This window comes from Pongo abelii, chromosome 9 (genome assembly GCF_028885655.2).
Source record: "Pongo abelii isolate AG06213 chromosome 9, NHGRI_mPonAbe1-v2.0_pri, whole genome shotgun sequence".
Taxonomy (NCBI): Eukaryota; Metazoa; Chordata; class Mammalia; order Primates; family Hominidae; genus Pongo; species Pongo abelii.
Window position 1 is genome coordinate 6,650,518 of NC_071994.2, and position 125,048 is coordinate 6,775,565.

At 45.9% G+C, this 125,048-nt stretch overlaps 2 protein-coding genes across 16 annotated transcripts; both read left to right on the plus strand.

Moving 5' to 3' along the window:
* Window positions 1-3,321: 3,321 nt before the first annotated feature.
* C9H11orf24 (chromosome 9 C11orf24 homolog) lies at window positions 3,322-15,049 on the plus strand. Of its 6 annotated transcripts, none has more exons than XM_024255824.3 (5): window positions 3,392-3,732; window positions 7,127-7,324; window positions 12,426-12,600; window positions 13,375-13,562; window positions 14,664-15,049. In XM_024255824.3, exons 3-5 carry the CDS (start codon window positions 12,525-12,527, stop codon window positions 14,742-14,744), a joined length of 345 nt encoding a protein of 114 aa, XP_024111592.1. In that variant the 5' UTR covers window positions 3,392-3,732; window positions 7,127-7,324; window positions 12,426-12,524; the 3' UTR covers window positions 14,745-15,049. The 6 variants fall into 6 exon arrangements, with proteins under 6 accessions (XP_054381489.1, XP_054381490.1, XP_054381491.1 ...); XM_024255825.3 differs by having other exon boundaries at window positions 3,392-3,526; XM_054525514.2 differs by having other exon boundaries at window positions 3,322-3,732; window positions 13,375-15,049.
* Window positions 15,050-60,005: 44,956 nt separating this feature from the next.
* Window positions 60,006-118,890, plus strand: KMT5B (lysine methyltransferase 5B). Of its 10 annotated transcripts, none has more exons than XM_024255384.3 (11): window positions 60,011-60,276; window positions 83,575-83,810; window positions 87,803-87,950; window positions 93,518-93,586; window positions 98,516-98,681; window positions 99,781-99,890; window positions 101,979-102,145; window positions 102,437-102,456; window positions 102,537-102,673; window positions 106,536-106,732; window positions 114,594-118,890. In XM_024255384.3, the coding sequence occupies exons 2-11, from the start codon at window positions 83,651-83,653 to the stop codon at window positions 116,075-116,077; spliced, it is 2,658 nt and encodes an 885-aa protein (XP_024111152.1). In that variant the 5' UTR covers window positions 60,011-60,276; window positions 83,575-83,650; the 3' UTR covers window positions 116,078-118,890. The 10 variants fall into 10 exon arrangements, with proteins under 10 accessions (XP_024111154.1, XP_009244343.1, XP_024111152.1 ...); XM_054525523.2 differs by lacking the exon at window positions 114,594-118,890 and adding an exon at window positions 107,725-107,996 and having other exon boundaries at window positions 60,039-60,276; XM_054525524.2 differs by lacking the exon at window positions 114,594-118,890 and adding an exon at window positions 107,765-107,996 and having other exon boundaries at window positions 60,041-60,276.
* The last annotated feature ends 6,158 nt before the right edge of the window (window positions 118,891-125,048 follow it).

A 125,048-nucleotide genomic window follows, 5' to 3' on the forward strand; every position in this document is an offset into this window, starting at 1 on the left:
TTTGTTTGAGATGGAGTGTCGCTCTGTTGCCCAGGCTGGAGTACAATGGTACGATCTTGGCTCACTGTAGCCTCCACCTCCTGGGTTCAAGTGATTCTCCTGCCTCAGCCTGCCCAGTAGCTGGGACTATAGGCATGTGCCACCACACCCGGCTAATTTTTGTTATTTTTAGTGGAGATGAGGTTCCACCATGTTGGCCAGGCTGGTCTCCAACTCCTGACCTCAGGTGATCCACCCGCCTTGGCCTCCCAAAGTGCTGGGATTATAGGCATGAGCCACTGTGCCTAAATAAAGCATCTTTAAATAGAAACTCACACAAAAAAACAAAGTTATGTATATTGATCTGTTGATAAAAATGTGATCAGAGGCTCAAAGGAACCTAACCCTTTACCTTCCCTAGGAGCTGTGGTTTCCAAGGAGCAGTATTTGCTAAGTCCGTGTACTGGGTGACTTTATTCAACATAACTACAGCAAATACCAGAATTGACTATGATAAAACTGAGGCACAGAGCCTAAGCCTCTTGTTTCTTGTCATTCAGCAAAAAAAATGAAGGATCTGAAGCCAGGCAGTGTCATTCCAGAGCCCTAACTTTCAAATGTCGTATCTAGCAAGGTCTTACATTCAAATAGCATTGTAAATTCACAACAAGGAGGACCAAGCTCCAAGTTTATTCAGCTATTTCTGCACAGAAGGCACCTGAATGATCTGTGCCTGGAGACAAAAGGTAGAGGATGTAAGTGTATCGTTCTCTATTTTATCCACAGCCCTCAGAAGCAGCTGGTCTGCCTGGCTTTACTCTCCATAACATTCCACAGAACAGTTTTGCAGTTCCCAGAGCTGTGCCTTCAATGGACGCTAGGTTTCAGGTGACCAAAGATGCTATCAGAGAATATGACTTTCCCATAGGAGAGAATGAGTTTCCCGGTATGTTGGCCCATCTCAGCCAGATATTTCTGTGTCAGAAACCCATCAGTAACACTCTAGACTGGAGATCAGCAAATATATTCTGTAAAGGGCCAGAGAGTAAATATTTTAGGACTTGTAAGCCATATAATCTCTACAACTAGTCGACTGTGCCCTTTTATCAAAAAAGCAGCCACAGACAATACCTAATGAAGAGGCATGACTCTGTTCCAGTAGAAATTTAAGAAAGCAGATGGGCCTGGCGCCGTGGCTCACACCTGTAATCCCAACACTTTGCGAGTCCTAGGCGGGCGGATCACTAGGTCAGGAGATGGAGACCATCCTGGCTAACATGGTGAAACCCCGTCTCTACTAAAAATACAAAAAATTAGCCGGGCGTGGTGGCGGGCGCCTGTAGTCCCAGCCACTCAGGAGGCTGACGCAGGAGAACGGCGTGAACCTAGGAGGCGGAGCTTGCAGTGAGCCGAGATGGCGCCAATGCACTCCAGCCTGGGCGACAGAACAAGACTCCGTCTCAAAAACAAAAAAAAGAAAGCAGATGGAGGTCCAGCTGCTCTAGAGGAGAGGCTGTGTCTTATGTTTGTAATTTCAGCCCCAACAGTAAAAAATTGTCCCTATGTTGCCAAAGAGGAAATGAAAACACAGAGTCACATTCATTGATTTTTTTTTTTTTTTTTTTTTTTTAGAAGGAGCCTCGCTCTGTCGCCCAGGCTGGAGTGCAGTGGTGCGATCTCGGCTCACTGAAGCCTCCCCCTCCCAGGTTCAAGCAATTCTCCTGTCTCAGACTCTCTCAGACTCCCGAGTAGCTGGGACTACAGGCGCCCGCCACCACGCCTGGCTAATTTTTATATTTTTAGTAGAGACGGGTTTCACCATATTGGTCAGGCTGGTCTCAAACTCCTGACCTCAGGTGATCCGCCCGCCTTGGCCTCCCAAAATGCTGGGATTACAGGCGTGAGCCACCGCGCCCAGCCCAGTCATTGATTTTTGAAAAGGGCAGGTATAGAACTAAAATCTGCCTGCCGATTGTATATTTTCACTTCTGGAGTGAGCCTCAATACTGTACTTCATGTTAGATCTGAACCAGTTGGAAAAATTAAAGCAAATACATAGTGAAAGGATCTGATGTTCACATGATCCAACCGGCCTTGGGTCTCAGCAAACCCAACTTTGCAGGTTAAATTCCACACATGAACTGTGGTTGAACTGGGGACGGTGGTGGTGACATCAAATCGCATTTCAGGTGCTCCCAGAGCTCGGAGTGGATGGTAGATCCTGTCTTTGCCCAATCTCAGCTTTCTGTGTCTCTTAGCTTCCTAGCCGAAGACCCCAAGGCAGGTTATAAAACTGGAAATAAAGTCTTAGTTTCCTCCTGTGAAATCATCCTTCGCAGACAGGTTTTGGTTTGGACCGGGAGATGCCTGAGGGTCTTATACAGACTGGGATTCAGTCACAGAACTACTAACTTGCAAAGCCTATTTCTTTTTTCTTTCTTTTTTTTTTTTTCTGGAGACAGAGTCTCGCTCTGTCGCCCAGGCTGGAGTGCAGTGGCACGATCTCTGCTCACTGCAACCTCCACCTCCCAGGTTCAAGCAATTCTCCTGCCTCAGCCTCCCGAGTAGCTGGGACTACAGGCGCACACCACCACGCCCGGCTAATTTTTTGTATTTTAGTAGACACGGGGTTTCACCATGTTGCCCAGGCTGGTCTCGAAACTCCTGAGCTCAGGTAATCCGCCCGTCTCGGCCTCCCAAAGTGCTAGGATTACAGGCAAGAGCCACCGCGCCCGACCTGCAAAGCCTATTTCTAACCAAAGTCAAGTCCCACACACTTGCCTCTACATTCCGTTTTGCTCCTTTGTTATCTCAGGTTTTACAATTACAGAGCACTTGATGAGCCTGTTTCCACGTCTGTAAAATGGCGCTAAGTTCTTCACCGTGCTATTGCAGAATTAAGCTACTGGCTCTGTAGGCAAAGTGCTTAGCACGGGCGTGGCACGCTGCGGGTGCACAGAAACGCTCGTTGCCACCCCACTCTTAGCTACCGGGCACCCCAGCGCCCCGCCAGGGGCTTAAGAAACGTGGGAGGAAGCGGAGGAACGCGAAGGGCGTGTGCCCGCGAAAGGTCTCACGAGGCGTTTCGAGGTCGCCTCTTCAGGCTTGGCCGCCGCCAAGGTGCCTCTGAGCTCACCCAGCCCAACCCGGGCACCCCGGGACCCCAAGACGGCAGCGGGCACAGCTGGGCAGCCGAGACCCGGGAACACCCACTTCCGCCACAGACCTGCTCAAAATAGCTCCTTCTGGCAGCACGCGAGACGTGGCCCGAGCCGGCCCCGGGGAGGCGGGGCCTGAGAGCAGACAACCCCCCCTACTTCCGGCTCGCCTCCGTTCGCCACAGGCCCCGCCGCAGCCGCTCCTCGCCCCGACCAACAGGCCCGCCCCGCCCTCCGTGACGTCATTTCCGGCGTTTGGGCGGGGCCCAGACAGGGCGCGCTGCCCGGAGCTCCCTGGGTTGCGGTGCCGGCCACGTCCCCGCGCCGGGCCTCAGGCTCCTTCCTACTGTCCGAGGGCCACCAGGCCGCCGCGGGCCTGCTGCGCCCGGGTAAGGGCTCGCACTGCCGTCCGGAGAGCTGCTGTCAGGGCTCCCTGACCGGTTTGGGACTGAGAGACAGAGATGGGGGGGCAGGAGGAGGGTTGGATGGGGGCACGAGGGGCAGTGGGAGAGTGAGTGGAGCTGAGGCAGGAGGAACCGGACAGGAGGAGCGGCGGATGGGGCACGCACAGAGTGCAAGACGCTGAGCAATGCAGGTACTGAAGGAGTCAACTGGGGGCCGAGCATGGCTGGGGGCCCAAGAGGCAGGAGGGAGGAGGGCTGAAGGGGGTCCCAGACTGGAGAAGAGGCCCGCTTGTCCCATTTTGGGAGCAGAATGGGGACACTCTGGAAGGGGGGCGAATTTGTCCTGGGGTCTTTCCCGGGCAAGCCCAGGACGGGACTGGACCCCAAGAAGTGTCGCTCTTAGTTTAGTGACCCAGACCTATCCCCCAGACCGTCTCTCTACCTGGGTGGAGGTTGTGCATTGCCCCAGATTCCCTCCCCTGCCCATCTGTCTCCCCGCCTGCTTCCCCCGTGCGAGTCACTTAGTAGCCCCCGTGTGGCTGCTTAGCATGTTGACTTAATCGTTAGGCTGATAGGAGAAATCGGCCTCCACACGCATGGTTTGCCACCAGAAATAATCATCGTGCTTAGAAATCTGACTTTAACAACTTGCAGCTGTCCCTCGCCCCAGGAAAATCTCTAACATTTCAGTAAAATCAGCACGGAAAATATTTAAAATACAAATTTTTCCATTTATACAGTGGATCTGCCTAATGGACAAAGGAATGTCAGAGCTACCCACGTTCTTAGCAAAAACTAGGCCCTAGCATTTAGCTGTGATACCAAAACTTCCAGAAACCTGGAAGCAAGCAAGGTAGTTAATGTAATATAATAAATGTCCAATGTTCCAGGTTCCCGTCTGCCACAGAGTCACATCCTTTGGACTACAGGACAATGTCTATATACACAAAGCCATAAGTCTGTGTTCCTTGGGCTTCTGCTACCAAAGTTCAGCCAGGTGACGTGTCAGGATTAGGTACCTGCAGTTTGCCCTATATTTGTTTTTGCAGTTCCTACTCCTTGGTATCTGTAGCTTGTCTAACTTGGTGTGGGGGCCTGGCCATGTTGCTGCTGAGTGAGTCTTCATAGCCTGATAGAATGTGGGGGTAACAGCTGTAGTCCTTTACCAAGCTTCAGGATTGGTCTTTGGAACCTCTCTATGCCAGAAAAAAAGAATTAAGTTATTTCTTTCCCTTTTTTTTTTTTAAGAATTGGGGTCTCACTGTGTTGCCCAGCCTGAACTCAAACTTCTGGGCTTGTAATCCTCCCACCTCAGCCTCTTGAGTGTCTGGGATTACAGGCATGCAGCACCACGCCTGGAGTCCAGTTTTGTGTAACTTGCATAAAGTGCTCCACATATAACAAGCCAAGGTTCAGAACACAAGAATTCAGACAAGATGCCTTGGGAGGCGTCTCGAGGTCATGAACCAGAAAAGGATAGGGAGGTTGACACCCAGGGGCACAGTCTGGGGGTGCCTTTCTCATGGAGTGTCACCTGGCTCAAGGGAGTATCCTGTTGCACCTTCCTTGCAGATCCTATGGGGAGCTGACCCCTGAAGAAGGGAGCTCCCAATGCCAGCCTAACCTTCCGTCTTTCCATCTGCCCTGGTCTCCAACTTAATACAAATTTAATTCTCTCTCGCTCATTCCTCTCCTGCCCCTGGGGTCTCTTTTTTCCCATCTGTTATGGTCTAAGACCCTGATCTACCCAGTCTCCCTTTACCACATAATAATGAGAATAACTGGGTGGGGTCCCGAGACCCACATCCTAATTTTGGCTTGAAGCCTTTGCAGGGGAAACAGTTATTTTAAATGTTGTTAATGGTTTGTCCATCATGAGTCAACTTACATAGATGACCACAGGTTCCCTCATGGGATCTTGACATTTAGAATATTCTGTTGGAAAGTGGAGGCAAGACCATAGCAGAGGGATGAAGTCATAGGACAACGAAGGCCTGTTCTCGACTACACAGTGGCCAATTCCTGTTTCTGTGGGAGTGACCACCAGCCCCACCGGCTGGGAGGGAATAAGTGGTGATGGTATCCAGCAGAAGTTTCCTGAGAAACCCGTGGAGTGTCCTGAGATAGCCTTGTGGACATGCTCCGTGTGTGTGCCCTCACCTTTGTGTGTGTGATTTTGCATGTGTATGTGTGTGCATGTGTGAGTGCACATGTGTGGTGGCATGTGTGCATGTGCAGATGGACATGCGTGCAGCTGTGTGCACACAAGCGTGTGTGACTAAGTGCATGTATGTGTGGCTGTGTGTGCACACATGGGCATCTGTGTTGGGAGCAGGCCCATGGTGGTCCTTGATATCACCACCTACTGATAACCTTCCCATGATAAGAGGTGACGAGCTGTTTCTGTAATCTCCTGAGTTCACATTAAATATTCATCAATGAGAGAATCATTTGTGCCGATTAACATCTTTGCATTATGGCTTTGCTCCTGGATTCCTCTAAAGTTTTGGTTGGCTCCTAGGAAAATGTCTCTCCTGGTATATAGATCGTGTAGTCTCTCTAAATTATGGAAATCAGCATGTGAAACTGTATCAGGTGGGATAACTCTGTGCCTTTCTGCTTAGTGGCTTGAAGTACTTGAAGAAAATACGCTGTTTTCTTTCCTTGGAGCCTTTCAGAAATGTTTTCCGAAAGTGATAAGTGCTTGTTAAAAAAAAAAAAAAAAGAAAGAAAGATATGAAGTAGAGAATGAAAATCACAGGTGAATCCATTCCCCAGGGATATTCATTAACATTCTAGTGCAAGTCTTTCCAGACCCTTGAATAAATGTCTCTTTTAACAAAAATAGGATCATGGTCCACACGTTGCTGTGTAACATGCCTTGTTCATTTACTGATGCATGCTATATATCTTCCCATGTCAATAAGTAGAGAGTTGTGTATTTTTAACAGTTGCCATAGTATTTTATATATGAATGGGGCCATACTTGACAGAACTATTCCAGTTTTTTACTCTTTCTAAATAATGCTCTGAGAAATATCTTTGTAGATCATCTTTGGACATCTGTCTGAGTGCTTCCTTAGAAGAAACTGCAGTAGAAGTTGCTGCATTGGAAGTCGTTGTTGTTTTTTGTTTTGTTTTTTTGAGACACAGTTTTGCTCTTATTGCCCAGGCTGGAGTGCAGTGGTGCAATCTCGGCTCACTGCAACCTCCACCTTCTGGTTTCAAGCAATTCTCCTGCCTCAGCCTCCCAAGTCACTGGGATTACAGGCGCCTGCCACCACGCCCAGCTAATTTTTTTGTATTTTTAGTGGAGATGGGGTTTCACCATGTTGGTCAGGCTGGTCTCGAACTGCTGACCTTGTGATCCACTAGCCTCGGCCTCCCAAAGTGCTGGGATTACAGGTGTGAGCCACCGTGCCCAGCCTGCACTGGAAGTTTTGACATTGAAAGCTTCGATCCATGTTGTCGTTTTCCCAGTGGAATGAATGATCTATTGAATGCTGCTCTTTCTGTGCCTCCCTCCTCACTGGAATTTTCCTTCATGCCTTTCCTAAGGAATGTGGACTTTTTTTCAAACTCTAGATGCGTCTGTTACTAGAGTGGAGAGTCTACCTTCGTCTCACATGTGCCACAAAGGATGGCATGGCCCGGGAGTGCCCCACCACGTGGCTTTCACCCCCTGCAAAGCCAGACTTTACCCAGCGACGCAGTGCCAAGCCCACAGCTCTCCAAGGAGGAAGATGGCCCAGGCTGGGAGCATGCCCTTAGCAGCGGCCTCTGGTGAGTGTCCTGGCCCTGCAGGCTGGGCCTGCTTGTTGGGTGATGGGACAGTGAGCCCAGAGGGAGCTTTGCAAGATCATCAGAGGATCAGAGCGTCAAGGGAAAAGGAAAGACAGCCAGGCCTTATAGTAACCAAGGAAGGCCCAGTCTGTGGCCCTTAACTGTCAGAGGCCCTGCCTCCTTTTTTTTTTTTTTTTTTTGAGACAATGTCTGGTTCTGTGGTCCAGGCTGGAGCGCAGAGGTGCAATCTTGGCTTATTACAACCTCTGCCTCCCAGGTTCAAGCCATCCTCCCACCTCAGCTTCTGAAGTAGCTGGGACTACAGATGCATACCACCACGCCTGGCCAATTTCTGTATTTTTTGTAGAGTTGGGGTTTCGCCATGGTGCCCAGGCTGGTCTCTTAATTCGTGAGCTCAATCCATCCGCCTGCCTCGGCCTCTCAAAGTGCAGGGATTACATGCATGAGTCACTGGGTCTGATCAGGAGGCCTTATCTTCTGAGTGGACTGGGGTGGTGGCCCATGAACAGGATGGGGATCACGCAATCACCTGCAACCCTCTTCGGCTTCGTGACACAAATGCAAGTTACCTCAAGAGGTTCTCACTGACCTTGGTGATGCCGTGGGCACTCACAGAAGCCTCCTCTGTGCTGCAGGGAGGCTGTGTCTCACTCATGCAGGGTGGTGGAGGGGCGTCTCTTAGCAGAAGATGATGAGAGGCTGTCCCCTCTCAGGAAGGAGAAGGTCCTTGTCTGTTCCAAGGCAAGGAACTGGACAAGAAGGAGGAGGTTCATTCAGTACATTGAGTCTGATCCTCCCTGCTGTAGCTGGAGCACGGTCCCTGAAGCTGGCTGAAGTGCTAAAGCAGGGGCTAGCAAATTGTGGCCGAATCCCTCCTGCTGCCTGTTTGTATAAATAAAGTTTTATTGGGACACAACCGTGCCCACCATTTACTTCTATTCCAGGGCTGCCTCTGTACCGTAACAGCAGAATGGAGTAGCTAAGACACAGACCGAATGGCCCACAGAATCCCAAATATTTGCCGTCCTGTCCTCTATAGAGAAAGTGTGCTGGCCCCTGCCCTAGAGATTTGTAGTGAGGGGGCAGCAGAAGGCCTGGGGCTGGGGTACTTTCAGGAGCTGAGACCCTCTTCACCCATAAGAAGCCCCTGCCACGTCATCTCACCTTTAACTTACCCAGAGGACCTCAAATCCCAGGCTCAGGCCTGGGGAACATACCAGGGGTGGTAGCATTTTAAAAACATTCGGTAGATGTTACTGGCCCAAGAGAGAGCCGTTTAAATACTCATATTTATCAAAAGCACAGCTGCACGGCCTTGGCCTGTGGAGGATTGTGAGTTCTTTGTGCCCGAAACCTTCCAGTTTCAGTTCTGCCTTGCGTGATATTGGTTAGTTTCTTCTCTCCCCATCCCCCCTGCCACACTTTTTTTCTGTCAGAACAAAGAATGCTTTTTGCACTCTAGATCTGTGGTTTGTAAGGCCAAGTAATTTTTCTAAACCCCTAACACATCAGGAGCCCTTACAGACCATTTTGAAGAGAAAGCACCATTTGAAGCTAGAGAAAAGTTAGTGACTCTGGGAAAGAGACCAGAAGTCTCATGGAACACACCAGCCTTCCAGAGGAGTGTGCGCTCTAAGGGCTTTCTCCAGCCCCGGGGCAGCTTGACAATAGTCCACATGGATTACAGGAGGCAGGAAGCCACCCAGGGGCTTCTCGTTGCGCAGTGGCTGCTTTTGCGTAGCGGGAAGTGCTTCTCGGGTGGGCTGCTGGCTAAGCCAGGAGCCATGCTGGGTCCTTGCCCGCGGGATCCCATGCCACTGCCATGCAGCTCAGCGGGGCTCAGAGGTCCTGTGGCCGCACCTGTCACTTGGTTAGTGAGCTTGGGAGCTGGGGTTGGAACGCAGGCAGTGCTGTTGGCCTCTGCATGTCCTGCTGGTCTCCCACTCCCCTTGTATGGTCTCTTGACCCTATTACGGTAGCTTCCTCAAAGGAATGACAGTGAATGCTGAAAGAGCTAAAAGGCTGCTCCTGCCACTCATGCATTCAATGGCCCCTTCGTCCCTGAGTGACCAATGGGCAGCTCACCCAGCACCCCCAAGCCCCAGTCCACCTACAGCTATGCAGCTGGGGCCCCACTTTGCTATGGGCTGCTAAGTGCTGATTTCCTTGTGTCTGTTTTCATTATTTTATCTAACAAAACAAATCAACCAAACCAAATAATTTTTTTTATAATACGTTAAGGGCCAGGCACAGTAGTTCATGCCTGTAATCCCAGTACATTGGAGGCCAAGGCGGGAAGATTGCTTCAGCTGAGGAGCTGGAGACCACCCTGGGCAACATAGCAAGAACCCTCTCTCCAGAAAAAAAAAAAAAAAAGAATAGCTAGGTGTGGTGGCATGCGCCTGTGATCCCAGCTGAGGTGGGAGGATCATTTGAGCCTGGGAGGTCAAAACTGTAGTGAGGTACGATCATGCCACTGCACTCCAGCCTGGGCAGCAGAGCGAGACCCATCTCAAAAAAATAAAAATGTGTTAAGGCGTCCACATCACTTCTGTGGAGCATTAGAATGAAGGAGAGGGCTTTGCTTTACAGCGACTTGGGCCGGCTGTGGGGACCACTGCAGTCTCTGAAGTGGGGCAGTCACTCATTCACTCACGCCTTCATTCATTGAGAGAGCCTCTGTATCAGGTGCCGGGATCGCTGCCCCTCACTGGCTGCCCCTGCCTCCCCTCTTGCTAAAAGCACCTTCCTGTTCTTGTCTAAGGCCCTGCAGGCACTCCCATCCGCCTACTGTGAAATCTAAACTGCCATGTGGCTCATGGGGCCTCCTCGCGCTCTCCAGACTAATTCCCGCCTCACCACGCTCTTCCTTGCCTCTGACCCTGCTGTTGTCATCTGCTGCTCCCTCTCCACCTGCCTGCCCACCCCTACCCAGCTTTCAGAATGCGGTCCAGGCGTCGCTTTCCCAGGAAGCCTTCCTTGGCATGCCGACCACACCACCACTGGCTGAACTGTGTCCTCTGGGCCCCTGTGGCACCCCGTCCTCTGGGGCCCAGCCATCCTTGGGGCTTCTGCCCAGAGGATCAGCCTACCTCACTCTTCAAGGCCTGCCCGCATACTGTCTCCTCCTTCTTCCCAGCACTGAGTCACACCCTGCACAATGCTTGTGCCGGCCTGCAATGACCTCTTTTCTGTGTCTCCTATGGACTGCAGGTCCCTGAAGAGGTTGTGTGTTTTTCACCTTTTTGTCCTAAGTGTACTGCCTGGCACATGAGTAAGCACTCAGTAAATACTGGATGAAAGGATGGGTGGGTGGGTGGGTGGGTGAATGGATGGATGGATGGATGGATGGGTGGGTGGATGGATGGATGGATGGATGAGTGTGTGGGTGGGTGGGTGGGTGGGTGGATGGATGGATGGATGGATGGATGGACTTATGGATGGACAGATGAGTATATGGATAGAGTAGTGGGTGGATGGATGGATGGATGGATGGATGAGTGGGTGGATGGATGGGTGGGTGGATGGATGGACAGATGGATAGGATATAGTGGGTGGATGGATGGATGAGTAGGTGGATGGGTGGGTGGGTGGGTGGATGTATGGATGGACTTATGGATGGACAGGTGAGTAGATGGATAGAATAGTGGGTGGATGGATGAGTAGGTGGATGGGTGGGTGGATGGATGGATGGGTGGGTGGGTGGATGGATGGATGGACTTATGGATGGACAGATGAGTAGATGGATAGAATAGTGGGTGGATGGATGGATGGATGGATGGATGAGTGGGTGGATGGATGGGTGGGTGGATGGATGGACAGATGGATAGGATATAGTGGGTGGATGGATGGATGAGTAGGTGGATGGGTGGGTGGGTGGGTGGATGTATGGATGGACTTATGGATGGACAGGTGAGTAGATGGATAGAATAGTGGGTGGATGGATGAGTAGGTGGATGGGTGGGTGGATGGATGGATGGGTGGGTGGGTGGATGGATGGATGGACTTATGGATGGACAGATGAGTAGATGGATAGAATAGTGGGTGGATGGATGGATGGATGGGTGGGTGGGTGGATGGACAGATGAGTAGATGGATGGAAAAGTGGATGAATAGATGAATGGATGGATGGACGGACAGACGGACAGATGAGTAGATGAATAGAATAGTGGATAGATGGATGGGTGGGTGGGTAGATGGATGGATCGATGGATGAATGAACTTATGGATGGACAGATGAGTAGATGTATAGAATAGTGGGTAGGATAGATGGATGGATGGGTGGGTGGGTGGATGGATGGATGGATGGACTTATGGATGGACAGATGAGTAGATGGATAGAATAGTGGGTGGATGGATGGATGAGTAGGTGGATGGATGGGTGGGTGGATGGATGGGTGGGTGGATGGATGGATGGGTGGGTGGATGGATGGATGGATGGATGGGTGAGTGGGTGGATGGATGGGTGGGTGGGTGGATGGATGGGTGGGTAGATGGATGGACTTATGGATGGAGAGATGAGTAGATTGGTAGAATAGTGGGTGGATGGATGGGTGGGCGGGCGGGTGGATGGATGGGTGGGCGGGCGGGTGGATGGATGAATGGTTGGATTGATGGATGAATGGTTAAGTAGTATCTCCCATGTGAAGGGCACAGTCACCTGTCACGGGGTGCACATGGGGTGCATTAGGCTTGATTTGTACTCTGCAGACCACGGGGGAAGCTGAGGAGGAAGACTTGACCAGTCTTGGTGATGAGAAGGCCTTCACCCTATAAACACAGCCAAGTTTTAGCCCTCTCTCCTGCTCCTTTAAACTCTGAACTCTAGGATGGGAGAATGGGAACTTTTGCAGGTTGAGATTCACAGTGAAATCGGGTCAAGAAGTGATCAGATGCAAAGCACAGGGCAGATCATTACTACACCATGGCTGAGGTCTTCCTGGGCACCAGGCCCTGGTCTCAGCACTTGGCTCAGTCTGCACCTTGGACCCTGCCAGAGCCCTCCACAGCAGGTGCTCTCAGGCAAGGCTGTGTGTTGCTGGCCAGACGCCTTCTGACCAGCGTGCTTTCTTAACCACAGATCCCTTGGCCAAGCAGGAGGGAACCATTAGCAGCCTGAGGAGCTGGCTGGCTGGGAGCCTCGGGGACCGCCCAGCCTTGCTCCCAGCCCATCTGCAAGATGTGGACAGTTCTTGTGCTCATTTGGATTTTCTCCTTGTCCTTATCTGAAAGCCATGTGGCATCCAACGATCCACGTAAGTGAGAAAGCTGTGTGACTGCTAGATGGGCCCACGGTGGCCACAAAGCGTGCTGAGCCCATGAAAGCAGCATCTGCAAACCCAGGCCAACGCGTCAGGAACCCCAGCCCTCCCAGGTGCCGGGCAGGGAAGGGTTGTCAGGCCAACCTTCCTTCTCCAGGGCCATGGTAGGCCAAGAGCCCCCAGCAGGACCAGGCAGCTGAGCCCTGAAAGGTTTGCTCGCTTGGCCTGCAAGATTTGATGTCATCTCTAAGTTGAATCTTCACTGGGGAATTGGTTCCTTCATACATCAGATCTTTAACTGCGTTCCCCCTCTGTGCCATTCATTTCCAAGAATTCCTGCAGTGAATCCTTTCACAAAGCCAAGCGTTCTTTTATGATGTGAATACCTGTGCAGTTTATCTGCTTTGTAAACCTGGGTGTGCGTTCAGTGGGCTTTTAATGGTGAATCACACCTGTTGTGTGAGACTTTTACTCTGATGTTTTGGGAATTGGATCAAACAGTGAAGGTCTGAAGCCTTCAATGGGCAGAGAGGTTCATAGAGGGCAAAGGAGTTTTAAAATCAAATTGACAAAGGCTTTTTCAATGAGCTGCATGCCAACAGTGGGAAGAGAGATGGGGAGGAAGCATGTTCGCACATCACCTCCCCCGACTCTGGCTGGGCTGAGGAGGGGGCCCCACAGGCCTGGGTGGAAGCCGATCCCTGAGCAATCCCCCTGCGCGGGATTGAGCATGATTGTCTCTTTTTTTCTCCTTTTTCTGACTTTAAGGCAACTTTGTCCCTAACAAAATGTGGAAGGGATTAGTCAAGAGGAATGCATCTGTGGAAACAGTTGATAATAAAGCATCTGAGGATGTAACCATGGCAGCAGCTTCTCCTGTCACATTGACCAAAGGGACTTCGGCAGCCCACCTCAACTCTACGGAACTCACAACAGAGGACACAAGCAGGACAGATGTGAGTGAACCAGCAAATTCAGGAGGTGCAGCTGATGGTGTGACCTCCATTGCTCCCACGACTGCAGCCTCCAGTACGACTGCAGCCTCCAGTACGACTGCAGCCTCCGTTACGACTGCAGCCTCCGTTACGACTGCGGCCTCCAGTACGATTGTGGCCTCCAGTACGACTGCGGCCTCCAGTACGACTGCGGCCTCCAGTATGATTGTGGCCTCCATTATGACTGCGGCCTCCAGTACGACTGCGGCCTCCGTTACGACTGCAGCCTCCGTTACGACTGTGGCCTCCAGTACGACTGCGGCCTCCAGCACTCCCACGACACTCGCACCCCCTGCGCCCACATCCACTTCTGCAGGGCGGAGCCCATCCACTACCGCCACTGGGCATCCATCTCTCAGCACAGCCCTCGCACAAGTGCCAAAGAGCAGCACATTGCCAAGAACAGCAACCCTGGCCACGTTGGCCACACGTGCTCAGACTGTAGCGACCACAGCAAACACAAGCAGCCCCATGAGCACTCGTCCAAGTCCTTCCAAGCACATGCCCAGTGACACCGCGGCAAGCCCTGCACCCCCTACGCATCCCCAAGCACAAGGTCCCATTAGCCAGGTGTCAGTGGACCAGCCTGTGGTTAACACAACAAATAAATCCACACCCACGCCCTCAAACACAACCCCACAGCCCGCCCCCATCCCCACAGTGGTGACCACCACGAAGGCACAAGCCAGGGAGCCAACTGCCAGCCCAATGCCAGTGCCTCACACCAGCCCAATCCCTGAGATGGAGGCCATGTCCCCCACGACACAGCCAAGTCCCACGCCATATACCCAGAGGGCCGCTGGGCCAGGCACACCCCAGGCACCGGAGCAGGTAGAGACTGAAGCCATACCAGGTACTGATTCCACTGGGCCAACACCCAGGAGCTCAGGGGGCACTAAGATGCCAGCCACGGACTCGTGCCAGCCCAGCACCCAAGGCCAGTACATGGTGGTCACCACCGAGCCCCTCACCCGGGCCGTGGTGGACAAAACTCTTCTCCTGGTGGTGCTGTTACTCGGGGTGACCCTTTTCATCACAGTCTTGGTTTTGTTTGCCCTGCAGGCCTACGAGAGCTACAAGAAGAAGGACTACACGCAGGTGGACTACTTAATCAACGGGATGTATGCCGACTCGGAAATGTGAGGGGGGCGGGGGCCTGGCGAGGTCTGGCCCCTTCCTTGTCCTTTCCTTTTGCCTTTGAGACCAAACCAAGTGCTTCCAAATTCTTTTGGTGCAATTTAGGAGATATGCCAGATGCTTAAACACATTTAATTGCCGTCAGATTAATTCCATGATTACTAAAGAGTTGCTGCTTTTTTCATATTTATTTTTGTAAATGATCCTGTTCCCAGGAGCAGCTGGGGGTTCCACCTTAGGGTGGGGCAGGCAGGGCCCCGTCCCCCCAGGTGTCGGAGCCTGACCTGAATTAAAATACTGACTGCTCGCCACAATCGTGTGGGTGCATCCTGCTCCTCGGGGATCCTTTCTGCCATGCATGTGGCAGAGTTTGGTTTTGTGAATGTGCACCATCGCGCCGCACCCTGGAGGTTGACTGTGTCGTTGCCACTGACTTGGGTTTCTCCCTGGTACCCACGCCCACCCTGGTGCTTGCTGGGAGGCTCCTGGGCCCCAGAAGAGGCCACAGCCAGCATATTTAATCCTTTTTCTGACCTGTTCCGTGAGCCTCCTGGAGCCAGCTTTAGGGGTGAAGGAGCTAAATTCAACACATCACCTCCATGGTGTGGCCAGCTCGGCCTGAACCTGCTCAGAACAGAATCTGATCCTGCCCTGCTCACGAGGTGGGGTCATTATCGCTAGTCCTGAATAGTGCAAGTCCCTTTCCCCAGGTAACCCAGGACCCCAGGGCCAGTCCTGGGATTCGACCCCAGAACCTGCTCCTTAGGCCAATTCCCCTGGATTCCAGGCTCCCATCCTGAACATCCAGCCAGCAGTTGCTCTGTGCTTGTCACATGCCTGCCCTGTCCCTGTGCTGTGTGAGTGTGACCTGCTGTGTGAGTGTAACCCGCTATGTGTGACTTGCTGTGTGAGTGTGACCTACTGTGTGTCACCTGTATGTGACCTGCTGTGCGTGTGTAATGTGCTGTGCGTGCGTAACCTGCTGCGTGAGTGCAACCTGCTGTGTGTGTGTAACCTGCTGCACATCTGTGACCCGGTGCGTGTGTGTGACCTGCTGTGCGTGTGTAACCTGCTACGTGAGTGTAACCCGCTGTGTGTGTGTAACCTGCTGCACATGTGTGACCCGCTGCATTGCCTCAGCCCCAGGAGATCAGCATCACAATCTCCGTTTTGAAGATGGGACCACTGAAGCACAGAGCAAAGTCACCCCCGGAGGCCCAGAGTCATTATTGAGCCCTGGTCCTAGAGTCCCAGCTCTTTGTCTAACTAGGTTCCTTTGCCACCTGCCCAGCCTGAGCTTGGCCTTTGGTCCTTCATCTGCCCACCTGTCCAAGGCAGCAACAGCTGATGGGCCACACGTGGCCAGGGCATCTCGTAAGGCCATGTTCTCAGGCCAGGTCTGCAGCTGCTGAGACCTGGAGTAAGTTACAGAGTGTTCTGGAGCTCGGTTTCTTCCTCTGGGAAATGGGGAGAGACAGAGCAGCATCTGCTCTAAACATGGCGGCATGGGCCCCACCCAAAAACGCTTGTGGAGTTGGCTGTGGCTTCTCAACCACCTAGCGCTGAGGCAGAGCTGATCTTTGTCTGGAATCTCCAGTCTCCCCTCACCAAGATCTCCCTGGGCTAGGTTTGGCTGTCCAGCTTCTTATTTAAGTTCACCTCCAAAAAGGTTGTCAAAGGGCCTGTGATAAAAGGCTAAGACAATAACTCCCAAACCATTTGAAATAACTTCAAAGCTGAGGCTGGGAAAATACGGAGTGGGGAGAATGGGTCAGAAACTACCCCCAGTCCTCCCCTCCTGTCTTCTCCCTCGCTGCACCCCAGCTTCCCCAGCCTTTTCTTTTCCATTGTCGCGTCCTGCTGGCCCCTTCCCCTCTCCCAGCCTCCACTGCCTGAGTCAGGCCTTCTGGTCTGACAGCCACACTCCACAGAGCCTGTGCCTGACTGTCTCCTTTCCTGGCCATCACACATCGGAGTCACATCTGCATGCTTAATTACAGGCACTGGCGCTGGCTGGGAAGGGGGTTGGTTTCAGCCCCTGGCTTGTCTCCCTTGCCGTCTTGAGCTCTAGGCCAGCTCTCAGCATTGTCCTTGAATCTGACAAGACACCATCTGCCCGGAATGGGCAGCTCTGCCCACCATGGGTAGACAATCAGAGCTGTGGAGGACGCCATTTCCTCTGCCTGACTTCACCGCAGTGGCCCAGGCCAGGACCAGCCTGCTAAGGGTCAGCTCTCCACCCTGGCTCGTTGAGCCTCCCCTGGGAGAGCCAGAACCCTGGGCCTGTGTGAGCTGTGGCATGGGGGGGTGTTCTCATAGACTGTGGGCACCTCGTTCCTTTCTGGGGAGGTAGGATGAGGAGTAACCTGCAGTGCTAGCCTTCAGCTTGTGACTAAGGGCCTCTGCCTGGCACCCCTACATCCAGGGAATGGGCCACAGGGATCTGCAGAGTCAGCCAGTCCCTCTGCCCCAGCCAGGGCCCCCAATTTTTTTTTTGACAGAATCTCGCTCTGTCACCCAGGCTAGAGGGCAGTGACATGATCTCGGCTCAGTGCAGCCTCTACCTCCCGGGTTCAAACGATTCTCCTGCTTCAGCCTCCCGAGTAGCTGGGATTACAGGCGCATGCCACCACATCTGGCTAATTTTTGTATTTTTAGTAGTGACGGGATTTTGCCATGTTGGCCAGGCTGCTCTCAAACTCCTGATCTCAAGTGATCCACCCTCCTTGGCCTCCCTTGGGATTCCAGGCATGAGCCATCGCACCCAGCCTCCAAATTCTTTTATCCTCTGAAAGCAATGGTCGCACTCTCCCCCTCCATCCCTGGGGGTCCTATTCCAAACCCCCTGCCATTGTTCTCTCTTGGATGGTGTTCCCCCTGGACCACAGGTGCCTCAAACTCAGCATCCAAGGCCAAGCTCAACATCGGCCCCCAGGAGTGTGTTTGGCCCCAGGGGTCCTCCCTGTACCTAATGGCATCCCCAAGTGGGCTAACAGATTGAGAAACCTGTGCTTCCCCCTGAGTCCAACTGGCCATCCTAAAGGTTTCAGTACTCCGGCCGCTTCCCCTGTCCTGACCCCAGCTGCTGCCCGGCCTTGGGCCCCGCCGCCAACTGCCTGCCCACTCTGCTCCCAGACAGCCTGGCTCATCCGTCCTCCACCCTGCAGCAAGGGACCCATCAAAACACAAATCTAACCACACCCGTCCCTGCCCAAAGCCCCAGGCTCCTCTGCCCAGCACTGCAAGCCCAGTGCAGCCCCCTGTGGTGGGTCCCAGCCAAACAGAGCTCGAGGAGCCCCCGTCGCAGACCTGTCCAAATCCAGGGGCCCCAGGCTGTCTCCTCCCTGCCTTGGAGGACACCAGACTGCGAGGTAAGCCAGGTGCCATCCTGGCCTACACAAAGTCCCATTCAGCTCAGTTTATCAGGTGCCTAGTGAGCACCTACTGTTTGCCAGCCCAATGGGGATTCAGAGATGACGTGGCCCAGGAGCCCCCGGTGCGGTGGGTGAGACCCGCCTTATGAGGAACACAATGAAGGTGAGGGGTGGGCTCAGAGAAGGTGCCTCCTCCACCCTGGGGAGCTCAGAGAGCTCAGAGCCCCCCTCAGGCTTTCTGTTCCTGCGGCAGGGGCAGTGGCTTATCCGGGGCCTAGCGCAGCACTGACACACAGGAGGTACAAAGTCTCTAAATGATGGGTGCGAGTCCACACAGAAGGTGCCAGAAGGCCAAACAGAAGTGAGAGTCCAGTTCGGGGCTTGGCCCCAAAAGGAGCTCTCTTCCCTTCACAGTGAGGAAACCGAAGCACAGAAAGGCCAAGTTGCTTGGCCAAGGTCATCTACCAAGCAAGTGGCAGCACAGCATTCACACCGGATCTGTCTGCTCTGTCTGCAAATGTTGGGCGTGGCTCAGGAGCACACGACGGCCACAGGGAGCAGAGGCTCCTCCAAAGCCTTGAGAGCCCGGGCAGGGCATGGCCTTGAGCTCGGCAGGGCAGGGCCTTGAGCCAACCAGTTTCTCTAGGGGCAGGCCTGCATCTCTTGGTAGAGGAAGTCCAAGGGCTCCCCCTGGCGGGCAAGGCTCCCTCCTAGACTTCTTGTTTTTTGTTTTTTGAGACAGAGTTTCATTCTTGTTGCCCAGGCTGGAGTGCAATGGTGCTCACTGCAGCCTCTACCTCCCGGGTTTAAGCGATTCTCAGCCTCCTGAGTAGCTGGGATTACAGGCGTCCGCCACCACGCCCAGCTAAGTTTTTGTATTTTACTAGAGACGGGGTTTCACCATGTTGGCCAGACTGGTCTGGAACTCCTGACCTCAAGGTGATCCGCCCGCCTCGGCCTCCCAAAGTGCTGGGATTACAGGTGTGAGCCACCATGTCCCGCCCCTCCCAGCCTTTTTTACCAGCCCTGGTGCTGGCCTTGTCTAGAGAAACCATCCCACCCTCCGGCCCCCTGCGCCTACCATTCCATGTTTGCGGGTGGAAACCCCTTAGCCCGCTCACCTGACTGACAGCAGGGAGTCTTGCTGTTACCCCACACCACAGAACTCTGGCCCTCCTCGATTGTTCCAGGCCAGGGGGGCTCGGCTCCCACTATGGGATGGATTGTTCTAGGTGGTATTAGGTCATTTGCGCCTGTAACTGTCTCCCACCAGAAGGAATCCACGAGTTCAGGGAGAATGCAATGAACTCACAGGCAGCCCTGGGGCCTCGGTCCCAAAACCCACCAGCTGGGTCAGTTGGGACAAACCACGACCACACTCAGCCACAATTTCCGTATCTACAGCTTTGCTTCAAGATCCAGCGCAGTGGCTGCCACAAGCCGATACTTTTTAGAACATGGACTACGTTCGGCTGCCGTTGAATTCTCTGTGATGGTCTTCCGGGTCCCCGCCCCAGCCCTACTCATCCTCCACACAGCAGCCAGAGGATATTTTAAAAACACAACTCAGCTCCTAATACTCCCCTGCACAGCAGTCCCCGATGGCCTCCCACTGTGAGCAGGAAACAAAATCCAAACATTTGAAGTAAAAACACAGATGAAAAATCAGGGAAATGCGGGATCCAGGCAGAGAGGCCAGCAATGCGGAGCCCCCAGGTCAGATCCAAGGCCACAAGTGTGAGGAGAGAAGGGCCCCGGGGAGAGTGGAAGAGACAGGCCGGTCCCAGGGGACAGCGGCTGGGGAGGAGCGGGAGAGCCCAAGAATGCAGAGGGAGTCACGTTATCCGGTTCAGAGTTTAAAAGATTACTCTGTTGCTTGAGGATGAAGTCATAGGCTGTCTGAGATGTGCTTTAAAATGCTTCCACATCAGGAGAAGGCGGCGAGAGAATCGTGCCACAAGACACATGTGGCTGCCGTCCATCCAGCATGGCTGATGGGTTCGTGGAAGTGGGGGGGTCTGTTTCCCACTCTCTCCATGTTTGTGTGTGTTTAGAAATTTCCATCATCAAAAGTTAAAAGAGGCCAGGCATGGTGGCTCATGCCTGTCATCCCAGCACTTTGGGAAGCCGAGTTGAGTGGATCATTTGAGGTCAGGAGTTTGAGACCAGCCTGGCCAACATGGCAAAACCCCGTCTCCACTAAAAATACAAAAATTAGCTGGGCGTGGTGGCAGGTAGGTGCCTGTAATCCCAGCTACTCGGGAGGCTGAGGCAGGAGAATTTCTTGAACCCAGGAGGTGGAGGTTGCAGTGAGCTGAGATTGCACCACCGCACTCCAGCCTGGGTGATAGAGCGAGCCTCCATCTCAAAAAAAAAACCCAAAAGTTAAAAGAAAAAGTGAATGGAAGGGAGGGAGCAGGGGAGGAAGAGTTTCACCTTAGATCTCATAAGTACGTGATCACTTTGGCTGCAGATAGAGAGGCCTGGCTGGCTCAGTCATCCGTGGAGCAAGGAGGCTGGCTTGGACCAGGGTGTGTTCACACAGATGGACAGAAACTGAGGACCCTGGGGGCCACTTTGGAGGATGAGTCAGCAGGACGTGCACTGCTTCCTTATGCACGATCCGCATGCCCACGGCAGGAGCCAGGGTGACCCCTGCATTTTTGGTTTGAGAAAGTGGAATGGTAGGGGATCGTTTCTCAGGGGGAGGGAATGAACCCTTATTCGCAGTGCTTCACACGTGAATTCATTTCATCCTCGCCACAACCCTGCGAGATAGTATGTCATCATCAGCCCCCGTTTAGAGGGGAAACTAAGGCCTGGAGAATTCATGAACCTGCCCACCATTACACTTGTCACATAGCTAGTAGGTGACCCCAGCTTCTATGCTTTTGCCACTAGACGATACTGCCTCTTTTTTTTTTTTTTTTTTTTTGAGACAGAGTCTTACTTTGTCACCTAGGCTGGAATGCAGTGTCAAATCTCAGCTCACTGCAACCTCTGCCTCCTGGGATCAAGCAGTTCTCCTGCCTCAGCCTCCAGAGTAGGTGAGACCACAGGCGCCTGCCACCATGCCCTCTTAATTTTTGTATTTTTAGTAGAGACAGGGTTTCACCATGTTGGCCAGGCTGGCCTTGAACTCCCGACCTCAAGTGATCCACCCGCCTCGGCCTCCCAAAGTGCTGGGATTACAGGTGTGACCCACTGTGCCCGGCCTATAATGTCTCTTGATAAGGGAGTACAGAAGGATTTGGGGAGAAGGTGGGCCAGAAATCCAGAGTTCTGCTGTGGGTTGTGAAGGTAGAGATGCCTATTGGATGCCAGGCAGACACTAGGCGTGAGTCTGAAGCTCAGGGAAGGTCCCCACAGGACAGGTAAAGGGCTTCACCATCTCCCCACGTGGGGGGAACCATTTCTAAGCCCACTTTCAGATGAGGAAATAGAGAACAGGGAAGGTAGGTGACTTGCCCAAGGTCACACACAAGGTAAGGGGTGGGCCCAGTCCACCTGACTCCTGAACCCCAACTTCACCAGTGCTGCGTGCTCCGGGCACACGCTGAATGGACTTGAAGCACAAGATGAGCCCCGCTGGGCAATCTGGCCTTCAGAGTGAAAAACTCACTGTCTTTTATGAGCCAGGGCCCACGGCAGGGGCCTGGTCCCGCTTTGCTGACTGTAGAGATGCCCACTTGGACAGGACACAGCAGGAGGGCAGCAGGCACGAAGACATCGGGTGAGCAGAGAGAACCACGGAGTGGCACCAGGCGGGTAGGCCCAGGACATGAGATTCCGGGGGCCCTATACGTGGAAATGCGTGAAGAAGGAAGACTCCACCCTAGCCTCTGGCCTTTCTCCTGAATCTCTGGGAGACCCCCCAACTCAGCATCTGAGAGGTCCAGTGAACAAGTCCACAAACACGGAGCAGCTCTTTGTCTCAGGGAGGCTTTGGCTACAAGGAACAGAAACCTCAGGCCATCCCAAGACGGGGATATGCTGCAAAGACAGAATGAGAGCCGGGCCTCCTGGGGGCCGTGCTTCTGCTCCTCTCCTTCCCTCTGCTCTCTGCGCATCTCTGTTCTCCTCTCTGCAGAGGACCTACCTCCCGAAGCTGTTAGGCTCTGCTTTCCCCAAGGGGCTCTGACTGTAACCTTGGCTCCAATGGCGGCCCATTTAAGCTGCCTGTCCAACGTCCAGGGTCCTCTGTGATCCAGTCCACTGTAGCCACAAGCATGTACCTAGTGGGCTGTCACAGCCCAGCTGTTCAGAAAGGGTTGTGGGCCAGGCACAGTGGCTCAGCCTGTAATCCTAGCACTTTGGAGGCGAGGCAGAGGATAGCTCGAGCCCAGGAATTCAAGACCAGCCTGGGCAACATAGCAAGACCCTATCCTTACAAAAAATAAAAACTAGCCAGGCATGGTGGCACACGCCTGTAGTCCCAGTTCCTCGGGAGGATAAGGCAGGAGGATGGCTTGAGCCCAGCAGGTTGAGGCTGCAGTGAGCTATGATCCCACCACTGCACTGTAGCCTGGGTGATAGAGAAGACCCTGTCTCAAAAAAAAGGGGAGGATGTGGACAGAGAAGGAAGGATGTGCATAGCTTGGGATCTGTGCCAGGCCCTGGGCTGAGCTCTGGGACACAAAGATGCAAAGGAAATACTTCCTGCCTTCCAGGAGTTACAGTGGGGAAATCAGATGGTGACAGTGACAGGCAGTCAACAGGGACAGGAAAAATGGCGCTCTAAGGCCCCACTCGGGGGCTTCACTCTGCAGGGCAATTGGCAGTGGCATTAAAGCTAAAGATGCGGCCGGGCGCAGTGGCTCACGCCTGTAATCCCAGCACTTCGGGAGGCCGAGGCGGGCGGATCACCTGAGGTCAGGAGTTTGAGACCAGCCTGGCCAACATGGTGAAACCCCATCTCTACTAAAAACACACAAAAAATTAGCCATGCACGGTAGCAGGCATCTGTAGTCCCAGCTACTCTGGAGGCTGAGGCACAAGAATAACTTGAATCCGGGAGGTGGAGCCTGTAGTGAGCCGAGATCACGCCACTGCACTCCAGCCTGGGTGACACAAGACTCCATCTCAATTAAAAACAAAACAAAACAAAAAGACCAAAGATGCAATCAGACATCTTGGTTTCTTCCTTATGAAAGCACACATGGAGGCACTAAGGAGAACATCATGGGCAACATTATTTTTGGTGGCAAAACATTTTAAAGCTCTAAATCATCTTCAAGGGTGCTTATACAAAGTACCGAACAACAGTTCAGAGGAATGAGCTAGAGCTCCATGTAACAGAATTAGTAGTTTTCAGCCAGGCACGGTGGCTCACGCCTATAATCCCAGCACTTTGGGAGGCCGAGGTGGGCGGATCACCTGAGGTCGGGAGTTCAAGACCAGCCTAGCTAACATGGCAAAACTTCGTCTCTACTAAAAATACAAAAATTAGCCGGGCGTGGTGACGGGTGCCTGTAGTCCCAGCTACTTGGGAGGCTGAGGCAGGAGAATGGCGTGAACCCAGGAGGCAGAGCTTGCAGTGAGCTGAGATTGCGCCACTGCACTCCAGCCTGGGAGACAGAGTGAGACTCCATCTCCAAAAAAAAAAAAATTAGTAGTTTCCCAGGACATACTATTGAGCAAAGAAAAAGAAAAGTTGCTGATAGTACAGTAAAATACTGCTTGCATTAGTTACCCATTGTAGTACAATGTTACCACAAATTTAGCCATTCAAAAAACAGCCCACAGCTGGGCGTGGTGGCTCACACCTGTAGTCCCAGAACTTTGGGAGGCCGAGGCAGGCGGATCACAAGGTCAGGAGACTGAGACCGTCCTGGCTAACACGGTGAAACCCCATCTCTACTAAAAATACAAAAAAATTAGCCAGGCATGGTGGTGGGCGCCTGTAGCCCCAGCTGCTAGGGAAGCTGAGGCAGGAGAATCACTTGATCCCAGGAGGTGGAGGTTGCAGCGAACCAAGATTGCGCCCCTGCACTCCAGCCTGGGCGACAGAGCGAGACTCCATATCAAAAACAAAACAAAAAAAACCAGCCCACATTTATCACCTCAGTTTCTGTGAGCCAGGAATCTGAGCGAGGCTTAGCTGGGTCTTCCAATTCAGGGTCTCACAGAGCTTTAATCAAGGTGTCAGCAAGGGCTGCAGTCTCATCTGAGGCTCACCTGGGGAAGGATCTGCTTCTACGCTCACATGGTTGTTGGTAGCATTCAGTTCCTTGCAGGACTGCAGACTGAGGGCTTTGGCTTCTCACTGGCTTTTGGAGGCTGGAGGCTGCACCCACTTCCTTGCCATGTGGCTCACTCCATAGGCCGCTCATGACAGGGCAGCTTGCTTCTTCAAAGCCAGCAAGGCAGAGAGTCACTAAGCAAGACAGACTTTATAGTCTTTTAAAATTATTAGTGTGGTAAAATATACATCAGATAAAATTTACCATTTTTACCATTTTAAGTGTACAATTCAGTGGCATTAAATACAGTCACAGTATTTAATTGTATAACCAGTACTTTTTCCACCATCCCAAACAGAAGCTCTCTACCCATTAAGCAATAACGCTCTGCTTCCTCCACCCCCAGTTCCTGGTAATCTTTATTTTACTTTCTGTCTTCATAAATTTGCCTATTCTAGATAGAGTGGAGTGATAGAAGTGGAATCATCCAATGTTTGTCCTTTCACTTCTGATTTTAGTAATCTGAACTTTTTTTTTTTTAGTTAGTTTAGCTAAAGATTTGTCCATTCTGTTGGTTTTTTTTTCAACTTTTGGTTTCATTATTTAATGGTTAATTTTAGCTGTCAACTTGACTGGGTTAAGGGATATCCAGATAGCTGGGAAAGTGTTATTTCTGGGTGTGTCTGTGAGGGTGTTTCTGGAGGTTGGCATCTGAATCACTGGACTGAATGAGGAAGATCTGTTCGCATCCAATGTGGGCAGGCACTGTATTAGTCCATTCTCACACTGCTAATAAAGACATACCTGAGACTGGGTAATTTATAAAGGAAAGAGGTTTAATTGACTCACAGTTCAGCATTGCTAGGGAGGTCTCAGGAAACTTAAACTTACCATGATGGGGAGGGGGAAGCAAATACATCCTTCTTCACGTGGCAGCAGCAGGAGAAGAATGAGAGTCCAGCAAAGGGAGAAGCCCCTTATAAAACTATCAGATCTCATGAGAACTAACTCACTATGATGAGAACAGGATGGGGGAACCACCCCCATGATCCAATTATCACCATATGGTCCCTCCCACGACATGTGGGAATTATGGGAACTACAATTCAAGATGAGATTTGGGTGGGGACACAGCCAAACCATATCAGACACCATGCAACTTGTTTAGGCCCATATAGAAGAAAAAGGCAGAGGAATGGTGAATTCACTCTTCTGGAGCTGGGACATCTGTCTTCTCTTGCCCTTGGACATCAGAATTCCAGGTTCTCAGGCCTTCATACTCTGGGACTTATACCAGTTTCCCAATTTCTCAGGCCTTTGGCCTTAGTGAGTTACACTATTGGCTTCCGTGATTCAGGCCTTTGAACTCAGAATGAATTAGATCACCACTTTCCTCATTCCCCAGTTTGCAGACAGCACATTGTGGAACTTCTCAGCTTCCATAATCATGTGAGTGAATTCCCATAGTCAATCTATTATCTATCTATCTATCTATCTATCTATCTATCTATCTACCTACCTATCATGTGTCTACCTATGTATCTATCTGTATATATGTATGTATTTATCCATCTATCTTTGTATCTATCTGTACGTATGTATGTTTCTATCTTTGCTTCTGTTTTTTGAAGAACCCTAATACACATTGATTTTTTTCTTTTTCTTCTTTTTCTAGTCCAAGTGAAGCAGTGGGAGTAAAGAAGGAACAAAGAGGCCGGGTGTGGTGGCTCACACCTGTAATCCCAGCACTTTGGGAGGCCAAGGCAGGTGGATCACCTGAGGTCGGGAGTTCAAGACCGGCCTGACCAACAAGGAGAAACTCCGTCTCTACTAAAAATACAAAATTAGCCGGGCATGGTGGTACATGCCTGTAATCCCAGCTACTTGGGAGGCTGAGGCAGGAGAATCGCTTGAACCTGGGAGGCGGAGGTTGCAATGAACTGAGATCACGCCACTGCACTCCAGCCTGGGCAACAAGAGCGAAACTCCATCTCAAAAAAAAAAAAGAGAAGGAACAAAGAAATCCATAACTGCATGTGATCAGTTAGTTGTAAACACCCCTACACTCAAACCAACCTAATACACACTGATTTTATCTATTGTTTTTCTATTCTCTATTTTGTGTATCTCAGCTCTAATTTTTATTATTCTTCCTTCTGCTAGCTTTGGGTTTTGTTTGCTCTTCTTTTTCTAATTCTTTAAGATGTACAGTTAGGTTATTGATTTGAGATCTTTCTTCTTTTTTAATATAGACATTTACAACTATAAATTTCTTTTCTAGCAGTGCCTTTTTTGCATTTTTTAAGTTTTGATATGCTGTGGTTTTTTTTTTTTTGAGGTGTTTTTTTTTCATCTCAGGGTATTTTTTAACTTCCCTTGTGTATTAGTCTGTTCTCACACTTCTACAAAGAAATGCCTGAGACTGGATAATTTATAAAGGAACGAGACTTAATTGACTCACAGTTCTGCGTGGCTGGGGAGATCTCAGGTAACTTATGATCATGAGATAAGGGGAAGCAAACACATGCTTCTTCACATGGCAGCAGGAGAGAGAAGTGCAAGGAGGGAAAATGCTAGATGCTTATAAAACTATCAGATCTCATAAGACTCACTAGCATAAGAACAGCATGGGGGAAACTGCCCCCATGATCTCGTTACCTCCACCTGATCCCACCCTTGACACATGGGGATTCTTATAATTCAAGGTGAGATTTGGGTGGGGACATGGAGCCAATTACAACATTTGAGTTGTGATTTATTCTTCAGTCCATTGGCTAAGAGTGTATTGTTTTGGTAGGGTGTGTTGGCTCACACCTGTAATCCCAGCACTTTGGGAGGCCGAGGCAGGCAGATCACCTGAGGTCAGGAGTTCGAGACCAGCCTGGCCAACATGGTGAAACTCCGTCTCTACTAAAAAAATACAAAAATTAGCTAGATGTGGTGGCAGGCACCTGTAATTTCAGCTACTTGGGATGCTGAGGCAGGAAAATCGATCTGGGAGGTGAAGGTTGTAGTGATCCGAGATCCCACCACCACACTCCAGCCTGGGCAACACAATGAAACTCTGTCTCAAAAATAAAATAAAATAAAATAAAAGAGTATATTGTTTAATTTCCATATATTTGCAAATTTTCTAGTTTTCCTTCTGTTATTGCATTCTAGTTTCATTCCACTGTGGTTATAAAAGATACTTTATATTATTTCAGTCTTTTAAAATTTAGTAAGACCTATTTTTTGGCCTAATGTATGATTTGTCTTGTAGAATGTTGCATGTCTACTTGAGAAGACTGTATATTCCACTTTTGTTGATTGAGTACTGTATATATCTGTTAGGCCTAATTGCTTGAGAGTATAATTTAAGTCCTCTATTTCTTTCTTCTTTCTTTTCTTTTTTTTTTTTTTTTTTTTTTGAGACAGAGTCTCACTCTGTCACCCAGGCTGGAGTGCAGTGGCGCCATCTCGGCTCACTGCAACCTCCGCCTCCCGGGTTCAAACGATTATCCTGCCTCAGCCTCCTAAGTAGCTGGAATTACAGGCATGCACCACCACACCCAGCTAATTTTTGTATTTTTAGTAGAGACAGGCTTTCAACATGTTGGTCAGGCTGGTCTCAAACTCCTGAACTCGTGATCCACCTGCCTCAGCCTCCCAAAGTGCTGGGATTACAGGCGTGACCCACCCCACCCGGCTTTTTTTTTTTTTTTTTAAGATAGAGTTTTGCTCTATTTCCTAGGCTGGAGTGCAGTGGCACAATCTCAGCTCACTGCAACCTCTGCCTCCTGGGTTCAAGCGATTCTCCTACCTTACCCTCCTGAGTAGCTGGGATCACAGGTGCGTGCCACCACACCCAGATAATTTTTGTATTTTTAGTAGAGACGTGATTTCGCCATGTTGGCCAGGCTGGTCTTGAACTCCTAACTTCAGGTGATCCACCTGCCTCGGCCTCCCAAATTGCTGGGATTACAGGCATGAGCCACCACACCCAGCCAGTCCTCTATTTCTTTATTGATCTTCTGTGTGGCCATTCTATCCATTATTAAAAGTGAGATACTAAATTTTCTATTATTGTAGACATATCTATTTTTCCCTTCAATTCTGTCCATTTTTGCTTCATATTTTGGGACTTTTTTTGTTAGGTTCATATATGTTTATAATTGTTATATCTTCTTGCTGGGTTGAAATTTTTATGACTATATAATGTTATTCTTTTCTCTGATAGCCTTTTTCTTTTTTTACTTATAATTTATTTTATCAATAATAACCACCCTTGCTCTCCTTCGCTTACTATCTCATGGAATATCTTTTTTCATCCTTTTACTTTCAATCTCTTTGTGTCTTTGTTTCTAAAGTGAATCTCCTTAGAAACTGAGAAGGCAGTAGTAAAAAAGAAAAAAAAAAGATAAAGTGAATCTTTTAAAGATGGCATTAGGCCAAGCACAGTGGCTTACACCTGTAATCCCAGCACTTTGGGAGGCCGAGGCAGGTGGATCACTTGAGGTCAGGAGTTTGAGACCAGCCTGGCTATCATGGTGAAACCCCATCTCTACTAAAAATATAGTAGTGGTGGTGGGAGCCTGTAATCCCAGCTACTTGGGAGGCTAAGGCAGAATTGCTTGAACCTGGGAGGGGGAGATAGCAGTGAGCTGAGATGACACCACTGCACTCCAGCCTGGACACAGAGCGGGACTCTGTCTCAAAATAAATACATAAATAAATAAAGACAACATTAGATCAAGTTTGTCCAACCCACGGCCTGCGGGCCACATGTGGCCCAGGACAGCCTTGAATGCGGCCCAATACAAATTTGTAAACTTTCTTAAAACATTATGAGGTTTTTTTGTGATTTTTTTTTTAGCTCATCAGCTATTATTAGTGTTAGTGTATTTTCTGTGTGGCCCAAGTCAATTCTTTTTTTTCCAGTGTGGCTCAGGGAAGCCAAAACGTTGAACACCCCGGATATAGATGGATCATGATTTTCAAAATCCAACTTGCCAATTTCTACCTTTTAATTGGAGAGTTTATTACATTTCTATTTAAAGTAAATATTGATAAGGAAGGATTTACTTCTCCATTAAGCTATTTGTTTTCTGTGTCATATATTTTTTGTTCTTCAGTTCCTCCATTAGTGCCTTTTTTGCATTTATTAATTTTTTTGTAGAAAACAATTTTGATTCCCTTCTTTCCTTTTCTGAATTTTTAAAAGCTATTTTGTTGGTGGTTACCTGGAGAATTACAATTAATATCTTAAACTTATAACATCCTAGTTTAAAAAATACCAACTTAGTTTCAAAAGTATACACATACTCTGCTCCCACACATTCCTATTCTTCCTTCCCCTTTAAATTGTTATTATCACAAATTACATCTTTATCCATAGATTTGTAATTATGTTTCATGTACTTGCTTTTCTTTTCTTTCTTTTTTTTTTTTTTTGAGATGGAATCTCGTTCTGTCACCCAGGCTGGAGTGCAGTGGCGCGATCTCAGCTCACTGCAAAGTCCACCTCCAGGGTTCACACCATTCTCTTGCCTCAGCCTCCCAAGTAGCTGGGACTACAGGCACGCGCCACCACGCCCAGCTAATTTTTTGTGTTTTTCGTGGAGACGGGGTTTCGCTGTGTTAGCCAGGATGGTCTCGAACTCCTGACCTCATGATCCGCCCACCTCAGCCTCCCAAAGTGTTGGGATTACAGGCATGAGCCACCACTCCTGACTGTACATGCTTTTTTTAAATCACATAAGAAAAAAAAGGCCAGGTACGGTGGCTCACACCTGTAATCCCAGCACTTTGGGAGGCCGAGGCCGGCTGATCACGAGGTCAGGAGATCGAGACTATCCTGGCCAAAATAGTGAAACCTTTTCTCTACTAAAAATACAAAAATTAGCTGGGCGTGGTGGTGCATGCCTGTAATCCCAGCTACTCGGGAGGCTGAGGCAGGAGAATCGCTTGAACCTGGGAGGTGGAGGTTGCAGTGAGCCAAGATTGCTGCACTGCACTCCAGCCTGGGTGACACAGTGAGACTCCGTCTCAAAAAAAAAAAAAAAAAAAAAAGAAAGAAAAAGAAGAGGAGTCACAAATAAAAAATGCACTAATCCTAGCTGTTATATCTACCTAAGTAGTTACCTTTACCAGCGTTCTTTGTTTATTCTTATGGCTTTGACTTACTGCCTAATGTCTTCATCTCAGACTGAATGCCTGTAACTCCCTTTAGCATTTTTGATATGGCAGGTCTACTAGTCATGACCTCCCTCAGCTTTTGTTTAACTGGAAATATCTTAAGTTCTCCTTCACTCTTCAAGGATAATTTTGCCAGATATAAAATTTTTGGTCAACAGGAGTTCAAGACCAGCCCAGGAGTTCAAGACCAGCCTGGGCAACAAAGCAAGATTCTATCTCTACAAAAAAAAAAGAAAAAAAGAAAAGAAAAAAGGAAAAATTAGCCGGGTGTCGTGACATGTGCCTGTAGTCCCACCTACTCAAGAGACTAAGGAAGGAGGATTGCTTGAGCCCAGGAGTTTGAGGCTGCAGTGAGCTGTGAATGGGTCACTGCACTCCAGCCTGGGCAACACAGTAAGATCCTATCTAAAAATAACAAAAAGTATAGCACATACAATTATATACAGTATATAATACTTAATGATAATAAATGACTATGGTACTGGTTTATGTATTTACTATACTATAGCATTAATCATTATGTTAGAATGTTCTTCTTCATATACATATGTATGTGTGTGTGTGTGTACATAGAAGACCTGTTTTGTGGTCTAATGTATGATTAATCATATATATATATGTATAAGTTGTATTAGTCCATTTTCACACTGCTATAAAGATACTACTAGAGATTGGGTAATTTATAAAGAAAAGAGTTTTAATTGATTCATAGTTCTGCATGGCTGGGGAGGCCTCAGCAAACCTACAATCATGGCGGAAGGCAAAGGGGAAGCAAGGCATATTTTACATAGCAGCAGGAGAGAGAGAGAGAGCACAGGGGAAACTGCCACTTTTAAACCATCAGACCTCGTGAGAACTCACTCACTATCGTGAGAACAGCATGGGGGAAACTGCCCCTATGATCCAATCACCTTCCACCAGGTCCCTCACTCAACATGTGGAGAGTGGAGATTACAATTTGAGATGAGATTTGGGTGGGGACACAGAGCCAAACCATATCATAAGCTACTTGTAAAACAGCTTCAGGCAGATCCTTCAAGAGGTATTCCAGAAGAAGAAGGCATTGTTTACAGGAGATGACAACTCCATGCATGTTACTGTCTCTGAAGACTTCCCAGCGGGACAAGATGTGGAGGTGGACGATAGTGATTTTGATGATCCTGACCCTGTGTAGGCCCGGGCTAATGTGTATTTGTGTCTAAATGTTTGACAAAAAAATTTTAAAAAGTAAATAAAAATGTTAAAGGCCGGTCACAGTGGCTCATTCCTGTAGTTCTAGTACTTTGGGAGGCTAAGGCAGAAGGATCTCTTAGGCCAGGAGTTTGAGAACAGCCTGGGCAACACAATGAGATCCCATTTCTAAAAAAAAAAAAAAAAAACGAACAAACTAGCTGAGCATGTTGGTGCACTCCTGTAGTCTCAGCTACTTGGGAGTTTGGGGTGAGAGGATTGCTTGAACCCAGCAGTTTGTGGTTACAGTGAGCTATGATTGCACCACTGCATTCCAGTCTGGGACAGAGAAAGACCCTGTCTCAAATTTTAAAAAATAAATAAAATTAGGCCAGGTGTGGTGGCTCACATCTGTAATCCCAGCACTTTGGGAGGCTAAGATGGGTGGATCACCTGAGGTCAGGAGTTCAAGACCAGCCTGGCCAACACGGTGAAACCCCGTCTCTACTAAAAATACAAAAAAATTAGCCGGGTGTGGTGGCGAGTGCCTGTAATCCCAGCTACTCAGGAGGCTGAGGCAGGAGAATTGCTTGTACCTGGGAGGCAGAGGTTGCAGTGAGCTGAGGTAGTGCCATTGCACTCTAGCCTGGGCAAGAAGAGCAAAACTCCATCTCAAAAAATAAATAAATAAATAAATAAATAAATAAATAAATAAATAAAATTTAAAACTAGAAAAAGCTTATAGAATAAGGATATAAAGAAAGAATTTTTCTTGTATAGCTGTATAATGTACGTTTTAAGCTAAGTGGCTTTTTTTTTTTTTTTTTTTGAGGCAGGGTCTTGCTCTATCACTTAGGCTGGAGTGCAGTGGTGTGATCATAGCTCACTGCGGCCTCGACCTCCCAAGCTCAAGCGATCCTCTTGCCTCAGCCTCCTGAGTAGCTGGGACTACAGGCATGCACCACCATGCTTGGATTGTTTTTGTTTTTTTAAAGTGGAGATGAGGTCTCTCTATGTTGCCTAGGCTGGTCCCAAACACTTGAGCTCAAGCAATCTTCTCACCTCAGCCTCTCAAAGTGCTGGGATTACAGGCATGAGCCACTGTATCCAGCCCATGATTGTATTTTCAAATTCAAATTGCTGAGGCGTTATATTAAGACTTGAAATAAGGTAGCTTTAGTCCTCCAACTTTGTTCTTTATGAAAGCTGTGTTGGCTATTTGAGGTCTTTGAATTTCCACATGAATTTTAGAATCAGTTTGTCAGTTTCTTACAAAATAGCATACTATGATGTTGATTGAGATTATGTTGAATCTATACGTTAATTTGGGGAAAATTGACATCTTAACAATATTAAGGCTGGGCATGGTGGCTCATGCCTGTAATCGCAGCACTTTGGGAGGCCGAGGCAGGTGGATCACCTGAGGTCAGGAGTTCAAGACCAGCCTGACCAATGTGGTGGAACTCTGTCTCTACTAAAAATACAAAAATTAGCCGGGCGTGGTGGCATATGCCTGTAGTCCCAGCTACTCAGGAGGCTGAGACAGGAGAATTGCTTGAACCCGGGAGGCAGAGGTTGCAGTGAGCAGAGATTGTGCCACTATACTCCAGCAGCCTGAGTGACAGAGTGAGACTCTGTCTCAAAAAAATATATATATTTTAATTATTTAATTGTTTTTAAATAATTCAATAACTAATTTTTTAAAATTATTTTTTAATTATTTGGAGATGGGGGTGGGGGTAATCTCCCTATGTTGCCCAGGCTGGTCTTGAACTCCTGGCCTCAAAGTGATCCTCACACCTCAGCTTCCCAAAGTGCTGGGATTACAGGTGTAAGCCACCACACCCAGCCACTGAGTGTTTTTATAAGTAATGAATGCTGCCAACTGTCAAATGTTTTTTGTGCATCTATTGAGATGATATAATTTTTCTTTTTAGGTTTTTTATTATGGTAAACTACATTAATTTTGTAATGTTAAACCAATCCTGCATTCCTGGAATAATAAAACCTAGTGATGATATGTTATCCTTCAAATATATTATTGGGTTTGATTTGCTAAAAATAAGGATGTTTGCATCAATGTTCATGAGGGATGTTAGTTGGAAGTTGTGGGTTTTTTCTCCCTGTTATGTTGTCATCTGGTTTCAGTATCAGGGTAATTAAGACCTCAGAGAATAAGTTCAAAAGATTTTGTATAGAAATGGTGTTTTTATTTCTTAATATTTGATAGAATTCACTAGTGAAGCCATCTGGGCCTAGTTTTTATTTGTGGGAAATTTAACTACAAGTTCAATTTATCTAATTGACATATGGCTACTTAAGCTATCTATTTCTTCTTGTGTGAGTTTTTGTGTCTTTCAAGGAATTTGTCCACTTCATCTAAGTTGTCAAATTTATTGGTAAATTATTTACGGTTTCCCCTTACCTCTCTTTTAATGTCTGTGGATGCTATAGTGAGTCACCTCTTTTATGCCTGAAGTTGGTTATTTGTGTCTTCTTTTTTTCCTGATCAGTGTGGCTAGAGATTTAGAAATTTTATTGATCTTAAATAATAATAATTATTTTTTCTTTTGAGACGGAGTCTCGCTCTGTCACCCAGACTGGAGTACAGTGGCCCAATCTTGGCTCACTGCAGCCTCTCTCTGCCTTTCAGGTTCAAGCAATTCTCCTGCCTCAGCCTCTCAAGTAGCTGGGATTACAGGTGCCTCCTACCACAGCCGGCTAATTTTTATATTTTTAGTGGAGATGGGGTTTCACCATGTTGCTCAGGCTGGTCTCGAACTCCTGACCTCAAGTGGTCCACCTGCCTCCAAAAGTGCTGGAATTATAAGCATGAGCCACCATGCCTGGCCTGAGTTTTAATAATTATTTTTTGATTAATCAATTATTTTTGATTCATTAATTTTCTTGATCTTAAATAATTATTTTTGATTAATTAATTAATTGATTAGCTTGATTTTCTGCTACTTGTTCTATCAGTTATTGAGTAAGCGTTGTTAAATCTCTAGCTAAAATTGTGGATTGTTAATTTCTTCTGCTAATTCTTTCTCTTCTTGCTTTATGTATTTTGAAGCTCTGTTTTTGGATGCATAAACATTTAGGATTGCTATGTCTCCTCAATGAATTGACCTGTTTTTCATTATAGAATAATCTTTTTGTATCTGGTAATTTTTTTTACCCTGAAACTTATTTTGTCTGATATTAATATAGCCACTTCAGATTTTTTTTTGGCTAGTGTTAACATAGTATATCTTTTTCATCTTTTTGCTTTTAATCTACATGTGTCTTTATATTTGAAGTGGATTTCAGGCCAGGTGCAGTGCTGGCTCATGCCTATAATCCCAGCACTTTGGGAGGCTGAGGCAGGAGAGTTGCTTGAGCCCAGGATTTCGAGACGAGTCTGGGTAACATAACAAGACACCATCTTCGTGAAAGACAAAAAAAGTAAAGTTGAGGCTAGGTTCAGTGGCTGACGCCTGTAATCCCAGCAGTTTGGGAGGCTGAGGCAGGCAGATCACTTGAGGTCGGGAGTTCGAGATCAGCCTGATCAACATGATGGAACCCCATCTCTACTAAAAATACAAAAATTAGCCAGGCGTGGTGGTGCATACCTGTAATCTTAGCTACTCAGGAGGCTGAGGCAGGAGAATTGCTTGAGCCCAGGTGGTGAAGGTTGCAATGAGCCAAGATGGAGCCACTGTACTCCAGCCTGGGCAACAGATGGAGACTCCATCTTAAAAAAAAAAAAAAAAAAAAAAAAAAAGGTAAAGTTAATTTTTTATATAGTATACAGCTTGGCCACTTTTAAAACACAATTTAATAAATGTTGCCTTTTAATTGGGAGTGTTCAGACCATTTAAATTTAAGGTGATTATTATATGGTTATGTTTAAGTCTTAACATATTACTATTTGTGCTGTATTTGTCCCATCTCTTCTTTGTTCCATTTTTACTTTTTTCTGCCTTTTTTGGCATTAATTCTTTCTTTCTTTTTTTTCTTGAGTCAGGATTTTGCTCTGTCACCCAGGCTGGAGTGCAATGACACAATCATGGCTCACTGCAGCCTCAACCTTTCAGAGTCAAGAGATCCTCCCACCTCAGCCTCCTGAGTAGGTGGGACCACAGGCACACACAAACATGCCATGCTATTTTTAGTACAGACAGGGTTTCGCCATGTTGCCCAGGCTGGTCTCAAACTCCTGAGCTCAAGTGATCTGCCTGCCTCAACCTCCCAAAGTGCTGGGATTACAGGCATCAGCCACCGCGCCCAGCCAGCTTTTCTGGCATTAATTATTTCTTAGGATTCCATTTAATCTCCTTTGTTGGCTTTTTAGCTAAAACTCTTTGGATTTGTGTTTCAGTGGTTGCTTTATAGCATACATCTTTAACTTATCAAAGTCTACCTTTAAGTGCTATCATACCATTTCATGTATAGTATAAAAAACTTACAATAGGCTGGGGGCAGTGGTTCATGCCTTGATATAGTTTGGCTCTGTGTCCCCACCCAAATCTCATGTTGAATTGTAATCCCCAGTGTTGAGGGAGGGACCTGGTGGGAGGTGATTGGATCATGCGGGCAGATTTCTCCCTTGCTGTACTCATGATAGTGAGTTCTCACAAAATCTGGTTGTTTGAAAGCATGTAGCATTTCCCTTTGCTCACTATCCTGCCAGGTGAAGACATGCTTCCTTCCCATTTGCCCTTCCACCATGATTGTAAATTTCTTGAGGCCTCCCCAGCCATGCTTCTGGTACAACCTGTGGAATTGTGAGTCAATTAAACCTCTTTTCTTTATAAATTACACAGTCTCAGGTAGATCTTGACAGCAGTGTGAGAACAGACTAATATGTGCCTGTAATCCCAGTGCTTTGGGAGGCCAAAACAAAAGGATTTCTTGATCCCAGAAGTTCAAGACCAGTCTGGGCAATGTGGCAAAACCCCATCTCTACAAAAAATACAAAAATAGCTGGGCATGGTGGTGCACACCAGTAGTCCCAGCTACTTGGGAGGCTGAGGAAGGAAGATTGCTTGATCCTAGGAGTTAAAGCTGCAGTGAGCTGTGATTGTGCCACTGCACTCCAGCCTGGGCAACAAGTGAGACCCTGTCTCAAAACAAAACAAAACTTACAATAGTATATTTCCATTTTTTCCTTTCCAGTCTTTAGGCTATTGTCATGCATTTACTTTTATATGAACTCCACAGCAAATTCTTATTATTTTTGCTTAAACAATCAATTACCTGATCTAGCAATGGCTTCTGGGTATTTACCCAGAAGATTTGAAATCAGTTTATTGAAGGGATGTCTGCACCTACATGTTCATTGCAGCACTATTCACAGTAGTTTATGAAATCACCCTGGCCTGGTGTGGTGGCTCACACCTGTAATCCCAGCACTCTGGGAGGCCAGGGCGGGCAGATTGCCTGAGCTCAGGAGTTCGAGACCAGCCTGAGCAACATGCTGAAACCCCATCTCTACTAAAATACAAAAAAATTAGCTGGGTGTGGTGGTGCACACCTGTAATCCCAGCTACTGGGAAGCTAAAGCATGAGAATTGCTTGAACCCAGGAGGTGGAGGTTGCAGTGAGCCGAGATTGCACCACTGCACTCCAGCCTGGGTGACAGAGCAAAACTCTGTCTCCAAAAAAAAAAGAAAGAAATTACCCTAACTGTCCATCAACAGATGAACAAAGAAAATGTGGTGTATATATACTGTGGAATACTATTCAGTCATTCAAAAGAAGGAAATTCTGTTATTTGTGACAATATGAATGGAACTGGACAACATTATGCTAAGTGTAATAAAGCAGACATGGAAAGACAAATACCACATGTTCTCACCTACATATGGAATCTAAAACAATTGAACTCATAGAAGCAGAGAGGCTGGTTACAGAGACTGGGACTGTGGAGAATGGGGAGATGAAGTGTACAAAATCTCAGTTAGAGGAGGAATATGGGGTTTTCTTAGTTCTATTACACAGCATGGTGAATATATTTAATAATAGAATATTGTATATTTCAAAATTGCTAAGAGAGTAAAACGTAAATGTTCTCACCACAAAAAAAAGTTAAGTATTTGAGGTGATGGATATGCTAACTAGCTTGATTTAATTTTTCCACATTGCATTCATAAATCATAACATCACTTTGTACTTCACAAATGTATACAATTATAAATTGCCAATTTACAAAGTCGAAAAATTACTTGATAAATAAGTGTAAAGAATAAGAAATAATTACATGTATATTTACCCATGTAGTTTCCATATCCAGTGCTCTGCATTCCTTTGTGTATTTCCAGCTTTTCTCTGGCCTCATTTTCCTTCTGCCTGAAGCACTTCCTTTGACATCTTAGTTGCCTAACTTTTTCTTCTGCCGTGTCTTTTTTTTTTTTTTTTTTTGAGACAGAGTCTCGCTCTGTTGCCCAGGCCGGAGTGCAGTGGCACGATCTCAGCTCACTGCAAGCTCTGCCTGCCGGGTTCACGCCATTCTCCTGCCTCAGCCTCCTGAGTAGCTGGGACTACAGGTACCCGCCACCTCGCCCGGCTAATTTTTTGTATTTTTTTTTAGTAGACACGGGGTTTCACCGTGTTAGCCAGGATGGTCTCGATCTCATGACCTCGTGATCCACCTGCCTCGGCCTCCCAAAGTGCTGGGATTACAGGCGTGAGCCACCGCGCCCGGCCTTCTTCTGCCATGTCTTATCTGCTGTTAATCGTATTCAATATATGTTTCATCTCAAACATTGTAATTTTAATATCTTGAAGTTCACGTTGGGTATTTAAAACATATTTCTGTGTCTTTACTTAACATTCTGAATTTTTCCTTTACTTTCCTTAGCATATGGAATACAGTTATAAAACTTTTTTTTTTTTTTTTTTTGAGATAGTCTCGCTCTGTTGCCAGGCTGGAGTGCAGTGGCACCATCTCAGCTCACTGCAACCTCTGCCTCCCAGGTTCAAGCAATTCTCCTGCCTCAGCCTCCCAAGTAGCTGGGACTATAGGCACGCACCACCACACCCAGATAATTTTTGTATTTTTAGTAGAGACGGGGTTTCACCATGTTGGCCAGGATAGTCTCAATCTCTTGACCTTGTGATCCACCCGCCTTGGCCTCCCAAAGTGCTGGGATTACAGGTGTGAGCCACAGCGCCCAGCCAATAATAACTATTTTAATGTCCTTGTCTACTAACACTGTCATCTGTGTCATTTCTGGCTCATTTCTAGTTTCAATTGATTTAACATTTTCTCTTCTTGACGGCTCCCAGTTTCTTGCTTCTCCGCATGCCTGGCAGCTTTTCATTGGCTGCGATACATCATTTGTGCTAGTTTTGAAAATTATTCTGTTGTGTGATATTTTTGTATTCATATAAATTATCTTGAATTTTGTTCTGGGACAGAGTTAAATTCTTTGAAAAGAGTTTGACTCTTACTGGTCGTGTTGTGTTAGGTAGAACCAGAGCGACATTTAGTCTAGGGCTAATTTTCCCCACTACTGAGGCAGAACCCTTCTGAGTACTTTACTCAGTGCCCCACAAGGTTTCCACTCTGATGTTGGGAAAGGAAAAATATTCCTGGCCCTGTGTGAGCTGCTATGATTTTTTCCACTGATCCTCTTGGGAGGTTCCTTCCCCAGCCTCAGCATTTTCTCACATGTATGCACTGATTGGTACTCAGACTAATCACGACTCTAAATCTTCAGGGTGCAATCTCAATTTTTCTCCCCCCCCTGCACTCTTTTCTTTCTAGAACTTTGCCCTGTGAACTCCAGTCTGGGCCTCCCAGACTTCCAGCTCCATCTCCTCACTTCAGGAAAGCCGCGGGGCTGCTCCTCAGCTCTTACTTCTTTGCACTGCAGGCTGCAAACTCTTCAGACAGTAAGACGGGGCCATCATTAGGGCTCATCTCATTTGCTTCCTCTCCCTCAGGGATCACTAGTAATGGAAAACAATAACAAAACCAGTCCCAGAGCTCCCAACAGTCTTAATACTTAGGTTTGAACCTAACAAAGTATATATAGGATTGAAAGCTGCAAACTACAAAATGCTGATGAAATAAATCAAACAAGACCCAAATAACAGATAGACATACTGTGTTCATGGTTTGGAATACTTGAGGCACACACACACACACACACACACACACACATACATAGTTAGGATGACAATTCTTGGCTGGGCTCGGTGGCTCACACCTGTAATCCCAGCACTTTGGGAGGCCGAGGTGGGCAGATCACGAGATCAGGAGATAGAGACCATCCTGGCTAACACAGTGAAACCCCATCTCTACTAAAAATACAAAAAATTAGCTGGGCGTGGTGGGCACCTGTAGTCCCAGCTACTCAGGAGGCTGAGGCAGGAGAATGGTGTGAACCAGGCAGCGGAGTTCTCAGTGAGCCGAGATTGCACCATTGCACTCCAGCCTGGGCAACAGAGAGAGACTCTGCCTCAAATAAAAAAAAAAAAAAAAAGGACAATTCTCTGCAAATTGATCTACAGATTTCATTCAATTCCAATCAAAATCTCAGCAGAGTATTTTTGTAGATATTAACAAGCTAATTTTAAATTTTATATGGAAAGACAGAGGATATGGAATAGTTAAAACAAATTTGAAAAAGAAAAAGAAGATTGGGGAACTCACAGACACTACTTGGGCTTTTAAAAAAAACATGAAAAGGTAAGTCAATTAAGAAAGAATAGTCCGGGCATGGTGGCTCACGCCTGTAATCCCAGCACTTTGGGAGGCCGAGGCGGATGGATCAGGAGATCAGGAGATCGAGACCATCCTGGCTAACACAGTGAAACCCCATCTCTACTTTAAAAAAAAAAAAATACAAAAAATTAGCCGGGCGTGGTGGCGGGTGCCTGTAGTCCCAGCTACTCTGGAGGCTGAGGCAGGAGAATGGCGTGAACCCGGGAGGCAGAGCTTGCAGTGAGCCGAGATTGCACCACTGCACTCCAGCCCGGGCGACAGAGCGAGACTCCGTCTCAAAAAAAAAAAAAAAAAAGAAAAGGATAATCTTTCAACAGATGGTGCAACTAGACATCAGTATGCAAAAAAAGGAAAAATAAGACAAAGATCCTCAATCTATACTTTAAGCTTTATATAAATATTAACCAAATATGGAGCACAGACTTAAATACAAAACAAAACAATGAAACTCTTAGAAGAAAACATAAGAGGCCAGGCATGGTGGCCCACACCTGTAATCCCAGCACTTTGGGAGGCTGAGGCGGGTGGATCACCTGAGGTCAGGAGTTCGCGACCAGCTTGGACAACATGGCGAAACCCCATCTTTACTAAAAATACAAAAATTAGCCAGGTGTGGTGGCACGCGCCCGCAGTCCCAGCTACTCGGGAGACTGAGGTAGGAGAATCGCTTGAACCCAGTATGTGGAGGTTGCAGTGAGCCAAGATCATGCCACTGTACTCCAGCCTAGGTGACACAAAAAGACTCTGTATCAAAAAAATAAATAAATAAAATTAAATATTAAAATTAAGAGAGAGAGGGAGTCACACCAAGACACGTTATAATTAAACTTTTGAGGCCAGGTGCGGCGGCTCATGCCTGTAATCCCAGCATTTTGGGAGGCCAAGGCGGGTGGATCACCTGAGGTCAGGAGTTTGAGACCAGCCTGACCAACATGGAGAAACTTCGTGTCTACTAAAAATAAAAAATTAGCTGGGCGTGGTGGAGCATGCCTGTAATTCCAGCTACTCAGGAGGCAGAGGCAGGAGAATTGCTTGAACCTGGGAGGTGGAGGTTGCAGTGAGTCGAGATTGCACCATTGCACTCCAGCCTGGGCAACAAGAGCAAAACTCCTTCTCAAAATAATAATAATAATAATAATAATTAAACTTTAGAAAGACAAAGAGAGAATGCTGAAAGTAGCAAGACAGAAGAGACATGTGACATACCAAGATCTTAAATAAGATTTTCAACAGATTTCTCATTAGAAATTTTGGAGGCCAGAAGACAGTGGGCTGACATTCTCTTTTCTTTTTTTTTTTTTTTTTCTGTTCTTTCTTTCTTTTTTTTTTTTTTTTTTTTTGAGACAGAGTCTCGCTCTGTCACCCAGGCTGGAGTGCAGTGGCGCAATCTCGGCTCACTGCAAGCTCCACCTCCCGGGTTCATGCCATTCTCCTGCCTCAGCCTTCCGAGTAGCTGGGACTACAGGCGCCCGCCACCACGCCCGGCTAAATTTTTGTATCTTTAGTAGAGACGGGGTTTCACCGTGTTAGCCAGGATGGTCTCAATCTCCTGACCTTGTGATCTGCCTGCCTCGGCCTCCCAAGACATTTTCAAACTATTAAAAGAAAAAAAAAAACAGCCGGGCATGGTGGCTCACGCCTGTAATCCCAGCACTTTGGGAGGCTGAGGAGGGCAGATCACGAGGTCAAGAGATCGAAACCATCCTGGCCAACATGGTGAAACGCCGTCTCTACTAAAAATACAAAAATTAGCAGGGCTTGGTGGTGTGCACCTGTAATCCCAGCTACTCGGGAGGCTGAGGCAGGAGAATCGTTTGAACCCAGGAGGCGGAGGTTGCAGTGAGCTGAGATCATGCCATTGCACTCCAGCCTGGAGACAGAGTGAGACTCAGTCTCAAAAAAATAAAAAATAAATAAACAAAAACAAAAACAAAAAACCTGTCAACCAAGAATCCTATATTGGATAAAACTGTCTTTCAAAAGTGAAGAATATGTGCTTGGCTGAAAAGCCAATGCAGCAAAGCTTCCATCTGTGAGATTATGACTGAATGCCTCTAAATCAAAACTCCACCCAGGCAGAAGGCAGAATATGATAGCACTGCAGAGCCTTGGTTAGCCTCAGATAGCTGGTCCTCTGCCATGCTGCCAGTGCCTCATCTGGTGCTGGGACCAGAGTCCAGTACAGAGAACTCCTCATCCTGTGAAATGGGGCATGGCCAGAAATGGGCTGTCCCTGCTGGCCCATCATGGTGTGCACATTCATGGAGAACCTGGTACTAAACCATTCATAGACAACCCGCTTCTGGGTCAGGATTTTGTACATAGCAGAGCAACTCCCTCACTGTGATCTATTTAAAGTCAGCCCTCAAGATAACAGTTTGTAAAAGAAAGGAATCAATAATATAAAATTTTTTGAGACAAGGTCTTGCTGTGTCGCCCAGGTTGTAGTGGAGCGGCATGATCATAGCTCACTACAGCCTCAGCCTCCTGGGCTCAAGTTATCCTCCCATCTCAGCCTCCTGAGGACTACAGCTGGGACTACAGACGTGCACCAAGCCCAGCTAATTTTTTTTTCTTTTTTGTAGAGTGGGATTTCGCCATGTTGTCCAGGGTGGTCTCCAACTCCTGGGCTCAAGCAATCTGCCTACTTTGGCCTCTCAGAGTGTTAGGATTACAGGCATGAGCCACCATACCCAGCCCATAAATAATATTTTTAAGAAGATAAAAGAAAAATATAAGAAAAGCAAGGGGGCCAGGTACAATAGCTCATACCTATAATCCCAATACTTTGGAGGACAAGGCAGGAAGATCACTTGAGTCCAGGATTTTGACACCAGCCTGGGCAACATAGTGAGACCCTATCTCTACAAAATTAAAGGCCAGGCGTTGTGATGCATGTCTGTAATCCTAACTACTCAGGAGGCTGAGGTAGGAGGATTGCTTGAGCCCAGGAGGTTGAGGTTGCAGTGAGCTGTGATCACGCTACTGTACTCCAGCCTAGATGACAGACCTAGGCCCTGTCTCTAAAGAAAAAGAAGAAAGAAAAAGAAAAAAAAAGCAAAGAAGAAAACTCAAGAAGTTCATGACCAGTAAACCTGCTCTGCAAGATATGCTTAAGGGAGTCCCGCAGGTGAAACGAAAGGACACTAGATAGTAACTTGAAACTGTATGAAGAAGTAAAGATCTCAACAGAGGCAAATATATGCGCAATTATAAAAGCTAGTACTATTGTAACAATAGGTTGTAACTCTACTTTTGGTTTTCTGTAGAATTTAAGAGACTATTACACTTTAAAAAACAATCAGTATCAGCTAGGTGCAGTGGCTCACATCTGTAATCTCAGCACTTTTGGAGGCCGAGGCAGGCAGATCACCTGAGGTCAGGATTTCAAGACCAGCCTGGCCAATATGGTAAAATCCTGTCTCTACTAAAAATACAAAAATTAGCCAGGCATGGTGGTGGGTGCCTGTAATCCCAGCTACTCGGGAGGCTAAGGCAGGAAAATCGCTTGAACCTGGGAGGCGGAGGTTTCTGTGAGCCGAGATCGGGCCACTGCACTCCAGCCTGGGTGACAAGAGTGAGACAGACTCCATCTCAAAATAAATAAATAAGTAAACAAAATAAATTAAAAATCAGTATAATAATTAATTGATTAATTAAACCAAGAACTAAAGCTAGTATTACTGTAACTGGTTTGTAACTACACATTTTGTTTGCTATATAATTTAAGACACTAATTTTTTAAAAATCATTGTCAGTTTATGTTTTGGGGCATAGAATGTATAAAGATATAATTTTATGACAACAACAACCATAAGAAAAAGAGATGGAGCTGTAAAAAGACCAGAGTTTTTATATGATACTGAAGTTGACCTGGTATAAATTCAAACCAGAGTGTTATAACTTTAGGATGTTGATATGGTTTGGCTCTGTCCCCACCCAAATATCATCTTGAATTGTAGTTCCTACAATCCCCATTTGTCATGGGAGGGGCCTGGTGGAAAGTAATTGAATCATGGGGGTGGTTACTTCAAAGTTGCTGTTCTCATGATAGTGAGTGAGTTCTCACGAGATCTGATGGTTTTATAAGGGGACTTTCCCCCTTTTGCTCAGCACTTCTCCTTGCTGCTGGCATGTGAAGAAGGACATGTTTGCTTCCCCTTCCACCCATGACTGTAAGTTTCCTGAGGCCTCCCCAGCCATGGTGAAGTGTGAGTCAATTAAGCCTCTTTCCTTTATAAATTACCCAGTCTCGGGTATGTCTTTGTTAGCAGCATGACAATGGACTAATACAGATGTTAAATGTAATACCCATTGTAATCATAAAGAAAATAGCGTAGAATATACACAGAAGAAAATGAGAAGAAATTCAAACATTTTGCTATTAAAAAAAACAACCAAACACAACAAAAAGCTTGTAATGCAGGAAATGAGGTCCAGAAAAGCTACGAAGCATATAGAGGACAAATAGCAAAATAACAGCAGTACATCTCTCCTTATGCACTGAGAAGATATCACCCCTGGATATTCTTGCCACAAATGCACAACTTGAATCTACTCACAAGGAAACATCAGAAAACCCACACAGAAGGACATTCTGCAAGTCAAGACCACAAAAAACAAAGCAACACTGAGGCACTAAAAGACAGGACAACCAAACACATCCTGTGATCTTGGATTGGCTGCTGGACTTGGGGAAAAGCATGTATCAAATTATAGTATTGTATTGCTGGTGAGTTTCCAGATTCTGACAACTACCAAAGTGATTATGTAAGAGAACAGCCATTTTGGAAATATACACTGAAGTACTCAGGGGTGCAGAGGTGGGGTGTTTCTAACATAACCTCACATGATTCAAATCATCTTCATTATTCTTGGATTCTGTATTTGTGGGTTCACCTCCAGCTAAATTTATTTGTAACCCCAAAATCAATACTTGGACCTGTCTGTGGGCATTTGAAAGCCGGTGCATACACACAGTGGTGGAAAATTGGTGTCTCCAGAGACTAAAGTCACCCACTGAGGTGAAGCAGTCAGCACTCATCTCCCTGTTTCAGCTCTCCGACCCGTAAACAAGTGTCCTTTTCACAGTCTATTTAGTGTCACGTTTTTCAGTTTTGTGCTTCTTGTTGGTGATTTCACCATTTAAAATGGCCCCCGTGCAGTGCTGAGGCTGTCTAGTGTTCCCACGATCAAGAAGGCTATGTGTGCCTTTGGGAGAAAATGCCTGAGTTAGATAAGCTTCATTCAGGCATGAGTTTTAGCGCTCATTGACACCCACGGCCACGTGGGGTCAATGTCAATGGATCAACAATATGTATTAAATAAGGTGTATTTAGGCTGGGCACAGGGGCTTACACCTGTAATCCCAGCACTTTGGGAGGCCGAGGCATGTGGATCACCTGAGGTCGGGAGTTCGAGACCAGCCTGGCCAACATAGTGAAACCCTGTCTCTACTAAAAATACAAAAATTAGCTGGTGTTGTGGCACGCACCTGTAATCCCAGCTACTCAGGAGGCTGAGGCAGGAGAATCACTTGAACCCAGGAGATGCGGTTTGCAGTGAGCCAAGATAGTGCGACTGCACTCCAGCCTGGGCGACAGAGTGAGATTCTGTCTCAAATAATAATAATAATAAATAAATAAGGTGTCTTTAAACAAAAGCACACTTTTTTTTTTTGAAAAGGTCATGTATTGATCAGTCAATGAAAATGTTGTAGCCGGAGGCTCACAGGAACCTGACCCTGTCTTCCCCTAAAAGCAATGATCCAGTATTTGCAGCAACTCTGTAACTACTGTGAAGAGGGAGAGTGTAAATAGTTGGCAAATTTGAATAATGTGTATATGGGAGTTTCTTATACTAGTCTTTTTTTCTGTAAGTTTGGAATTATACAAAAATAAAACATTACCCCAAAAACAGGACTGTGTCACTCCTGGCTTCTTGTTATACTTGGAATAAAATCCAAAGTCTTTAGCAAAAACTGAGAGGCTCCCACGTGTTCCAGCTTCTGCCTTTTCCCCAACTTCATTTCTTGCTCACCACGCTCCAGCACCCGCAGTCTCCTGGCACTCCCCAGGAGAACACACCAAGCTCTGTCTCACCTCTGCATTTACTCGTCCTTCTGCTTGGGACACTTTGACTCAAGTCCTTGGCATGCCTCAGTCTTTCTCACCCATTAGGTCTCAGCTTCCATGTCATCTGCTTGGAGAGTTTGACATCAGCCACTCCATCTAAGGGAGGTGCCATTCACCGTCTCGGCAGCCAGCTTACTTCTCTCATCCTCCTTGTCACAGTCCCTAATTCTTTTGTTATTTTGTTTTTGTTTGTGATTTTGAGACAGAGTCTCGCTCTGTCACCCAGGCTGGAGTGCAGTGGTGTGATCTCAGCTCACTGCAACCTCCGCCTCCCGGATTCAAGCGATTCTCCTGCCTCAGCCTCCCGAGTAGCTGGGATTACAGGTGCACACCACCATGCCCAGCTAATTTTTGTATTTTTAGTAGAGACGGGATTTCATCATGTTGGCCAGACTGGTCTTGAACTCCTGACCTCAGGTGATCTGCCCACTTCAGCCTCCCAAAGTGCTGGGATTACAGGCGTGAGCCACCATGCTCAACCCCTAATTCTTTGGATTCTTTGCTTATTTGGTTATTGTCCATCACCCTCCTTGGGCTGTGTGCTCCATGAAGACAGGGGTCTTTTCTGTTATCCACCGCTGTTTCCCCGGGGCCCAGCTCACCACAGGGGCATAGTAATGTTGGTTGAAATTGAGAATGAGACTCTCCCTGGGACAGGGATTAGCTAAACTTGGATCCAATGACCACCCCCGGGCTTGGGAGCAGAGTTGTACCAGAAATAACCCCTGTGGAGGCTGAGGGCATGGTTGGTAGAGATGAAAAGGTGGTGAATCGGGCAGACCCCATGAAAGGTGTCTAGTTCAACCCTCTCTGCATGCAGCCCCTCCACAGGATGTTGATGGAGACGGTCTCACGGTGGTGCAGCTGGTTGCAGAAGCTCACAGTCCCTCAGGCCCCTGACTCCCAACCCATTGGGAAGGGCGTCTCCATTTTCCTAGGCTGCTCTCTCCTTCTCCATCGGGGCCTTCTCCACTCTCCTCAAGTTGCTCATCTCCTCCTCAGCCACCCTCACCCTCACCTCGCCTTCTTCCTCACAGAGAAACCATATGCAATCAGAAAGCAACTTCCTCATCCACCTGCTGCCCACCCCCGGAAGTGTCCATGTTTACCCCACAAGTGACACCCTCGCCCCTCCTGCCTAATACAGCTCTCCCTCTGAACGCCCAACGCCGTCAGCCTCCTAGGCATCCTGGGGACCCTGCTCCTCCCTGCACTCTCTCCTTTATTTTCAGCCTCTTCATCTGCATTGGGCCCATCTTGGTTGGAGTTCCCTCAAAAGCAGACCCTGAAACAAGGGTTCGAGGGCAAGCAGGTATTCCAGGAAGTGAGGAACTAGGCAGGGGAGGAGAAAGTTCCAGAAAGTGCTTTAACAAGTAGGTCTCGCCGCTGGGGGTGAGTAGGGCTCTCTCCTGCCAGTGACCGCCTGAGGAACCACATGGAACTCACCCAGGAGTCATCCCACAGAGGTGAAGCTGATGGGTTATCTGTCGGCTGCCCGAGGCATCACCTCCTGGGCAAGGCTGGGTTGTGCCTGCTCCCTTCTGGCCAGAGAAGGTCCCCAGGCAGAAAAGGGAGAGGACATCCTGGGTGTGGAGAAGCAGATGCAAGCAGTAAAGGGGAGGATTGTGGCGGATGCTCTCCTGCACAGCTCACATTCCCCCTTAGGAGTAGGAGGCCTATTGGCCAGCTGCTGCAATGCTGTTGGCAGGTGGCCCCCTTCAGGGACGGCCTCAGCTGATGCGGGCTGCCCACCCCAGGACATGCTCCCTTCCCAGGGCAGCCTGCATCTAAGGACAGACAGGCATGGAAGTGCAAGAGCTACCTCATCTTCAGAGCTCCCCATGGGGGCTGGCATCCCAGGTCAGCTTCTCCCTCAGCCCAGTCCTGCTTGCCTCCATTCCATTCTCTTCCAAAGGCGTTGATCCCAAGAGCAGCCTCTGACCAACTTCCTGCTTGTTCTCTGCCTCAGAGTCAGCCTCCTGGGAACCCAGCCTGAAACAATCACTCTTGAGAAATGCTGTACCGTCAACATTTATGATGGCAGAAAGAGCGTGGATTGAAAAATTATGGATGTCAATGACTGAGTTGAGAAGGGTTCAGAAGAGTAGGGCTCTAAATGTAAAGAAGTTTAACAGTAGTTTTTCTGCTCTATTGCAGACATTGACAATGCCCATCCACTTCCCTTCAGCCCCCACTACTCCATGCCCCCAACCCTTCCAGCTGTAAGCATCTGTGCCTTAATTTGAGGGCACTCTCTGGCTGCACGAGCCTGCAATTCCAGGGAGCTTCCCTAATCCCATGACTGGCAGGAAGTGGTGGATCAATACCCCAGCTCTCTTGCCTCAGTTAGAGAACACTGAAGCACATCCTCACAGTTGCCTGGAGGATCCCAGCAGAATTGAGCCTGCAGCAGTAACCAGATTATGAATGCACCCTCTCTTCTGGCTTCCTCCCCATCCCCATCTCACCTGCTCCCCAACCGGTGCTTCCTGGGATCACTTCTCAAATAAAGGACTCACTCTCAAATCATATTCTCAGGGTCTGCTTCTAGAGGACCCAGCCTGAGACAGCTGGTACCAGATGTGGGCCTAGAAAGCAGCCCCTTAAGAAGGGCTCATTTGCCAGCCAGAGGGTCACCAGGTGCCCACTGCTGAGGAGCAAAGTGGTGATCACCCCGGCCCGCTGTAGCGTCACAATGCTAAGATGCTCACGTGTTGAGGTGGCACACAGGTGGGAAGGGTGCACAGGCCTGAGCTGCTCCTGCACCTGAGCGGCATGGAGGCAACAGTAGCCACCACGATGGTGGAGAGGATGGCAGTAGTGAGCTGATGGCAAAGACTGGACCGCAGACTCGGCAGTCGACTCTTAACCCACAGAAGAATGCAATGGCCAGAAAGCCCCCAGGTTAGCATTTAAAAGGACCCCATCTGGCAGGGCTCGATGGCTCATGCCTGTAATCTCAGCACTTTGGGAGGCTGAGGTGGGCAGATTGCCTGAGGTTAGGAGTTCGAGACCAGCCTGGCCAACGTGGCGGAACCCCATCTCCACTAAAAATACAAAAATCACTTGAATCTGCGGGGGTGGAGGTTGCAGTGAGCCGAGGTCGCACCACTGCACTCCAGCCTGGCCAACAGACTGAGACTCCATCCCTCAAAAAAGTAAAATAAAATAAAAGGACCCCATCTTCTGCAACAAGAGGACAGAATATGCTAAAAATTGAGGTCCCAGATGGGATTCTAAGACTGTCCTCCTGCAAAGGAGGTTGGAGTCATAGCCCTGGAGGCTCATACAGCACCAGGGGGCACTCTCACACCTCAGCCGCACAACAGAGGGGTCAGCACACTAGCTCTGCCACTAAGGCTGTGTGGCCCTGGGTGAGCCACTCTGAGCCTCAGTTTCCCCATCTATAAACACAGATCATAATGTTCTCTATCAGAGCCTTGCCCAGTGCATGGCACATGGTGGAAATTCAGTGAACTGGCTGCTGTTTTGTTTTAAAAAAAAAAAAAACTGTGAAAATGCACATAATGTAAAATCTGTCATCTCAGTCTTTTTTTTTTTTTTTGAGATGGAGTCTCACTTTGTCGCCCAGGCTGAAGTGGAGTGGTGCGATCTCGGCTCACTGCAACCTCCGCCCACCCCAGGTTCAAGTGATTCTCCCACCTCAGCCTCCCAAGTAGCTGAGACTACAGGTGCCCGCCACCACGCCCAGCTACTTTTTGTATTTTTAGTAGAGATGGGGTTTCACCATGTTGGCCAGGCTGGTCTAGAACTCCTAACCTCTAGTGATCTGCCCATCTCTGCCTCCCAAAGTGCTGGGATTACAGGCATGAGCCACCGTGCCTGGCCTCAATCATTTTTAAGTGTATAGTTCAGTGGTATTAAGTACATTCACATAGTTGAGCTACAGTCATCATTATTTTATCCACAGAACTCTTTTCATCTTACAAAATTGAAACTGTCCCCATTAAACAACTCTCCATTTCCTCCTCCCCAGCCCTGGCACCCACCATTCTACTTTCTGTTTCTGTGAATACAACTACCCTACATACCTCACATCAGTGCAATCACATGGTTTCGTGCTCTGTGTCTGGCTCATTTCACTCAGCCTAATGTCCTCAAGACGCTTCCACGTTGTAGCACATGTTGGAATTCCCTTCCTTTTTAAGGCTGAATACTCTTCCATGCTTTGGGTGTATTGTATTTTGTTTACGCCTCATCCACTGATGGGCACTTGGGTTGTGTACACCTTTTGGCTGTTGTGAAAAATACGAACATGTGTGTGTGGTGTTATTATTTTTCTTTTTTCTTTTTTTTTGAGACAGAGTTTTGCTCTTGTTGCCCAGGCTGGAGTGCAATGGTGTGATCTCGGCTCACCACAACCTCCGCCTCCTGGGTTCAAGTGATTCTCCTGCCTCAGCCTCCCGAGTATCTGGGATTACAGGCATGCATCACCACGCCTGGCTAATTTTTGTATTTTTAGTAGAGATGGGGTTTCACCATATTAGTCAGGCTGGTCACCAACTCCTGACCTCAGGTGATCCACCCGCCTTGGCCTCCCAAAGTGCTGGGATTACAGGCGTGAGCCACCTCGCCTGGCCTGTTATTTTTATTAAGAAAGCAATTGTTTGCAGAATGCAGGCCTGAACCAAGCCCTGGTCCCTCTCCTACCGGAGTACCTTTGCCTTTAAGATATATTTTATTATTGGAAACTCTGTTCCCAGAAGGAATAAGAAGGAAACACAGGAGGCAGAAGGTGCAACACAGGGGCCAGAGGCCAGGAGCCAGGGACTTCTGCCTCTCCTGCCCCCAGCAGCAACTAGTCCCCACGGAAAGGGCCTGGTTTTGAGAGTCAGAGGACCCCTGATGGGGTGGCCACAATAACTGTGCTTTTCTGGTTTTTTTTTTTTTTTTTTCTTGCACTGTTGGCCAGGCTAGAGTGCAGGGGCGTGATCTTGGCTCACTGCAACCTCCACCTCCGCCTCCCGGGTTCACGCCATTCTCCTGCCTCAGCCTCCCGAGTAGCTGGGACTACAGGCACCCGCCACCACACCCAGCTAATTTTTTGTATTTTTAGTAGAGATGGGGTTTCACCATGTTAGCCAGGATGGTCTCGATCTCCTGACCTCGTGATCCACTCGTCTTGGCCTCCCAAAGTGCTGGGATTACAGGCATGAGCCACCGTGCCTGGCCAATAACTGTGCTTTTCTAGCACAGGCCCTGCATCCAGCACTTCCCCTGACTAACCCCTGGCAGCCTGTTTAGATTTGGAAATTTAACCCTTGACTTTCTCTTCTTTGCTGTAATTAATTTTTCTCACTTCCAGGGAGGATTTAAAAATTAAACTCTACTCTTTCTCTCCCCTTTCCCTTTCTGCTATAGAGTGAATGTTCGTGCCCTCCCCTCCCCAAATTCATATGTCGAAGTCCTAGTGTTCTATTTGAGCCCCCAGTGGGTTGAATGAGGCTCCCCACACTGAGGGGGACGGGCATCTGCTTGACTCAGTCCACCCAATTCAAAGGCTAATCTCTTCTGGAGACACCCTCACAGACTTGCCCAGAAATCGTGTTTACGCAGCTATCTGGGTGTCCACGGCCCAGTCAAGTTGACACCCATTGACCACCACATGCAGAGACAGCCTAAGTCCCTCAGTCCCATGGTGAGGGAGCTTCTAGGTCTCTAGTGGCCCCCGCCTGGGAAGCCCTGTGCACTGACAATGCAGGGCTAAGGCCCCCAGTCACCCTCTCTGCGTGGCCACCCAGAATGCCCTAGAGGAAAGCCATCTGGACTTTTGGCTCAGGAGATGCCACCCCTTGGAATTTATCAGGAGACAAGCCAATACCCCAAAGTGTGTCTATGAGGCATAACATAAGAGAATCATTATGAGACAGAGCAAAATTGGCTGATTCCACATAAACCACACATATCCCGGCCAGAGAAGACCCAGGTCAACTTAGAATTGGCTGGAGGCTTCCAGATCAGCACAGACCAGGCAGCAGCTGGGAGGTGATTGGAGGGGCCTGCAGCAGGGAGGCTCGCATGCTGGGAGAAGTTTCCAGCACATCTATTAGAAGCAGGGACAGTTTCTCTTCCTCCCTTATTTATTTATTTATTTATTTACTGAGACCGAGTCTCACTCTGTCGCCCAGACTGGAGTCCAATGGTGCGATCTTGGCTCGCTGCAACCACCGCCTCCCAGATTCAAGCAATTCTCCTGCATCAGCCTCCTGAGTAGCTGGGATTACAGGTGTATACCACCATGCCTAGCTAGTTTGTGTGTGTGTGTGTGTGTGTGTGTGTGTGTGTCTGTGTGTGTTTTAGTAGAGCCGCGGTTTCACCATGTTGGCCAGGCTGGTCTCAAACTCCTCCCCTCACGCGATCCACCTGCCTTGGCCTCCCAAAGTGCTGGGATTACAGGCGTGAGCCACCACGACTAGCTCACCTCCTCCCTTTAAATATCTGCAGCAATAATTGGCACCAACAGTGCTCCGGCTGAAGGAACAAGATTCTTCAGGTTCTTCATCTGCACCTTAAACCTGGAACCTGTACCATGAATCTGGGTCATTCTCAGAAGCAATGTCTGGGAAACACCCAAGGAAAAACTATTTTGTAAAATCTGCTTATCAAGATAAGTCATGGAAAAACTAAAGTTTTCATTGAGCAGTAGTATTTCTCCAGATTATCTCCCTCTTTTTCGAGTGCATAATATGCAGCAGTGATTTGCACAGATTTTAGATTTGGCTCACGCCTGTAATCACAGAGTTTTGGGAGGCCGAAGTGAGAGGACTGCTTGAGCTCAGGAGTTCAAGACCAGCCTGGACAACATGGTGAAACCCCGTCTCTATAAAAAAAATTTTTAAAACATTAGCTGGGCACTTTGGAAGGCTGAGGCAGGTGGATCATCTGAGGTCAGGAGTTTGAGACCAGGCTGGCCAACATGGCAAAACCCCATCTCTACTAAAAATATAAAAATTAGCCAGGCATGGTGGCACATACCTGTAATCTCAGCTACCAGGGGGGCTGAGGCAGAAGGATCACTTGAACCTGGGAGGCAGAGGTTGCAGTGAGCTGAGATCGTGCCACTGTACTCCCACCTGGGCAACAGAGCGAGACACCATCTCAAAAAAAAAAAAAAAATTAGCTGGGTGTGGTGGTGAGCGCCTGCAGTCCCAGCTACTGGGGTGGCTGAAGTGGGAGGATCATCTAAGCCTGGAGAGGTCGAGGCTGCAGGGAGTGAGATCACACCACTGTATTCCAGCCTGGGTGGCAGAGTGAGACTCTATCTCAAAAAAAAAAGAAAAAAAAAAAACTTAGATTTGCAGTTTGAGAATTTTCACAACATACACACCCCGGCAATCAGCCCTCAGAAACAGAGATTTCCATCTCACCACAGTTTCTCACGTCCCCTCATGGGTAATCCCAGCTGCCAGAGGCTAATGACCCCTTGGACTTCTATCACCATAGATTAGGGGATTTTCTCTTCCACGACCTCATTGTTGGAACCCAACAATTTTTACTCTATGGTTTCTGACGTCTTTGTCTCAATGTAATGTTTCTGAAATTCATCTATGGTGTTTGTAACAGTGGTCCGTTCCTTTTTATTTCTGAACAGGATTCTATCACATGGAGAGACCACAATTTGTCTATCCATTCTTTCGGTGGTTGGCATTTGGGTTGTTTCCAGTTTACAGCTATTATAAATAAAGCTACCACAAATAACTGTAAAGGAAGAAATAAAGAGAGTGGGAGGGAAAGCGAGAGAAATAAATAAAGAGAAGAGGAAGAAAGAAAGGGTGGAAGAAGAAGAGGAGAGAGGAAGGAACAGACACCAACTGAACAAAACTAGGAACCCACAAATCCATTCTGATATATATATATATCAGAATATATATATGCCAGAATATATATATGTACCAGAATATATATATATATACACCACTATATATATATATATATACCAGAATATATATATATACATATATATATATAGAAAATGTGGTGAGGAATGATGTTCACATCCCCTCAATGAACCTCTCCACTGAAAACTTATTTATGACAATGGGCAAGCAAGTGACCTGATGATGGGGAAGCCTGGACACCCCTAAACCACATGACGGGTAACCCAAGGGGACATCACCCATAATGGGTTAAATCAAAACTGCTTCAGTTGTAACATCTCATTTTTTTGATTTTTTTCTTTTTCTTTTTTTTGGAGATGGAGTCTCACTCTGTCACCCAGGCTGGAGTGCAGTGGCATGATCTCAGTTCACCACAACCTCTGCCTCCCGAGTTCAAGCGATTCTTGTGCCTCAGCCTCCCAAGTAGCTGGGACTACAGGTACGTGCCACCACACCTGGCTAGTTTTTGTATTTTTGGTAGAGAGGGGGTTTCACCATGTCGGCCAAACTGGTCTCAAACTCCTGACCTCAAGTGATCCGCCCGCCTCGGCCTCTCAAAGTCCTGGGATTACAAGTGTGAACCACCACACCTGGCCAGAAATTATTAAAAAATAATAGTAATAATAAAAAAATAAAGCTCCCCATGCCCATGAAGAAACCTTTGCCAGCTGCTGTTGGTTCTCTCTGTGTTTGCTTCTAGAGAGGGCTGGTTAGGGCTGAGTTTTATTTGGGGGAGGGGAGATGAAAAGGTGTGTTATGGGATCCCAAAGGAACAACATCCTCAGTGACAGGGAAATTTTCTTGGTGCCTGTCCCACTGCCCCAGGTGGGTGCTGAGCACACAACCCTCAGGGCACCCGTGAGCTGGAACGCTACACACCTTGTGGGGTGGGTGGTGGAGAAGCCTTGTCAACAAAGCAAGATTGAGCCCCCAGAATTTGGGGAGTGATTACAGAGCCCCTTGTACCTCCCTTTATCCTTGGAGCAACCCTGGAAAGTTAGTATTATCTTTCCCTCTTCCTTCCTCCCTCCCTTCAGCAAAAGCATAGAAGCCTCAACACTGTGTCCCCTGGGGTGGTTCCAGATGCTGGAGACACAGCAATGAATGAGACAGACAAAGCTCCCTGCCCTTGAGAAGCTGACAGTCTAAAGGGGGAGTCAGCCCTAGGATGAATGCTGAAAGATACAGAATGCTAGAGCTGTCGTGTGTGCTAAGGAGAAAGAACCCTGAAGCTATGAAGGAAGAATGAAAACTAGGTCTTGGCCGGGCATGGTGGCTCATGCCTGTAATCCCAGCACTTTGGAAGGCCAAGGCAGGCGGATCACCTGAGGTCAGAAGTTCGAGACCAGCCTAGCTAACATGGCAAAACTCCATCTCTACTAAAAATACAAAAGTTAGCCGGGCGCCGTGGTGCACGCCTGTAATCCCAGCTACTCAGGAGGCTGAGGCAGGAGAATTGCTTGAACCTGGGAGGCAGAGGTGGCAGTGAGCCGAGAGCGCACCACTGCACTCCAGCCTGGGCGACAAGAGTGAAATTCCGTCTCAAAAAAAAAAAAAAAAAAAGGAAGGAAGAAAGAAAGAAAAAAAAGAAAACTATGTCCTGGACCTGGACCTGAGTGGTGGAAGGGTACACGTTTGAGAGGTGGAAGGGTGTGTGAGGAGGGGGTTTTGCTTTCCTGTGTGTCCCCCAGGTTAGCCGTGTTATATCCGAAATGCCTATTAAGCATCGAACTGGTGGTGTCTGAAGTTCAGAGAGGTCCAGGCTGGAGAGAGAATTTGAGCATCTGAAGCACATAAACAATTGTAAAGCTACAGAGGAACTTACTAACACAGGTACAAGGAGTGGACATTTTCACAGGTAAGGGAATGGTGGGCCAACAGGCTACATCACTTGCCCCAAATCCCATGGCTGGTAAACTGCAGAGCTGGGATTCAAACCCGGATCAGACTCGTGCCAACCTCTGTCGGCAGCTGCTGTACAGTCTTGCTGCTGTTCACCAGGGGTCTCGTGTGTGTCACCTGACCTTTCAGTGGCTGTTTCTTTTTCTTTCTTTTTTTTTTGAGACAGAGTCTCAAAAAACAGGCTGGAGTGTACTGGCATGATCTCGGCTCACTGCAACTTCCACCTTCCGGGTTCAAGCCATTCTCCTGCCTCAGCCTCCTGAGTAGCTGGGATTACAGGCGTATGCCACCCCGTCCAGTTAATTTTTGCATTTTTAGTAGAGACGGGGTTCCACCATGTTGGCCAGGTTGGTCTCAAACTCCTGAGCTCAGGTGATATGCCCGCCTCGGCCTCCTGAAGTGCTGGGATTACAGGTGTGAGCCACCACGCCCGGCTTCAGTGGCTGTTTTTTCCTCTATTCAAGGACAGTGGCAGTGGACGGGCAGGTGAAAGGCAAGAATGGTGCCGGGGGTAGTGGTGTTCAGGAATGTGACCAGGAAACCCACCAGCTGCCCAGAGGGGCCACTGGGATAGCCGGGTACGCCCCACTCTCCCTCCGGTTTCAGACACCTGCTCCCATCAGAGCAGTCCTAGCTTCTGGGTGGGGTGGGGACCAGGGCAGACGCATGTGTGGAGCACGAAAGCCAACATATCACTTTACAATGAAAAGCAACCTGCCTCCAACCTGGAATTCTGGGGTCAACGTGACCTGTGGGCCATCCCAGTAAGCACAGGATCAAAGCAAGTGAATCCCTGCCATCCTGTCACTGGGTGAACCTGGCACTCGAGGAAAGGGAGTGGGAGAGCATAGCAGGGTGGGTGGCACTAGGCTGGAGTGCCCCTGGACACACCAGAGCCAGCCCTGCTAGGGAGACCAAAATAGACTCCACGGCCTCAGTCAGTGCCCTGGCAAGCGTGCCACTCCCAGGCCAGCTCCGGGCTAGGCTGGCACTCCTGGCCAGCCTCACGGTGCTTCCGGGGCCAGCCGGGCCCCTTCCGCTGACTCGGTCTTTCTTTAGAGCTGTTAATCCTTTTTGGTCCGGCCAGGCTGGGGAGGCCCCCCAGCCTCTGTGGCTCAGCTCTTCCACTTTGGGGTGTCTAGAGATCTCCCAGTGTAAATGCCAAAGGCTCCTATCACACAGGGACTGGGCAGGTGCCTGGCTGCCTACTTCCTGCTCTCCCTCCCCTGCCAGCTGGCAGGAGGAGCCTCCAACTGGCCTCTCCTGTGGGAGTCTCCCTAGGAAGGGCTCTCCTGGGCTGTGCTCTCGGCCCAGCTTAGCCCTGGCTTCCCTGAGTGGGGACCCCCAAAGGCTTCAAGCCCCCTGCATGGCTCCACCAAGGTCCTGAATCCCACTCAGCTCTGCCAGGAGCCCTGGCCCACCCTGGGCCTCTCAGCTGAGGCTGGAAGAGCAGCTGGCAACATAGGGGGATTGAGGGAGGAATGGACGCAGAACTGGGGGCCTGGGAGCAGGCTGGGCTTGGGTTTGCTCATCTGTATCCCTGCCAGGCAGTGGGCCCAGAACACTTGACTTGGCATCGGGCAGTGAATACATGGAAGTGTCTGCATCTTGGGAGTATGGGGGCTTCACAGGACTCAGGATTTGGCGTTCACCCTGAAGGACACATGAAGAGCACCTCTATGTTGGGGTGGGCTCTGGAAAGCTGGGAGGGGACAGGACATCAGCTTTGGGGGCTCTGGAGGGCTGCTCAGGCATAGCTGGACTTGGGACCTGAGACCAAGGTCGACTTAGTGTCAGATTGTGTTTCCCTAGTGAGCTCGCCTCCCATAGGCATTCGGTGGTGGGGGTGGCAGTCTCAGTGTTTCCAGGGTGCAAGTTGAGTATTTGGAGCCAGGCACTATGAAAATCTTGGAAAGTTTCTGATAAACCAGAAACCAAGAACACCAAAGCAATCATTCGTTAGTTGCGTCTGCAAAGACGAATGTGGCAGAGTGGATTCTGCTGCCACAGATGACGCTGCTTTTAATGAAAGGGCAGACAGGAGAGGTGCTTGGGCTGTGCCCACCGCCCACCCCCGAATCGGCCTCCAGAAGGAGGAAGCTGCTGATAGGACAGGTAAGGGCAGTGGGAGGAGCTCTGTTTTGAAGATGAGACCCGCTTCTGCCTCCGTCAGCCATGTGCCCTCAGCGAGCCACCGTGCCTCAGTGAGCCACCGTGCCTCAGTTTCCCTCTGTGGAAGGCGGTAATGAGGATCATGTCTACCAGCCAAAGTCAACGTAGAGAATGAGGGCAAATGAGGGAGGTGCTGTGCGTCAGTGTTAGTTGGACTTAGTCCAGTTCTTGGGTTGGGTGGTCGTCCACAGCCTCGATTCATCATCCTTTGTGGAGGATGATGGCCCTGGAGCCACAGGGGAAAACTAAGGCAGGCTGAGGCTCTTCCTGGCATCTGACTGAGCTGCCTGCCCTGCCCGCCTCCTCTCTGTGGCAAGGGCAGCCTATCTCCCCTCCCAGGGCCTTGACACTGACTGGTCCCACTATCCACCCATATCCTAGCCACCCCCTTTTCCCAACACGCTCCAATTCACACTCCAGGTCTGCGCTTCCTTGGGCACCTGCCGGCACCAAGTTCCAGGCATCTGCACGGCTATGCCAACCTCAACTTCTTGGAGGTCCTCCGCACCCACTTCCTGATTTATTCTGCATTTTTCACCCGAATGCTGAATGAGGGCTCTGGCTCAAGCCCTGACTAGCTGTCATAGAGGTCACGGAACACCCTGTGCCTCAGTTTCCCTAGGTGTAAAGTGGGACCCACACGGCCCCCACCTCCGGGGGTCGTCCTGACGTGTGAGAGGGAGGATGCGCGGAGGCCCTGGGCAGCCCCGCAGGGGCCGGGCGTGCGCTCATCGTTGTTTTGTTGTCTGGACTGCAAGATCGATGCCCAGGCAAGCTTCGCAGCTCCCCGGCTCGCAGGGGGCCCGGTCCCTCAGGATCTCCCCGCCAGCCCGGGATCCCCGAGGAGGGACCGCACGGCCAGCGCGTAGGGCACACCCGGAGTGGAGCGGAGCGCGGCGCGGGGCACATAGTGGGTGCTGGGGCCGGCGGGGGCGGCGGGGCCCGCGGGGCGCCAGGCCAAGGCGCGCCCGCTCTCGTCCTCCCTCGCATGCTCCGCGCAGGGACGCTCAGCTTGCCCACACGGTCTTAGGGTGCATCTGCCGCCAGTGACCCCCATTCCCACAACAAAGACGCTCGTCTGCCCGGGACCACCTCCCTCGGCGCAACCGGGACGCGCGGCGGGCGAGGGGGGGTCCCCTTCCCCAGGGCTGCGGCCCGAGAGGCTGGCTCCAGAGCCATCCCTGGTAGGGGCAGGTGTGCAACGACCCAGGGCCCGGGACAGCCGCCGGGGTCCCGCGCGGACCGAGACCAGAACGCGGTAGCGTAAGGGCGGCAGGGAACCCTAAGGTGGCGCCCGCGGGGCGCGGGCGACGCCGCCTCAACCGCGATTTAAAGGGCAGCGAGGGCGGAGGGATCCCAGCCGCCTACCGGCCGGCCGCAAATCCCTCCGCCACGAGGGGAGGGGAGGGGAGGCGACGGCTCGCTCTGAATCGCCCTTTGTCCCTCCGCCGTCGGGAGCGCCCGGCGCAGAACTCGCTCCCCGCGCGTGCCCGCGTCCCGCACAGAGCCCCGTAGAACCGCCGCGGCGGCTGGGCCAGGCGGGAGGCGCGCGCACACTGTGGCAGCTGCGCCGCGCGGTGTCCCTCCGCCGTCGAGGCCGCGGCCTCCTTTTCGTATCCTTCCACCGTGCCCGGGCGGGGTCCGGGCGGCTCACCGGGGGCGGCGACGCGGCGGCGGTGCGGGCGGCAGGGCTGCGGGGCGATGAGGTGAGGACGCCCGGGAACCGGAGGCGGCACCGCGCGGCGCACGGACCTGGGACGCGAAGTCCTGAAGCTGGCAGACACTTTTCATACGGGCGGCCGTGCGCGAGGCGAAGGTGAGGCCCTGGGTGGCGGGGCGCGGGGGCGGGCGCCGGCTGCGCGGCGAGCCGAGGCCGGGGGCGTGGGGGGCGCGACGGCTGCGGCGGCCGGTTGGGGGCGGGGGGCTCGGTCGCTGCGGGGACTCATTTTTCCCGTCAGCGGAGGGAGCGGGCGGTGCTGCGGCCCGCGCCGCCATCTTGGATTTTACTCTCCATTTTTCTCTGGAATTATTTTTGGTGATTAATTTTCTGGGGGGACTGGGACGCGGGGCCCGGCGGCGCGGCCCCGCATCGCAGCGGCCGGGCAGCGGGGCCTGGGACGCGCCCCGAGGAGGAGCGGGGCGGCGCGGGCGGTGAGTCGGGGGAGGGGCGGGCGCCGGCGAGGGTGTGCGGGGGGCGGCCTCGGTGACGGGGCGGGCGGGGACGTGGGGGACCGCGGGCCCGGGCCGGTCGCAGGGCCGCCGGGGCCAGGGCGGGTGGGGCCGGGGCCGGGGCCGGGCGCAAGTGGCCGGGCGCGGGGGGCGGGGCTGCGGCCGGGCCGGTGCGGGGCCGGCGCGGGGCCTGCAGTGGTGGCCGCGGCCGGAAGGGAGCGGTAGCGGCCGCCGGGCAGCGTCGGGGCCGGGCCCGCGGCCGCACGAGGGGAGCAGCCCCGCCGCTCGCGATTGGGGGACTCTGTTTTCCCTTTTCTCCAATGGGCAGCCGTGAACCGTCTCGCCCAATCTGCTCCCACTGCCGCGCTGAACTTTTTGTTTTTGTTTTGGCCCGAGCGCATTTCGGAGCTCTCCCGAGCTGGCCCTGCAGCCCACCCTGTTCCCCGACGGCGCCCGTGGCCGTGGCCCGGCGACCCCGCGGCCGCTGCCTCCCCTTTGTGCTTTATCCGCTCTCCCTTCGTCCTCTGGTGTCTGTCTGTCCTTCCACGTATCCGAGGATGATGTGCACCGTTGTCACCTCCGCCTTGGAAGGAGGAACAGGCAGGTTTTCACAATGACAACTCGATGCAACTTGCTGGATTAAGATAGAAACAAGTTGGGTGCTGACAAATTCAGTCTATTTGAGTTTATTGGACCCGGGTCTGGAGCAGTAACGATTTATTAAGTGGTGGAACTTTCGGAATACTGGGGAGGTGAACATGTGTTCTTTGAAGTTAATTTTTAAGAATTTGCCAAATGAAATTTACCTGGAGTGGGGGGAGTTTTCCTTAGAATAGAGGGCAGATGAATTAATTTGATTGATTGTGGTTCTTTGTGATGTGGACCTTTTTCGATTTAAACCAGTTTGATATAAAATGTAGTTGAGGATGGCCATATAGGTCTGAACTCTGCTGTGTAGGATCTTTAGAGGAAGCAGTTGCCAGCTGTAACTTTTTTCTTTTAGTCTTTAATATTGAGAACACGCCTATAATATTAATAATTAGTAGTAAAAATAAGTATTTTGAAAAGGGAGGAGGAAACCATTTTTGCCTGAAATAATTACAGGTAATTTGTGCATGTTGAAATACATAAATTGCTGCTTGCTGTAGATACAGATTTATTGTGTATCTGAAGGTTTAGCAATTTGAACCAGAGGTGTGGCCATGTCCCTCTTGGAGCGCCTTATATTCCCAGGTTAGAGTCCACAAACGCTCTGATCCCGGCTTGTGTGGGAACTCCAGCCCATTTTTCACTTTGTAATCTCTAAACATTCTACATTCTGGTCCCTCTCCCAAGCTCTGGCTCCAATAGCTTTCCATACCTGGTCCCTGTCGGCCGTGCGCTGCCCGGCATTCCTGCACCCCTTTTCTCCACCCCGTACACTCCCGTCCTTCAGAAAGGCCCCGTGGGAATGTTGCCTCCTGGTGGAACCTTCACACACACAGCCGTTGGGGTGGTTTCTTGTGAGCTTTTGAGTCTCTTGTTATCTCGTCTGCCCACAGGCAGGTACAGAGTAGGTGCTTATAGACACTTAATGAATGGGTTAATTTATTAATCTCCAAGTTGTCAAGCTTAATAGTTTGTATTAGTTTTTCAAAATAAATCCACTTTAATGTTATTTACAAACATAATTATATTTTAAAAACTGAGCTGGAGAGTGAAGGGAATATGGTAGATATTTTTTCAGTAAGAGAGTAGGGTAGGGCTTGATTCTTTATCCATGATCATTAAAGTGCTCTCGCGCCTATATTTTCATCTGCCTTCCCAAACACCCTAAACTGCTCATGCGGTGAACTTTCATTCTTGCAGCAAATGCCAGGGGGCAGTACTGGGGAAGGTGGAGGTGGATGGAGGGTAGCGGACTCTGACAGGGAGAGACGCGTGTGAAGGAAGTGTCCCGGTGTCTGCGTGTCTTTCAGCAGAGAGTTTGGTGGGTGGGGGATGTTGTTGGTGATTTTTCTCTTGGGTTATTTAAAAAGGAGGTTGAATCTGATTTTCCTTTACCTGATTATCAATTTGTGGGTTTATATATAGGGCCTGGGTTCGTGGCCAGGTTGTGTGATAAAGAGATTTGTGTGTGTGGCATCTAAGCAGCTCCTTGTCCACAGGAATGCCCTTCCCATGGCTTACAGAGCAAATCCTTTCAGATAAGTCGCCGTGGTCCCGTTAGTTCGTGTTTCTGTGTACCACGTATGAGCTTTACTTTCTCTCCATTGGCAAAATCCTTCTCGGTGGTCAGGAGTTCCCCGACTATGTCAGCCCTAGAACGCTCTAATGGTTAAGAATCTTCCGCACACTTTTGACGATAGGGACCATGGGTCCTCCCTCCGCTCCATCACCCTGTTAGCTACAATACTGCACGTTAAGTAAATGCAGGGGGTGATCCATTATGTGTCTGAATGGGGTTGATTTGGGGCTAGCCGGTCTCCGAATGAGACAGACTTGAACACCAGGCCATCTTCTAGGGCTGTATGTCGAATGATGACTGCTGTATAGAAGTGTAATTTTAGGAATAGTTGAAGGACCGTGGAATAAGAATCAATACCATTCTCTGCTCTGTCACTGTTTGTATAAGTCATTGATAGGGCCTAGACTCTGTCTACAAAACGACTCTGAGGTCACTTCAAATCCAAAATTATATTAATGCTTCATCTTTTACACTTCACTGCCATCCTATTTTCTCCTAATAATTATTTTAATCATATTTTGACATCTCTCTAATTACCTTAGTTCATCTGCATGTTTCATGTAGTTTTACCTCTTTTTTTTGAAATGTCATTATGAGATAGTTAATTAGTTGGGTTTTAGAATTGAGAGACTAGGGTATCAGTACCCCCCCGAAGCTTGATTGGGGGCCTGTATGACTCCTACAATGCCAGTTGCATCTCTGTAAGCTGTCTTAGTTTGTCTGTTGTGATAGCACACTAAAGAAAATAGTACCGGCCGGGCTCGGTGGCTCACGCCTGTAATCCCAGCACTTTGGGAGGCCGAGGCGGGTGGAATCACGAGGTCAGGAGATTGAGACCATCCTGGCTAACACGGTGAAACCCCGTCTCTACTAAAAATACAAAAATTAGCCTGTAGTCCCAGCTACTCCGGAGGCTGAGGTAGGAGAATGGCGTGAACCCGGGAGGTGGAGGTTGCAGTGAGCAGAGATGGCTCCACTGCACTCCAGCCTGGGCGACAGAGTGAGACTCCATCTCTAAAAAAAAGAAAAAGAAAAGAAAACAGTACCTAGATCCAGGGATCATTTGCTGGTGATAAACCTCTAGGTGGTACACGTGGCTCAAGCACTGGAGTAAACCCCAGACTGCAGTTTAAAGATGAAGGTTTTAGACCCAGCCTTACCACTTAGTAGCACTTTGAGTTTAGGAAAGCAATTTGTTTCTGAGCTTTAGCCTCCTTGTTGTAGTGCTAATACCTGTTGCACCTGATAGGGTTGCTGAGCTAGCGAATCCCTAGTCCTACATGTTACGGGAACCAGCAGAAACCGAATGCGTGTGTTCTGACACCTGTGTTTCTACCTTGTTTCACCTTTATAGGAATGCCTGGTCAGCACATCTCTAATGGCACTCGACTTGCCTCTCAGGCCTTATGCAAAAGGCACCTTCAGTGAAGGGTCATTCTGCTTCCTAGTCTGTACTTTTCTACCCTGTTCTCAGGTAACTTTTTTTTCCCCATATGCATCTGTTTGGTTTTCGTCCCTGACTCAACGACTGATTTTCCTGAAAGTAGAAGCTCTCACGCGCCCTCTAGTGTTCCCTGGACGTGACCAGTATTCCAGCACCACGAACAGTGCCTGGTAGCTCTGGGAGGTTCTTCATAAGTTTGTTAAACTGAGTGGATTCTAGGTCGGCCCGATGAATCGTTTTGCCTGTCTGATTTGTGTAACAGGGTTGAAATGTCTGATACATTTTAATGGTCTCTGAGGAGTATTTTTATTTTCGAGGAAATATTTATGTTGCATCATATGGAGAAATAGATATTTTTAGTAAGAAAACCAATCTGATTTTAGGAAGCTGGAGCTTTCCTCACTGAGAAGTAAAAGGGGGCTTGATCCTTCAGCCAGTGAGCCAGCGGCACCATAGGAAACCCCTCTTCACTTTCCCCCTTGGAAAGGAAACAAAACCAGACGTCATTCAGGGTCCTGGAGGGTTTAAAGGAAATATTTGTTTGGTGCATATAAATAAGTACCAGGAGAGCTTTTGACCCAAAAAAGGTATTTTTTGTTTGTTTGTTTGTTTTTGAGACAGGGTCTTATAGCCTCCCAGGCTGGAGAGCAGTGGCATAATCCCAGCTCACTGCAGCCTTAGTCTCCTGGGCTCAAGCAATCTTCTCGCCTTGGCCTCCCAAAGTGCTGGGATTACAGGATGAGCTGCCATGTCTGGCCTCATTTTTATATTTACAATTTTGATTTATTTTTCCCTGACCATCCCATCTCAAGTCCATTCTCACATTAGTCTCTCTCCTAACATCCTGTTTGTTTTTCTTACAGCTCGCACCAGATTGATAATCACATACTTACTTACATCTCTTCCCACAGTATGCTCTGATCTCTATGCAGTCAGGAACGATGTCTATTTTGCTCTAGAGTTTTACTCTTCAAATATGGGGCACAGTGGTTTTTTTGTTTGTTTGTTTGTTTTGAGACAGTCTCGCTCTGTTGCCCAGGCTGGAGTGCAGTGGTGCGATCTTCGCTCATTGCAACCTCCACCTCCCAAGTCCTGGTTCATGCAATTCTCCTGCCTCAGCCTCCCGAGTAGCTAGGATTACAGCCACGTGCCACCACGCCTAGCTAACTTTTGTATTTTTAGTAGAGACGGGGTTTCACCATGTTGGCCAGGCTGGTCTTGAACTCCTGACCTTGTGACCCTCCCGCTTCGGCCTCCTAAAGTGCTGGGATTACAGTTGTGAGCCACCATGCCTGGCCTGGGCAAAGTGTGTTTAAAAATTTGTTTGGGGCCAGGCGCGATGGCTAACGCCTGTAACCTCAGCACTTTGGGAGGCCGAGACGGGTCAATCACGTGGTCATGAGTTCAAGACCATCCTGGCCAACATGGTGAAACGCTGTCTATACTGAAAATACAAAAATTAGCTGGGCGTGGTGGTGGGTACCTGTAATTCCTGCTACTCAGGAGGCTGAGACAGAGAATTCCTTGAACCCGGGAGGCGGAGATTGCAGTGAACAGAGATCGTGCCACTGCACTCCAGCCTGGGCAATAGAGCCAGACAACATCTAAAAAAAGAAAAAATTTGTTTGGGTCATTATTGTGTGTTGCTTTTTTTTTTTTTTTTTTTGAGACAGAGTCTCGCTCGGTTGCCCAAGCTGGAGTGCATTGGCGTGATCTTGGTTCACCACAACCTCTGCCTCCTGGGTTCAAGCAATTCTCCTGCCTCAGCCTCCCAAGTAGCTGGGACTACAGGCAGGTGCCATCATGCCTGGCTAATTTTTGTATTTTTAGTAGAAATGGGTTTTCACTATGTTCGCCAGGCTGGTCTCGAATTCTTGACCTCGTGATCCGCCCACCTTGGCCTCCCAAAGTGCTGGGATTACAGGTGAGAGCCACCATGCCCAGCCTGTGTTGCTTTTTTGTGTGATATTAACAGTACACAGTCTCTCAGCCTGGACTTGGCTTCAGTTTTTTTGTCTGATTCTCTGAGTTTTGTTCTCATTTGTAAAATGGGGATGATAGAGTATTGAGTGTGTGTTAAAGGGCTGTGATGTGTGTATCTTCTTTTATAGGGTGTGAAAATAATCTGTTTGACCAGGTACATCACAAACTAAACTGTGTTGTAAGAAAGTCTGTAGTCCAGTCTGTAGTCCCTCTGAATGTTTAGGATGGGAGATGTAGCTTGGCATGATTTTTTTTTTTTTTTGAAACGGAGTCTCGCTGTGTCGCCCAGGCTGGAGTGCAGTGGCGCGATCTCGGCTCACTGCAAGCTCCGCCTCCCGGGTTCACACCGTTCTTCTGCCTCAGCTGCCACCACGCCCGGCTAATTTTTTGTATTTTTAGTAGAGACGGGGTTTCACTGTCTTAGCCAGGATGGTCTCGATCTCCTGACCTCGTGGTCCGCCAGCGTCAGCCTCCCAAAGTGCTGGGATTACAGACGTGAGCCACCATGCCCAGCTGCTTGGCATGATTTTTAATCATGCGTGTTGTAGCCAGAAGTTACGTTCCTTCTCTTTGGGAACCGTAGGGAAAGCAGAACTGGTGCTCAGCCTTGTGTCATAATTATTCTCTTGCACATTTGTTCTTTTTTAAATGGGTGAGGTGATGAGATTTTTTTTTTTCATGTGTGAGTTATGGTGGGGAATAGAAGGGAAATTTCTACTTGATTAAAGTTTTGTGAAGAATGTTTCTGGCCTGCTTTGCTTTTGCCTTAGTTACTTGGAAGGGGAGACCTTAATTTGTTAGCAGTTTGTGCTCATTTAAAATATCTTGTGCCAAACCTAGGGAGGCCCTCTTTTCATTGTACTGATGGGGCGTCGGTGAAGTTAAATAACTCGCCTGCTCACACTGCTGGGGTAAGGATGAAGCTAGGGTGGGACAGGTGCTTTGATTGCAGAGCCACATCCTTAATCCCTGTGCGGGCTGCCTCTGCAAAGCCCACCAGCTGGCAAACTCAAAGTGGCCTCTAACGTCCAGCCCAAGAACCACCTTTTGGAAGTTTTTCCTCACACTTGTCCTTGCCCGGTAAAAATCCTTGATGTACTTGTAACTTCTGACAGAAACTGTGGGCTGTAAAGGCTGTACTTACAGTCATTTGACACTAGGTGGCATCTGTTTCCAGAAACGTGAATGGCTGTTTGAGTCCTAGAGAAAACAATAACAAAGAAAGCATCCTTGATTTTATTTCTAGGCACTGCTAGGTAAGCAGATGGATCAAATGTGGAGAGATGGGGAAGCAGGCATTTTTTGTTTTCTTCTGGAAGTTTTTTTGAGGACTTTCCCTCAACAACCCCATCACTGAAAACCTTTGTTTTAAAATAACTACTGAGATGAAGACATGAAGTCTTTCTTACATGAAATCCCTCATTGTAAATACGTATTGAATGTGATACTTAAGAATGAAGCAGTATTTTCTGTGATAAGGCAATTATGAGTTTCTTACATGTCTGGCTGTAGATCAGTAGCCAAATAAGTAAGTCTAAGAATTGCGAATGTTTCACGCCTGTAATGTCTCACGCGGTGGCTCACGCCTGTAATCCCAGCACTTTGGGAGGCCGAGGTGGGTGGATCTCGAGGTCAGGAGATCGAGACCATCCTAGCTAACACGGTGAAACCCCGTTTGTATTAAAAATACAAAAAGTTAGCCAATCGTGGTGGCAGGTGCCTGTAGTCCCAGCTACTCAGGAGGCTGAGGCAGGAGAATGGCTTGAACCCGGGAGGCGGAGCTTGCAGTGAGCCGAGATCATGCCACTGCACTCCAACCTGGGGGACAGAGCGAAACTCCGTCTGGAAAAAAAAAAAAAAAAAGAATTGCAGATGTCTGATAAACTTGCCAGTAGTGGGTAGTTTGCTCCTTAAAATGTTTTGCTCAATGAGAAATTCTAATGGTTTCAGTTTTTATTGTAAGTTTTAATATAAATAGAAAAATGTTCAATTACAATGCTTTTCAGGAAGATCATGGTTATCTGGCCTAGCACAGTGTGTGAGTAATCAGACGTGTAATTAAGAGGCTAGCTCTATTTTTAAAATCTATATAACCCAGTAGCTGTATTTTATACCTTCAGTTGAAGGATAGTGTATGATTTAAACTTTTTATTTATTTACGTTTTTAAAGATGAGGTCTCACTCTGTCACCCAGGCTGGAATGCAGTGGCATGATCATAGCTCACTGCAGCCTCTACCTCCTGGACTCCCATGATCCTTCAGCCTCAGCCTCCTGAGTAGCAGGGACTGAGTTGCGCACCAGCACAGCTGGCTACTTTTTTTTTTTTTTTTTTTGGTAGAGATGAGGGTCTCACTTTGTTGCCCAGTCTTTAAAAACTTGTTTTAAATACACTGTTTTAAAAGTTGTTTAAAATCTTTTTTCCTGTGACATGTTGGAATTTTATGTATTTTTGGAGTGTGGTAACTGTAAAGCATTTCTACTTTGGTTTAGTTTTTCATAATCTCTGTTATGTGGTCGCTGTAACAAATTCCATAAACTTAGCGGCTTAAAACAACAGAAATGGGCTGGGCACAGTGGCTCACACCTGTAATCCCAGCACTTTGGGAGGCCAAGGTGGGCGGATCACTTGAGGTCAGGAGTTCGAGACCATCCTGGCCAACATGGCGAAACCCCATCTCTACTAAAAATACAAAAATTAGCCAGGCGTGGCAGCAGGTGCCTATAATCCCAGCTACTCAGGAGGCTGAGGCAGGAGAAATTGCTGGAATCCGGGAGGTGGAGGTTACAGTGAGCTGAGATCGCACCACTGCCTCCAGCCTAGGCAACACGTGAGACTCCGTGTCAAAAAAGAAACAAAAAACCGGAAATGTATTCTCTCACAGTTCTCGAGGCCAGAAGTTCAACATCAGTTTCACTGGCCAAAGTCAAGGCGTTGGCAGGGCTGTGGAGGGAAGCTGCTCTTTGCTTCTTCCAGCCTCTGGTGGGCTGCAGCATTCCCTCACCTGTGGCCACATCACTCCAGTCTGCTTCACCTTCTGTACTTTGTGAGGTGTCAGATCTCCCTCTGCCTCTTATAAAGTGATTTAAGTGGCATTTAAGGCTTACCCAGATAATCTAGGATAATCTCTTTTATCTCAAAATTTTTTATAACATCTTCAAAGACCATTTTCCTTATAAGGTAGCATTCACAGGCTCCAGAGATTAGGAGATTAGATTTGGGGACCGTTTTCCACCATACTACAGTCGGCTTTAGAGCTGTTAGCTCAACAAGTTTAGTCTTTTTCAAAACTTAGTGATGGTGTCTGTGGCCATCGTTTTATTCTGAAAGAGCAGTGGGTGAAGCATTCTGCCTTGGTGGTAGGTAAACTGCTCAGCTTCAGACCCCATTCCTTGGTGGCCTGAGTGAGGGCATTACCACCTGAGGGTACTTGAGAAAGCTGTTGAATTGGGTGAAGCAAAATGCATCCAAGCTTGATCTTATGAAAGCTAGAGGAGGAAAGTAGGAATGATAATATCGTGGACATTTGTAATTATTTTACGAGTAAAGAGACATATTCTTTGCTATGGAGTTGATGGTTCTAGATACCTGATTAGCATTTGAATTAGCATGACAGCTCTAGTTTTAAAGTAAAGGCTCTGCCTTAGGTAGAAGCACAATTGTGAATTCAGGGAAATGAAAACCCCAAGGCTTTTCTCTTTTCATAATACTAACACCCGTTGAACTACTCTGACAAGTCACCTAGCTTCGCAGGTGAGACAATGTTTTATAGGAGCAAGTTTTAAGGTTACAGGTATGAACGTGAATTCATGATAGTTTTCTAACAAATTAGCAACTGATAAATTGCCCTGTCAAGCAATGTTATGGTGTTATGGTGAAATATTGGTCACAAATGCTTCTGATAGCTTTGCAGGGCTTCTTTTATTGGCCTGATCGCTGGGATTGATACCATAAGATTCCGTGGAGCCTTAGTTATTGCAATATTGATTGCAGATGGCTTTGGAATAGTCATTGATAAAGACCCATTTGGAATTCTTTGATGTCAAGTCCTTTTGTGATTTCATATTTAGGAGAAAGAACTAAAAACCGATTCTGCTTATGTGTAGCAGTTGGTTTGAGAATAGAAAGGGAAGATGATATGAATGGACCTGTGTCTGGTCTTGTGCTGGATTCTAATGATATGAAGGTGTATGGGGCCGGGTGTGGTGCCTCACGCCTGTAATCCCAGCACTTTGGGAAGCCAAGGCAGGCAGATCACGAGGTCAGGAGTTCGAGACCAGCCTGACCAACATGGTGAAACCTCGTCTCTACTAAAAATACAAAAATTAGCTGGGTGTGATGGCACGCGCCTGTAATCCCAGCTACTCAGGAGGCTGAGGCAGGAGAATCCCTTGAACCCAGGAGGTGGAGGTTGCAGTGAGCTGAGATCGTGCCACTGCACTACAGCCTGGGTGACAGAGCAAGACTCCATCTAAAAAGAAAAAGTTTAGCATAGAATTACCATATGACCCGGCAGTTCTACTTCTGGGTATATCGTCAAAAGAATTAAAGCGGGTACTCAAACAGGTATTTTGTACATCCACGTTCACAGCAGGATTATTCAGCCAAAACATGGAAATAAAGCCGGGTGCAGTGGCTCACGCCTGTAATCCCAGCACTTTGGGAGGCCAAAGCGGGCAAATCACGAGGTCAGGAGTTCAAGACCAGCCCAACCAACATGGTGAAACCCCATCTCTACTAAAAATAAAAAATTAGCCGGGCATGCTGGTGCACGCCTGTAATCCCAGCTACTCAGGGAGGCTGAGGCAGGAGAATCGCTTGAACCCGAGAGGCAGGGGTTGCAGTGAGCTGAGATTGAGCCACTGCGCTCCAGCCTGGGCAACAGAGCGAGAGTTTGTCTCAAAAAAAAAAAAAAAAAAAAAAAAAGTGTGTCTTAGCTAGTAGGGAAGGCAGGTGTTACCAGATAATTACACAGAATAGTGAGTATGGTTATAATAAGCACCATGCTGAGAAACGTTAAGGGTTAAAATGTATAACAAGGACGTCTATGTAGCTAGAGAAGTGGGGTTGGGCAGGGGCTGAGGAGCAGTTTGGCAGCACCCCAAGTGCAAAGGCCCTGTGGTGGGAAGCTGCCAAGCTGTTTCCCTTTCCTTGGTGTAAGTATCTTTAATATTTTGTTACAAAAGTCACACGTTTATTTTGAAAAGTTGAACATGTAGCAGGTAAATATTGCTTGTGATGTCATTCTCCATTGTAATTTCAGTCACTGTTAACCAGTGATGTACTGGATTGTTTTCTTACCAAATTATAACTAAATCACTTGAAAAATGTTTTCTTTGCCTTTCTAAATAAAGATTTATGAAAGTCCTCTAACAGGCTAGAACCTGCTTTTTATTATTTCTTTGAGACAGAGTCTTGCTCTATCACCTAGGCTGGAGTGCAGTGGTGCAATCTCCTGGGCTCAAGCCATCCTCTCACCTCAGCCTCCTGAGTACCTGGGACTACAAGCACGCACCACCACACCCGACTAATTTTTTTTTTGGTAGAGACTGGGGTCTGACCATGTTGCCCAGGCTGGTCTTGAACTCCTGGGCTCAAGGAATCCACCTGCTTCGGCCTCCCTAAGTGCTGGGATTACAGGCGTGAGCCACCACACCCAGCTAGAACCTACTTTTTAAAAATGTGTATTGACTTTTCTTTTTCAACCACTTGGAGATTGTTTCCCTGCCACTGGATAATTTCTGTAAAATAAACTGTCTGCAGACAAGTTCAGCATGTCACCTGGCTAGAGGGTTCTCGGTAATGTCGCAGGAATTATGTTAAAATTATTTCTAGTCATTCAGAATCAGTGTTTTAACTTTTTTGACAGATTTTTTTTTTTAATCTTGGTTTGTTTTTAGGATATTAAGCAAAAAATGCCTGTGTTTAAGTAAAAATGGATTGGAATCAGAGTTCTCAAATTGGACACAATTTCTCAAAAGTCACCAACAATTTATAATCTCATAAAGAGACTGGAAAGAGAAGGGCATCGACATTTGTTGAGGGTCCATCGCTGGCATAGAACAGGCATGGTTATGTGAACTTAGCCCATTTCCTGTGAATCAATGCTGCTTTCTTTTGAAACGTGTTAAAGTATTAAGGTTTTCATTTTTTTTTCTGATTATAAGTAAATAGGTTCACTGTAAACGTTTGGGGAAAAAATATTTTTAAAAGTTATCCCTCCCCCCACCAACGGTAGCACTGGTGATTTGGAATGCATTGTGGTGGTGCTGGTGGTGGTGGGTGTCGCGCTTCTCACCTTGGTGGCATTATGTTATGATTAGGAGTTTCCGCTTTAAATACAACTGGAAATCATTCTTGAAATCTTTTCCCCTTTAAATACATTTCTTATTTTAGCAGTTTTCCAGTATGTTTTATCTTGATCATAAATTGTCCCCTCACCCCCCACCTCCTTATTTATGTTTGGTACCAGAATCTGTAGTAAGTGCTTCTTTTCCCATCTGTTGATGCAGTGAAACCACATAAGGTGACTCTTCCTGTTGATTTCAGTGTTGGGTAAATCCCTTGGGGAAGTGATGCTGCCCATCTTGAAGCAGAATCCCAATTGCATTTTCTCAGAGCCTGATTGCATCATTTCTGTGAATACTCACAAAAGTAGGAAGGCGCAGAGCCTTGCACAGCAGTCCTCAGGAATTCCACCTTGTTCTCCTACTCAGATTATCTGTATTACTCCAATCCAGAGATTTAACTAATCTATTAGTTTAAAAAATTTTTTTTAACATAGATCCTATAAGCGCTCTGAAGGCTTGCCTTCTCAAATTAACTAACCTATTCCCATCACCTCCCACTCCATAATTTTAATTTACATTTGTCTTTTCTGGCCTGTGAGTCAGTCAATCTCTCTCTCTCTCTCTCTGTCTCTGTCTCTCTCTCTCTCATTCCTTATATTGCCCTCTGCCATCTGTTTCTTAAAGCAAAGCCCCCTGTCTTCCTCACAAGTGCATGTTTCAGACATTATGTCCATTTAGAAGTTCTCTGTTGTTTGTGAGCAAGGCTCACAGATCAGCAATAGCCCATCCTTTCCATGAGTTTAGACTCATAAAATAAAAGTATTTGCTTTCTGGGCACCTTGCCTGAGTAATATGAAAACACCTATAGTCCTTGTCTGAGTTGGTAACTCCCTTCGCAGAGTGGTCCCTGTCATGCTTGGCTCTGCTTCTCACTCGCTGCTCCTTTTGTGATCCTGTGCTGCTTCTCCTCCTCTTGACCCATACATGTTAAAGTCCTTGGACTTCATTGGTCTACACTGATTCCTAGATTTCACTGATTCCAGGGCTTGAAATGCCGTTAATACTTTGACTCCAGATTTTTATCTTCAGCTTGGAGCTGGACTCCAGACCCTGGTATCCAGCTGCCGACTCCAGTTGGATCTGTAGTGGGCATCTCAAAAGTGACTAAAACCAAAAAAGACCCCCAAAAAGGAAGAAAAAAATGACTAAAACCAAATTCCCACACCGCAGTCCTTGCGAAAGCCAATCTTCCTATAGTCTTTGTCACATCCCTAAATATTAATTCCATTCTTCATTTGCAGGTATATTTGAGTCCTCTTTCTCTCACACCCACATTCAATCTGTCAGCAATTCCCAACTAGCAGCAGAACCTTCAGAAAAGATCTCGAAGCCAACCACTTCTTGCCACCTCTGCTGCTGCAGCCACTAGTTCTCCTCTGGTTTTATAGCAGTAGTCAGTCAGTAAATACACTACTACTATTAATAATGTCTCCCTGCATTCTCTTGTCCTAGAAATTATTAGTAGCTTCATTAGAACTGCTTTTTTAAAGTACCATGTAGCAAGCTGCCAGCATGGTCCTTTAAAACTGTGGGTTGGATCGTGTCACTCCTCTGCTTTTCCTCTCACTGGGAGTAAAGGCCCAAGTCTCAGCAGTGGCTTTGAAGCCCTTCTTCCCTGTGGCAGCCTCTCTGACCTCATCCTCCCACTCTTCCCCCATATTTGCCCCAGCCACACCAGCCTCTGGGCCTTGTGTTTGCCCTTCCCTTTGTCTACTGCGTGCTTCTTGCCTGATGCCTAGCTGTCCCCTCACATCCCTTGCTCTCTTAGAAAATAGCCACTATCACCCTCCTTCTCCACCTGAAACACTCCCTGCCACCATAAATGGTTTATTCCCCCAAAAGGTGCCAACATTCATTCGTTAATTTATTATTTCCTAGTGCTTTTTTCCATTAGAATATAAGCACAGATGAGGGCAGAAGCCTTATTTTGTTCCGTGCTGTATTCTCAGTGCCTGCACTGTCTGGAATATAGTGGATGTCTAATTTTCCTGACATTTTTATATTGGGAAATAACAGGATTTGTACCTAAAAAAAAAAAAAACAAAAAACCGCAATTACTTTTGCACCAAGCTAATACACCATTTAAGAAGTGGTCAGTAATGACCGGGCGTGGTGGCTCATGCCTGTAATCCCAGCACTTTGGGAGGCCAATGCAGGCAGATCACAAGGTCAGGAGATCGAGACCAGCCTGGCTAACACAGTGAAACTCCATCTCTACTAGAAATACAAAAAATCACCCAGGCGTGATGGCGTGCATCTACAGTTCCAGCTACTCAGGAGGTTGAGGCAGGAGAATGGCTTGAACCTGGGAGGCGGAGGTTGCAGTGAGCCAAGATCGTGCCACTGCACTCCAGCCTGGGCAACAGAGCGAGACTCCATCTCAAAAAAAAAAGAAGCAGTCAGTACTTTCTTGAAATGTTTTTCCTAACAATTTGGGACAAAATTGAGGCAATTTTTACTTCTAAATGTAGTCAGTGGCTAATTAGCTCAGAGTGTGTCAGCCAAACCATGACTGTGGGGACATTTCCATGTGAGCCAGCTACGTTCCATGGGAGTCTGCACCCTTGTTTGTTTGTTGGGAGGGGGCACCTCTGTGGTAGCCATGAAGCATTTAGGCTTTGCTAGCCGCCCCGTCTTGTCTTGTCTTGTCTTTTTTCCTTTCCTTTCCTTTTGTCTTCTTTCCTCTTCTTTTCTCTTCTTTTCTTTTCACAGTCTTGCTATGTCGCCCAGGCTGGATGGAGTGCAGTGGCACAGTCTTGGCTCAATGCAACCTCTGCCTCCTGGATTCAAGCGATTCTCCTGCCTCAGCCTCCCAAGTAGCTGGGATTACAGGCACGTGACACCACGCCTGGCTAATTTTTGTATTTTTAGCAGGGATGGGGGTTTCACCTTGTTGTCCAGGCTGGTCTCGAACTCCTGACCTCAGGTGATCGCCCGCCTTGGCCTCCCAAAGTGCTGGGATGTTTTCACCCCCTATTTGTCTATACTCTACTACAGTATCAACGTGTGTTAGGTTTTTAAAATCCCATCACTACCTTTAATGTGTAAGTGTGTGGTCTTAGAGGAAAGATCATGCCAGCAAGAACAGATTCCACTCTTAGGAGGGCAGAACAAATGATGACCTGATCATTAGTAGAATATATATTCATTTTGAGCTAAAATTTTTTTTAAATAACCTCCAAATTATTGATAGCTTCATTAAAATTGTTTTTACAAATGTTTCATTTATCAGTTTAAGAAAGATCTTTTGATAACTTTTATCATATGGACATGTGGAGAATCTCTCTCTGCTAGGCTACATCCAGACATGTGCAGTGCATTCATACTAGTGAAATTTAGCCATGTTCTGTGATTGACAGAAGTACCTGTTACATTAAATTACCTTGAGTTCAAATAATATCAGTTGACCACAATATAAATGAGATCTGAGGGCACAGATTTTTTTCTAGTTTGGATCATTAACCCACATTTAGTTTAAATTATGTACACATTAGAGTGGATCTCAGTCTGTGTTCCATGAATTGAACCAAAGTTTGCTATTACTAAAGTGATTTGTTGGTGAATTTTCCTAATTCTCAGAAAAATGTTTGGTTGATATTATAATTTCCTTAATTTTTTATTCCATAATTTTTCTTAAAATTTTGTATCTGTTCTTTGCCCTAACATGATGAAATGAATGAATAAGTAAATTAGAGCGATTGATCTTACACTGGAGCTTGCATCACCTGGAGGTTACAACACAGATTGCTGGGCCTCATCCCCAGATTTCCTGCTTTCTCTCAAGTAGACACCTTGGTTGGGACTTAAAGACTTTCCATGGCCGGGCATGGTGGCTCACGCCTGTAATCCAAGCACTTCGGGAGGCTGAGACAGGCAGATCATGAGGTCAGGAGGTCGAGACTGTCCTGGCCAACATGGTGAAACCCCGTGTCTACTAAAATAGCAAAAAAAAATTAGCCAGGTGTGGTGGTGCGCACCTGTAGTCCTAGCTACTCGGGAGGCTGAGGCAGGAGAATCGCTTGAACCCGGGAAGCAGAGGTTGTAGTGAGCCGAGTTCGGGCGACTGCACTCTAACTTAGGGACACTGCGAGACTCCGTCTCAAAAAAAAAAAAAAAAAAGACTCTCCATGGATAACCTTTCTATTCCATATATTTTATTTCTACTTTATATAATTATGCTTTATGTCTTATTTTTGAGGTATATTAGGACTCTTGAGAAGCCTAAAAGTACATTGTTCCATGATTATCCATAAGTTGTGTGTTAAACATAGGCATTCTACAGATGATTTCCTAAAGGACCAAAAGCACTTTTCCTGGTCCTGGTTCTTTTTCTCTGGAGGGTCAAGGACTAGGGAGTAAACCAGAAAGTATAATGGCAAGCGATAGGGAAGTAAGTGGTGGTAGCAGCTGTGATTCCTGCCTTGTTTCTGTCTGTGCAGGAGTTTCTCTCACCCCCTTTAACACCATGGACATCTTGAGAAAGGAGAGGATTTGAAGGGGTCAGGAAGTATCTTTAATTTACAGGGTTTTTTTTAATGCAGAAATATAGTTTCTATGATGCAGTTTAGAATACGACCTATTTATTTCATCAGTTGAGTGCCTCTAGGATGTACTACATGCTATACTAGATACACAAGGGCCAGAGATAAGAAAAATAGATTCTCAACCTTAGGAACTCTCAATTAAGGAAGCAGACACTTAAACAATATAGTCACATAAGGGCTTTCACTTAAGTTTTATAGCATAAATATATAACTAGATTTGGCAGTGAAGGTCAAGGAACACTTCCTAGAGGATGTGAACACTGAACTGGGACTTAAGGAATTAGGCAAAGAGATGGTGTTATAACATTCCAGGCAGACAGAGGAGAAAGGCGAGAGGCAGCCATGGTGCATTGCCCTTCCCCACACCTCCAGGAAAAAAATGCATTTTATTTTATTTTATTTTAGACAGGGTCTTGCTCTGTCACTCAGGCTGGAGTCCAGTGGTGCAATCTTGGCTCACTTCACCCTCTGTCTCCTGGACTCAAGTGATCCTCCTGCTTCAGCCTCCTGAGTAGCTGGGATTACAGGTGCATACCACCACTCCCAGCTAATTTTTGTATTTTTGGTAGAGAAGGGGTTTCACCACGTTGGCAAGGCTGGTCTCAAACTCCTGGATTCAAGTGATCTGCCCACCTGGGCCTCCCAAAGTGTTGGGATTACAGGCATGAGCCACCGCACCTGGCCAAAAATTCATTTTATTTAATGACCAAGTATACACACATTTACACATATATAACTAAAACAAAACTTACTATGTGGGATGCATTGTGAAATATTCTGCTCTGTGTTCTTTCATTTAAAAAAAAATTACTGGTCACAACGTAGTAAAAAAGTGTTGCAAACCATTACTATGTTACAACCCATAATTTCCCTAGAGCACTATCAATGCTGAGCTATAATTTTAGGGAAAGTTACAGTCTTGCTCCTTAGAATTAGCCCATGGTAGTATTCTGTGTATTCAGAGGAAAATAAAATTAGCATAATCTTGTTACCATGTATCCGCCCTGGACATGGTAGGTGCTTTCTGTGTGCTTAAATCACCTACCTTCCCAGGCCCTGGAGATAAGGGTGTGACTTGCAACTATGTAACAGGACCCTGGATCTGTGTTGTACCTTTTACAGAAACAACTTTTTTAGGTACATTATTTCATGTGATCCTCGCAACAACCCTGTGAGGTAGATGGGGAAAATATGATCAGCTTCACTTTCTGGATAATGGAAATTAAGGTTCAGAGAGATTAAGTGACTTTGTTGGTTACCAACTGCCTAGTAAGAGACAGAGGTGGGATAGGAGAGGGCTATTTTCTTTAAACCACATAGCTTCTGAGAGTATAATCTAACTTGAAATATAAAATATATTTATATACATTTACCACTTCATCATTTTCTTTTTTTTCACTCTGTCGCCCAGGCTGCAGTGTAATGGCATGGCCATGGCTCACTGCATCTGCAATTTCCTGGGCTGCAGCCATCCTCCCACTTCAGCCTCCTGAGTGTGACTGCAGGTGCATACCACCATCCTTGGCTAATTTTTTAATTTTTATTTTTAGTAGCGATGAGGTCTTGCTGTGTTGCCCAGGCTGGTCTCGAACTCCTGGCCTCAAGCAGTCCTCTTGCCTTGGTCTCCCAAAGGGCTAGGATTATAGGCGTAAGCCACCACCTGGCCCATTTGCTTGTTGTTAATGCAGCTTTTTATAGGATACAACCTAATTCTAAATTTATCATGCCAAGTTTATGCATCTGTACCAACGAAAGCTTACAGCCACAGAACATCTATTTTTCAGAAAGTGCTGTTTCTTTGGCTCTTGTCTAAAGGAACATAAGTAATATGAAAGACCCTAGGGGTCAAGGAAATTGAAGAAAACTGAGGAAGGGGTATAAAATGGAATGTAGTCACGGATTTTAGTCCCTTTAAGCTTTTGCTTTTGTGAGACGGCTCAATGATGGAGAGCTTTAATGCAGATGAACCTTGAAGCTTTTAAAGATCTAAGTCTTGATGAGGTTATTCAAACTCAAATCTTGAATGCATTATGATAGTAGGCTATAATTTTTGAACACTTGGCTGGGCACGATGGCTCATGCCTGTAATCCTAGCACTTTGGGAGGCCGAGGTGGGAGGATTGCTTGTGGCCAGGAGTTCAAGACTAGCCTGGCCAACATGGTGAAACTCTGTCTCTACTAAAAAATACAAAAATTAGGCGGGCATGGTGGTGCACACCTGTAATTCCAGCTACTTGGGAGGCTGAGGCATGACAATAGCTTGAACCTGGGAGGCGGAGGTTGCAGTGAGCCAAAATCGTGGACACTGCACTCCAGCCTGGACGACAGAGCGAGACTCTGTCTCAAAAAAAAAAAAAACAAACTTGGTACTTGATGCTCTCCCAAAGTGCTAGGATTTGAATGCCACAATTCATATTGTTTTATGTTTTTGTCAATGACTGTTCCATGGGTTTCTTTAAATGAAGTCCATTTTAGAGCCCATAGGCAAAACTGCGGGGGATCCAAGATCCAAGGCTCCCAATGGACCACCCATTGCTCTTTTTCTCAAGCTTGCTTTGTACTTTATACCTCAAAAGTACACTGCTCTTACTGAGTGTGGTGGCTCATGCTGGTAATCTTAACACTTTGGGAGGCTGAGGTGGAGGATTGCTTGAGCCTAGGACTTTGAGGCCACAGTGAGCCATGATCACACCACTGCACTCTAACCTGGGTGACAGAGCAAGACCCTGTCTCTTTAAAAAAAAAAAAAAAAAAAAGGTATACTGCTCTTGAATTCTATGCCTTTTCTCCTAAGTGTAAGATATATGATCATTAATGAGAGGTTTTAATGTTAAATTTGGTAAAATTTAATAATTGAAAAATCCTTAGCTTATAACTGATGTAGAATAGCTAGAAGACTGTTTAGTGAAACCTATAAGAAAAATCAAAAGGCACGTTAAAAGTTAAATACTATAATCGAATTTAAATAGTGAGGGAACCAGAAGAAAAAATTCATGTTAGAAAACAATTGTAAAGTTGTCTTTAGCATTGATCAGATTTTTTTTTTGCCATTCCCCTAAGCATACTGCTCACATGCACATCTTACCCTCCAGTGAACTCACACAGATATTCCTGTAACATGAAAGAGACCTGAGATCAAGTAAAAATTCATGTTTTGTGTTTGTGTTGAGTATCATTAAAGGTATGTCCAGGCATGTATTTTTGTGAGTACTTCAAAGTAATTTATCATTTGTACTTTTCTATGTGTTTGTGGAAAGGAAATTGACCTGCGTCTGGTGTAGTTGAGAATTTGTTGGGCAGCAGTGCTGGGTTCTACTCGTGAGGCTGCTGCAGGCGGATCGTGTGGTTTTAGGCATGTGGCCTCAGTTTCATTTGCAAATTGAAGGAGTTACACTGGTGATCTTAAGGCATCTTTGGCTCTGAAGTTCTGTATTTTTGCACTTTATCGTAGGGCCTTTTTAGTTTGACTTATACTAACGCATAATTCAATAATGAGGTGGTATCATGGACATCCTTTTTCTCATTCCGTTAGTAATGAGTGTGATGTATAATATCCTCATTTCCAAAGGTCATTATAAATTACAAGCATCCCCCACTATTCAGATCAATCGGTTCCCAAATTCAGATAGTAAGAGGTACATTTACATTACCAAATACAGTAGCTTCTCAGTTTTGTTGCCATTGTGAAGGAATGATAAGGTAGACATTTCCAGATGGGCACTACTTTGATATCTGAATATTGGTTTCTTAAATAACCAGAACAGTGAATTCAAACTAACAACAACAAAGAGATATGAAGTCCTTTACTTTCCTTACTCTTGTCCCTCTGCTAAATTTTGTTTGTGGTGATGAGTAGCCAGCATAACAGTTAGGAGTCTCTTACTGTGATGGACAAAGCTTAGTATAGATGCCTTTTCCTAAGCTTGCCTTGGAACAAAGAGATAAATAACTTCCTTGTAGTTTACTCACCCAGTTCAGAGCATTACCAAAACATGTAGTTTGAGCAGATAGATGATAGAGCCGTACTAGATATCAGTATAACAAGGAGCAAAGATGGTTCTTACTGTTTACTGAAAGAAATACTTGTTGAGCACCTGCTGTTTGTCAGTACTGTTCTAAACACAAGCAAGGAACAAGTCAGAATGAGTCCCTGCCTTCTGTAGTTTACATTCTGGTCAGTCTGGGGGCACTGTATTCCTGAGCAGGCATTATATGATTGGGGAGAGCCAAGATTGTCTTTAAAGAGTGGAGACATCAGTTATTAAAGTACAGTCATGCATTGCTTAATGACAGGGATACCACACATTCTGAGAAATGTGAGGTTAGGTGATTTTGTCGTCATGCAGATATCATAGAGTGCACTCATAGAGTGTGTCTCAGGGACGCATTCTAGAAATGTGAGGTTAGGTGGTTTTGTTGTCATGCAGTTGTCATAGAGTGCACTTACACAAACCTAGGTAGTCTAGCCTACTACACACCTGGGCCGTTGCTCCTAGGCTACTAACCTGTATAGCATGTTACTGTATTGACTACTGTAGTCACTGGTAACACAATGTTATTTGTTATCTAAACATATATAAACATAAGAAAGATACAGTAAAAATACAGAATAAAAGAAAGGATTTTAAAATGGTACACCTGTAAAGGGCACTTCCCATGAATGGAACTTGCAGGGTTTGAAGTTGCTCTGGGTGAGTCAGTGAGTGAGTGGTGAGTAATTGTGTAGACCTAGTACATGTATACTACTGTAGACTTTGTGAACACCGTACACTTAGGCTACACTAAATTTATTTTGAAATGTTTCTTCAGTAATTAACCTTAGCTTGTTGTAACTGTTTTACTTTATAAAGTTTTTTTTTCTAAAATCTTTTTGACTCTTTTATGGTAACACTTGGCTTAAAATACAAACACATATAGCTATACAAAAATATATTCTGGCCACATATAGTGGCTCACGCCTGTAATCCCAGCACTTTGGGAGGCCAAGGCAGGTGGATCACTTGAGGTTGGGAGTTCAAGACCAGCCTAGCCAACATGGTAAAACCCTGTCTCTACTAAAAATACAAAAACTAGCTGGGTGTGGTGGCGCACGCCTGTAATCCCACCTACTCAGGAGACTGAGGCAGGAGAATCGTTTGAACCTGGGAGGTGGAGGTTGCAATGAGCAGAGATGGCACCACTGCACTCTTGCCAGGGCGACAGAGCAAGGCCCTGTCTCAAATAAATGAATGTATATTCTTTCTTAGCCAGGCACAGTGGCTCATGCCTGTAATCCCAGCACTTTGGGAGGCCAAGGTGGAGGGATTGCTTGAGGCCAGGAGTTTGAGACCAGTCTGGGCAACATAGTGAGACACCGTCTCTACCAAAAAAAAAAAAAGTTTTAAAATTAACTGGATGTGGTGGCTCCTGCCTGTAGTCCCAGCTACTTGGGAGGCTGAGTGGGAGGATTCGTTGAGCCCTGGAATTTGAGGTTGCAGTGAGCCATAATCACACCACTGCACTCCAGCCTGGGCCATAAAGTGAGAGACTGTCTCAAAACACAGACAAAAAGACACAAAAATATGTTATTCTTTTCTTTTCTTTTTTGGGAGACAGGGTTGCTCTGTCACTCAGGCTGGAGTGCTGTGTTGCAATCATAGCTTCACTGCAGGCTTGACCTCCCATCTCAGCCTCTCAAGTAGCTGGAACCACAGGCTCACGCCACTATGCCTGGCTCACTTTTTTATTTTCTGTAGAGGCGGGGTCTTGCCATGTTGCCCAGGCTGGTCTCAACTTCTGGGCTCAAGCAGTGCACCTGCCATGGCCTCCGAAAGTGCTGGGATTACAGGCATGAGCCACCGTGCCCAACTATATTCTTTTTAAAATATCTTTATTCTATAACCTTTTCCTACTTTTATTTTTTTAACTTTTTTATTAAAAACTGAGACACAGGTCACACACATTAGCTTCAGCCCACACAGGGTCAGGATTATCCATATCACTGTCTTCTCCCTCTGCATCTTGTCCCACTGGAGCGTCTTCAGGGGCAGTAACATGCATGGAGCTGTCATCTCCTGTGATAACAGTGCCTTCCTCTGGAGTATCTCTTGAATAACCTGCCTGGGGCTGTTTTATAGTTAACTTAAAAAAAAGTAGAAGGAATATACTCTAAAATAACAGTAAAAAGTATAATACAGTAAATACTAGGCAATATGAATTTTATGAAGTGTGTGTCCAGCTCTGTTATAATCTTATGGAACCACCGTTGTTTATGTGGTCTGTCATTGACCAAAACATCATTATGCTGTGAATGACTGTCCTTTTAATATTATATATCTTTCTCAAGGGTCTGTTTAGCATGATCTTTCATGTATTTACCTCCCCATTTTGTTTTGTTTTTCATATTTTGTTTCTGTTAGGAGAGAACATTGAAAGTATTCTCTAAGCTATTTGAAGAGAGTGACTAAATGCACCTGGGTCAGGCTGTCTGTGGGTATGAAGTGGTTGGGAGAATCCAAGAACATGGTGGTGAATGGCAGGAGAAATGGAGGCAAGTTGTCTAATGACCATCAGCAGAATCAATCAAAATTACAGCACACGGGGAAGGACACCCTGAAGGCTGGCAAAAATGCAGTCGAGAGGAGGTCGAACAGATGTATGTACACACTTAAACCTTCAATGTTCTGATTGTGATATGGGGTAGTAATTCTTTCCAGTTTGTAATGTGTATTCTGTTTTCTTTTGTCTTAAATAATTTTTTGCATTTTCGTAATTAACAGCATAGTCTTTTTACTCTCAAAGTTGTGTCAATTTTTATTCTCATCAAACAATATATAAAACTCAAGTTTAATGCTTCATATAATTATTTTAATCATGCTTTTCTGTTACTTTATATTTTGTAGAATTTACCTGAATGGTTGATATGTCTTATTAAATTTTTAAAATTTTAATTGAACTTCTTACAGGTTAACCTGTATTTTTTTAATAGATGTAAGTATAGGTATGTACTTCTTTGCTAATTTCCACAAATGTTTCATGGAATAATATGAATAATGACGCCAACTGTAATTTACATAAGTAGAATGGAGGATAGTTAGAACTGACTGCTTTAGGGCAGCCTCACAAATCATAGCAATTTATTCTGTTTATACAGGGGAGACAGTTGTTCATCCTGACAGTGAAACATTGCTGATAAGTTACTTTATTTCCTCTGTACCTCTTGATGGGAAAGAGGCTGCTTTTTGAGAGTTCAGGAAGTTGTAGATTTGGTGCGTATTTCATAGTTCCTCTAAAAGTAGTAAAATGACTGAGGACAAGTGTATACCTAACTAGGCAGCTATATGTCCAAATATATGTCATGTTAAAGAGGACAGCTTTTCTTCTTTTTCTAACGTGAATCTAGCCACTTTTGAATATCCTTAATTCAGATTGGCATTGGCCTGTTTCCAGGGATTTGGATTAGCCTGGGGTTTTCTGTAGTTTCAGATTGTACCAGTTCTGATTGATTTCCTTCTTACCTTTTAGGGTTTATGCGATTCATTGGGCCCAGGCTACCCTTAACCTTTCCATTTCAGATCAGGTCACTATTGCTATAGAAAACCAGACAGAATTCCTGCTTGGGACAAGAGTAGGAAGAGGCAAGACTGAATGAGTGGTCCTCTGCATGGACACCACTCACTCCTGAGGCTGCTGGCAACATGCACCCTCATCCTGCCTCACTCCTTAGCAGCTAGTGTGAACGTGAAGAATTGAGAAATATAGTGTTCACATCAGTGTGTATTCATTCTGGTTAGTAAACTAGGCATATCTTAAGTTTTTTAGGAAATCACTGTTGGCCTCCTTTTGTGTATTATACTGCAAAACAGTTTTAATTAGTTGAATTGTTATAGATACACAAGAATTTAGAAAATGCGTCTGGGCGTGGTAGCTCACACCTGTAATCCGGCACTTTGGGAGTCCAAGGCGAATGGATCTGCTTGAGTCCAGGAGTTTGAGACCAGCCTGGGCAACATGGTGAAACCCCGTGTCTACAAAAAATACCGTGTCTACAAAAAAATTAGCCAATCGTGGTGTTGCACGCCTGTGGTTCCAACTACTTTGAGAGGCTGTGGTTGGAAAGATCACTTGAGCCCAGGAGTTAGAGGTTGCAGTGAGCCGAGATCACACCACTGCACTCCAGCATGGGCAAAAAAAATGAGACTCTTGTTTAAAGAAAAAAAAAGAATTTAGAAATGGCCACTGTGGGCCGGGCGTGGTGGCTAACGCCTGTAATCCCAGCACTTTGGGAGGCTGAGGTGGGTGGATCATGAGGTCAGGAGATCGAGACTATCCTGGCTAACACGGTCAAACCCCGCCTCTACTAAAAATACAAAAAATCAGCTGGGCGTGGTGGCGGGTGCCTGTAGTCCCAACTAACTCGTGAGGCTGAGGCAGGAGAATGGTGTGAACCCAGGAGGCAGAGCTTGCAGCGAGCGGAGATTGCGTCACTGCACTCCAGCCTGGGCGACAGAGCGAGACTCCATCTCAAAAAAAGAAAAAGAAAGAAAGAAAAAGGAAAATGGCCATTACGTTGGTTACACTTTACCAAGCATAGATAAATATAGAGGGCTAGGTTGGGAAAACCCAGTGTGTGAAGATGGCATAGCCTTACATTGAATGTTATTGGGCCAGAATGGTGCAGAAAGAGAGCCAGAGATGAGGAGAAATGGGAGAACACAGAGCAGTGCCCCATCTCAGATAAAATCAGTGACTTTCCCAGCAGCAGAGCCTTAAGATACAGGAAAGAAAAACTGACAAAATTGAAGGGAGAAAAATCGACAATTCAGCAATAATTTGGAGACTTTGATACGCCACTTTTAATAATGGATAGAACAGCTTAAGACTATAAACCAATGAGACCTAACAGATATCTATAGAACCTCATCAGAATACACATTCATCTCAAGTGCAAGTGCAGCATTCTCCAGGATAGACCATATGCTAGACCATATAACAAGCTTCCATAAACTTCAAAGGATTGAAATCATAAAAGGTATGTTCTGTGACCCCAATGGAGGAAAATTAGAAATTAACAAGGAAATTTGGGAATTTCACAAATACGTAGAAATGAAACAACACACTTCTAAATAATCAGTGGGTCAAAGAAGAAATCAAAAAGGAAATCAGAAAACATTTTGAAGTGAATGAAAAGAAAGATAAAACATACTAAAACTTACAGGATGCAGCCAAAGCGGTGGTTTAGAGGGAAATTCATACTTGTAAATGCCTGTGTGAAAAAAAGAAGACTGGGCATGGTGGCTCACGCCTGTAATCCCAGCAGTTTGGGAGGCTGAGGCAGGAGGATGGCTTGAGCTCAGGAGTTCGAGACCAGCCTGGACAATATGGCGAGAACCCACTTTTACAAAAAAATAAAAAAATTAATCAGGTTTCATGATGCATGCCTGTGGTCCCAGCTACTAGGGAGGCTGAGGCAGGATGATTCCTTGAGCCCAGGAATTCGAGGTTGCAGTGAGCTGTGATCATGCCAGTGCACTCCAGGCTGGGTGGCAGAGCAAGACCCTGTCTTCAAAAAAAAAAAAAAAGTGAGTTGTATCATGTGAATTGCATTTCAATAAAGCTATTATGCTGTTACAAAAAATTTAACAACGTTGATAGCTTTTCACATACCTACATGCAACTAATTTGATTGCGAAATCATATGTCTACCCTTGGCAGGAACTTACATTTAAGTATATGTTCTGTGAAAGAGTGGATGAAAAGGTTAAACTTTACTCTGTTTCATTCTTCCCCATTTTGGTTTTGAGAGCCTGAAAGTTACATTGCTGTTGTCCTCCATAAATGATGTGCTAATTCCATGGAAGGACTGTCAGTGGCATATACATCAAACTTAATCAGCTCTGATGAAACTTCTTACAAACTTGGCCTTCATTTCCTTCTTTACATTGCTTTTCTTCCACAGTTAAACCCAGTTATTTCAGTTATATATTTCAGTCTGTATTTTTATGCATTCATTCATAATTGCTTCAAACAGAGGTCAGTAGAAATAGGTCTGTCATTCTCTCTCCACTTCTTTCCCCACTTCTACTGCCCAGCTCTGGAATCGTGGGCAAGTTTCTTTTTGTCTGGGCCTCAGTTGCCTGCAAAGTGGGGATAATAATCATTCACCTGCCCTAAAGCAGGAAGCTGAACTTCATGAGATTCCTTTTGATACTTGAGATCTGGAGTTCTGGCGCTTCTTGCAGAAACTATCTTGTGTTCCTCTTTCCTTTTCAGTCCTATCTGTAATGGCCCTGTGTATTGTCTTGTTAAAATAGTGAACATCCTCCCGTCCCCTGTTTCTCAGTGTTCCTTGGAGAGAAGGGGGTGGGGGAGAGTCAAGCATTTGAACCAAATTCTCACAACTACCCAGACCCCATTCTTGGGAACCTGCTATTACTACCTGCTAACGAAAATACTCTCAGTAATGGAGATAGTTTACTGCATTTGGTTTTCTGTCTTATGCAAAGGTTATTAAATTCTTAATTACTAAAAGTGATTGATTTTTCAGTTCTTCATTACCAGCTTGAGTGGGCAATGCCGCTAAAGATTTTAAGGCAGATTTAAGTAGTTTTCAATTTGAGTAATTTTTCTTGCTTTTGCTTTTCACAGGTAACGGTAACTCGGGATTTGAAGGACAGAGTCGCTATGTACCATCTTCTGGAATGTCCGCCAAGGAACTCTGTGAAAATGATGACCTAGCAACCAGTTTGGTTCTTGATCCCTATTTAGGTTTTCAAACACACAAAATGAATACTAGGTAATTTTCAGTCTTTATCCTGAATGGAACAGATGATTATGTTGAATTCAAGAACGTAGATGGCTAATTTTACTTTTGCTCAAAATTTAAAATGACATTAAAGGAAAGTTCTTTGCAGTGGAAGAGTTTTCTGTATGTGAGCCAAGAGAAGCAGAGAAAAGACTCCAGGAATCTTGTCAGTTCTAACTCTGTGTTCTTATTTTACCTCAGAACATTTCTATTAACATATAAAGCTGGAGGAGCATCCTCATGTTCTATTTTAAAAGTTGATGATGCCAGGCATGGTGGCTCACGCCTATAATCCCCACACTTTGGGAGGCCAAGGTGGGTGGATCACCTGAGGTCAGGAGTTTGAGACCAGCCTGACCAACATGGTGAAACCCTGTCTCTACTAAAAGTACAAAAAAAATTAGCCAGGTATGGTGGCGCACGCCTGTAATCCCAGCTACTAGGGAGGCTGAGGCAGGAGAATCACTTGAACCCGGGAGGCGGAGGTTGCAGTGAGCTGAGATCGTGCCATTGCACTCCAGTCTGGGCAACAAGAGCGAAACTCCATCTCAAAAAAAAAAAAAGGTGATGACAGTTATTTTAGCGAAAAGAAAAATCTGACAAGCATCCTGTAAAACCTTGAAAATGTATGATTATTTCCAACTTAAAGTAGGATACATCCCTTTTTTTCATGATTTTATTATAGACTTTTCTCTTACACGTCTCTGTATAGATGGGGAATTTTGTCATCATGTTTAATCTTTGGGATTCAGCTAATCATTTAAGAGTGAATAGTTTTAAAGACATGTTTATATTCAGTATGCAGGTAAGAAAGTGGATGTGTAAGTGTTTGAGTACCAAATGCTGTATATAAAAAACATTATTACATTAATCTTGAAATCGGTCATCTTTTAACAGCCGAGGTCTCTCTCTAATTCTCTTAAATACCATTTCTCCCTCAAAAAAGACCATTAGATCATTTCACAAATGTATCTGCCACCAAACAGGTCAGAGCTTTGCAACTTTGTTTTATCTCTTAACCTCTATGGCAAAGGGTTTTTTAGTCTGGTGGGAAAGTGTAACAGCAGGGATTTAGAAGATAGAGCCAGTTCTGGCCCATCACTTTCATCTCCACCACACCTGGACTAGGGTTATATAGTTCCGATTTCAGTGGCAACCCTGGGGGAACTTGATACCCAGGTAGGTGGTCACTGATCAGTAGTTGGGAGAGGTAGGAATTGGTGAGTACAGGTAATTAGAGGAAAGTCTTTTGTCCTATTTCCCCCGTTTTAATTTTATCCCTTGCTAGAATTAAGATACTATATGCTTCACTTACCAATTATAGTCTAAGTCCAAAAGAAGTAATTCAAGTAAAAACATGCTTTTTTTTTTTTCATAAATTTTTTTTCCTTTTCTTTTTTAGATGGAGTCTCACTCTGTCGCCCAGACTGGAGTGCAGTGGCACGATCTCAGCTCACTGCAACCTCCACCTTCCGGGTTCAAGTGATTCTCCTGCCTCAGTTTCCCAAGTAGCTGGGATTACAGGTGTGCGCCACTGCACCCAGCTAATTTTTGTATTTTTAGTGTAGACGAGGTTTCACCATGTTGACCAGGCTGGTCTTGAACTCCTGACCTCAGGTGATCCACCTGCCTCAGCCTCCCAAAGTGCTGGGATTATAGGCGTGAGCCACCATGTCTAACCATAAAATTTTCTATCATATATCTTTACCTACTAAAATGAAGTGTGAAATATTGGAATGGAGTTGGGAGATTATTTAAACAGTTCCCTGCCAAATGACTGCCATTGGATGCCCTGATTGATTAAGATCCAGGCTGGGCGCGGTGGCTCATGCCTGTAATCTCAGCACTTTGGGAGACCGAGCTGGGTGCATCACCAGAGGTCAGGAGTTCGAGACCAGCCTGGCCAACATGGTGAAATCCCATCTCTACTAAAAATACAAAAATTAGCTGGGTGTGGTGGTGCACACCTGTAGTCGTGGCTACTCAGGAGGCTGAGGCAGGAGAATCACATGAACCCAGGAGACAGAGGTTGCAGTGAGCCAAGATAACATCACTGTACTCCAGCCTGGGTAACAAAGTGAGACTGCCTCAAAAAAAAAAGATACAGGGCCAGGCATGGTGGCTCATGCCTGTAATTCCAGCACTTTGGGAGGCCGAGGTGGGTGGATCACCTGAGCTCAGGAGTTCAAGACCAGCCTGGCCAACATGCTGAAACCCCGTCTCTACTAAAAATACAAAAAATTAGCTGGGCATGGCCACATGCGCCTGTAGTCCCAGCTACTCGGAAGGCTGAGGCAGGAGAATCCCTCAAACCTGGGAGGTGGAAGTTGCAGTGAGCCGGGATCGCACCACTGCACTTCAGCCTGGGCAACAGAGCGTGACTCCGGCTTAAAAAGAAAAAAAAGAACTAATTTGCATTATTTTAAGTCCATTTTCTTTTTTTTTTTTTTTTTTTTTTTGCCCATTGAACATGAGGCCAATGCTAATTCTCCTCCTAGAAGATGCTGATAATATTTGTCACCGTGTAGCACCCCCAGTGTTTTTCTTTTTTTTTTTTTTTTTTTTTTTTGAGTTAAGAAATGTGAATGTGTGAATGAATCACTCTTGACACAATAGTCTAGTGGCATTCAGAATGTCACCACAAAGGCCCAGAATCTGTCGAGAAAGTTATATTGATTATGCCTTATTACCAAGGTATGGAAGCATATAAAACAGTGTTACATCAGAATTACAATGGGCCAGGTGCGGTGGCTCACGCCTGTAATCCCAGCACTTTGGGAGGCTGAGGTGGGCGGATCACCTGAGGTCGGGAGTTCAAGACCAGCCTGACCAACATGGAAAACCCCGTCTCTACTAAAAATACAAAATTAGCCAGGCGTGGTGGTGCATGCCTGTAATCCCAGCTACTCAGGAGGCTCAGGCAGGAGAATCGCTTGAACCCAGGAGGCAGAGGTTGCGGTGAGCCGAGATTGTGCCACTGCACTCCAGCCTGGGCAACAAGAGCAAAACTCAGTCGCAAAAAAAAAAAAAAAAAAAAAAATTACTATGAAAGTTTTAGTGGCTTATGACAGAACTTCATGTACTCTAAAATCCCCGTGCCGTATTCCAGAAGGCTGCCTGTTATTGGCATCTTCAATAGTAAATATTCCAGTTTTCTGCTGCGTGGCTCACGCCTGTAATCGCAGCACTTTGGGAGGGGAAGGTGGGAGGATCACTTGAGCCCAGGAGCTCGAGGCTGCGGTGAGCTGTATTCGTACCACTGCACTCCAGCCTGGTCCACAGAGTGAAACCCTATATCAAAAAACAAAAGGAAGCACGCCAGTTTTCTATAAAAGTCCTCCTATACCATTGCTTCTTATAATTAGTTTACATGAGAGTCACCTGGAAGTTGGTTGAAATGCAGGTTCTGATTCAGTAGCTTTGGGGTGGGGCCTGAGATTCTGCATTTCTAACAAGCTCCCAGACTACACTTGGAATAGCTAGGTCCTAAAACATTTGGCCTCTCAGTTTCACTGTGATGTGATAAGTGGATAAAAATACCTTAGTAGGAGTTTCCTAGGGCTCACATAAAACTATGTAGTCACAAATGTAAACTTCAGGATTACCACACAAATATTTTTAGAACTCAAGACATTAACTGAGGACTCCTAAGTTAAAATGCATCCAGTGCCTAAGATTTTTCCCCATAGAAATTGAAGCATCTAAAATTAAAGCTGGTTAAACTTGCAGAAGAAATCATTTTTTAAATATTTTTTAGTGCAACATTTAATTATACAGTTCCTAAAATAATCTGTGGAAGTACAGATGATTCTATTGCCCTGGTTAGAGCAGCCTGGGTTCGTAGCAATGCCAGCACTTCAGGCCGGTGTGGCAGTGCAGGGGACGGCCTGCCTACTTCCTACCAGAGTGTTCCATTTACGTGTGCTTTTACACTCTTGTGTACACTGATATTTGGGAACAGAAACTTTATTAATGACCTTTACATTAATCTTGGTGAAAGGTATATGTTTTCATTTAACCGTAGTGAATTTACTTGAAAATAAAATATCCCTTCTAGCTCTTCATCTTTTGAGCAAGAATTTACCAGAATGTGACTTTAGAAAATAAGGAAAACTGATAATGCTTAATTAGGGTAGTAAATAGCCAATAAATACTTCTTAAATTGTTAGTTTATGGACTTCTCTCTCTTTGGGGTGCAAAAGAAGTGACCAGAAGATGTACTGCTCTTGGATTTTAATTTTCTAAGCTCTCTGCCTGTTCCTTGTGTAGTGTGCTCTTTGTTCATATGTTTATGCACCTGTAATTTGTCACTTTTTAGTTTCTCTTTTTTATACTCTTTTCCCTTCTTTTTACTTCTTTCAGTCTACAAACAGGAAGAATGTTTAGAAACAGTAGATGTTTAGCCCGGGCGTGATGGCTCACGCCTGTAATTCCAGGCGGGTGGATCACGAGGTCAGGTGTTCGAGACCAGCCTAACCAACATGGTGAAACCCCGTCTCTACTAAAAATACAAAAATTAGCCGGGCGTGGTGGTGCGTGCCCGTAATCCCAGCTACTCAAGAGTTTGAGGCAGGAGAATAACTTGAACCTGGGAAGCAGAGGTTGCAGTGAGCCTAGATCACACCACTGCACTCCAGCCTGGGCAACAGAGTGAGACTCTATCTCCAAAAAAAAAAAAAAGAAAGAAAAGAAACAGTAGATGTTTAATGATTGGAGAATTTTCAAAACTGGCTATATTTTGAGTGCATAGGTTTTAATCTTAATATATCCTTACATTTACTAACAAGCAAGAGTTGTAGCATGAATACTTAGAAATAGTACGAACAAAATGCTAATTTCAATTTATTGGGAGAAATTTGAACTTAATTGACTTTCGTCAATTATGAAACCTAAAGTTTTCTTCTTAACAAGAAGAAAAGAGTTGTTGTTTATACCTCTGGTTTTTAAATGGAGTGGGAGCGGGATATTGTAAGAAAGGGATCGATGCTTTCAGTAATGCCCCCTTTTTGAGGCTGCATGACCCTGAGATGTCACAGTATCCTGAGGCACGAAGGAGACTCAGGCCAGCAGTGAGCTGAGCAGGAGACAGCATTTAAACATCAGGGGAGTCACCTCAGGGCACTGAGTTTCTCTTTTGAACTTTTCTTGGCTTTTCTCATCAGAATGTCGGCCTGTACAGTCCTTACTCATTTTTCTACTGTTATAACCATCTAATTTTTATTTCACTTATATATGTATTTGATTATTCATATCCACTATTGGATATGGATATGAATCACTTTAAATATCATTTTAAAATTAAGTGCTTGACTAGAATCCGTAAAGAATGTTTTCAAAGCTTCTAACTTCATGGTAAGGTGTGTTCTATGGGAAGCAGAGAATTTCAGCAGCATGGCTTCTATCCTGCCGCGCCCACCTGTGGCATCTTAAAGTGCTTAAGTATCACAGAGTTTTAAAGATTTTTGCAACAACGAATATTGTAAGTCTGTTTTGAAATTACAAGTACAGATTATACAAATAGCTTTTTATTTTTGTTGTTTGTTTTTGCATTTATATAGCGCCTTTCCTTCGAGGAGCTCAAGGCATTTTTCAAAATCTGACAGTTTTTCTCACAACAACCCTGTGAGGTAGGTAGTGTGTGTTAAAAACAATGAGATACTGACTAACCCATTCCAGCCTTTTAAAATGTTCTTTTATGTTAAGTAATTTGAAGTGTCAGCATAGAGTTTTAGAACATTTTACAAACCTTTTAAAGTAGTTTGATAATAGTTGTATTTTTTAAAAAACCACTTGTACTTCATAACAGGGTGATTTTAAGAGAAACAAATCATTCTTCAAAAGATCAGGAGTCACTCCATGTGATTAGCTGAGCACTGATTGCAGGACTCAGCCAGGTATGTTTTTGGTTCTCATTTATTTTCAGGTCAAGAAGGAATGAAGAGCTGCTCTGTGACTCCTCACTCAGTGTCTACAAACTGTTGATTTGCAGCTAAACTTTCTTCAGGGGGGGAAATGTGTTCACTATGTTGCCTCATGGTTTTATTTTATATCTTAAATATTTGAGCATTTTTCTCTCTTCCTCTCTCCTTCCCTGTCTCCCTTTTTTCTGTTCCCCTTCCTGTTCCCCACCCCTCCAGTCAGCTCTTGATTGTGCATGCTAATGAAGGGCACAGTAGCACAGCTAATACAGTCTACAACTTTTCTTCACTGCCACAGTGGGGAGACAGAAAAACCAAATAGCAAGAAAACCTGGGAAGTGAGTCTCTGGAAAGAGTGGGGAACAGGTGTGTGGGAGTGTGAATTCATATGTTTTTTTCCTGCCCCTTTAATAATAACCAATTGTAAATGACATTTTTATTTTTCTTATACCAGCCATTGATCAGAAGTGTAAGAAGAGAAAAAATAGATATGTTTGGTTGATTTAAAGTAGCAAATTTTCTATTAAGGGAGGGAGGACGGGGCATATTGGTTTGGAAATGCCAAATAACTGTTTTTCTTGCCTCCCTTGCCACCCACCCCCCGACCCAAATACGAAATTTTAAAGTTCACATTTGCATCCATCCCTTCCACTGTGTTGTCAGTATACAAGCTAGAGCTGTCTCTGGCTGGGCCCAGTGCTGATGCTCAACGGCAAACGCAAGTCAAATCCTCTTCTAACCGTGAAACAATGTGAGGACGGCTCTCCTGAGCCAGGTCATACAACAGGAACCAGAAAGGCCAGGGTAAATCCCAGGTCTTCCGTTCATTAGCTCTAAGTCATTGGCAATCTGCTCAGCCTTGTTGGGCCTTATTTTCCTCATTTGTGGAACAAAAGGGCTGTTCTAAATTATCTGGCCTTTAAGTGCCAGAGTAAAAGGATAGTTTTATGCAGTTTGTATGGGAGATTTAGAGTGATTATAGTTAAGGAGAGAGGGTATTTTTCTGTTCCGTAATAGGAAAAAAAAAATTCCCCTAAGGTTCTCAGTGCTTTTGCACCGGCCCTAGTAGGTGTAACAGTCTTAACTTTTATTTTCCACAGTATTTGTTACAATGGGATTTGATTTGGACTACCAGCCAGCTGACTTTTACATACTTCTGTAGGATTATTGAAAACAACTGTCTCATCTCCTGCCTGTCTGCACCCTTAACCATTTTCTTCCCCCTTTTCCTTACTGTCATTTCATGCGCATAGCAGCCAGCTGTGACAGTAAGTTTCAACAGGTTTGGGACAGCAACTTACATTTTTAGTGAAATAGAGGTTCTTGCTATTGGTAGCAAGGGATAGTTTCAGGGGTTTTATTTTATGTTTGAGGCAATAAAGTCAGGAAAGCAGAAACAGAAGTCAACACAGGGAAGGTAGGCAGAATACTAGTAAGTCAAGAGTTGACTATTTTGTGTTGGTTTTAGCTTGTAAATTGTTTGGCATTATGAATAAAAAGTAAACAAAACTAAGGGTACCTGAAGGCATTTTTAGATAGGAATGAACTTGTTTCAGAAAGCATAGAACACACATAAAACCTATTAAAAATAGCCAAGTTTCATTCCAGGTCTATAACTTATTTTTGTATAATGTTCCCATTGGTCACTTTCACATTGAGCGTGTACAGATGGCTTGGCCCTTTCTGTCGTTTGTAGCCCTGTCATTAAATGGCATGGATAATTTATTGCATTTGCTTAAAGTGAACTATTGCTTTTCTGATTGCCGCACAAAACATGGGTTATCTGTTTCCCACCATTTCATATTTCATATTACATATTGCTCGACGGGTCATGCCTTAGCTGGGAGCTGCTTTGTTGTCTTATCTGTCCTTCATGTGCAAATAACCATGTAGTGTAGGATTGCAGCAAGAATGGTTTCGATTGGATTTCTTGGAGATGGTATCTTGACACAATCAATTGTGATGGCTACAAGTAGTTGAGTATGGATATTTGGATGCTTTCCCAATTCTACAGCTCTTTATTTTCATGGTGGTTCTCTGACACCATATGTCAACAGCCTAGTAAGACGTTCTGAATTGTTTAAAGGACTTGCATTTATCTGTCTGTAAAGGCTTTGTATACCAATTGATTGAAAATGGAAAATAGGGCCCCGTTCATTTCTTCAGTATTATCTCTAGGATATATTTGAACTTTCAGATGGTTCAGCTAATAGTTGTGAGAATTCAGGATTACTGAATTTAAAAAAAAAATGACTAGAGTGTGTAGCTAGTAAGTTCCTGGTAGTATCAGTATGCATTAATACACCTGAAGTCTTCCAGTGATCCTGTCCAGTAAACAGTATTATACCTGTTCAGAACCTCATGTCTTCCCTCTTCCTGATTCTGGTACTTCACTTTATTATTGCTAACTAACTGACCCTGGTCAACTCTTTGAATCCAGCTTGATTAAGATCTTCTGCTTAGACTTCCCCTCACTCTTCCTTCCTTTTGATTCTTACCTGCCTATAATGTGCTTTTCTTAAACCTTTCCCATGTACATTTTACACCCTAGTTATAATTTCTATACTTTTAGGTGCTGTAGCAATGCAGTTTTTAGCATATTAACATGCATTTGCATATTGATCGCTTGCTTAACTGTTTGATGCATATATATGTCTTTTAGGCCCAATTAAATTTTCCATTCAAGAACAGTGGCCTTCTCTTGTATTTTTCACCATAGCACTTCATATGCCACTGTGTGCACACCACAGCACCTAATAATCCTTGATGAAATATTGTGGCTTGAAATCTTACTGAAATACTATGAATACATGTATGATAGCTTCTCTAGGAAAAAAAATTCTGCTGAATGCTTCCTTTGCTGGAGTTTGTGCTAAATCTTACCTCAATTTTAGCATATTCAGGTTTATGAAATGTACAATTTTAAATGTCAGAGTAAGACACATAAAGATTTTTTTCTCCTGAACCACTAATGTTTTTTCTTAATGTATGTTGTTTGAATGGCAATATGTGATTCCTTTTTTCTGTTGGATGTTTTGTTTTGTTTTTTTGATACGGAGTCTCGCTCTGTCACCAGGCTGAAGTGCAGTGGTGTGATCTTGGCTCACTCCAACTTCACCTCTCAAGTTCAGGCAATTCCCCTGCCTCAGCCTCCTGAGTAGCTAGGACTACAGGCGTGTGCCACTACGTGGGCCTGGCTAATTTTTTGCATTTTAGTAGAGACGGAGTTTCACCAGGTTGGCCAGGACGGTCTCGATCTCCTGACTTCGTGATCCATCCGCCTCGACCTTCCAAAGTGCTGGGATTAGGCGAGAGCCCCCACACCTGGCCATAATCCGGCGAGAATTAGCTTTATGAAAATAAAATAAAACTTTTTTTTTTAAATGAAAACTTTATTTGGGAGAATTAGCTTTATAAAATTGACGTGAAAAGAAAATTTGAAATTAAGATGCTAGTAACTTTATAGTACACGTTTTACTGAAAACACAGCTTTAGAATGAGGGGTTCACAAATTTGTCTTGCTTGGGCCATAACTGCATCATGCATAAATATAGACCTAATGGTATAATATTCTGAAGACATCATTATGGCTGATTCTACAATGGAAGCCTTTTCAATTCCACCCCCGCAGGCCAGGCGCAGTGGCTCACACCTGTAATCCCAGCACTTTGGGAGGCCCAGGCGGGCAGACCACTTGAGGTCAGGAGTTCAAGACCAGCCTGGCCAACGTGGTCTCTACTAAAAATATAAAAATTAGCTGGGCATGGTGGCGCACGCCTGTCATCCCAGCTACATGGGAGGCTGAGGCAAGAGAATCACTTGAACCCGGGAGGCAGAGGTTGCAGTGAGCCGAGATCACACCACTGCACTCCAGCCTGGGCCACAGAGTGAGACTCCATCTCAAAAAAAAAAAAACAACTCTACCCCATCAGTTTTCCTACATTACCAGTATAGCAGTTTCACCACTAGAGTTACACTGCTTGTACTCATTTTGTCTCTGAATGCAGTCATCAAAGATGACTTTGACATGGGTGGTTAGAACGACGAGGTGTGTTTCAAAGCCTGTTGGAATACTTAGTTTGGGGTTTCTTCTAACTGTGTACATAAAGAATGTTTTTATGTATGGCATGGTTTTGTTTACATCATCATACTTCTGAAATTCATTGCCTGGCACTCTTCCAGCTTGATTTTGCATGTTTTAAAAAGATTCTTGTCATTCTAACTCTAAATTAGGTGTGCTGTATTCTAGAGCTTTGATTTTGTGTCTCCCAAAGGTGACAACTAGTGTAAGTCTGAATCAGACAGCTTTTGTTTGAATCATCTGCTCACCTCACAGTTAATGAGATAACAGTGAAATAAAAATATTAAAATAACAGATTGAAAAAAGAGAAGTTACTGAGATAACAGTGAAATAAAAATATTAAAATAAAAGATTGAAAAAAGAGAAGTTGCGTATCCAGGTGATCAGTATTACTTGAGTAGTAGTAATCAAGACTATTGATTGTTGTTCTCTTAGATCTTTGCTCTGATAACCATGGCTGTTTTTAGGGTATTAGCTCTTTCTCAACATCTGTTAAGATGGATCAGTGGCGCAAGGATTGTGGCAGATAACCCATTCATTCTTTTGATTTCTTTCAGATTTCGGCCTATTAAAGGAAGGCAGGAAGAACTAAAGGAAGTAATTGAACGTTTTAAGAAAGATGAACACTTGGAGAAAGCCTTCAAATGTTTGACTTCAGGCGAATGGGCACGGCACTATTTTCTCAACAAGAATAAAATGCAGGAGAAATTATTCAAAGAACATGTAAGTTTATTAAGACTGATGCTGTTAACCTATTTGGATAAGAATAGTGAAGTAAATTAAAACCCTAAATGTTAGTTAATACTGAAATTTTAAATTTATTTTTCATAAAACTAATCAGTCTGAAGATCTTGTAACATACAGTCATTTGGATGACAGTCCAGAGAAAAAACTGGGCCAGGCTCAGTGGCTCATGCTTGTAATCCCAGCACTTTGAGGGGGCTAAGGCGGGAGTATTGCTTGAGGCCAGGACTTCGAGACCAGCCTAGGCAACATAGCAAGACTCCATCGCTAAAAAAATAAGAACAAAAAAATTAGCTAGGCATGGTAGTGTGTACCTTTGTAGTTTGTAGTTCCGGCTACTCAGGAAGCAGAGCCAGAAGCATTGCTTGTGCCCAAGAGTTAGAGGCTGTACTGAGCTATGATCGTGCCACTGCGCTCTAGCCCTGGGAGACAGAGCAAGACCCTGTCTCTAAAACCAAAAAAGGAGAGAAAACTTTGTCATATAGAGGTGAAATTCATTATGAGCCTTAAGGGAAACAAGCCATTAGGTACTCATACAGAGTGAGTACCCTTAACCCAAAAATTTGAAATGCTCCAAAATCTGAAACTTTCTGAACACTGACGTGACACTCAAAGGAAATGCTCATGGGAGGATTTTGAATTTTTTGGTTAGAGGTGTTCAGCTAGTTACTGTCATGCAGATATTGCAAAATGAGAAAAATTGTGACATTCAAAACTCTTGAGTAACAACAAAGTTTGTTACTTAATGATCTTTTTTTGTTTATTTTATTGTTTTTTTAGAGGCAGAATCTTGCTCTGTTACCCAGGTTGGAATGCAGTGGCCTGATTATGGCTCACTGCAGCTTCCATCTCTTGGGTTCAAGTGATTCTTCCCTCTCAGCCTCCCACGTAGCTGGCACTAAAGGTACATGCCACCATGCTTGGCTAATGTTTTCCGTAGAGACAGGGTCTCGCTATGTTGCTCAGGCTAGATCTTACATTTTTTTCATCATTGCGGGTGGTTTGCTTTTATAATTCTAAGAAAGTCTAGCAGGGTATACCATTTAAGGTCATTATCAATTTTTTTTTCCTGTTTTAGGTATTTATTTATTTGCGAATGTTTGCAACTGACAGTGGATTTGAAATATTGCCATGTAATAGATACTCATCAGAACAAAATGGAGCCAAAATAGTTGCAACAAAAGAGTGGTAACTATTCTACTAGTATAAACCTTTAATTTAATTTAAAGTTCTCTTTTAAGTTATTATTGAAGTGCTGAGAAATTCATGGTAAGGAATGAAGCTAGAGTTTACCCTGAAGTAGCCAATGCATCGCCGTTGCCTTGGCCCATCAGCTGGAGTCAGAGTGGGGAAATCGGAAGTCTCAGTTGAACCAGATCCCATCTCTAGGCCAAATTGCTTTTCATTTTCCTTTATTGACTCTGGATGCCTGTTTAGTGATATGATTGCTGAAGGGTTGTGGACACCATTATTAGATAACCTGGCTTCCACAGTCAGTCTTCTACTGGCCTAGAAGAAAGGTTGGGGCTAAAGTCTTAATGATCCTAGTTTTATGGGTGGAAACCTCCCTAAAGCATTAGTTGCTTAAAAATACATACATACATATATATATAAATGTATATATGCCAGCTTCAATAAAAGTAGTAGAGTTGGTGGGGGGCATTGGCTCACGCCTGTAATCCCAGCACTTTGGGAGGCCGAGGCAGGCGGATCACTTGAGGTCAAGAGTTCAAGACCAGCCTGGCCAACATGGTGAAACCCCATCTCTACTAAAAATACAAAAATTAGCTGGGCGTGGTGGCGCACACCTGTAGTCCTAGCTACTTGGGTGGCTGAGGCAGGAGAATCACTTGAACCCAGGAGACAGAGGCTGTAGTGAGCTGAGATCGCGCCACTGCACTCCAGCCTGGGCAATAGAGTGAGACTCTGTCTCAAAAAAGTCAGAGTTGAGCCCAGCTAAAAGGGATAAAAGTTACAGATGAAAGAGAATATACTACTGTATCTTCTTTCCTATCATGCCTGTTCCCTGTGTTATCTCCCAGGAAAAACATGTAGCTCCTCATGTACCCACCCTCCGATATTTCTACCACAAAAATTTGGGGGGTCGGATATCTGAAAATGGATAGGTAAAAGAACCTTATTGCCAGGCCTCTGGGGTGAGTGTGTGTACATGAAATGTGCTTCATTTACCTCAGGATGTATTGAGCCTCCTAGTTGGATTATGTGGCTCCCTGTGTTGCAGATGGGTGTGTAGGTTTGAGATCTAGGGTCCTAGAGCTGTACCGTCCATTACAGTAGCCACCAGCCCTTGAGTCCTTGAAATGTAGCTAGTCTGAATTGAGAAGCGCTGTAAGTGTGCTATACATACCAGATTTCATATTAAATTTTATTCCCATTCATAGTTCTTACATTACCTACTGAAATCGTATTTTGGATATTGGGTTAAAATATATTGTTGGCCGGGCACGGTGGCTCATCTGTAATCCCAGCACTTTGGGAGGCCGAGGTGGGCGGATCATGACGTCAAGAAATCGAGACCATCCTGGCCAACACTGTGAAACCCCGTCTCTAGTAAAAATACAAAAAAAAAATTAGCTAGGTGTGGTGGCACGCACCTATAGTCCCAGCTACTTGGGAGGCTGAGGCAGGAGAATCACTTGAACCCAGGAGGCAGAGGTTGCAGTGAGCCGAGATCACGCCACTGCACTCCAGCCTGGGCAACAGAGCGAGATTCCGTCTCAAATAAAATAAAATAAATTGTTAAAGTAATTTCACCTATATTCACTTAACTTTCTCAATGTGGCTGCTAAAAAATTTAAGATTGAAAATTTGGCTTGCATTATATTCCTAGCGGATGGTGTGCTCTAAAGAGTGGCACCATGATTCCGGATCCTCGTAACCCTTACTGCCACTGGTCCCTGCCTGCTTCATCCAGCAGTCAGAAAGTTTAATTCATTGCCACAAGTATTTGAGTACTTTCTGCTTGCAAAACACCACACCAGGGGATTCAGAAACATAGGTGGCATAGTCCCTGTCCTGATTGAGTTTCCATTCTCTCGCAGGAATAAGATAGGTACACAAGTAACCATGGCACAAGGTTGTGGAGCTCCAAGGTGGAAGAGAAGATAGCCAGGTGGGGATCCCAGTGAGCTAACTAAAGTACAGACAGCTAGGCCTTTTCAGTTTCTGATATTTATTGTCAGGATTATTTTATTAAAAGAAGCCTTACTATATTTAATTACTAGTAATTTTTAACACATCACATATTTTAAATAGGAAACGAAATGACAAAATAGAATTACTGGTGGGTTGTATTGCCGAACTTTCAGAAATTGAGGAGAACATGCTACTTAGACATGGAGAAAACGACTTCAGTGTCATGTATTCCACAAGGAAAAACTGTGCTCAACTCTGGCTGGGTCCTGCTGCGTTTATAAACCATGGTAAGCTGTATTTCCAAGGTGTTGGCGCTAGTGTTGGGCATTCCTGCTAACTGCTAGAATGGCCTTGTCAGCCTCAGTCAAATCTTTATCTTCCTTTAAAGGAGAATTTGAAATAGAAATTTTTCCACAAACTTATTAAAATAAATATATATTCCTTTAGTTGAACTTGAGACCTAAACTCCTATCAAAAGTTGTAAAGTTATATGGAAAGCTTATTTCAGATTTCTATAATTATTCATGTTTCAGATCTTATCAACAGTTAATTGACTTTATCTTTTGGACATTTTTCAGATTGCAGACCTAATTGTAAGGTAAGCATTAAAAAATTTTTCTTCAAGTATTTTGTTTTTGCTTCAGGTGTGAGTTTCTTACTGAGTTACTTTTATTTTAGTTTGTGTCAACTGGTCGAGATACAGCATGTGTGAAGGCTCTAAGAGACATTGAACCTGGAGAAGAAATTTCTTGTTATTATGGAGATGGGTTCTTTGGAGAAAATAATGAGTTCTGCGAGTGTTACACTTGCGAAAGGTAAGGTATTAAATAAAATGTTCAGCCTAAACATCTTTTGTTAACAACCTGATTATGGGGATTAAACTCACATTATCTCTTCATTGTTTAAACGCAGAAATAGTCTTTATGTTCTTTAGCATAGCGGCCGGTGCAATGTATATGAACAAAGTCAAATGCTGCACAACTATTTAAGGACACTGGAATGTCCCTAAATACATTTAAAATTTCCCTTTAAAATCGTAATATTACCAGCTAAGAGTGGGCCAGAATACAGATGTGTTTAAGGAGAGAATGGTTAATAGCTCACACACATGCACACATGCAGTGCCAGAATGGGGTTGCCGCTACTCAAAATGTCAAGTGGAGTTCACCACTGATAGTCGTCTTGCATATTATCAAGCTGTGTCTTCTGGAATTTTGGTTTCACAGTTCTTAAGAGTTGTTCCCTGATATCAGTCATTCAATAAGGAACCTCTTCTTATGTCTCATCAAGAGTCCTGGAGTCTTTACAGAAATCCCCCAAATCTTCATTGGCAGGACCACCAGTTCATATTGCTCATTATAGTGACTTCTGTATGTGAGAGCACCATAAAGGGAGCGTCACAGGCTCAGGCAGGCAAGGGCTGCAGGAAGAGTCCCCTCAAAGGCAGTACAGACCACACAGCCACAGAGCAGGAAACCTGGAGTCCATTTTGCACATCTCGCACTGTGCCAGGCACTTTACTCACACCACCTTGTTCAGTTCTCACAGATATTCATGAGAGAGCTAGGAGGTGCCCACATTGCAAGTACCAGAACATAAGTATCAGACCCCAGTCAGCCTAACTTCAGAGTCCTCATTCTTTCCACTTCATATTGCTTTTGTGGAGTTACGATCAAAGTTATTAGTGTCACTTCTCCCACTTTAAAACACCTACAAATAGTCAGCCTAGAGGTTGCAGTGGGCAGATACCCCAGTCGCCATTTCACTCCTTTCTGGATAGCCAGGGATTTCCAACTGTGTGGTGAGAGAGGACGGAGTCATAAAGTCACAGTGCTACCGTAGCCATCTCTCTCCCAGCATTGAGTGGGCTCCTTGCCATAAAGATGTGGCAGAAAACCAGTTCCTAGTGCTGCTGAATTTTTACCAGAGGGACATAAAATTTATCTTTTTCTACGTAAAAATTATTCACATGTTGGTTAGATCTTCGACCAGTCCACAGAATACCCTTTAATCTATAGTTTAATTATAGTTCAATAATTCTTCAAAATCATTTTGTAGAGGAAACAGTATAACAGTTAAGTGCCTGTCATCTGAAATCAGATTGCCTGGGTTGGAATCCTGCAACTCTGCATTTCATTAGCTATGTGATGTGTAGGGCAAGTCACTTAGCTGCTTTGTGCCTTAATTTCCCCATCTGTAAAATGGGGATAACATCAGAACCTATTTTGTAGGGTTGATGTGAAGATTAAATTTGTTATTTCCTGTAAAGCATGTAGAATAGCACACAGTTAATACACAAATATTAACTACAATAATTGGTTTCTGGTTATTTTCTCATTAGAATGTAAGCTCCATGAAGGCAGGGGCTTTTATCTGTTTCATTTTCTGCTATATCCCCAGAATACAGAACAGTACCCTGGTGCATAGTAAGTCCTTGATAAATATTTGGTAAATGAATGAATAGAGTAAATATATATAATGAAGTTTTTGGAGGTGGTCCTGAAAACACCTAACCACATACTCAGGATGCCAAACCAACACCGAAACAGCTCTTTCCCTGGTTTAGAACTGCAGGTATAGTCATTTTCCTTGAGCAGATTAGTTCTCTTTCATGAGCCGCTGTTTTCTCACTGGTGAAAATGAGGATAATCCCACCTACTCCACAGGGTTAGTGTGAGAAGTAGATAGAAACGTGTGTTAAGTCCTTTTTAAATGGAACAGCATGATGGAGAATAGTGGCCATGGCTATTGTCAGACTGTTTGAGCAGTTTGATTTCAAGATTGGCTGCATATATTCTTGAAGTTCTCATAAACACCAAATTGTTTCTGCCTTTACAGAAATTAGCTGGAAAGATGCATCTAGGAGCTCATTCCGTTATTCATTACATATTAACTGAACAGTTACTTAGTGTTAGGCCAAGTGCATGCAAGATAAACAAGACCAGCACAGTGCCAGCTGTCAGGGCAGTTCAGTGAAGGGGACACACACACTGTGCTGAGAGCCAGAGGGTAAAAGGAAGAGGCTCCGTGAAGAAGTGAGAATGGACAGAATCACGTGTGCAGAGACACTGAGTCGTGCTAGACACTCCAGGATACATTTGAAGCATGTTTCTCTGCTACACTGTACTGACAATAGTAATTGTAATATGTTCACTGACAATAGTAATTGTAATATGTTCATAAGTGCTGCACATTTTACTCTAGAAAATTTAAAGCAGAGGCCACGCACGTGTGACTCACGCCTATAATTCCAGCACTTTGGGAGGCCTAGGCAGGTGGATCACCTGAGGTCAGGAATTCGAGACCAGCCTGGCCAACATGGCAAAACCCCATCTGTACTAAAAATACAAAAATTAGCCAGGTGTGGTGGTGCGCGCCTGTAATTCCAGCTACTCAGGAGGCTGAGGCAGGAGAATCGCTTGCACCCAGGAGGCAGGGGTTGCAGTGAGCCAAGATCGCACCACTGCACTCCAGCCTGGTCGACACAGCAAGACTGTGTCTCAAAAAAAAAAAAAATTCTAATAACAATAAGCTCCTGTAAGCTTGTAAGGAAAAGACATAGTCAAATAGGAAAAAAAGGTAAAGGAAAAAGAGATGCAGAGATGCTTCACAGGAGAAAAATGGCCATAAACAAGATTAAAACAAGATTAGGTATTCATTTTCACTCATCACTTTGGCAAAAAAGAATTTTTTTTTTTTTTTTTTTTTTTTAGACAGAGTCTTGCTCTGTCTAAGTTTCGATCTCGACTCGCTGCAACCTTAACCTTCCAGGTTCACGCAATTCTTCTGCCTCAGCCTGCTGAGTAGCTGGGACTACAGGCGCCCGCCATCATGACGGGCTAACTTTTTTTTGTATTTTTAGTAGAGACAGGGTTTCACCATGTTCACCAGGATGGTCTCTTTATCTCTTGACCTCGTGATCCACCCGCCTCAGCCTCCCAAAGTGCTGGGATTACAGGTGTGAGCCACCATGCCTGGCCGACTTTGGCAAAATTTAAGGAGTACAATGTACCATTGATGAGGATGTGGAGAAGCAGGAACTCACACCATGCTAGTAGGACCATGATTTGCTCTATCCCTTTGGCAAAGTAATCTGGCAATGTTTATTAAAGGACTGGGCGTGGTGGCTCACGCCTGTAAATCCAACACTTTGGGAGACCCAGCTGGGAAGATCCCTTGAGCCCAGCAGTTGGAGACCAGCCTGGGCAACATAGTGAGACCCCATCTCTACAAAAAAAATTTAAAAATTAGCTGGTGGTGGTGGTACACGCTTATGGTCCCAGATACTCAGGATGCTGAGGTGGCACGACTTGAGCCTGAGAGGTTGAGGCTGCAGTGAGCCATGATCGTGCCACTGCATTCCAGCCTGGGCGGTAGGTGAGACCCTGTCTCAAAAAAAAAAAAAATTTTACAAGGTCCAGTAGTTTCTCATAGGCAGTTAATGATTGATAATAGTCATAACAAGTTGTTTTATTATTTTAAGTATAGATTTAAAGTTAATTTTATAATATAGATACTTAATTTCCTTTGTGAGTTCTAGTCTTGGGTTTCCAGTGGTGATTAAGGCCTCAGCAGCTCATCACATCTGTTAACCTGTAGCCAAGTACCCTCAGCAGTTTAAGCTTATTATAAGAAAGTGTGTTCTGTTTGTTTAACCTGTGCTATTTTCTCTTTCAGACGGGGAACTGGTGCTTTTAAATCCAGAGTGGGACTGCCTGCGCCTGCTCCTGTTATCAATAGCAAATATGGACTCAGAGAAACAGATAAACGTTTAAATAGGCTTAAAAAGTTAGGTGACAGCAGCAAAAATTCAGACAGTCAATCTGTCAGCTCTAACACTGATGCAGATACCACTCAGGAAAAAAACAATGCAAGTAAGTAAGGGAGATTTGATAAACATATCTTTTAAAAGTATTTTCACACAATTTGCTTTATAAAGTGTGCTTCAGTAGTTTTAAACTTTTAAATACTCAGAGAGACTGGGACTTGTGAGCTTTGGCAGCACTTCAAGGCTCTAGACATGATTTGAGTAGAGGCGCACAGTCTGTATCCCACCTCTAACTTTAGTACCGTCCTCTAGACTATTTTTCTTGAATACCTTGGTAACTGGATATGAGTTCTTCATCGTATGTTCCAAGGTCATCATATGTTTTAAACATTTTCAAGGTGTTAGAGACTGTGATGATGTCACTAGGTCCTGCAAGAAGACAAAAGGACTGAGTAGAATTATTAGACTCTATACATTCCAGTGCCTAGCCAGTTTGTTAGAAAAGATGATGGACTTGGGGAATTCATAGCTTCTGGCCTCAAGGCTTCCACCTTTTCATTGCTTGCTGACCTTTTTCAAAACGAACTGACTCAGTTCAGCAGACCACCAGTACCAGACTCAGAATTGTGATAGAGGAGCATTTTGAACAGTGCCATATTGTGACATGCTGTATTGGCTACTCCAGAAAGTAGGAGTAAAGATGGAAAGGAGAAAGAAGCAACCTCTGAGATTCCAGTGGTGTGTGGGGGCAAGATCTGATGGAAACTGAAAAAGAGAACGAAGACTAAACAAAGAGAAAGGAAAGAGAAGAAACCCTAAATGGGCAAAGGAAAGCACATCCTGTTTGTGGAGCTTTGAAATATTGGAACCATTTCTAATTGCTCCTGTTTTTCTGGGTAACACCAGTTTTCTGTAGTTGCCACTAAAGCAGTAGACTCTTAGTCTCACTTGTCTCTGAGAGAGACAGAAGTTAGAAAGTGTTGACTTGGCGATTCTGAAAGTATGCCTTTGTTGGCACTTAAATGTCCAGTGAGACTTCTTGGCACCTTAGAGCCCTCTGAGATACTGATTATTTTAGGTTCTTCTCCCTACTTTCAGATGTTTTCAGCCCAACACTGGGTGCTCTCTTCCACTACAGAGAATCCTGAAGAAAAGGGAAAGTGTTTCCCATGATGGTGAATGTCACTGCCATGAATTCCTGAATCTACCTGCTGCTGGGAGTCAGAGTCCAAGCATAACCCGTGTAGCGTAAAAGCAGTGCTGTAGCCCTATTCCAGTCTTTTTTGTTAATGTCCAGAGTGAACAACAAGAGTTAGTCAATCATTAACTGTTGACTGTTGATTCTCATAATAAATGCAGCATAACGACCATTTGTTTTCTGAGTCTGGTTCCTTGGTGAAACTGGAGACTTGTGAAGCCCATTTTATAAATGCAGACATAAAAACACTTAAAAGCCAGGCATGGTGGCACGCCTGTAGCCCCAGCTACATGGGAGGCTGAGGTGGGAGGGTCACTTGAGCCCAGGAGTTTGAGACCAGCCTGGGCAACATAGTAAGACCTGTGTCTTTTTTTTTTTTTCTTTTGAGACGGAGTCTCGCTCTGTCCCCAGGCTGGAGTGCAGTGGCGCACTCTCAGCTCACTGCAGCCTCTGCCTCCCAGGTTCAAGCGATTCTCCTGCCTCAGCCTCCCAAGTAGCTGGGATTACAGGCACGTGCCACCACATCCAGCTAATTTTTGTATTTTTAGTAGAGACGGGGTTTCATCATGTTGTCCAGGGTGGTCTCAATCTCCTGACCTCAGGTGATCCGCCTTGCCTTGGCCTCCCAAAGTGCTGGGATTATAGGCGTGAGCCACTGCACCTGGCCAGAGACCTGTGATTTTTAAACAAAAACACTTAGGTTTGTGCTGCCATCTGTATATGGAGACAGCCACAAAATTGCCCATGTTGAATGGCTATGTGACGTAGGTGTTTTATGCTTAAGTAGTAACTTTATTACTAGTGTATAGCTAGTGAACTCAATATACTACTTAGTTTAAAAGATAAGAATACAAATAATTTTTGGAAGATGTTGGGTATACTAATATTTAACTTAATATTTATTAAACCAAATATTTGGGAATATATATTAATAAACTAAATACTTACTGAAATCCTGCTAGTTCTTGAAGACATACAAAGATGTTTGAGACTTGGGCCCTTTCCTCAGGGAGCTTATGCCTTAGCTCCAGGATAAGACAGGTGCACAAGTAAGCAGAACAAACTGGAGGCACAGGCTTTCAAGTTCAGAGGGACTGAATAATCGCTTTGAGCTGGAGTCTCAGCATTACAGAAGAGAGGTGCACATTTTGCAGTGACTGCTGATATTGGGGTGCTTGGCTTATTCAAATTCCCTTTCTGCAGCATGATTGGAGCAATCCAGGGGTCAGTATGACTAACTCTGAGGTCATGGGCAGAGTGGATAGGCATGGCTCAGTGCTCTCTCTGAAGGAGCTCAAGGCTTTAGTTGTCTCTGAGACCATTGTATGTTAAGTCATGTTCACGTAAGGATTTCTTGAGTTCTTACATGCGTTCTCTTAGGCTGTATTTCTTTTGGTGTTTGTCTCAGCCATCCCCTCCACCTGTCTGAAAGAAAGGCTCTGGAAGCCACAGCCTGCAGGAAAGCCAGCACTGCCAGGCCCTCCTCCCAGGGTGGTGGGTGCACATGCTGTGTGTGTGTTTGCGGAGTGCTTTTTCTGTGTGGCTGCTCATCTTTATCCTGTGGTTCGTTTAGAATTTAGCAGCTGATAGAGGAACTGCTTTCTTTGAACACATGTATAAAGAAATATTCTGAGTAGTTGGAAGAAAAATTTTCTTCCATACAGGTGCTTTTTTGGAAAGTACCTTGAGAGCTACAGTGTGACTTTGCTTTAGCATCCAGAAGTAGAGACAACAAGGAATCCGTTTTCACAAATCCAGTCCACAGGTCTGAATTAGAATGCCAGGACTGGAGGATTCTGGTTTTTCAGGCCTCTTATGCCTCGCTGACTGGGCTGCCCCCTCTGAAGTTAGTGCTGTGATAGGGAAGGTGAGACCAGAGAGAGGCTCGCGAGCAGTCTGTGAAGATGCGGACACGGGTCTCTGCAGATGCTACAAGTCAGGACAAGCCCCAGAAGAATCGGCCAGAGGGAGAAGTTGATCTTAACTATAGAGCACCTGTCCGAGATGCAGAGGCTGGGGCAGAGGGAGAAGTTGATCTTAACTATGGAGGACCTGTCTTAGATGCAGAGGCTGGGGCGCTCCTCCTCACTCCTGCCCTGTCACTCATGTCAAGAGTTGATCTGAACAGTTTTCTGCTGAGCCTTCAGGCTGCTTCCGAGTTCTAACACCCCATTCCAGGTAGCCATTGGCAGTCTGTGCTAGTCACATCAGATGAAAGCTGCTTGTGCCAAGTAAACTCCTTGAGACCGAGGTCTTTAAAGTCCTGTCAGAGGCCTTCTGGATCCTCCAGCTCCAGAGATGCTCAGCTCTGGCCCTTGTATTATCTTAGTTCACGCTGATTCTGCATTTCCAGTGCAGCCTGAGTGCTCAGGAAGGCTTTGGTATCGGTCACAGCTGTTTTATCTGACTGGAAGTCTTGTGCCACACTGCCTTATGATTTTGAGTACACCCTGAAATGACCATAATAGCCATGCAGTGGGGCCTTTACCCGTAAGTTGAGGCCAACAGCATAGTTCTTCTGTGTATGCCTTATAGGCAGCATAAGAGTGATTTTAATGCTCAGGAAGGCCTAACAAGTCGCATCTCTGCCATTCACCAGATAGATGACCTTACGCACGCTAGTCCATGTAAGCTTGGTTTTCACATAGCTTTAATCGCATTCCCTTCCAACGGCGTTCATTAGGATGAATGTGGCCATTTTGCACAGCACCTAGCATGTAGTAATTGCTGAGAAGAATGTGTACCCCCACCTAAAATTACTGTCCAGGTCCATGCATTTGAGATTCGTCCCAGCCACTAGGGGAAGAGTCATACGAGGCATATAAGTGCCACAGCAAGCTCAAACACAGGCGCATCTGACCCCACTTAGGTCATAGTCCTTGGTTTCTTGATGGACTTTTTAAAATCATTGACTTTTAATTTGTCATCGTGGCCACTGACTTCCTCCTTTAGCCTTCACTGTCTGAAATTCTCAACCCCTGCCAGGACAGTGCAGCTTCTTTGGACAGTGAAGGACTCTTGTCACTCTCCTGGACCCTCATCTTTGTCACATTTCTCAAATTCTTTGCCTTTTTTTTTTCCTTTGATTTGATGAGCATACCTTTTGACAGGGCTTTTGATGAGATAATGCTTTTCAAACAAAATTAGAATACATTGGTAACATGTAAGTGAAATCTGTGTGTTGATGTAATACATAGCATCAAATACACACCCATTTTGTGCTCAAAAATGGAGCATTTGTGTTAGTTTAGACACAAACACATAAAAGTGCTTTGGTTTTCTGTTGTCAACAGTGAATGTTTTGGAAGGAGGGATGGGATGGGGAGAGCTGAGCCCAGAATCACCACAAAATGGGAATCATCCAACGGGTAAAAATAGGAAGTACCAAGGAAGGAGCTTCTTGGGTGCTGTGAGAAGACATAGGAAAGGCATTGCAGAGAAAGTCCCGAGAGGCTCCCTCAGAGAGGTGTTTCCTAAGCTGAGTCTTACAGGGGGATGGGAAGTTGGCCAAGTAAAGCCTATTCAAAGCAGAGGGCCTTTCAGACAGCTCTGTAGACAGAGGAGAGTTTGAGTCAAAGCTTTTCTTCATGGCGAGTACAGGCTAAGAAGAAGAGATGTGAGCACAGGTTAAAATTCTAGACTTCATTCTTAGGGCATTAGATTGCTGAAAGGTTTAAAGCCCAGAAGCTGCATGATACACTAGGAAAGTCATCCTGGCTATGTGGTGGTAAACGAATTGTTGGGAAAACAGGAGGAAAAACAAAACTGCCATAGTTCGTGCAGGAGGCTGTGGCATTTGAGACAGGGAAGAGTAGACAGATTGCAGTGACATTGCAGGGGTGGACTCCACAGCACATGGTGATTGGCTTGGTGAGGCAGTTCAGGAGAGCAGGAGTCAAGGAGGACCTCCAGCTTTCTGCTTCGGCAGCTGGGCATGTGGTGGTGATATTGACCAAGATGGAGACCTCAAAAGGGGACATCGTCAGGAGACTTGATGGTGAGTTCCATTTAGGGGCTTAGAGACAGTCGGTATTTGGTGACCTGGTTCTGTAATTTAGGAGCAAGTCTGTCCAGAGTTCGGGAACTGTCAGCCTGTAAGTAGTAATAGCCGTGAGAGAATGGGTGCTTGTCACCTGGGGCCTAGGACTACACAGACCTGAAGAAGAATAGTCTAAGGGTCCGATGAAGGAGGGTGCCAGGGATGGAGAAGGGAACCAGGAGAGTGCGCTGTCTTTGACAGCCAAGAGAAGAAAGGTTTTCTCAAGAAAAAGTGGTTATCAGTGTCACATTCAGAGAAATGAAGAAAGGGAAGGGCTGAAGAGCGTGTGCTGGGTTTGACGACAAGAAGTTATCAGATCACCAAAGGCTGTCTCATTGGAGGAGCAGGCTGGATCCAGATGGCGGGAATTGCTGTTGAGAATATGACATAGATGTGAGTGTTTTGTAAGGGTGCTTGCAGGTACGTCATGAGAGTGGAATGGAAAGAGGAGAAATCAAAGGTTGGAAACCACTAAGTTTGGTCATAAATTAGTCCTTGAGGAGGCATAGAATGAGCAAAGGATCATTGTAGCCACATCTGAGAGAGCCAAGCAAAGGGAAGCCAAGCAGTGCAGTCCTTTCTTCACTAGTGTCTTTATATTGGCAGCACGTCCACTCAGTCCACCTTGTAGGCAAGCATAAGGAAACTCTTTAGCCGAAGAGTTCCCTATTTTTTCTTATTTTGTAAATTTCTTATTTAAAAAAAATTTGCCGTCACATAGTTCTGTATAGTTCCAGTGGATAATAAATCACTCGTTCTCAAATTGAATCACATTCAAAGTTCACCACTCCTACTATTCTAAAAAGAGGCGCCACCTTGGTAGCAGCCCACATGTATAAGTATGTTCTTGGTTCAAACTGTGAATCCCTTTGCTGTGAATTCTGCTGGTTTATGTACCCTGAAGCCATTTATGAGCCAGTCTGTGCGTGCAGGACCTTCTTTGTTTTTGTTTTTCTGAGAGGAAGTTTCACTCTTGTCACCCAGGCTGGAGTACAATCGTGCGATTTTGGCTCACTGCAACCTCTGCCTCCCAGGTTCAAGTGATTCTCCTGCCTCAGCCTCCCCAGTAGCTGGGATTACAGGCACGTACCACCGTGCCCGACTAATTTTTGTATTTTTAGTAGAGACAGGGTTTCACCATATTGGCCAGGTTGGTCTCGAACTCCTGACCTCAGGTGCAGAGCCTTCTATTCTTGGTGGTTTGATATTTTTGGAATGCTTGTGATGCATTCTTGCTCCTCTCTCAATAAAAACTGAACTTATGGTAACTTACTTGCTTAGCTGGGCGGAAGGAATGGCAGTTGCCGTGGCAACCTGAGGCATGTAGAAAGCGACAGAGATTTCTCTGCAGGAACCTGGTCCTCACTTGGGTGGGCAGTGTGCCGAGCCTACCCATGTTTTATTGTTTTTATTCTCCCTGTTCTGGTGAGAGGTGGTGATGATTCGTTTTGTTATCATGGCTTCTCTAGTGAATCTGTAAATGGAGTGTTTTGATTAGGAAGAAGTTTTTCAACTGGACATGCAAGAACTAAGTAATTGAGAAACTGACTTGGTAAACTTCTATAATTAATAGTCCAGAATGCCAATACAGAGGAAAAATTAACATAGCAGAAAGTCAGTGGCAAGGTCAGAGACACTACAGGAGCAGCTTAAGCTTGAGTCACAAATGAAGCCTTTTGAGAAGCCATTCAACTTTATTCTTTACATTGACGGCACGTCTACTCGATCCACCTTGTAGGCAAGCCTCGTAAGCATAAAGAAATTCTGTAGCAAAAGAATTATCTAAATATCCTTATATTTAAAAAAATATTTTCTACCTAGTAGTTCTGTATAATTCCAGTGGATAAGAATACACTCATTCTCAAATTGAATCATATTCATCACTACTCAGGTTGTCATTACCATTAGGGTCATTGTAACCCTTTTCTATCCTGGCCTTGGAGGAAAGAAGTTGGATCTCCCTTTGTCCTGAGAGTGTGCAATTCTAGCAGCATGCATCTTCCTTCACTGTGATTGTTGGCATCGGGCCGTCACTGAAGGGACGGGGCTGAGTAAGCTTTGCAGCTCTTCTAAGTTGACAGCGCACTGGTTGCCTCTTCTGGTCCTCACGGAGTTGAAGGGGACGACTTAGAATAGTGCAGTTCTTTTTTGGTAGTGACTACTTTTCAGAGTGATAATATATGGTTCTTAGCATCTGTTTTTCTTGGTTGAAACCATTACGATAGAGTTTGTTCCTTAGAGCCCATGAGTATTCTATTTCTATTCTATGTTAATGGCCAAGTGCTGTACTTCCTTTGGGTTAATGAGTAATGGATTTTAGAAACATTTTAAATGACTAAGGAGAATCTGTGAAAGGAAAAAACCATGTTAACTTTCTTTGAAATCTTTTATGTGGGAAACTACTAAATCAGGAGAAGAAAGCGTTCGTTTGGGCCAGTGTCATGACAGATTAAGAAGCTTAGAGTGGAATCTAGGTCCCTGCTGTGAAAAGCTCCTTAACCATACAACTACTTACCTCGAAAATGAATAGATGCCCCATAAATTAGAAAAGAACTTCAAAGAGAAGCAGTGTAGGGAATGCAGGTGCGCTGGCAGAATCTGCAGCAGGAGCCGTGTTGTTGGCGTTTGTGTAATCTAAACGTGCTGTAGCTAATAGCCTGGGTTCGGGCATTCTTTTCTTGAACTCTGCTGTTACCAAGGCTTTTCACCTTTTTCTCTTTAACCTTACAGCTTCTAACCGAAAATCTTCAGTTGGCGTAAAAAAGAATAGCAAGAGCAGAACGTTAACGAGGCAATCTATGTCAAGAATTCCAGCTTCTTCCAACTCTACCTCATCTAAGCTAACTCATATAAATAATTCCAGGGTACCAAAGAAACTGAAGAAGCCTGCAAAGCCTTTACTTTCAAAGATAAAATTGAGAAATCATTGCAAGCGGCTGGAGCAAAAGAATGCTTCAAGAAAACTCGAAATGGGAAACTTAGTACTGAAAGAGCCTAAAGTAGTTCTATATAAAAATTTGCCCATTAAAAAAGATAAGGAGCCAGAGGGACCAGCCCAAGCTGCAGTTGCCAGCGGGTGCTTGACTAGACACGCGGCGAGAGAACACAGACAGAATCCTGTGAGAGGTGCTCATTCGCAGGGGGAGAGCTCGCCCTGCACCTACATAACTCGGCGGTCAGTGAGGACAAGAACAAATCTGAAGGAGGCCTCTGACATCAAGCTTGAACCAAATACGTTGGATGGCTATAAAAGCAGTATGACGGAACCTTGCCCCGACAGTGGTGAACAGCCGCAGCCAGCTCCCGTGGTGCAGGAGGAAGAACTGGCTCATGAGACTGCACAAAAGGGGGAGGCAAAGTGTCATAAGAGTGACACAGGCATGTCCAAAAAGAAGTCACGACAAGGAAAACTTGTGAAACAGTTTGCGAAAATAGAGGAATCTACTCCAGTGCACGATTCTCCTGGAAAAGACGACGCGGTACCAGATTTGATGGGGCCCCATTCTGACCAGGGTGAGCACAGTGGCACTGTGGGCGTGCCTGTGAGCTACACAGACTGTGCTCCTTCACCCGTTGGTTGTTCAGTTGTGACATCAGATAGCTTCAAAACAAAAGACAGCTTTAGAACTGCAAAAAGTAAAAAGAAGAGGCGAATCACAAGGTATGACGCACAGTTAATCCTAGAAAATAACTCTGGGATTCCCAAATTGACTCTTCGTAGGCGTCATGATAGCAGCAGCAAGACAAATGACCAAGAGAATGATGGAATGAACTCTTCAAAAATAAGCATCAAGTTAAGCAAAGACCATGACAACGATAACAATCTCTATGTAGCAAAGCTTAATAATGGATTTAACTCAGGATCAGGCAGTAGTTCTACAAAATTAAAAATCCAGCTAAAACGAGATGAGGAAAATAGGGGGTCTTATACAGAGGGGCTTCATGAAAATGGGGTGTGCTGCAGTGATCCTCTTTCTCTCTTGGAGTCTCGAATGGAGGTGGATGACTATAGTCAGTATGAGGAAGAAAGTACAGATGATTCCTCCTCTTCTGAGGGCGATGAAGAGGAGGATGACTATGATGATGACTTTGAAGACGATTTTATTCCTCTTCCTCCAGCTAAGCGCTTGAGGTTAATAGTTGGAAAAGACTCTATAGATATTGACATTTCTTCAAGGAGAAGAGAAGATCAGTCTTTAAGGCTTAATGCCTAAGCTCTTGGTCTTAACTTGACCTGGGATAACTACTTTAAAGAAATAAAAAATTCCAGTCAATTATTCCTCAACTGAAAGTTTAGTGGCAGCACTTCTTGTCCCTTCACTTATCAGCATACTATTGTAGAAAGTGTACAGCATACTGACTCAATTCTTAAGTCTGATTTGTGCAAATTTTTATCGTACTTTTTAAATAGCCTTCTTACGTGCAATTCTGAGTTAGAGGTAAAGCCCTGTTGTACAATAAAGGCTCAAGCAAAATTGTACAGCGACAGCAACTTTCCACACAGGACGTTGAAAACAGTAATGTGGCTACACAGTTTTTTTTTAACTGTAAGAGCATCAGCTGGCTCTTTAATATATGACTAAACAATAATTTAAAACAAATCATAGTAGCAGCATATTAAGGGTTTCTAGTATGCTAATATCACCAGCAATGATCTTTGGCTTTTTGATTTATTTGCTAGATGTTTCCCCCTTGGAGTTTTGTCAGTTTCACACTGTTTGCTGGCCCAGGTGTACTGTTTGTGGCCTTTGTTAATATCGCAAACCATTGGTTGGAAGTCAGATTGGTTTCTTAAAAAAAAAAAAAAAATACAATAACATACGTGACAGCTCACTTTTCAGTTCATTATATGTACGAGGGTAGCAGTGTGTGGGATGAGGTTCGATACAGCGTATTTATTGCTTGTCATGTAAATTAAAAACCTTGTATTTAACTCTTTTCAATCCTTTTAGATAAAATTGTTCTTTGCAAGAATGATTGGTGCTTATTTTTTCAAAAATTTGCTGTGAACAACGTGATGACAACAAGCAACATTTATCTAATGAACTACAGCTATCTTAATTTGGTTCTTCAAGTTTTCTGTTGCACTTGTAAAATGCTACAAGGAATATTAAAAAAAAATCTATTCACTTTAACTTATAATAGTTTATGAAATAAAAACATGAGTCACAGCTTTTGTTCTGTGGTAACCTATAAAAAAAGTTTGTCTTTGAGATTCAATGTAAAGAACTGAAAACAATGTATATGTTGTAAATATTTGTGTGTTGTGAGAAATTTTTGTCATAAGAAATTAAAAGAACTTACCAGGAAGGTTTTTAAGTTTAGAAATATTCATGCCAATAAAATAGGAAATTATAAATATATAGTTTTAAGCACTGCATCAGTGGGAGTTCTTGGCTTATGTTAGTTTATTATGAAAATATCAAAATTTTTTTGACTATATTATCAGTTAAAAAGTCAGATTTGTTTTTTGAAGCACTTTGAGAAATTAATTTTAATTAACTTAATGAGCAAATTTTTATTACTACTTTACATTCAATACCAGGTTCTTTTCATTTCTCTGGATTATTTTGCAAATCATTGGACAGAGAATTTGGGAATATAAATCTGTAACAGGTGTTTGACACCAGTAGGTCTCTTTATTTCTGGGAAATGTGTGCATGTGCTTTCTGATACACAGTGTTCCTAAGTCAACATCAATTTAGGGGGTTTGTATAGTGTCTATAGGAAAGTAGCCCATGTCTTGAAATATGGAAAGGAATCTGAAGGTCATGAAAAGTCCAGTGGAGAAAATCTCAATACTTACTGTTACTACTAGTTGATTCCTACTAGTTTCCAGGTTTGGGGGGATATTGTTTAAATGACGCTCCTTAAGACTGTTGATTGCCCATAGGTTCCAATAGAAATTAAGACTCATGAACATTTTTAGAAAGTAGATTGTTTTCTCCTGGTTCTCTAAGGAACTACTTCTGCAGTCTTACATAGTCTCATCCTTGTTTGTTGTGGTGCAGTGGAACTCCTCAGGCATTTGGAAAGCATGTGGTAGACCTCCTTCCACACCCACCCACGCCCCACTTCGCTGCGTCTGGAGGTCTTCACCAATGAAGTAGGGCAGCCCACACAGCCTCTCAGGAGCACCTGTCCAAGGCACCCGGAGCACTTTGCAGAGCACATCCAGCCCTCATGGGGTCCCCGCATAGAAATGTGAACCCCTGCCACTGAGGAAGATGAAGGTAGACCCTGTGTCTGGAGGTGCTGGAGGGCAGTGGGTCATCTCTTGTATTCCCACCTTAGTTCGGGGGGTTTTGAAGAGGTTCAGAGACTAAATCTTAAACCTTATTTGAATACCAACAATAGCTGTTTTGGGAATTTCGATCTTAAAAAGTGACAAAACACATTTCCCATTTTTCTTCATTTTTCAGCTGAATTTTAGTAACTTATTTATGATGTTTTAATTTTATCATGGCCTCCTCTTTGGAGGCTGACCTTCCCATGGGTCTCAAAAGCAGTGACATTTGGTAGTAAATCACTGCCTCTCAGGAGTCGGTATGCACAAGCACTCAGCAGCCACTGTTGATGCCTTCTAGGGAAACCTAATTTCCGTTGGTAAAGGTAGGGGCCTCGGAACTCTTCTGGATCTGCTGTAGAACTTCACCGTGTGGAATGGTGACATCCACACACCGTTGACCAGTTTGGAAGAGGTTGCATTCAATAAAACTCTTAGCTTGAGCTTATGCAATGATTGGTTAAGATTTTGGCATTGTAAGAATTAGGAGATGATCATAGAAATATATGTAAAGTATTCAATTTTCAATCATTTTCAAATTACTGTTATAAATTGTTTTTGCTGAGTTGTAATACTTTTGAGATACAATGTATTCCTTGTACTGAAAGAATGAAAAAGGACTTTTTCAGCATTTGAGGTAAGTTCTTTAACGTTTCATTAAAAACATTTTTTACAAATATTTTGTACATGCACTTGCAGTATTGAGGTTAATCATTTTAATAAATTCGGAAATTAAAACAATTTGGCCGGTGTTCACTGTATCTGAAAAAAAAAAAAAAAAAAGATCAAAGTGGTGACTTTCTCCACAAAATTTTCATGTGAAACAATTTGTAAAATCAGTTTCTAAAGCTTTTCAATACCTGTGAGTGTTGAGTTCTCTGGGCCCTGGTCTCTTGTGTCTGGTGCCACTCACTTTTAAGAGAAGAGAGGGTAAACATTCATTCTTCTTTTAGTAGGGAGACTAAACTACGTACCTTCCTAGTCCTTGAACCCAAGAAATGTTTGCCCTCAATATGGAGCACAATGACACTGAAGGCTTTTGCAACCCAAATGCATTAATAGTTCCTGATTACTTGGAGTTGTTTTTTTCCCCCCTCACCGTATTGGTCAAAGTTAGCATACTCATGACTGGCCTGGGTCCTTTTTTGTCCCATTTACTGTAGAAATATGACTGTACAGGAGGGAGAAAACCTGAATTTGCCCAGCTCTGCAACATCTGAGTATCCCTGAGCAAGCTGCTTAATCTCCACATCTCTTTCCTAGCACCTAGCACCATTCTGTGTCGGAGGTCAGTGTGGATGCCTGGTCCCGCCGTCAGTTAAGTTTCTGGTTGAGCTGCATTCACTCCTGAGGATAGTCTGGGTGAGTGCTGCACACACTGGACTAGTCAAGTATTGATTATTGATTTTTCCTAATTGATTGAAGTATCCACCCAAACTTGGGTTCCCAGTATAGAAAAAGGCTAAGCATGGCATGTCCGTTAAGTACTTAGGAGTCTTATTCAGCATCTCAGGTTTTCTCTCTACTCTTCCAATAGCCAATGGCAGCTAACTTCCTGGGAGCCCTTGTGTGACTCGTTTCTCAAATGTCAACTTTCTGTCACTGACCTGCTGCACCGTCGCGTACTCTGCTGCAGAACCCGGTCACACCCAGAGCAGAGTACAAGCAAGTTGCCAGCTCCAGGGCACTCCTGTGACTATGGCACGTGTGACCCTCGCGTGCAAGGGAAGGTGAGGTCTCCAGCCTCCTACTCCCTCCCTGATGTCCTAGAGGACATGGGCATTACTTGTGTTTGCTAATGATAGAGCCCAGGGGAAAAGGGAATTTATTGATTTAGAGACGGAGTCTCACTCTGTTGCCAGGCTGGAGTGCAGTGGCACAATCTTGACTCTCTGCAACCTCCACCTCCCAGGTTCAAGCGGTTCTCCTGCCTCAGCCTCCCAAGTAGCTGGGACTACAGGCGCCCGCCACCATGCTGGGTTAATGTTTGTATTTTTGGTAGAGATGGAGTTTAACCATGTTGGCCAGGCTGGTCTCGAACTGCTGACCTCAAGTGATCTGCCCGTCTCAGCCTCCCAAAGTGCTGGGATTACAGGCGTGAGCCACCATGCCTGGCTGAAAAGTAAATTTGGATTCTTCAGAAAGGGTACCAGGATTGCCAGGGGCAGTGTGTGTGAATGGCCAAGACTGGGAAAGGGGGTTGCTCACTAACACTGCCTCCACCATCTGCCACTCATTTTCTCCCAGGCCCTTAAGCTTAACACATATTCATGGAAACTGTTGTAAAGCTGCTAATCTGGAGGACAGAAGACAGACGCAGGCCCGTAGAGATTGCTTTGGTAATGTTCTGAAAAAGCCAGATCTGTTGCCAGATCCCGCATCCTCCTTGCCAGGTTTGTGGGGTTTTCAGCTGACTCACAGTCAACAGTGACTTAGGTCTTTTTGGGGCAGCCCACCTTGTTGAGTCTGCTCTGGCTGAAAGGAGGCAGAGCGCTGCTGGGCCTGCTCAGGCACACCAGACTGCTGGAACCAGTGTGAGGCCCTGAGCAGCTGGGGCCCAGTGTGGCAGGAGTGAAGGTGGACTTCAGTGTTGTTTGAGCACCTAGTACGTTCTTGGGGTTTGGGGCAGGGAACAAGATTTGAGTCTTCAATGTGGGGTAAAATCAAAGCCATGGGAGTGGGGGTCTTGGTCTCTTTGTGCTGCGATCACAATATCACAGACTGGGCAATTTAGAACCAATACACGTTTATTTGGTTCATGGTTCTGGAGGCTGGGAAGTTCAAGATGGAGGGGCCAATTCTGGCGAGGAAGACCTTTCTGCTGCATCATCCCATGCTACAGAGAGGGGAAGGGGCTTGACTTCTTTTATAGGGAGCCCACTCCCATGATAACGGCATTAATCCATTCATTCACGAGGCAGGGCCTTCGTGACTGAATTGCCTCTTAGACCCCACTTCTCAACACACTGTTGCACTGGGGGCCGAGTTTCCAGCATGAACCTGGGGCCATGCTCAGACCACAGCAGTGAGCTAGCCTAGGGAGCTGGCTGAGGGCAGCCCGTGCACCCACCCTCACTGAGGCATGGGGGCGGCAGGAAAGGCTGCTCCCCCGCCATTGGTCCTCGACTTCGGAGAGCTGAGCTTAGGCCAGTGCTTCAAGGAAGAGCCAGATGGATTGAGAGGGTGGAGGCAAAGTTTGTCTGTGAAGGAGGAACGAGGGAGGATGACCACTGGGAAGGGAGGAGGTTTATTTCATTAATAGGAGATGCAAGTTTAATCTTGGAGGCGGGGAGCTTGCATAGGGGTACGTGTGTTCTGAGAAAGAAAGTGAAGGAGTTACTCGGAGTAGCGCCTCGGGGGGGTCTTCAGAGAGTAGATCCGTCTTCCTTCCAGGAGGAAAAGAGGATTTGGGATGTGGTGAGGGAGCCGGTCCAGAGTGAGGCTTTCTCTCTTGTCTGGAAAGTAGGAAGCACCTGAGACTGAAGACAGGAGGGCCAGGAGGTTTGAGGAGTAAGAAGGAGGTTTGAAATTGAGAATGGGAAAGCATGCTGACTGTAGAAACCTAGTTATTCATTGGAGAAATATCTACTCATCACTTTCAAGGTACCAGTCAGTGTCCTGAGCCCAGGCTGGTGGCCAGCACTTCCCTGCACAGGTGTGAGCCTTTCAGGCCTTTACCCAGGTGGACACCATAGAAGACAGCAGGGCTGGGGGCCCTAGGGTTCAGGTTGGCGGGAGAAGGGGTGCATGAGAAGCCGCGCACGCCTGCAGGTCAGGGAAGAAAAGGCAAGTCTGTCACTAGACAGGTGAAGGTGGAGGTGTTTGAGTCCTGGAGGCTCCCTGTGGGCAGAGGACTGCCAAGCATTGGAGCAGTAAGCAAGTGTGAAGGGCAGGCGGAGGACGGGCGCTCAGAGCTCTGGAGGGGCCACGCTTTCCTGTGAGAACAAGGTCCTAGACGGGGCCCTGGTAGTGGAGTGGCCACAGTTGTGAGAAAACACGGCATGGGTCACCCAAGATGATGGCAGACAACCTTCATGGTGGGCCTCCAGTGCACTTCCAGTGAGTGCAGGCTTCTGGGGCTCAGAGCCCTGGGAACAAAGCAACACGCCCCAGCGGGCTACCACACTGCATACAGGCAGCCAGACAGAAACTGGGCCTGTGGGGAAACGAACAGGGAATACCCCACTCAGGGTGGTGGTGCTCTGGGGCAAATATGTTCTTAAACAAGGAAATCGGCCTGCCTGAGATCGTGCAGCTGGTGACAAGTGACAGAGCCAGACATTAACCCCAGGCTCCAAGGCGCCAGCTTGTTTTTTGTTTTTGTTTTTTTGAGACAGAGTTTCACTCTGTCACCCGGGCTGGAGTACAGTGGTATGACCATGACTCACTGTAGCCTTGACCTCCCAGACCCGAGCAATCCTCCTGCCTCGGCCTCCCGCTGAGTAGCTGGAACAACAGGTGTGCACCACCACGCCCCACTAATTTTTTACTTTTGTAGAGACGGGCATCTCCCTATATTGCCCAGGCTCGTCTCAAACATCTAGAGAGCACAGGTAAGGACCACAGAGCTGCCAGTGCTCCAGAGACCCCCCAGCCCCAGCTGTGCAGCCCCACCTTTGCCAGGGTGATTCTGGAAGTGTCTGTCTCCTTGGCATTCCTGTGGGTCTACTTGGGAGGCTGAGGCTGGAGGATCGCTTGAGCCCAGGAATCCAACCTGGGCAACAGAACAAGACCGATCCATCTCTTTAAAAGAAAAAAAAGGCCGGGCACGGTGGCTCACGCCTGTAATCCCAACACTTTGGGAGGCTGAGGCAGGCCGATCACCTGAGGTCAGGAGTTCAAAACCAGCCTGGCCAATGTGTTGAAATACAAAAAATACAAAATAATTAGCTGGGCATGGTGGCAGGCACCTGTAATCCCAGCTACCCAGGAGGCTCAGGCAGGAGAATAGCTTGAACTCAGGAGGTGGAGGTTGCAGTGAGCTGAGATCACACCACTGCACTCCAGCCTGAGTGACAGAGCAAGACTCTGTCTCAAAAATAAAAAGAAAAGAAAAGGCCAGGAGCAGTGGCTGATGCCTGTAATCTCAGCACTTTAGGAGGCCAAGGTGGATGGATCACTTGAGGTCAGGAGTTCGAGACCAGCCTGGCCAACATGGTGAAACCCTGTCTCTACTAAAAATACAAAAATTAGCCAGGTGTGGTGGCACATGCCTGAAATCCCAGCTACTCGGGAGGCTGAGGCAAGAGAATCGCTTGAACCCAGGAGGCAGAAGCTGCAGTGAGCCGAGATCATGCCTTTGCACTCCAGCTTGGGCAACAAAACGAGACTGTCCAAAAAAAAAAAAAAAAAAAAAAAAAAAGGCTGGCGCAGTGGCTCACGCCTGTAATCCCAGCACTTTGGGAGGCCGAGGCAGGCAGATCATGAGGTCAGGAGATCAAGACCAAACTGGCTAACACGGTGAAACCCCGTCTCTACTAAAAATACAAAAAATTAGCCGGGTATGGTGGCACACGCCTGCAGTCCCAGTTACTTGGGAGGCTGAGGCAGGAGAATCGCTTGAACCTGGGAGGCGGAGGTTCCGGTGAGCTGAGATCACGCCACTGCACTCCAGCCTGGTGACAGAGCGAGACTCTGTCTCAAAAAAAAAAAAAAAAAACCCTGTGGGCGAAAAACAGGAATCATTGCTTTCTACCCACTTTCCATGCAGTTATGTGGGGCCAGGAGAAGTCTGTCTAAAGATTATGACCCAGATAAGTGGGGTGATCCACGCCCATTGTCAAATATGCTTAGGGAGCTTGAAAAGTGGGAGACGTGCCACTGCCCAAAGCCCGGGCTCCTAGGAAGCCACAGGTGTTTGCTGGCCCTCAGGCGCTCCATGGGGGCAGGCCTCTTGTTATCTGAAAGGGTGAGTCAAACAGGAGCAGAGCAGAGCAGAGCGTGCCTAGAGACAGCGAAGGAAGTCCAAGGTTTCCTCCAGCCAGGCAGGCTGCTGGACTTGACGATTAGTGTTTTTTCGTTTTGTTTTGTTTTTCTTTTTTTCTTTTTCTTTTTCTTTTTTTTTTTTTTTTTTTGAGACAAGGTCTCACTTTGTTGCCCAAGATTGGAGTGCAGTGGTGAAATCTTGGCTCACTGCAGCCTCGACCTCCTGGGTTCAGGCGATCCTCCCACCTCAGTCTCCCGAGTAGCTGGGACCACAGGCACAGACCACCACACCCAGCTAATTTTCTGTATTTTTAGTAGAGATGGGGGGTGTGGGTCTCACCATGTTCCCCAGGCTGGTCTTGAACTCGTGACCTCAAGTGATCCACCCACCTCGGCCTCTCAAACTTCTGGGATTACAGGTGTGAGCCAGCATGCCCAGCCTGGACTTGGTGATTTTAATAGTGACTTGACAGAAATGTCATCCAGGGGCAAAAGAACAACTGCATTTGATGAGGAGAAGGTTTCTTATGTTATTCTCTAAATTATTACTGTGATTCCCCTCAGGACAAGTGTTTTCTTTCATGGGGCAGATGCTGGAAGCTATAATTACACGAATGGGAAGCAGGGTTCTATTTACAGAAAGGCAATTTACATCTCACAAGCACGTCTGCAAAGCACGTTACGCTTTTGCCACTCTTCATGTGTGTGGTTACTCCCTGAGCAGCAGGCTGGGGTCGGGTAATTTTGATTTCATCACAGCAGCCTCAGTGGGGATGGCAAGTTGGGCACTGATTGAAAGTGACTAGGAGCTACAGGCCAGGAGTCTTGGACTTAGCTGTTCTCCATAGTGACTCTTCTTTTTCCTTTTTTTTTTTTTTTTTGAGACAGAGTCTCACTCTGTCGCCCAGGCTGGAGTGCAGTGGCACGATCTTGGCTCATTGCAACCTCCACCTCCTGGGTTCAAGCGATTCTCA

Bases quoted from the DNA above. Each gene is read 5' to 3' on its own strand.
- C9H11orf24 (XM_054525514.2), top strand. From the start codon at position 12,525: ATGTGGACAGTTCTTGTGCTCATTTGGATTTTCTCCTTGTCCTTATCT. The intron at 12,601-13,374 runs GTAAGTGAGAAA...TCTGACTTTAAG, and splicing joins TGTGGCATCCAACGATCCAC to GCAACTTTGTCCCTAACAAA.
- KMT5B (XM_024255384.3), top strand. From the start codon at position 83,651: ATGAAGTGGTTGGGAGAATCCAAGAACATGGTGGTGAATGGCAGGAGA. The intron at 87,951-93,517 runs GTAATTTTCAGT...GCATTTATATAG, and splicing joins ACACACAAAATGAATACTAG to CGCCTTTCCTTCGAGGAGCT. The intron at 99,891-101,978 runs GTAACTATTCTA...TATTTTAAATAG, and splicing joins ATAGTTGCAACAAAAGAGTG to GAAACGAAATGACAAAATAG.